At 47.5% G+C, this 144,179-nt stretch overlaps 3 protein-coding genes across 3 annotated transcripts in view; 2 read left to right on the forward strand and 1 right to left on the reverse strand.

Annotated features, from left to right (window-relative positions):
- Nucleotides 1-28,361: 28,361 nt before the first annotated feature.
- LOC119381723 (kelch-like protein 8) lies at nucleotides 28,362-54,307 on the forward strand. Its single transcript, XM_037649490.2, is given in 13 exon segments — nucleotides 28,362-28,664; nucleotides 30,297-30,392; nucleotides 31,194-31,466; nucleotides 32,159-32,427; nucleotides 33,684-33,691; nucleotides 33,786-33,808; nucleotides 33,810-33,930; nucleotides 34,015-34,126; nucleotides 36,292-36,460; nucleotides 37,264-37,359; nucleotides 37,361-37,424; nucleotides 45,036-45,237; nucleotides 53,986-54,307. Coding segments are annotated over 13 exon segments (1,803 nt in total). The 5' UTR covers nucleotides 28,362-28,427; the 3' UTR covers nucleotides 54,119-54,307.
- A 46-nt stretch (nucleotides 54,308-54,353) lies between these two features.
- Nucleotides 54,354-87,800, reverse strand: LOC119383298 (protein SGT1 homolog). Its single transcript, XM_037651366.2, has 11 exons — nucleotides 87,647-87,800; nucleotides 87,507-87,555; nucleotides 86,607-86,697; nucleotides 86,447-86,519; nucleotides 86,315-86,385; nucleotides 83,430-83,538; nucleotides 77,686-77,782; nucleotides 70,991-71,098; nucleotides 62,882-62,978; nucleotides 59,875-60,053; nucleotides 54,354-54,635 (listed from the first exon to the last, which is right to left on the reverse strand). The coding sequence occupies exons 1-11, from the start codon at nucleotides 87,673-87,675 to the stop codon at nucleotides 54,528-54,530; spliced, it is 1,011 nt and encodes a 336-aa protein (XP_037507294.1). The 5' UTR covers nucleotides 87,676-87,800; the 3' UTR covers nucleotides 54,354-54,527.
- Nucleotides 87,801-132,996: 45,196 nt separating this feature from the next.
- LOC119383299 (nocturnin) overlaps nucleotides 132,997-144,179 on the forward strand; it is a 55,084-nt gene continuing 43,901 nt past the window's right edge. Inside the window, exon 1 of the mRNA XM_037651367.1 lies at nucleotides 132,997-133,379. Coding sequence (XP_037507295.1) covers nucleotides 133,012-133,379 — 368 coding nt within the window. The 5' untranslated portion in view covers nucleotides 132,997-133,011. The remainder of the gene's footprint in view (nucleotides 133,380-144,179) is intronic.

Consider the following 144,179-nt stretch of genomic DNA (forward strand, 5'->3'; position numbering starts at 1 on the left):
CGCTTTCCAGGTCTTACGCCTGGAATTCCGTGAGAAGAATTTAGAGTCCCTGCGTGGAATTTTTTTGCCGTGTCTCGCCTCCGATACATTTCGAGGAAGGCGAGCGTGCGTGCGACTGTGAGAAAGTTCGCCGCGACGGACGCTTGTCGTCATTAATAAACATGCGGCTCCTTTCCGAGTGCGTCGTGGGACTTCAACATAGAATCTGACAGCATAAGGAACTTGAGGGGAGAGTCTCGGAAGGGTCGTGCGACCAGTGGCGGCGCGCTTGACAATTTGCAGCTGGATTAACGTTAACCCATTGCCGCGGAGCCGAATCATATCTGCCTTTTTAGAGAATACGCTTGCATAGTATATTATAGCCAGTTGTCATCGTGTGTAACTTACTTAGTACGTCGAAAGGAAAACATATACAGTCGGCTTCATTTCTTGAGATGGCGGGGTTCTAGAAGGTACAGAAGAATGAAAGGGTTTTTTGGCTACTTTATAAGAAAGTACATTTGGGTACTGAACAAGCGGCGAAAGGCGGGCTAGTTGGTACATGTCTCAAAGAAGGAATCAAGAGCGCAAAGACGGGACGAAGGAAAGGAAACACGAGGAATAGAAGTCCTCGTGTTTTCTTTTCTTCGTCCCGCATTTGCGCTCTTAACTGCTTATTTGATACATTTAGGTGATCATCAGTGCCACAGGTTCGTCACATTACAATGATCGTAACCGTGACAAAAGCAGCGTTTCGCTCCATCTATAGAGTCATTATCGTGCACATCGATTCATATCTTTTTCTTACTGAACGCAGCGACATATATATATACATGCGAAGTAATTTGTGGAAACGCTAAAGACGAAGAAGTAGCTTTATTTTAATAGTAAGTTACAGTTTATCGTCCTGAATCTGCGCACCGAATTCGGTAGGAATGACACTCTAGGCGTCTCCGGACTAAATACGACAATCTGAAGTGGTTTTGCGAACATTTAAATCTAGCCACGCGCGTGCATTTCGCGCTCCGCCAAAATCAGTATGCGGCAGCGCTGCGGTTGGGAAGCTATAGGCTCATTTGGGCAGATGAGGTTGAGAAGATGTAGGCTCGTTTGGGCACGAGCCTACATGAAGCCTTGGGTTTTAGAGACAACAATAGAAAGCTGAACACACCCGCGACAGAAATAAGTCAGAGACGGTTAGAGTATTGGTGGTAGAAAACTAGAGAAAAGGACAAAAATACATAGTGGGAGAAATAAGGACACTCTGTCGTAAGGGGCAGAGATCTGGGCTGTGAATTTATGCTTTTTTTTCTATAGTAAGATCGATTTAATCGAAGCAGACATGGTATTAGGCGAACATAAAAAGAAAAGTGATTTTTTTTTGTTTTTGTTTTTTGTCGAGCCTGGTGGCACACATGTCACCGCCCCATTATAAAGGGGACGCTAATAGCATCCATACATCCAAACCCGCGTGTTAAAGTTTTGGCAACCTATATGATCACATTCATATACCCAGCTAAGTTCAGAAATGCGAATACACCTGCGCTCAGTTGAAACTGGCAGCAAGAAAGGTAAGAGGCCGCGCAACAAAGAACGCCAAATGAAAATGTCGAAATGCTGGAATGTGACAACAGCTGGCAACGACCATCAAAACTTAGTCCGTGAGTCATGTCCTACGGGCTATGGCGCAATTCAAACGAAATGCTTCGTGTTGTGGAGGCCATGCGACGGCGCAAAAGTCGCAACCGTTGGTGCGTCCTAATAATGATTAACAGAGAGCGCCAACCAAGTGGAATTTGACAATATGACGACGCCGGAAAACCTGTGGGAAGCTAGGCGTCCTTTATAGTGCGCTGTACTTTAAACCAGGCTGATGAATCATCATGACGATTTCAACGGTAACGAAACACCTGGTGGTATTGCGCACACGGGCAGCAGTCACCATCAGATGATGCAAGAGCCCATCGGAGGACGTCCGTTTTTATTGCGATAGCAATGATATGGAAACTCTCGGTTGGTTTTTGCCGTCGCCGTCGCCGTTGCCGTTGCCGTCGCCGTCATAGCTCGTCGTTAACGGCGAGCGAGCTATTTATATAGACCATTTAACGTTGGCGGTACGCAGATCTCGGAGGTGCTTCCACGTGTACAGTATCACCCGTGAGATTGCCCGCAGTGCGCTTTAAAGCAATGATCCTAGATTTTGCTTAAGTTTGAAAACTGCCCTTGAGACGCGCACTAAAAAATGGCCAGTTTCTGTACCCACACGCGATGTGGAAACCCTGGTAAACAAGGCATCGAACGCCGCCGCGCGGCAGGAGACGCGGAGGGGCCACTCCAAGTGCCGTAGTTTTCAAGAAAACAAAAATATCTAAGAACGTTGGGTTGTAGCGCGCCGCTCAAATACGAATAAGCAACTGTCACAATTGTTAGTTCACGCTCGTCCTGTGTATTGGCCGCAAGATCGAGCGGAGTCGCCGCCTGGCGGCTACTGGCTGAAGCACGCCTAGTGTGGATTGCTCCCTGCGTCGTCTGCTAGCCACGTCGTGTTTGAATGTGCGCGTACGTCCTGTACGTTCTCAAAGGGCGGTTTGTTCTGTTATGTTAGCGCGAGTTTAACTGCTCGTACGTATACCTAGCATAGTGTACAGAAGCAAATGAGCTTGCTTGGCTGCATGCGCATTGTAATAAGATCAGTGAGTGCGACTTTCGAGAGGGCTGTGTATTGGTGTCGTACCCTTCGTTCGCCAGAATCATTTCAGTGTTGGTGCCGCTTTCTGGTTCAAGCACACCCTAAATTGCGCTTGGCATAGTCCCAAACATGAAGAACATTAAATAGTGTGCACCCTTTCAGCGACTCGGTGGTAAACAAAAACGAGGCTCATGCACTTTAGCGTTGTTGTTAGGTGTATAGCCGCGGCACTCCAGTTCATGATGAGCTTTAGTTGTGCTTAAGATATCCTTTTATTGTACGGTCGTGGTCCCGCTACAGCGAAATATTTCTATCGAATGAAGTCTGAGACTTCGGTACTCAAACTGTCCCTAAAAAAAGAAAAGAAAGAAACAGACAATGGAATGACGCGGCAGTGATAAAACGGAGTTGCCGTGCGCAATTTTAACTTGGGGCGAATTTTATGCAGAACCACCCGTGTGCTTAGATTTATGTACGCTTTGAAGGACCCAGATGTTCAAAATTAATCCCGACGGCGCGCCTTACATTTCAGTCGTATAATTTCACGCAAAACCTCAACCTTTCTTTTTACTTTATCTTGAGCGTTTGTGTGGAACTGTTATAAATTGATGAAAGGTAGCGGACATTATTAGTTTGAAAAAAAAATACACTTCTTCCATAAAATAACCGGACCTTCGTTGCATCATTGTCGTTCACGTAATCAATCGATGAAAGCTCTGTGCTAAACTCTTACCTGCGTATATATGCGTATTCGCGTGAACTGTGCTATTGAACTCATTGCACAGGAATATGGGCTGGTATACAAATGAACAAGAAGTAAACACTTAAGTAGTTCAGTCGTGCTACTGCAGTGCGTAGTACACAAAACACACGCTAAACACGTACAGAGAAAACAACATAGAACGTCATATAGTGCGTAAGCGCAAACTGTCATCCAGGGCGACCATCCCTTTCATCGGCAGATTGCGCTTCTCTCACTAGTAATAGTAACGTTGGATGATCTTCGTGCATCGATTCAACAATGAAGAGCGTATATATTACGAGTAAGCTGCAATCAACGCATTTTATTTGCCGACAATCGGCTAAAACCGCTCACAACGAAGCGCCGCTGTGTGCATTTGTATACGCGCCTCCGACCGCATCTCCACACTAACGTGGCGACGGTGCTGCCACCTATAGGTCGATCTCGCGGCCAATACCTGTGCGTTCTTTCCGAGCGTCCTTCGCTGTGTTTGAGCAGCGCAGCGCGCTGCAAGTGTCGAGCTGTTGCCGTTGTTTCTTCGTGTTCATCATGTGCGTGTTCTTTTCGTGAGTGCTTTGCGCTTGATGGACGCACTGCAAGTATCGAGCTGCTTGGGGTTCTTGTTGTGACTTCGTATTGCTTCGCCTTTGCGGTGAAACTGTGACTTTTTCTTTCTTTTCTTTTTTTTCCCTCTTATACATGCAGCTAAGCAGTAACGCGACTGACATCGGTCGCGGTCGCTGGAACAAAATACGATTTCCAATAATACTAAACTCTTCGTCGTACAGTTAGAGGTGATGCAGCGATCACCTCAGCATCACGACCTCAAGCAACACGGCCCTCATGGGAGCTTGCGAGCCAGCCTCGATGCGTCGGCACGTGTGAAGATAACCTCTGTAACGTCGATGATGCACAGATACCTCTCTCAGACCTGGAGAGAAGCACTGAATGAGTTTTAGACTAAGAAGGCGTTCTATCGAAGCTCCACTTTTGTTGATTTCTCACGCTGATTATTAGGAGAGAAAAAGGAAGGATAACCTTTACGCTCGCACACACACGCGCACATACACACACACGCACACACACACGCGCGCACACACACACACACACACACACACACACACACACACACACACACTACATGGAAGGGGCACTAGATGGAAAGACAAGGAGGCTAGACAGTGCTTTAGACATTTGGACTAACTAGTTAGTGTGTCATCCTTAAATATGTGCTTACAGCGCAAGAGACGTGGATTAGTCTCTTCTTTAGTTCACGTGCAACCGTGCCCTGTAAGAAAAGCTAGGGATGATAGCTTTGCTTACGTAAGATAGCTTTTTGCTTACGGGAAAAGGGGATAAATGGGGGAGAAAGATGATAGAAAAGGACACTACCAAAAATATTGGGAGAAGCGGGAAGAGAAAGAACATGTACGTGGCACGAATGACTGCGTGGTATAGTAGACGACGGCGTTCCTCCTCAAAGACTGTCTCGAGGTTTGTCTGCCCACAGGAAGCGCAAGCACGCGCGCGATACCTTCGGCGTTGAGGAAGCTTGTCCCGGATATATAGTGTTCGAGACTGTTTTCTTCTTATAAGCGGATATTGTCGAATCTGTCTAAAGCGGCTGAAAGTTAGGTAAGATACCACATGCGCGTTACGTGTCATAAGGGAGATTTCCTAAAGACCACAGTACTCAACAAAGCTCTGTGACTTTGTCACGAGCTCTTTTGCGTATGTGGGTGTTCACATGCTATTTATATACGCATACGAAGTCTGCGTATTTAAAGATATCGCCTAGCACATGATGCTGTATGCAAGGCGATCGGCCAGCCTAACATATTCAGCATATCGCTAAAGTTTGTATTGTCTCTGTCTACTTACAGCCGTTGGTGCGAAACTGCCGGTAGCTGTGCGCGCTGGCCCTTTAAAAACACGTATAAGAACTCACTTGATACCTAGAAACACTCTTACAGCCCACACCTTGGTACCAACGGCATATGCCAAGCGGACCTCCAACGGTATACTTCCGACATGTGCTGTCGCATATGCATGCATAGGAAGTTCAGACGCACTGCTTGCCTTGTGCTTTCTGCGTGCAATAACGCGCGTTTGGTTTCTGTCTATTTGTTTGTTTACCTTACCAAAGAAAGAGAGATAGGCAAACCATGTAGCCCTTGGTTTGTTATGATATACTGCAAGACGAAGTGGGGGGGGGGGGGGGGGGGGGTTAAAAAAAAGAAATGGTTAATAGGCGAAGCACGCGGACGCATTCAACAACTTTGACTGTGCGTTCAAAAGAAGAGCCTATAGTGATCTTTACCAACGGCAAGGCTCTGCACTTTTTCAATAGTTCAGCATGTCTCTGGTGGTTTTCTGTGCGTGTTCAAGTGATGCTCTTAATATTACTGCATAACAACACTTGAGTTACTTTGCATAAAATCAGTTCTCACAGTTGAGCTGCGTGTATTTTTTTTTTCATAAAGCGGCACAACACTTTTCACCTGAAGGCTGCACCTAAGGAACAGTAATGCAACCGCTGACATAACCCCACCCAAAATACTATCTGTCTAAACCAAATAGACATCCCTTCTGTAAGTAACGGCTCCGTCCACTCCTTCAATTATCTATAAATCAGCGAATACTGCGCTTACAGTAGGACATATGCGGTAATTGCATGGCATGGTTTTCATGTCCATTTGTTTTACATCTTCCTCACTACTGCATGCCTCATGCGGCCTCCGTGAGCTAATTTTATGTAAACAAAAAGGAAATTGCTACATCACAACAGGGTTCTACTCTGCCGCCACGAATCCAGTGGTAAACAGAGAACACGTGCGTCTAAAAAGCATTGCTTCCTGTCTACACACTTCGCCTTGTGCAAGAAAAGCGATCGAGAGCCTCGGCGCTGGACCCGGCGTGTTCCCTAGAAAAACGTCGAACGTTCTGGCATCCTAGGTACATTCTGTCCCCATCAAGTGCCTAGCAGTCGGATGGTGCAGCGCGGAAGAGGAGGCAGCGCGGAGAAGATATATTTTTAGGACACACACTGGGAGAGACGACAGAAAAGAAAGAAAAGAGAAAGGGACAGACCAGTGGCCCAACGCATGGCACAGCGCAGCAGGGGCAGGGACCCCAGGAAGTAAAGGCAGAACGTCGATTCGCCAACCCGCCCCCTTACGTCCGTATAACGCGCGCGCAGCGAAGTCGGCGAGCCCCGAGCTGACAGCATGGTGCCCGCGCTCCTGTCTTCAGCTGCTGAATGAAAACGAACGGCCCTGTCTATTCCATCCGTATAAGCGGCCCGACCCGGAGGTGAGTGAAACAACCGGCTGTTTGATTCGATATCAACGCACACGGCAGGCGTGTATTGCTATAGTGTTTCAACGTCTACGGTGTGCGCGGTTTTCTCCTCGGGTCCCGTGAGGTTTCTTACCGCATTTTGTAAGAAAACTGCGCGGCAGCCTACTAACCGGCTTAGCCTGTGGCATTTATTCTTCCCAGCGATGTGCGTATTGACCTGATTTGATTGAGCCGTCTCTGCTGTCATCACCTTTTGCGTGTGGAACAAGCCAGTGCAGTGGTATACGGCAGACTGTCTTCCGGAAATATCGCAATGGTCCTGAAGTTAATTAACACAAAGAACTTGGCTTTTGAGAGAGAGAGAGAGAGAGAGATGCGCTGACTTGTAATGAAAAGCTAGAGATGTTAGACGATTAGATGGCCTGGAATGATATCACAGCTGCTGAGCACAGTGTTCAGACAAACACACAAACGGCACATACACCGGCAACACGTACGTAGAACAAAGAACCATTGCATTTAACTGATGGGCGTAGAAAGTGATGTGCATATGAGTGGTGGTGGTGCAGGGGGGTGGGGATTAGGTGTAATATTGCACACAGCACATGACAAGAAAGAAAAAGGTTTTGTACAGTGTAAGTATTGACAAACTGCCTTTCGCTAAACTAAAATTATAACTCGACTGAGAAAGAATTTTAAATATATAATGAAGGGGGTGAATGGGTGGCACGTAGACACGATAAATGGCCCTAATGCAGTCAATTTAACTGCATATCCTCAGGAAGGGTAGCAACGGGCCTCTTGTGCGCTAGCCGTGTTCCCGTTGGTTGCTTCTTCTTATCTTTTTTTCCCCTTTAAGGGGCGTTATTGTCGCTTTGTATAGGGTGTCAAAAGCTATTTTAAAGGCAAGCTGTTGCGAGGGCCGCCACAAAGAAGGTGCCTGATCCCCTCCTCGCAGCAACGCTTGTCACATGCCGGGCCTTTCCAATGTGGCATGAAAGAGCCCTCGTGAACGCTATAAGCTTCAGCCACAGCAGGTTCGAAAGTGTTTATTCGGCAGCACGGCGTGTGCCGCACTAAGTCGATGGGACTGCTGTCGCGAATCCAAAATATGTATGAAGACAATTGAATGTTCTGACAGCTTAGGCCGAGTTAGACAGCGCCAATGTAAAGCCGGGGACAAACATTTTGTTTGTATAACGTCGACAAGATAAAACGCTGAATTTCATATGAAAAAATTACAGAGCTCAGAGCTATATAAACTGCGTAATGCGTTGCAATTATTGAGCCAGATGTCATGCCGAACCATCTCAGGTTGCTGTCTATGTATGTGCGAGAGCATCGTTAGATTGACCCTGGATGAAGACGTCGCTGCACTGTCAGCGGATGGCCTACGTTAGCCTACACTTATAATCATCAAGCCAACATTTGCAATCATTTAGCCTGAACGTTTTTGAACTGATTTCTGTTAAGGCGTGGACTCCGAGTTGCATCCTTGAATTTCGATCGCGATAATATTGAACCAATATTAACCAGCATCATTAGCCAATGCTACCCAATATCAGCCGTCATGCGATTAACACTAGTCAACATAGTATAGTGGCTAGAATATTCTAGGCACTATAGCGGTAGGCCAGAACACAACCGTGTACCTCTCGCCGTTCATAAATGGGGAGGGAGAGATTAATAATAATAATAATAATAATAATAATAATAATAATAATAATAATAATAATAATAATAATAATAATAATAATAGTTGAGCTTCTACGTCCCAAAACCATGATATGATTATGAGGGACGCCGTAGTGGAGGACTCCGGAAATTTAGACCATCTGGTGTTCTTTAAGGTGCACCTAAATATCTAAGTACACGGTCTCTTAGCATTACGCCTCCATCGAAATGCGGCCGCCACGTCCGGTATTCGATCCCACGACCTTCGGGTCACCAGCACTCGAGCGCCATAACCCCTAGACCACCGTGGCGGGTTGGGGAAAAGGGAAGAGGAGAGAGGGGCAGGAGGCACGCCAAGGGATGCTCGCCGAAATAGCACCCTTTCCTCACCTCAACCTCATCTCTCCCTCTCTCATATACCATTGGACTGACCCTTCTCACTCCAGAGTTGCATGCTTTTACGCTCTGACACCCAGTCTTGACCGCAGCAATGGACTCAGGCACACACCAGAGGCGACGGATAGGATGTCCTCATCTGCACGGGCATTTGGGATACTGCAATGTCACGGTAGCCGCATGTAAACAGTGTTATTCTATGGCAGTATACTGTGGGTGTTTCACACTTATTCACAACGATTCAAATAATAATAAACTTTAATGGAAGCTTACCTAATGCATGTAAACTTGTACGGATAAGGCGGACCTCATGAGACAAGTTTCTGATGGATAATGTGACGGCTGCTTCATTTGGCCTTACAGTTTGACATCGGCATATGAGAACACAGCATCCTGTTATTGAGGTTCGAGACAGCTAATCGATCGCTGTCCCATAGTAGAGTGCGCAGTACGCTGGGTCGTCAACCATTTTAAGCGAAGCTACTGTGTTTTAATGATTTCGATGTCGGCGGCATAGTTCGAGAAAAACCCGGTGCCAGCGAATGCACAGATGTGCGGGTGTACATAAATGGGGCCCTGGAAGGTGCGTCGGTCACATGTGTATGTCTATGTGTATGGTGGTGTGCACTGTATGTGCATGGTTACATGTGTATGTTTTCCAATAACTGGTGCTCTCTCGATCGTGGTCTTGCCGGCGATCAGCCGTCTCTGATACGGCAATCTGATCTTTTATCGAGGTCAGTGGCGTATGCAGGGGGTGGCTGACCGGGCTACAGCCTCCCCGAAATTTTTTCGTACTGTTGTGTACCGCCGGTCAAAACAGCCACCCGCGCCTGATGTCATCCTGGATTTTTTCTAGAATTGCTTTCCATGGTCGAAAAGGCATTTTGGTGCTAACATTGCTGATTTGACTGGCTGTCCTCACTGCGCCTATGGCGGCCCTGTACCTGGCTGCGCAGCGCATGACCGTCAAAAATTCCTTGCTAACAGAGGCGTAGCGCCGTGGATTGCCCTTTTGTGACGCGGCGACACGCTGATTAACGGGCTCCGCTCTCCCACGCTGAGCCATGCTATATACCGCGAATGAGTAACCATTGTATTGTTGACTAGCCGGAAGCTCGACGGTATTGCGAATACAGCGTTGCGGCGGGGACGTCTTGAACATGAAAGGATCATATCGAGCTAGCGGAGGGCCCAAAAAGGGGGTGATCGTATTTGACAGCTGGCCAGGGACGTTTCGTTCTTTTGCCCCTGTACGGAAAGCGGGTGGTCGTTTTCGACAGGCTTCTTCGTCTTTTTACCTAACACACCTCACGCGCGGGCAAAAAGCACAGTTCTTCACAGTAAGCCCATTCCGTTGCTCTGAAGGACAACTTGCAGAAAAGTTGCGTCGATCGCACATGGGACCGCACTATGTTCCTTAGATGGTTCGTGGCCTCCGCGATTGGCTGCGGTTTCTCAGATGAAAACATAAAAAGAACACGCTGTTGTAGTTGCGGCCTTTGTTGACGGCGCCCACTATGCAGGCTATGACGCACCACAAAGCAATTGACACTGCCGGAATTCAACATGTCGGCGTTAGCAACTTGATGCGGGCGCACAGAGGGTGCCGTTACTGCCTCGGCAGTGCATTTTCGGAGGGTCAGACATAATTAGATCACAGAGGGGATTAGGCGGCACCCACAGAGCCTTCGTTAAAAGGCTGCATTGTTGAGCTGTGCACTCTGTGTGCGAGAGCCAAGTACACTTCACGTTCGAAAAGCCGATGCGGGATCTGCTTTCCGAGAAAGGAACATTGCCGGGAGGTAGATACTACTTTGTCGTGTGTCTGCATACTGCTACGTATCAGTGGCATCGCCTTCTGGAACGCCTTTCCGGAAGATGTCCCCTTACGTAAAGGACTTAGGAGTGCCCTTGTGTCAGGGCTGTAATGCGGTGAAATGACCGTGTGCCACGCGGGTTGGGAACGAGGACATCGCTCAGTTTCAATGAGATCGCAGATGCAGGATGCATACGTCTCTTTAGACGCAAAAATGTTCCAAAAGACGGGTGAATTCATGATTGTAAAATGTCTACTCATGATGACATGGACGTTTCGCTTCATATGCACTGTTGTGCCATTGCCTTGGCGGCCTCCACCGCCGACGCCAGTCGCCGTTCTCCCACGCTTCTCAGCGACTGGAAACAACATTTCTGAGCGGGACGGAGGAGATAAACAATAGCGTTCCGTGAACCTGCAGTGTCGCCTCTCCGACATCGTGCAGATCCTCTAACCATCTAGCCTCATCCCGTCCAGGTGCTACTAAGTGGGGTCAACGAGCCGCCAATTCTCCAAAAAGGGTCATCCGAGGTGTCAATCTTCAACCTCTAAGCGCTACGTCATCAACTGGACACTCTTTTGAGGTGCGGGTGGGCTTTTCATTATGCACCTACCAGTGCTGCAGGATTGGTGGAATTATGGTCACCGCATTGAGAGGAGAAAGAGGAGGTGGACACCGACCATGTTATTTAATCCGGTGCACCGAACAGCGCAGGTGCCTGTTCACCGAGATCGAACGATGCAAATACTTGTGTACAAAGTATTTTCTTCCGTCAATTTGTCCTGTTGGATGGATGGATGGATGGATGCTATGAGCGTCCCCTTTATAACGGGGCGGTGACAAGTGTGCCACCAGGCTCGAAAAAAAAAAAAACCTTTACTCTTTTTCTTTAGCGTTGGCCTAGTGTCTTTACTTCAATTAAAACTATTTTACTCCAGAAGACAAAAAAAAAAAAACCTTAAGTTTTCAGCTTCGTTCTGTGCCCTTTACGGCAGAATGTCCTTATTTTTTTTCCCATTATTTATTTTTGTCCTTTCTCTCTAGTTTTCTGCCACCAATACTCTAACCGTCTCTTACTTATTTCAATCGCGGATGTGTTCAGCTTTCCATTGTCTCTAAAACCCAAGGCGTCATGTAGGCTCGTGCCCAAACGTACACCTGGGTGGATGTCTCCACATTCAATCAGAACATGCTCCGCCGTTTCCTGATCTTCCCCGCAGCACGTGCATTGTTCTTCTTCTTTACTGAATCTCGCTTTATAACTACCCGTTCTAAGGCAACCCGATCTCGCTTCAAACAGTAAAGCGCTTCCCATTGAATTGTCGTAAAATGCCTCCCTCCTTATTTCATTTTTGCCCTTCCGGTAGTTACTCAAAGCCGGTTTTTTCTCCATAGCTGTCATCCAGTAAATCCTCTCCGCCTCTCTGACTTTTTGCTTAACGCTCTTTGTTGACATACTGCTTACACTACCAGCCGTATATTTACTAGTGAGCCTCCTAGTTCTTTTTCTCCACTGTGTGTCCACGCTCTTCCTATACAAGTAACGGAACACCTTCTCTGCCCATCTACTCTCCTTCATATTCCTTAGCCTTTCTTCGAACCTTATTTTGCTCTGAGCCTCCCTCGCCTCAAAACCTGCCCATCCCATATCGCCCTTTAAAGCCTCATTTGTCGTCTTCCCGTGAGCACCCAACGCGAGGCGTCCCACAGTCCTTTGATTTATATCCATTCCCGATTGCACCTCTGCCCTCATGCACACCACTGAGTTCCCAAAAGTAAGCCCCGGAACCATTACACCCTTCCACAGACCTCGAAGCACCTCGTACCTATTGTATCCCCACAATGCTCTGTGCTTCATTATTGCAGCATTCCTCTTTCCTTTTGCTGCTGAGGCTTTTTCCTGTACCTCCATGTACCTGTCACCCTCATTTATCCATACTCCGAGGTACTTGTATTCGCTCACTCTCGGTATTTCTTGGCCCTGTATTGACACCGCCTGATCACAAGGGTCATTGAATACCATCAATCCACATTTTGTTACACTAAATCCTAGTCCTAGAGCTTCCCCTTCCCTTCCGCATATATCCGCCAGCTGCTGTATATCCTCTCGACTGTCAGCAAATAAGACAATATCGTCAGCATAAAATAATCCTGGAAGCTTCTGCTCAATCATCACGCCGCCCTGTTTGTGTGACAGATTAAAACCAAAGTTGCTACCTTCTAGCGCTTTTTCCATATTCACCATGTACAGCATGAATAACAGCGGGGACAAAGGACATCCCTGTCTCAGCCCCTTGCTAATCTCAACGTTCTCTTTGCTACTCATTCCTTCCCATTCTATGCAAACTGTATTTTCTCGGTATATCTCCCTCAAAAGCTGTATACAGTCGTCGCCTATGCCAATTCCTTTCAATATATCCCACAAAATTTCCTGATGAACGTTGTCGTACGCCCCAGTGATGTCTAGAAAAGCCATGTACAAGGGCCTATTTTCTATTTTAGATATTTCTATACACTGAGTGAGAACAAACAGGTTATCGTCTAACCGCCTGTCGACTCGAAATCCATTCTGGAGTTGTCCCAAAATATCGTTGTGTTCTGCCCACTTTTCTATTTTCATTTTTACTGCTTGCATCGCCAACCTGTATAGTACCGATGTAATGGTTAGTGGTCTATACGAGCGAATGTTATCCTTTTCTCCCTTGCCTTTATAGATTAAGTTCATTCTACCTTTTCGCCAACTATCTGGTATTTGCCTGTCCTTTAAGCATTTTTCTACAGCTTTCAGCAGTGCTTCTTTAGTGCTATTTCCTAGTTCGTTAATGAGGCTAACGGGAATACCATCTAAACCCGCGGCAGTGCGCTTTGGAATTTTTCCTTCAGCCTTTTTCCAATTGAAATTCTCCAGCACTAGCTCTTCCTCGGTTGCTCTCTCCGCCACACTTTTACTCACCGGGGAAATCCCCTGGACGCTCTTTTTAAACGAATCGGCTGTTACCTTTCGAATGTAACCTAGCGCTTCGTACCCTTCCAATTGATTTCCTCCTTCATCGAGAATATGTTGTTGCGAGGGGGCACAATGCCCCCTCGTGTCCACACAGGTCACGCCAAGTCGCAACAGCACCCATGCACACCCCTGAACAAGACATAGCTTTGACCTAAACGATGCGACGACGTTGGCTCGGAATCGAAAGTGGGGCAAAAGAAAACTCCCGGGATCATGGTTCATTCATCTTAAGCCATCGGCTTGTAACAACTACTGCTGCCCCCTACCGGAAGTTTACAAGGAGTTATGCGACACTCGTCGATCTCCGCTTATTTGTTGCCAGTGTACACTGAGAATCCCACCTGCATAGGTGGCGAAACTTGACTCCCGGGAAAAGACTGCTCTGCAATCCCGACCGACGAAAGACTCGCCAGCACTCGGCGGGACTGCTCGACTCCTTGGTTCTCTGGACGTACCACTGTTGCCTGGTTATGCATATGCCAGTTTTTGTTTACTTCTGAACTTCTGTTATAACTATAGCCACTGTTAAGCGTATACTTTTGGACTGTTAACGAATTGCGATTCGAGCTTTTACACACACACACACACACACACACACACACACACACACACACACACACACACACACACACACACACACACACACACGCTTAGCAGCGCAACACTTCGGTTGCTACGGGCAACGACGACGATGACTGTCGTTGTTGCGTGAGACAAGGAAATGCAACAATGACAGGCAACAATGAAAAGTGGCGATTTCAAGTGACAAGTCACCTCGATCAGTGGCGTAGCCAGAAAAGTTTTTCGGGTGGGGAGGGGGCTGGCACACACACACACACACACACACACACACACACACACACACACACACACACACACACACACACACACACACACACACACGCGCGCGCGCACGCACGCACGCACGCACGCACGCACACACACAAACACACGCACGCACACACACACGTGCTTAGCAGCGCAACACTTCGGTTGCTACGGGCAACGACGACGATGACCGTCGTTGTTGCGTGAGACAAGGAAATGCAACAATGACAGGCAACAATGAAAAGTGGCGATTTCAAGTGACAAGTCACCTCGGTCAGTGGCGTAGCCAGAAAAGTTTTTCGGGTGGGGAGGGGGCTGGCAAGTCAACACACACACACACACACACACACACACACACACACGTGTGTGTGTGTGTGTGTGTGTGTGTGTGTGTGTGTGTGTGTGTGTGTGTGTGTGTGTGTGTGTGTGTGTGTGTGTGTGTGTGTGTGAATTCATATGTTTTGACGCCTGGCGCGATTCTACGCTTCTGCCACACAATATTACACGCGTTAAAGAGACTCCTCCCACTACATGGCATTCATATAGTGTTTTTTTCTTCTTTTTTTTTGAATCAGTTTCAAGCAACGCCGTGGCTCAGATATTGGTGAAATAGCCGCTACAAATTGTATGCAGAAACACTGCCTGTAAAAAAACCCTGGTTAAGCACCAAAGGTATCTTTGTATCTTCAATTAATCTTGGCCTCTCTGATGTTGCAGAAACTATAGAACATTGTTTCATCAGCTGTAAAGACGCCATCCTGATTTGGGACTTTCTACAAAGGGTTTTTAAAAAACAAATTGATTTAAATTCCTATAGCATACGTTATCTCGTGCCATCTAAAAGCAATCCTACGCCCGTTGACATGCAGTTTGCGGAAAACTCGCATGTTAGGCATGCGGAACTAATGGTATCATCGCGGTCACATTTAATACAAATGACTCTACAGCTAAAGGACTTGTGAACAATTACAGTTTTAGCCGGATTGGTGTCCACTGGTCATGGAATGCACTGCTATAATACCCTTTTAGAACACAGCGTTATTTGAAACTTCTTTCTGCATAACGCTTATTGTGCGCTTTTAGAGGCGGCTTTGAATATTTCGAACGCTGTTTGTATACATTAAGCACATTAGTAATAAATGCAATGTAAAGAAATGGCGTGGCTCTGTGGTAGGACACCTGCTTGCCGCGCAAGAAGGCCTTGGTTCGATTCTCACTCGAAGCAATTTTTATTATTTTTATTTCGTTTGTATATCTCTCTATTTTTAGCTTACCACCAACGACGCCAACGCAGGAATTTCTGTGAAACGAGCTAAAAGGCGCTAGGGTCGTCATTGGTTGTACCATGGTTGACTCTACTGTCTTCTTATTGCCAGTCACGTTATAAGCGCTTCAAAAGAAATTCGAACAGCGGAGAGCGCAGGCGCCGCGCTGTTGGCATTTCTTTTTATCGCGAAAGTACAGCAGCCGCCCTTGTCCAGCATGCACGTGGAACAAATTTATTACACAAAAGAAAAGTGCTGTTAAAATTTTTTTTAATTCCTAAGCGCTTCTTTTTTTGACATCGGTACGATGCACACAACGGTAATGCGAAAGGCTACGGGTCACGCGAGTGCGTGCACTGATGTTGCTACGACCGACGAAGTGCGACCACGTCTCGGTTGATTGAACTTCCGGGTAGTAGAGGGGGCGGTCTGTATCACCGGCGGCGGCATTCCTCCAATGGAACGGGACAAAGGGATAAATTGCCGGGGAGGGGCTCACATCTTCGATCGCTGGGACCGGCGAGAACTGCCGGCACTGCTCACTTGAAACACACCAGCATAGATGGCGCTCGTTCTTCCCCATGGCGCCCTCTGGGGACGGCCTGGGGAACTAGGGAGCAGCTGGGGAGGAACTTGTGTGTACGCTCTCTATCAACTCGGAAAGAAACTGCTACAGTGCGTATGAGAATGAATCGCCAGTTCGAGTCGAAGAGTTCCTTCGAGAGTGAAAAGTTTCTTTTCACCACGGGCAGTCCATCTACAGGCGAACTGTCAAGTGCGTGCGGCTCTGGAATGGGCAACTGAGAGAGCCGGCCGGCAGCCCATCACTCAAGCGCGTGGAAATGTGCCGATCAATATTCGCGAGTGCAAGTTTGGCTCGAACGGGCCTCTGCGATTCTGCGTAATGGCCCTTGGGCCGTGCGGTTATGTCTCGCGGTTAAATGGATCGGTGACATTTTCGATTTGCCGCACGCCGAGAGAGCAGAGAAAGGCGCATTTCTCCCTTGCCACGGGACAAGACTTTTGCATCGTGGTTTCCCGTTGGTGGAGACCCGCTCCCGTTTGACATTTGTCTCCCAGACAGCAGTTTTCCTTTCTGCGCGTTGCAACATCGATAAAAAAAAAAAAAAACAGTATGCTTCTTACTCCGTGCTTCGGAATTGCGGTTTGAAGGATGCGTTGAGATGCCAGCCGCATTTGCTTTCTTTCGACACCGTCGACGGCGATGTGAGTTACAGTGTGTGCTAGGCAAGATAAAACTAAACAACTGCACACAACATCGAGCACGCAAATGCACTCAAATGCACACGAGAGCAATGCATGTAGCCAGGTTAATGGAAAAGGCGCAACTTGACCAATGCACAAGCACAATCATGATGTGAACAATGGAAAAAAATGATCAGGTTCTAGGTATAAGACCTTTTTTTCAACAAATAGCGATTCTTGGGAAACAAGAACGAAAAAAAAATTTAAATGTCTTTCCCATTGATAGTTGAAGAGGATACAGAGAGAGTCGCGGTAGTGCTGGTGGAACTGCCAGCAAATGTGCGTCACGTCGGGCATTGATCAACTTGTCTCAAAGAAAAGCAATTGGCAGTCACAGGACTCTCTTCCTGGCTACCGCAGGTCCTTCAAAAAAAAAAAACAAAAAAAACACGATGTCTTCAATGGTTGCGTGCGCGAAGCCTTTACTTTGCAAGCTGTGAAAAAACAATTTTTTCCCCGTTTTAAACTGCGGGCATAACCACATGAAATTTTCTACATGACCGATATCAACTCAAGAGACACAACTATATCGTATAAAAGACTGAGTGGCCTCCCCCCTTTGGCGGTTCATATCAGGGGGACCTCTCACTGCAGCCAAACATTCGGCTATGGCAGGGGGAGGAAAAAAAAATCCGCACAAACTTTACAAATGATCAACAGCAGTAAAAAATTCATCTAAAGGGTATTCACGTAAAATTGTATGTTCGATATCAGAGAACTCATTCACAACTTGACCGAGCAAGGGCACTGCATCGTGTTTGAATCGCTTCCAAATCCTTGCGACATATGTGTAACGAGCAGACCGATAACGCTGTATAAATGGCGCTTGTAGATAACCCAGAAGTGACACATCTGTCACACTCAGGTGCAGCTAGAATACCTCGTGCGTTAACACGAGATGTCCGATATATATATATATATATATATATATATATATATATATATATATATATATATATATATATATATATATATATATATATATATATGCAATTTTAACTTGCGTACACTTCAAAGCCGCGTCTGGCTAGAAGCGTTTCTTCCATCACAATGGTTAATTTTGCACTGAAGCACCACTCAATGGGTGTTTCTTTTTTTTTAACAGCTGAGCTTTTTAAGCTCGGAGAAACCCCGTTAGTCGCGAACAAAAATTACCATCATGAACCGGCACGCGCTCACTCCGTCCTCTTCTTCCTCTTCTGCTTCGCTCCCCGAACACGTGCACCAATTTGTCCGGCGTGGGATGCAATAACTCTGATGGGCGAGAGAACGATTACAGAGAGAGGGAAAGAGAGAAATTCTGGGGGCAAAAAAATTCGGCAGATCCCACTCCTTGTGGGGATCGCTTTCATGCGAAGCAGTCAGCGAGTATGTTGTATTTTATGGCTTCGAGCCAAGCGTTACGAGGTGGATCGACGTGTTTTTGTAAGTGTAGTACGTCCGCCGCGGTGGTATAGCGGTTACGGTGCTCGGCTGCTGACCCGAAGGTCGCGGGTTCGATCCCGGCCGCGCCGGTCGCATTTCGATGGAGGCGAAATGGTAGAGGCCCGTGTACTTAGATTTAGGTGCACGTTAAAGAACGACCAGATGGTCGAAATTTCCGGAGCCCTCCACTTCGGCGTCTCTCATAATCATATCTTGGTTTTGGGACGTAAAACCCCAGATATTATTATTATTGTAAGTGTAGTAGCTGCGTGCACATCGTGGGCTTACCAACACGTCGACAACACTGGCGTTTAAAGGGTAACTTATGGTGCGACGTAACGACAGCCCTCACGTTAGAGTACATGGGTCAGTATTATCGAAACTATGTGCACTTTATGGTCCACTCATGTGAATATCATATGTAACTTTCGTTAACGTTTTCTTCCGGGGTCGAGCAATGCTTCAATATAGCTTTCTGAATCATAGGAATACAATTTGTAATCACTATTAGACTGCTATAAAAGCGGAGCCAACACTGGAACCACAGACGTTAATCTGATATGACGCCTGTATCGTAGGAGTACATATGTAGTGTTTATTGCTTTCTTGTAAAATTAGATAGCCAGCACAACAACCACAATTGACGTTGCACCGACATTACGCCTGCATGGAGTGTTTTTCCAAGGCAGTTTCTAGACCTGGCGTGGCTCTCTGGTAGAATACTTGACTGCCACGCAGAACGCTTGGGCTCGATTACTGCTGGGATCCTAATTTTTATTCTTCTCATTCGTCGGGTCAACACTGAAGGTGTCGGTTTTTGTTAACGCTCTCACATTTAAATTACCAATGTCTGTTATTGCCGTTCCTGGGTAGATATCAACTGTCAATCACCTGTGGCGCATACCCGTTCACCGCGGCCCGTCGTAAATGGGTATGTTCCACATGTGTCTGGAGGAAAAGATTTGACGACGTACGCGACAGCATTTTCATGTTATTGATGTCATGACCCGACAGTCACATTCGTCAAATCCTCTTAACCTCCCATGCCAATTTTGGTCTACACCAAGTTAAGGAGGCGATCATGAGAGCACCTAGACGTAGGCGGCTAGAGATAGATAGATAGATAGATAGATAGATAGATAGATAGATAGATAGATAGATAGATAGATAGATAGATAGATAGATAGATAGATAGATAGATAGATAGATAGATAGATAGATAGATAGATAGATAGATAGATAGATAGATAGATAGATAGATAGATAGATAGATAGATAGATAGATAGATAGATAGATAGATAGATCACGCATGAAGTTCATGCATGACATCACACTAACGTTAGCTTTGGTCGTGCTGAGAGGCTTGCATTGCAGTGGAGCTGTTCAGTGCAGCTGGGCGCTGCTGATTGTGCGTATTTTTCTTCTTGTTCTTCTTCTTTTTCTTCTTCTTCTTCTTCTTCCTACATGGCGACGGTGATTGTGATGAAGTCGCTGATGACGACGTGATGAACGACGACGACTTGGTGATGGCTGTGGTCTCTGTCGTTGTTGACGACGTCAGAGAAAAGACGAACGAGATGATGAACTAATGAAATCCGCCCTGGAGCGGCTGTCGCAGTTACGGACGAATTCCTTCCTCTGAACGACCCCAATTTGTCCTTTAACGTCACGACCTTTGGACAAGACGGTTGCCTAGACCTTTACGTAAGCGTCACTTTTCGCCAGTGACGTGCCTCTTCCGCGCTGCACGCCTTCCCGCTATCAGCGCGCTGCAGTAAAACCGAAAAGACGCGGCACGTGTGAAGTCGAGACAATAGGAAGGATGGGACAAGCGACGACAAGGGATGGGCGTCAGTTCGTTTCTCGGAATGTTGGCGTCTCAAGGCGCAGCCAAAACAAAGCCCCTTTCGCACTCTCTTCGCTGTTATCTCATCTGTTCTCCCTTACAAAGTAGTTCAAGCCAGGTTCGACTACCGCATTTGTCTGTATTCTAGAGACACATGTATACTTACAAATGGTAGGTCGCAGTAATAATGTAATTTCTGGGGCTTTGCGCGCCAAAACCACAATATGATGATGAGGCACGCTGTAGTGGAGGGCTCAGGAAATTTAGACCGTCTGGTGTTCTTTAACGTGCACCGACATCGCACAGTACACGGGCCTCTAGCATTTCGCCTCCATCTAAATGCGACCGCCGCGGCCGGAATAGAACTCTCGACTACGCTTGAAAGGATTTTACTCGCATTCAAAGCGAGTAACACTTTTATTCTTGAAAATCCGAGCATGACACATCTTCTAATCAAAAAGTAGGAAACTGCGTATTTCTAAATCTGGTCGAATGCATGAAACATGCTACTATTAGGTCGACTAAATAACGCGCACATTGCCTATACACACGGCTTTAAGCCTGCTCTCAGTACACCAGCCAGCATGTTAACAAATCGTCTTTTTCGTTCAACGACCCTGTGGACGATGGCTTACTTTGTTCTTCAAGGCATCACGACCGCCAGCTCTCAAAGAAGCGGCAGGCATTTGTTAGCTCTTGTGGTATACACATGGAGTGATAGCAGTGGGTATCAGTGACTAAGTGACCATACAGCGATATACTCACTGATGGTTCAGTGTATACTCGTACATATATGCGCAGCAACAGCGGAGGCTCAGGGACTGCACAGAGATGGCGATAGAGTAATCGGCTGTTCAGTGTGTATGTACAGCGATAGTTGATGTTCAGTGAGTACACACAGCGATAGCAGTACATACGTATATCCCTAATCGTTCAGTATTCATATACAGCGACAGCGGTGACTCAGTGCCTGTGGCACTCTAACGCTAAGAGTGAAGGGCATGCTGCTTTGTGTATTGGCCGCGGCGGGAGTTGACTGACGGGGGCGTAATGCAAAAAAAAAAAATCTCGTTCACGAGCGAGAGGATATTGTGGTTAAAATTATTGTAGATCCCTCCGGCCTGCATACAGCGGGTCCCCTTCATGGGCCTTCGGTGTTCATTCGAAACAACGTCGAACTTCACTCACTCACTCACTCACTCACTCACTCACTCACTCACTCACTCACTCACTCACTCACTCACTCACTCACTCACTCACTCACTCACTCACTCACTCACTCACTCACTCACTCACTCACTCACACTCACTCACTCACTCACTCACTCACTCACTCACTCACTCACTAACTCAATCAATCAATCAATCAATCAATCAATCAATCAATCAATCAATCAATCAATCAATCAATCAATCAACACGCAAACCGTACTCCATTCGATTTCATCAATTCTGCAGGAAAGCATCATTAAAACATTATAATTCTCCCAGGACGCGACACGAAGTGACCTGGTGATTTGGCTTATATTCGAGAAAAATCGGTATATACGACTGTCTGTTGTGGCGGCGACCGCGCTCCACGTGTTCCGGGTGTGTTGCACTAACCAGGTGCGAACTCGCGGGATGCAGTCCACATCGAGCGAGCCTGCAAGGTATGCCAGCAAAGCAAGCCGCTCGCATGCATGCCTGGCTGAAGGTCGGCGCCGGTTGGCGCCGGTTCGCGCCGCGCGTCGCCTTGATTGATGCAGCCGCGCGAAAGCGATAACCGCGCGCGGCGCCTTCGGATGGCGAACCTGCAACCGCTGCCAAGGACCGAAAACCCGTGCACCGAAACACTCGAGCGCCGCGACGGCGCGTTCTTGTGTCTGCGTCGTCGTGGTGCGTGACCTCGTCCAGGCGCAATAAGCGGTTGTATACACCGGAGCAGACGGGACGGAAAGATACAAAATAAACAAGAGGTCAGCGTTCCCGTTGCGTAATGCGGCGGCGCGCTGCCGCTCCTTAGGAGAGAGATAGGGTTGCCGCGGCATTCCGGCGCTGATGATTTCCATGCGAGGAGCGCTAATAGTCGAATTAAGTCAGTGGCGACGACGGTGCCCGTTATTTTCCGACGCGGAGAGGGCGCGAGCGAATTCCGGCGCGTGCGTTTGATTTGCTCTCTGCATAAAACGATATACGGCGTTGTACTTGAAGAGACTGTCGGTCACGTCTATAAATACATTTGCGTTGTTTTTGTTCTACTTCTCGCTCTTGTTTATACGTAGGTACCTTCAATTCCCGTTCGAAGGGTGTTACGCTTGCCTGTTATCGTTTTCAGTTTGCGAAGGTCGATATCAGAGATTATATGTGGATTTGAAGGTTGTCCTGTGCTATCAGCTCACGAAAGGTGAAGTGAGTGTGACATTTCGCTTGACTGATACGCAGAGACGTTCGGTCAAATTACTTTTTTAAAATACGAGAATAAACGCAACGCAGCACACGAGAAATATCGTAAACAGGTCAGATAAATAGCTCTGTATGGCAAGAGTAACGTTTATTTTACGATGCGACTCTGACCATGAATTGTATATCTGAGGAGTCTCGTGACAGTCCTCAAGAAGAAATAGAGAGTGATGTTTCTAGCTGCAAGAGGATATCGTTTTATTATCAGGTTTCGTTTATATCGCGTTATAAATGCATAAATTCTTAACCATAGATACGTCCTTCAGCCGCCATAGTGGACTCCATACGTTCGTAGAGGGCATGCGTATACGCCGACCGTATTGGCGAAAAGCACACATGGAGATTGTCTTATCAAGCGCTTATTTACGCGGCGAACTTCAGAAAATAGGTCCCGGTTTGATGACTGTTGTGGTATCAGTGCTACTCAGACTTAGTATAACGAGATGGTCAACAAGTATATCGACATGTTTGTGTAAAACAGATCGAAGGTCGAGCGTCGGCCCAAACCGTGAAAGGTCAAAGCAGCTTACCCCGATAATCCTTAGAAAAAACAATTCATCATTATCATAGGCATGCCCAGGGTTCTCCAATAGGGGGGGGGGGGGGGCATGTTTGACAGCAGCGCCCCTCCCCCCCCCCCCCCCGCGGTCGAGTCCCTCCGTCAGAAAACAAGCTCCGCAATGAATGCAAAAATGAAAATGAAGCGATGACGTGTTTCTCACAAAGGCGTGCCATTGGTCCCCGGCTTTCCGGGGTGAAGGTGGGAGGTTAACAGCTCTTTGAATGCATGATCAGGGGTCATTGGTCGCCATTATTGTCAAGAAAACATTCGTAACCATAACCCTGCGCATTCATGACCAGGATTTGGGGACATATGCATGTACCGTCATCTCTCGTCGGTGACTGCGGCGGCCTGCCGTAATTGAATGGGAAATAGGTCATAACTGAATGGGAAATAAATCATATCTGACGAAAAATCACACAATCTCCGCTAAAGGCGATGCGAAGCAGCGTTTCGGCATGTCGAGCCCGCGCATCAGAGGGGAAGGGGAGAGGAGGAGGAGAGAGGGAAGGGAAGGGGGAAGGGGAGAGGGAGGTGATTGAGGAGAGGAACAAAGTGGGAGATAGGAGAGGGGGAGGGGAAGTGGAGAGGGAGAAAGTGAGAGAGGGTAGGGGAAGTAGGAAGTGGGAGAGGAGGTGTGTGGGAGGGCTCGCGCATGCGCAGTAGGGGTGGTCACGCCGCACACAACCACCGGATTGAACTCCGCCATAAGATGCTTCGCATCTAAAATATTTAGTAATAAAAACGACTCCCGTTTCTATACAGTAGAGACTTATTTGAACATTCTGTTAAAATTACAGTGTCGCACCACAAACCGCGTGGCTTCCCTGAGTGTTTAAAATTTTACACTGGGGCCCCATGTGTTTCTAATGGGCGGTGTTCAATTGTCCTGGGAAGCCACACGCTTTGTAGTGTGATACTGCAATTTTACCAAAACGTTCCAGTAGGTCTCTCCTGTATAGAAGCCCGAGTCGTTTTTAATAGCTTGCTTTTTTTCAAGAGATATGATTTTTTTCGCCCATTTCCCATTCAGTTATGGCAGGACGCCGTTGCTATCGCCAAGGGATGGCGCCACGCACAAATGTCCCCAAATCCTGGGAATGAAAAAATGACGCGAAAGGTCTGAGTGAGTAAAGATATGAGGCAGAATTGGCGCCCTTTTTAGATGATTAAGGGGGAGCGGCCGCCCCACCTGCTCCCAGGACCCCCCTCCCCCCCCCCCCTCCCCCCGTGCGCACGCCTATGATGATCATTGCTACCGTCGTCAATGTAATTTCTCAGCTCCCTCTGGCATCATTCATCATTCCTGTGCCAAAAATTCATTGCAATAAGCATTAATTTCTTCTGCGTTAACGTAGTTTTGTTTTTGCATACTTTGGTAACCACTGTGGACTCGTTCTGTCCAATATGTACAGCAGGCAAATCTTTATGAGTGCTGCAATCATTAGAGCTGTGAGGGGTATGGCTGCGTCGCAGAGATGGCACATGTACACAGGAAAACTGTCCAAACATAAAAGCTGCAGAAAAAAAGTATGCCCCAGACCAGTGGCGTAGCCTGGGGGGGGGGGGGGGGCACACAGGCCCGTCCCCCCCGTCCCCCCCGTCCCCGAATTTTTTTTTTGCCATGTCGTACAGCGTTAAGATGACACTCATCACATTTGCCTGCCCGACCCTCACCTATGATCAAGGAGGTGCCCCCCCCCCCCCGAAAAAAATTTCTGGCCACGCCCCTGCCCCACACAGCTTGAGGAGGTCCCTCTCCCCCCCCCCCTTTTTTTTCTTCCTTCCTTTCTTTATTTCTTTCGTCAGCGGCCACGGATATACAGAATACAATGTCATGCGAAAATTCACGTCAAGAAAGCAAGTACGTCAAAACATAGGAGAGAAATACATAAACATTGCAGCGAAACATGTCGAAGACATATGATAAGCAGGCAGTACACGATAGCGTAACGTACCACCACAATACAAATCCGTTTATGACAGGTCAGTTATTCTGCTTCAGTTCATAGCCGCTAAGTTTGACTACTGCTAATATCAATAACCGCACTCGTCAGGCCAGCTAAAAGTGGGCTTGACAATGCGAACCTCTAACGCATACGATTCTGCACCGCGTCTTTCTTTAAGTTCGCATTACTGTCCCCCGCACGTGAGAAGCCGTGGTGAGGGTATCCAGATCCATTCACAGAACAGAACTTTTCATTCGCGAGAAAAGCCGTAGTCAAGAAAAGTTGGCTGCTTGGGAGGCTACAGCGCAGTCTGGTACACAGTATAAAGCGGACGTCACTGTTCCACAAAATAAAACTGAAGTCTATTTTGTGGTCTGGTCCATAGAATAAGACGAGAGTTTATCCTGTGGTCTGTTCTAAGGAATAATCACTTGATATACTATACTGTGCATTGCTATGCTGTATCATGTCCCCTCCTCTTCACCCTCACTTCTCTTTCCCACCTCTTGCTATACTATACTATACATGGCTATGCTATGCTTTCGTCGACGAAAATAGTGCTGGATGAACAGGCACACGAGAAGAGTATACACAACACAGGCGCTCTAAGGTGTTCAGTATAAGTAGCTGGGCACATGCAAAAAAAAAAAAAGAGATGGCTGATCCCTCCGTCATAGGTATCGGTATAACACGAAAGTGAAAGGTGTCGTCACAGAAGTAGTTGATTGTTTTTAGTGCATTGGTATATGAGAGCTTGTACAATGTATATTATTGTTTGGCAGATATAGCACCGCTTTATGTGGACGCACGCACGTTAACACCTAGAGGCACTTCTCCGTACCGAAGACTAACGCCCATGATCATGATTTAACCATTGCGGTAGCTGGGTTGTCAAGATATACCTGGACACCGCATATGATGGTTCCCGCGCAAAGATGGCATCAACAAGCACATATTAAACACTGATGCTCGATATGTTCTCCTTCAAAGCGTCGTGAAACGCGAAGAGAATGGTCGTTCATTCTCACAGGGCGAGCGGGCAACGCGGTGCGACAGCCAGGCGAGCGTCGGAGAGCTATTTTTTAATATGGATGGATGCTGTGAGCGAGGCTTGGGCTAAAGCCGCCACCTCGCGGTGTGTTAAAACTTTGATGAAAATACACTGGGAAGGTCGCATCAACGGCGCGTTTCCGGAGCTCATTGCTGATGCAACGAAGCTTTTTTTTATTATTTTCGAGCCTGATGGCACAAATGTCACCGTCCCGTTACAAAGGGGATGCTCATAGCGTCCATCCGTTCATCCAAGAGCACTGTGAGAGGAAAGTCTGAAAGGTAAAAGGCGCGTTCATGTAGCCTCCGTTGTGTGTTTGGCGGTAGCTCCAATAAAGAAAAAAAAAGGGTTTGGCGGTACGTAGCTCAGTAGGTTAAACGTTCGCCAGCCGTCGTCGCGGACCGAGGAGTTGTGGGTTCGACTCCTGTACAGAACGTTTTCTTGTAGTTTTTTTTTTCTTTGCCATCTGATGGCGTTCATTTTGCTGACGTACTTCCGTGACGGAAATACGTCATGAAAGCCTTGGTGGACCTCGGCATAAAACACTTTCGTGTTAAAAAACATTTTGTTGTTGCGCCCGTATTGTGTACCCTCTTCTCGTGTCCCTGTTCATCCAGCGCTGTTTTCGTCGACGATGTTGCACCAGCAAGCCCAAAAGGAAACTGCTCAACTGCTATGCTTTACCCTATCCCCTCCTCCTTTGTATCCTCCTCACCCTAAATTCTCTTTCCCATCCCATGACCAGGATTTGGGGAAATGTGCACGTAGCACCATCACTCGTCGGTGACAGCGGTGGCCTGCAGTAACTGAATGGGAAATAGGCGAAAAAATCATACCTGACGAAAAAAGATAGTTATCAAAAACGACTCCCGGTTCTATACAGCATAAACTTATTTGAACATTCTGTTAAAATTGCAGCGTCGCACTACAAACCGCGTGGCTTCCCATAGTGTTTAATATTTTACAATAGGGTCCCATGTGTTTCTAATGGGCGGTGTTCAATTGTCCTCGGAAGACACACGCTTTGTAGTGCTACCAAAATGTTTCAGTAGGTCTCTGCTGTATATAACCCGAAGTCGTTTTTGATAACTAGTTTTTTTTTTTTCAGAGATATCTTGTTCGTATATTTCCCATTCAGTTATGGCAGGACGCTTTTGCTGCTGCCGGGAGATGGCGCCACGCGCAGATGTCCCCAAATCCTGGAAATGCTTGCTATACTATGCATGGCTATGCTATGCTTTACTCGCTCTCCTCCTCTTCACCCTCACCTCGCTTCATACCCCTTGCTACACTATACTATATATGGCTAAGCTATTCTTTGCCCTCTCCCTCTTCCTTGCTCTCCTATCATCCTACCTCACATCCTTCATCCTCACCTTCACTTCGCTTTCCCACCTCTTGCTATGCTATAAATGGCTACGCTATTGACTTACCTTCCCTCCTCCTCAATCTCACATGACTCCTCCCTACCATCACTTCTCTATTCCACCCCTTGCTACATTATACTATACATGGATATGCCATGCTTTACCCTCTCCCTCCTCCTCACCGTCACTTTATTTGCTTTCCCACTCCCTCACTATACTATACACTATGAGTTACTATGCATTTACTCTTCCCCACCTCTCATACCGTTGCAGTGCACATCTACACTCGGCTTTCCTCCTCTCTTAGCTTCGCTCTCCCCCACTTCGGCAGTTTTGTGCGGTAGACAAACGGCGCTACACCAAGCTTAAACAGCTCCTCTGCTATAAAAAGTTGGGTCATAGCTGGTGTGTAATATAGACTTAGGGCATTATGAACCGTGGCGTAGGCAGAAACTTATTTTGGTGGGGGCACGTCCTTGATCAGAAGTGGTGGCCGTACAGGTAAGTGCGGTCGACTGTAATTTTGCGCTCTGTATCCCACTGAACAAAGAAATTGCGGGTGGAGCACATGCCCGGTGTGCCACCCCCTGGCTACGCCGCTGATTATTAACTGGCGTCAGAAGACGTGGGAAAAGAACGAGAAGCAGTGTGTCCAGTGGGCTTCCAGTTCTTGCCGGACGTCCTTTCGGGCCTTCGTCTTGTTCATAGGGAATGCTTCGATAAAATGAGTTCTCACTGCTCTTTCCTTGCAGGGTATACGAGGATGCAGGGCCACGGCCTAGGAGACCTGTGAGACGGTCCCCGGCGTCGGCCGCGGCATGAGCAACGGCGGCTGCGTCGTGGGCGAGGCGGCCGGACGGGTGACGTACGCGGCGCCCGACGTGGCGCAGCAGTCGTTCCGCCGCCTGCGTCAGTTCTTCGACGACGGCCAACTGTGCGATGTGCAGCTGCACGTGGGCTCGCGCTCGTGGCGCTGCCATCGGCTGGTGTTGGCCTGCTGCTCGCCCTACTTCCACGCTATGTTCACCACGCCGCTCGCCGAGAGTCAGCAGCAGGTCGGTCGGTCACTTAATTAACACGGGCATCACTCGTTATTTGTGGTGGAGATGGTGCTGACGCTGGAACAAACGGGTTTAGCATAGATGTATATTGTACGACGCCTTTCGGGGCATATATATAACTTTTCAAGACACGTCTGAAAGTACACAAACAGAAAAACACCACCTCTCGCGATCTGGTGTCTTTCTGGAAGCGCTATAGAAGCTACAGACACAGTCGTATGGAAGTTCTTTTATCTGCCTTATAGACCAACACAGGTTCCTAGGTGCGGTGTGTCCATCGCTTTAATAGTGTCGTGAAAAGTCTGAGCTCGGCCAGTGCTCCTGGTCGACCATGAATACACTCCGTGAGTACTTGACTTTTACAACTTATGCAGGAACAGGGAAGGGATCCAGCCTGGGTGCTTGTAGACATTTTGTCGAACCTCCCTGTTCCTCGGATGCCTACAACAATCTGTTCCTTATCGAGAGGCTCTGTCATGAATGGACCGATTGTCCTACATCGTCTATAGAAGATACAATATAATGTCGCACTGGTAGGTAGGTGTCTCGGTTACGCTTAGAAGGCCACACTTTCCATTTCTATTCCAGCAGCAAAAGTGATGTGCTTCGCTTTTGTTTGATGAGGTATAGCAACGCTGGCGACAATCGCACCATAAATGCCATAAACAGGCAGGTGTGGCGCTAGGATTTCTTTACTGGATGGGGGGGGACACCCACGACAAGTGGTTTCCTTCATGGAGGCAGGGAGGCTGGAAACTTATGCGTTGTGTTTTGAATGTTTGCTCTTGCGGGGAGGGGGGGTCAAGGGGGGTGCAGGCGGAAATCTCGGGGGGGGGGGGCAACTGCCCCCTCTCCCTCGCGCCCCCCGCTGGCGTCGCTCCTGTAAACAGCCACTCTCAAAGCCCTTTCTACAGCACATCCGTGGATATGTGCTCTTCAAAGTAAATATTTAAGCCACAGACACCTTAAAACGTTCAATTTAGTGCTTATGTGGAAGGCCTTCGCAAGGTTTCTGATAGATCGATGATAAGACTGTACGAGACTCGTGGGCCACATACGGCATTGGTTGCAGTACTTTAGATAGAAAAATTTAAGAAAATGGAGTGGGGGATGGGGGGGGGGGGGGGTATGAACTCAGCCATAAGAAAACTGAAGGGAAGATAACCTTCCCCCCGGCCTCCGCGGTGGTCTTGTGGTTATGGTGCTCGACTGCTGACCCGAAAGTCGCAAAATCGCCGGCGGCCGCATTTCGATGGAGGCAAAATGCTAGAGGCTTGTGTGCTTAGATTTAGGTGCACCTTAAAGAACCCCCGGTGCTCGAAATTTCCGGAGCCCTCCACTACTGCGTCTCTCATAATCATATCGTGGTTATGGGACGACAAACCCCAAAAATTATCATTATAACCTTCCTACGTTTATGCTTATACGATGCCGGAGGTTTCAACTGTACTTTGACACTCGTGAACGGAACCTAACAGGTGATGCTCTTTGATCATCCCTTGTTTGATTCCGATAAAGAAAATGCCAATCGTTATTTATGCAGATGCAGACATTCCCAAATATTTACTACACTCGGACTGAATTATCAGTGCCAGAATCGACACATCGCACAATCGCTTTTCGCAGGAAGTGACAATCGGTGACATCGACGAAGTGGCGATGGACAAGCTAATCCAGTTCGCCTACACGGGCGTCGTCCAGCTGACGGTGGAAGGAGTCCAGGTAATAGCGATGGCGCTTTGCGAATCATCGTCGCCGGGTACGTTGGGCGTTACTTTGGTCGTATAATCTTATACGAAAATCACGGTCATTAATTTCTTCTCTGTCTCTGCGATATCAAAAATCGTCCCTACTGAACAGCGTTCATCGTATACTCGATTGCGCTTTAAGTGACGCCGGGAAATACATTCAACAATTTTATAATTCCAACGTCAACGGCAAGCAATGGTCATTCAAGACTCATTTCTTCGATTGTTCTCAATCACCTAATTTGTAAAAGCAATCACGGAAATCGCAGCGACGACGGTGAGCTCCAGATTTGGCGCATTTCTGCACCAGCTTCTGACACATAGGAACGCTCACGCTCATGCATCATAAATTACATAACTGCGTGACATGTAGCATCACAGTGGCATGCTGGCCTAGCATAGACTTCGAGGTCTCCGGTGAGAAGCAGCGCACTGCGCAGAAGATCTTGAGGGTCATAACGTATCTATAGCCACGGAAATAATGTATACTTCGCGAGCTTCGCCTTCACTGTACGATCTTCATTTATACAAAGCGAGGGCGAACCTGTAGAGGCTTACAGATTCAAGCCAAGGTGAGACATTTTGTAGCTTGGTACTGGTATCATGCATACGCACCGCTACGTTCCCACGCTCCAATGTACACGTAACGTAGGATAAACAGTTGATGTAAAAAAAAAGAAGACGAAGCAAAGAAGAGAACGTCCAATAACCTCCCTACGAACGAGCACCGTCTCTCGGGATCAATGCCCACATGCCGCGGATTTCGCACATGCAGGCCCTTCTGCACGCCTCGTCGGTGCTGCAAATGGAGCCATTGACGCGCGCCTGCTCGGGCTTTGTACGCGCCCACCTGGAACCCAGCAACGCTCTGGGCGTCTGGCAGTTTGCTGAGTCGCACGGCCTGCGCGGGCTCGCCCGCAGCGCCGAGCTGTTCGCGCGAGGACACTTCTCCAAGGTGGCCACCGGCAGGGAGTTCCTCGCTCTCGGCTCGCAGCACCTCGCCAGGCTACTGGCTGCCGCCGACCTCGCCGTAGAGTCCGAGGCACAGGCACGTGTTCACCCATATTTCGGTTCCTTGCTCTCCACCTAGATGATTTCGACGCGCGCGGTTTGAGTCAGACGGCGCGGGCTGACAAAGCCCGAACCGATCGAGCTGCGGAAGTGGAGCCCGAGCCGCGGAAGTGGAGTTTATTGCGCTATCACACCAATACATAGAGCTCATGTCTAGGGGCAAAAGACAGGGCTTGAAGGCTATATGTAGCAAGTGACACGCCTCGTAGATATATGCACGACGTTGCCACATCAGTGACCACGCCCACTCACAGAATTGCGAGCACAGTGAAGCGAAGTTGGCAACAGAAAACGATCAAGAGATAATGACCGGCACGTCAGCACGTGTGTTAAGAAATTTGAGCACCTTAACCATGCGATGATTTGCCGATGCTGATGTGAAACACCGCCAGGAAACTAAGGTTTCTTGATTTTGAACAGTAAGATTTCCAAGTGACGTATGTGCCTAAATGAAAACTTGCTGCAAGAGCTAAAATATGCAGCAGCATCTGAACGACTGCCAATACCCTAACAGCTCCCTGCTACGCCACTCCGAACAGCCTACAACACTATGGGCTAGGCACTCGCTTGTAAAAAGCATTATACTCTTATATTACGTCGTATATGGTAATAGTGAGTGCTGGTCAACCACGCTACAGCGTATACTAATTTATGGACCCTTGGCCGCAGGTGTACGAAGCTCTGATGAGCTGGGTACGCCACGACACCACGGCACGGGCGGCGGATCTGCCGAGCCTGCTGTCTCGAGTGCGTTTGCCGCTGCTACCGCCGGGTTACGTACGCCGTCGTTCCGAGGACGAAGAGTTGCTGCGAAACTGCCACCGGTGTCGTGACCTCCTGGACGAGGCACGCGACCAGCAGCTCTGGAAGGCCGGCCTGCTGGTGGGCACGCCGCCGGCGCCTGGAGAACGATCTAGGCCCTCGCCACAGCTACGCCGGTACGAGCGCCAAACACTCCAATAAACATGCGCACAAAACGCATTTTCTAAGTAATCCTGGTTCGGTGTCACGGCAGCCGTTGGGCACTCGCCGAATTCGGCGGTTGCCAGTCGAAATGAAGATGTTACGTACGGTTACCATGCAAACTCAACACCCAGTGAAATTCAATGGCGCATGATCCGCATCATAATAAGAACGTGCACATCGCAGAGCGCGGAATGGATGAAACGAAGCCGGGTGCTGCAGCGCTCCAAAATGCGCAAGTGCATGCGTTCTATCATGTATTTGCCCTAACCAGGTGGTGACAGAAAAAATAATGAAATAAGAAAGGTGAGTAAGTTGGTGGTTGGTGCATGTTAAGAAAAATTTAAAACAACGCGACAGAGGATGAGGAAGGGCGCGCGTTGTTCTGTGCTTTCTTCCTCGTATCTTTATAGCGCTTTTATATATTTTGTTCTTAAAACAGAAACATGAGAGCGGTAAGAAAACACCGAGAACAGGCACATGATCACAGCCGTTGTCGATCAGATCCACAGCAAAGGACCCCGTGCAGGACATTCAGCACCAGTCAGAGTTGAAACCATTTGTGTAACTTCGTGGTCCTTAATCATCAATTGAACATGTGTATTCGTCTACTTCTGCTAACGTGACATATGAGGCCAACATACAACAGAACATTCCTGTTCTGGCAAATAATCCGTAGTAGTCGTCGTGAATGCGCCTCTGCACATTGCAGCGCAGACATTCACATAGAAAGTGTTCAATACCTACACGTGTAGCCTGGTATAGCATATTCGGCAGGGACTGGTTATAGTTAAGAAAGCAAGGCTGCTCTATCTTGTGCAGCCCATAAGAATGGACGTACGGCTCTACGCCACAGGGAAAAGAATAGCTAAATAAGAGAAATGAAGAGAGAGGAGGTATGAAACAAGAACAATACAAGTGTACAAGTTCACAAAGAGAGAGAGAAAGTGAGATGACGCCGCAAGGAAGGATAAAGAAAGGAAGGAAGGGAAATTGAGATGGGACAAATAGAACGGTTAACCAGAACAGAGGCTTGTGGTTTTCCTCTCCTCTCTGTGAGGGAGAGGTGAAGGGACGATATCGTAAGTATATAGCGGAGAAAGCGAGAAATCACCGGACCTACAAAAAAGCAAACACATCACCAACGCGCAGTGTGCGAATGCTGGAAGTGCGCAGCGAGCGCCTTCACTAGGTAGAAATAACACAATAACCCCTCAACTGTGTCGACAAGTTACGAGAGTAAGCGCAAGAAATTGAAAGCTAACAGAGACGTCGCCCAAATTTTCCGTGCAAGTGATCGTGCTGGGAAAGATACAACTGCACCGTTTTTCAGGGACCATATTCTGCGTTGGGGGTCCGAGATGCCAGCGGGGAGCCGTCGTCATCCACGGAATTCTACAGCATAGCCGATAACAAGTGGCTCAAGGCGGCCGACATGACCACCAGGCGTCGACACGTCGGTGTCGCGTCAGTAGATGGTAAGCGCGCCTGCCCGTGCAACACTTTGTTGTCGAGAAAAATAAATGTCGAAATGCAAACTTATAACATTCGTATTTGTCCAGGAAAACTCTATGCCGTGGGCGGAAGTGATGACAAACACCACCTTGCGAGCGCCGAAGTATTCGACCCCGCAACCAATAGCTGGAAGTTGATATGTCCCATGAACGTCCCCAGGTAAGTTGAAACGCGCTTCCCTAAGCGCAGTCACACAAAGAAAGTGCGTAAGACCAGTTGCTTGAGGGTCTGTGGAATGTTTGTGCGCTCCAACACATTCAAAGTGACGTGCTATACTTCGTCCAGCCGGCTTTTAGAGACACTGTATATATTTGGCGTCTTTATTGTGCATCTTACGCTTCTCTCAATTTCAGCATTTGTGCGAAGGTGGTCAACAATTTAATACGATTGGCCCCGCCACGGTGGTCTAGTGGTTATGGCGCTCGACTGCTGACCCGAAGGTCGCGGGATCGAATCCCGGCCGCGGCGGCTGCATTTTCGATGGAGGCGAAAATGTTTGAGGCCCGTGTACTTAGATTTAGGTGCACGTTAAAGAACCCCAGGTGGTCGAAATTTCCGGAGCCCTCCACTACGGCGTCTCTCATAATCATATCGTGGTTTTGGGACGTTAAACCCCAGATATTATTATTAATTTAATACGATTGTTTGACAGAAACACCGATTTCGACAACACTAACCTTATTACCTAGCGCATCCATTTCAGATACCCATGCAGTAATTCAGGTTGGTAAATCAGTCCTGTGGAAGCAGCGCGAGGTTAAGGAGATTTTGTGAAAGAGACAAAAAACATCGGTCGATCCCTCTGTCATAGGAATCGGTATAACACGAAAGTAAAACGTGTCTTCCAGAGGCGTAGCCAGACATTTTTTTCGGGGGGAGGGGGTTCAACCATCTGTTTTGTATGTTCTTGCGTGCGTTTGTATGTGTGCGTGTATATATACCCATGCACAATCGAAAAATTTCGGGGGGGGGGGGGGGGGGGGGTTCAACCTCCCCCCCCCCCCCTGGGCTACGCCCATGGCGTCTACACAGACGTAGTTGAGCGTATGTTGTGGATTGTTTCGCCCCGAGGGCGAAGGAATGTATGCTATAGCAACAAGTTGTAATGTCACGCGATAATGGCAAGCAGCTCGAAACTTGCAACGTGCTGCTCAAGCAGAAAGAACGCACGGAACGAACATACACAGGATGAGCGCGAACTACAACTGTCACAGCTCGACAGTTAAAGCGCGCTGCTCAAATACAAAGGAGGACGCACGAAACGAACGCACAAGTATACACAGGATGAGCGCGAACTGTCACAATTGTAACTTATTTGTTTGTGAGCAGCGCGCTCCTTTCGCAAAAGCGGCCGCTGAAGTGAGCGAAGTGACCTTCGTGCTTTCTCTAATTTCAGCACAAACTTGCGGTGACAGCGCAAGACGTACAAGATAAGCGCGCGCGCAGGAGCGACCACGCCCTGTAGAGGCGCCCGGTCATCTCAACGCGTGGGGCGACGCGCGCCGTTCGAGCCCTTCGCGCCATCTCGCTAATGATAACGAAAACACGCTGATGTACCGCGATCTCTGAGTACAACCACCGGCAAATGGTGTATATAAATAGCGCGCCGTTAGCATGTCGAAGAAATTGCCGTATGTGGGGGAGTCGTCTCGGGCTGCGCGCTGGGGATCGAGGGGTCGCAAGTTCGTCTCCCAGTGACGGAACTTTTTCTTTTAGTTTTTTCTTTGCCATATGTTAGTCTTTATATTTTAGAACGTCATATCCGTGACGGAAATGCGTCAGTAGAGCCGTGGTGGACCCCGGCATAAAACACTTTCGTGTTAAAAAAAATTTCATCCACCCGATTGTAGCACGAAGCGACAAAGAAAATCCATACGTTTTTTTTTTTTTTAATGAAAGATTCGTTCTATTCCGCGACTCCATCCCGGGACCAACGTCCGGGACGGACGTTGGTCCCGGGATGGAGTCGCGGATGGAGGATGGAGTCCCGGGATGGAGTAAAAGCTAGCAGGTCGCAGCGCGAGGGCGAATTAACTAGTAACAAGAAGGACCAACCGACAAATGAAAGCACAGGGTGAACTGGACACGTTCAATCATTTCTGTTGAAGAACGAAATGTGAAGAAAGACTCCTTCGTAGCTTCTCGGCTACAAATGATTGAACGAAGAACATTTTTTTTATTATCTTTTCAGTGATTCAAGCTGTAAACACATAGGGATTACATTCGTTCCTTGATAGTTTTCTCACGATATGCTGCACAGAAAACGTCCAACACTGACATCCAAGAACACACTGCACCACGCTCTCGTTTCTGGCATGTCGCAGGCGAGGTCTAGGACTGTGCGAGTTGAGTGGGCCCCTTTATGCCATCGGCGGCATGGACGATACGACCTACTTCAACACGGTCGAGCGCTACGACAGTCAGTCGGACACTTGGACAATGGTCGCCCCCATGAAGTCGCCGCGAGGGGGAGTTGCCATCGCTGTCCTCAAGGTGAGCATATGCTTGACGTGGTTCGCATCAAGGAAGACAGAATACACTGTCTCAGTCTCATGCACACAGACGCAGCCATATCCTTAGCAAGAATTATGAGTCTTAGTATAATTCTTGCCGTAAACATGTTAGCATTATGAATGTTTCACTGCTACGCGTGGGAACTTCAAATCGCTCTTCGCTTGCCCATCAGTTCGTTAAATAATTGTGGGCTTGAAAGAAACTTCTGATGGGAAATAAAACTGACATGGACCTATCGCGCTCACAGAGCCCGATGGAGGTTTGGTTACGTGCGATGTTGTCTTACTTAGGGGGAAACAAAAAAAAAGAATAAAACGGTTTTGCGATGCCTGACCCGGGTATCCACATAGTATAAACGCATAGTGCATTTAATATGGCCCATTTTCCTATCATGTGTTTGTGTGTGAAAGTACCCGAATCTAGAACACATGTTCAAGATTCCAAGCATTCCGTCTAACTGTCGCGGCTGCTGTACAGGATTTAAAGATCTCACGAGGCGAAGTAAACCATATAGGGTTTACTTGCATTAAACGTGTTCCTATACGGACATGTTTTAATGGAATAACATTTAAAACTTTCCAGATGTGTAGATGATCTCGCGTAATGTCAGTGCGACGAAAACACCAGATTCAGACATGCGACACACGGATATTCATGCCACGAAGAGTCACCAAACTTTTTCACTACGAAATTTTACCCTGCCACCTTCAACTATGACATCTTTTCCACCACTTTTTTTATATGTAGAAAGAGTTGACGGTTGATCCTGTGTACGTCCGTAGGACTGTATCTATGCCATAGGCGGCAACGTGGGTCAGACGTCGCTCAGCACTTGCGAGAAGTACGACCCGCATCTCAACAAGTGGTCGTACGTGGCCGAAACAGACTCAGCGCAGGGCTGGAGCAGGGGCAGTCGCTCTCGATGGCTTCATCTACGTTGTTGGTGAGTGTAGGCTTTATCATGCATGAACATTTAACTTAACGCAACTGAGTTGGTTCTCCCGAAAAAAGCGTGTTCCTGCCTCAGCGGGCTGTCACTCAAGTGGTACATTTTTAATGATACTACACGGTGGCTGAGAAGCAGCTGTACAGAGTTAAATTGTTGTGAAAGATTTCACATAAAATAAGTTGATGTTGCAAGCTTAGTCAACGAATCTGGGGTACGTTTACAAGCAAGAAAACCCCTGGCCAAGCGATGGCGTAGAAACGCTTTCGATGCTTCCTTGTGTTCGTCGGGTATCTACATAGCTTATAAGTTCATCTCGTTTCAGTCACGCGATAACTTCAGAACTTCTAGCAATTTTTGGGAGAAGCATCGCCACAATTAACGTTCCGAAATTTGTCAAACGAGAAGTTGAGCGTGCTGGTTAAAAGAAAAAGAAAAGTGAATGTGCCGGCAGTATGTCATCAGTGCAGACCCAAGCGAAGTGTTCGCTGTCATAGTTACAACTACACCTCTAAATTCCATTGCATGTGCATACGCAGTGTGCTCTTGCAACGTAATCCTGGAAATACATGTAGGGTGTATACGCTCGAGTACATACATCTTTTTATTTTCTTCTCTGACCTTCTATGCTCTGTCCATTGTTGTCCGCGACGGTACAATATTTTTCCTTTCAGCTTTAGTAACTTCTGATGCACAAAAACTTATCATCATGTGACTTACATCTCTGCGAGTTTCGTTAGTCGTATCTTTGCTACTTCAGTGTTCTTGTGTATATATATATATATATATATATATATATATATATATATATATATATATATATATATATGTGTGTGTGTGTGTGTGTGTGTGTGTGTGTGTGTGTGTGTGTGGAGAGAGAGAGAGAGAGCAGAGTGGGTCAGGGAACAACCGGGGCTTAAGGATATCATAGTTGAAATCAAGAAGAAGAAATGGATATTGGCCGGGCACGTAGCACGTCGGCAGGATAACCGGTGGTCATTAAGGGTAACTGACTGGATTCCAAGAGATGGCAAACGCGTGAGGAGGAGACAAAATTAGGTGGGTAGATGGGATGAAGAAGATTGTAGGTATAACGTGGCAGCAGAAAGCACATAAATTTTCTTTACTTTGAAGATCTTTATCTCAAAAACGCCTTGTAGCAGAGCTACAAAAATTCCTCATTATGTTCTTCACATGCTTATCTACCAAAGTGCCAAATCTTGAATTTATATAACTTTTCAGTAAAGAGATATGATCGGGCTAAGTTCAAGAAAACACCGAACAATGAAAACTTCTGACGACAATTAAAAAAAAACCCCATTTCTTAAATTTCTTAAACTTTGTCCACTTATTCTCCTCCACATCAGCTTTCACAATCATTGAAAACATGTTGCATAATGTCGTTGCACTAATAGTTACGGTGCCTCCATTGAGACCCTTAGGCAAGGATGGGCAATTCCGTCTTCTTGCCCAGCAAGTGTATAAAATGCAGGCAGGATTGAATTTCTTTTTATTAAAAGGCCAGCAGGTACCTAAAAAGGTGTCGCCGGCCCTGAAGACGTTAATTTTGAAAATATTTGGTCACTGCAGCGGCCACGAGCGCGGGGCTACCGATCAGGCGCGCGCGCACCCGAGATGCTCGTTGTAAGAGACGACGCAGCGAGAGCTCGTTTTCGTGTTCTCAGACCGATTGAGTTCGAAACAGCAACACCTCTCGGGTGATTTGAACGCACGTGCACCGGTAGTCGCAGCGATCTGGTTAATTGCGTCGATTTCTTCTTCAGGGGGCATAAGAATGTCATCGTTAAACTGTGCATTCCGTGAAGATCTTTCATTGCAGTGGTAGCAAAAGCACGCGTAGCACAAGTAGTCCGTCTCACTGACATTCACTGATCTTTCGGGCGTTAAACGTTCCTTCAATGCATTTATGTCTAGGTCGGTAACTCTGCGAAATTTTGGCTTCTTTGCAATAATTAAAGGAGTACTGACACGATTTTGAGACATCGCAAAAGGGACATTTTTTGCTTCGTTGGTATGCAGTGTCCACGCTGTCCACACACTGGAGTCGGAGAACACGTGTAAAATATTTTAGTTTGACTTTCAAGTTTTCGTCGCTGAGCATTTGCAAGCCAGCCATACTGCAAGGACATTATCCCGACAAGTCAAGACAGTTCCTACGAGTTCGCGACTTCTGCGTCCTGCATGCAGCCTAAATCGTAGAAATCACTGTCAGGGTCACTGGACGACAATTTACTCATCGTTGTCTATTGCACCACGAGCAGATGACGGATTTCCCGCTAGTACGTCGCAAATTTCTGTATCTCCGTGACGTCACACCGCTATGAAACAACACTGAGAAGCCACCCCCTCGATATCGAAACCGAAAGTGTCTTTTTAAGGTGGCGCTACTTAAAATATATAGGATGCATTCCCAGGCACCACAATGGTCGCTTTAGGTTTCTCGACACCAGTATTTTTATTTAGAGCAACAATACGAAATTTTTAAAAATTCGTGTCAGTACTCCTTTAAGCTTCTTGTGCTTCGAAAGGTAGTCTCCACAATAGACTCATTCAGAGCTATACTTCCTCGTCATGAGACGCACAGGAGGAGTAGAGTAAGAGCAAAGCACAAGAACTATCCGCGCCGAATGAAGTGTGAACAGCGCACCGAACGCGCGGCCAGTTCATGCCGTCTGCTGCCGACATCTAATATAGGCAAGCGCATCCGGTTACCGATAGTTTTACTTTTCTTTCCTTTGACAATCCATATTTTGCTTTGCCACTGGAGCGCCACGTTCATGCTTTCCACTGATCGCAACTGGCGCAGCGCAGTTTCTGTGGCAGCAGCGTGCGTGAAGCGAGCGCTCATAGCTCCCTTATAGAGTTTTCATCTTGCTTCCATCTCCGCCGTGTTATCAGCGCCTAGCTGAGATGCGAACAGAGGGCGGATAGAATAGCGAAGCTCCAGTGCACGTGCGTTCAAGTCACCTGAGAGGTGTTGCTGTTTCGTACTCAATCGGTCTGAGGACGCGAGAACGAGCTCTCACTGCGCCGTCTCCTACAACGAGCATCTCGGGTGCGCGCGCGCCTATTCGGTAGCTCCGCGCTCGTAGCCGCTGCAGTGAAGAAATAGTTTCAAAATTAACGTCTTCAGTGCCGGCGACACCTTTTTAGGCACCTGCTGACCTTTTAATAAAAAGAAATTCAACCGTGCCTGCATTTTGTACACTGGCTGGGAAAGAAGTCGGAATTGCGCATTCTTGCCTAAGGGTCTCATTGGAGGGGCCGTAACTATTAGTGCAACGACATTATGCAACATGTTTTTAATGACTGTGAAAGCTGATGTGGAGGAGGATAAGTGGACAAAGTTTAAGAAATTTAAAAAATGGATTCTTTTTTAATTGTCGTCAGAAGTTCTCACTGTTCGGTGTTTTCTTGAACTTAGCCCGATCATATCTCTTTACTGAAAAGTTATATAAATACAAGATTTGGCACTTTGATAGATAAGCATGCGGAGAACGTAATGCGGAATTTTTGTACCTCTGCTACAAGGCGTTTTTGAGATAAAGACCTTCAAAGTAAAGAAAATTTTGCCGATTGGGCCATTTTTGAGGTTTTTTATAAAAACATCTACACTACACATAAAAACTAAAAATACCTGAGCAGAAGCAAAAACATGCATATATTTTGGTAAATAAATTTCAGCTACCTAACTTTAATATATTTTGTGTAATTCATAACGAAAATTGGCCAAAACAGCAGAGCGGATGAGCGCTCCACTCCACCTCTTCGTCATTATTGATTTCCTGTGGTTCGAAAAAATTTTTGGCGGCAAAACAAATTGCGGATCTCTTCTTTCCACTCATCAGGCAATAATATATAAAATTTTGAAATAAATTTGAGAGGTCGATCAGCCATCGTTTGTTCGATCTTACGTGGAATCACCCTCAGATATATATATATATATATATATATATATATATATATATATATATATATGCGCGTGGCCCACTCACGAGCTTTAAAGGCGGCAGCTGTGGCGCGGCCCGGACAGTCGGTGATGGAACGCAGTGTTGCCCCGCCGGGACCAAGGTTAGGGGCGAGTGCGTGTGCCACACACACACATATATATATATATATATATATATATATATATATATATATATATATATATATATATATATATATATATAATATATATAGAATCGCGACATCAGTACTGCATTCGACTGCCTCGCTTCGCCTTCCGCACGGTTGCAACGTAAAAAAGCCAGCTTCGCATCCCCGCAGAGTCGGGCGCAGAATATACTTTGCACCGGCACACAGTGGAGACCAGCATCTCGGCATTTCGCACACCGCAACACGCCTGCGACCCACACTTGCTGCTAGCGTCGACATAAGTGATGCAGATGTTTAAGACTGCTGTCGTAAAACGCATCTCATTTGTGTTGTGGCAGATTTTCGCTGCTGACTTGTTTTGATATAGAGGGTCTGTCCAAGTAATGAGACTGGGTCTGGTAAAAAGAATTTATTGACCCGATCGGTACATATTATTAAAATGTTTCAAAATAGTTTCCTTGGGTATCGAGTACACCGATTACAACGCGATTTCCACGCTGCGAAGGCTCCCTGAAAGTCAGCTGCCGTGCCCTCACTCAGACTCTGCGGCAGTCCGTTGGATGGCGGGAACACCGTCGAAACGGTGACCTTTCTGGCATCTCTTGAGCTTTGGGAACAGGAAGTAGTCCGCCGGGCTCATATCATGGCTGATGCAGCCAAGTATCACCAAGCCAAGTGCACCGTACGCATTAAACCCCCACCCCTCCACGCACACACACACACACACACACACACACACACACACACACACACACACACACACACACACACACACACACACACACACACACACACACACACACACACACACACGCACGCACGCACGCACGCACGCACGCACGCACGCACGCACGCACACATACTTCTTTTGTTTTCAATGCAATGAAACCCTGAGCACGGTTCCAAGTCCCCGGACGGCTGCTGATCAAGTAAACTGAGCAAATCTCGGAGACAGTCTAATCAAAGGCGGCGACATAATGGCATCCTCATGATATCAGTGCATGCAAGTTTTAGCAAGGCTTTTGAATGTCGTCTTTCACGCGGGTCGATTCCGTACGCAGCAACGTCGCACGACGCACTCGCCTCACAGTATTAACCATGCAATGGAGCAATCAACAAAACTCTCCAACAGCAAGTCTCAGCAGGTGTGCCGGAAAGCTATCTTCCCTTTGGCAGTCCTCACTTGATGGTTGCTAACTCTTTCGTGGAGACGCGCACTATAGTCGGATACAACTTTAGAAGTCTGCGGCATTTCCTCCTCAAAGGCGGATGCGCACAAGCCTGCACCGATGGACGCGCACTCTAGACAGACGTCATGAGCGTGACGACCGGTGACCCGACCCTGCCGTCGGAAAACATTGCGGAGGGTATGAGTGGTACTACTTTTAGTCGCGGAGGCGATCCGCTGCCACGCTTCGGTCATCTGAGCGGGGCCTTTCCGGAATTCTTAAGTTGTATCCGACTATAGGCGTTTAGTCTTTCTATTAGATAACAACAGTCTTTTAGAGCGGAGCTGTCTTTAGTGTACCCTGTGCCGTCGTCTTAGTAGAGTGGTATATAGACGTCAGACTCTGGAGTTTCCAAGATGTGTGGCGCCACCTGTCGGAGAAGTATTGAGTAGTGCATAGACCGACTGTCTCGCACAGTTTGCTATGGGACCAGGTGCAACTAGCGAGTGCGAAACAACGATTGAGCTTAATATCGCGTGTGTTTGCGCATTTAGCACTCAGAACGAGAGCTGTGAATTGCTCTCCGCTAGTCGGACGCGCCACCGAGCCGTCGTGAAGTGCTTGCTGGATCACTCGCCTGAACGACGGCGAAAACAGCAGCAGACGACAGCACTCCGCAAAAGACGCACTGTTGCGTTGTGAATTGCCACGGACGTAAAAGACTGAATAACAACGTTCAGTTTTACCGATTTCCATAGTTGTCGTACGAAGAAGAAAGGCGAGAGCGCTGGATACGGGCCGTTGCGAGCGTGTTGGGTAAGCGAATTACCCGCGTTCTCCACAGCCGGTGGTATGGATGTGTGGCTCTGCTGTTGTTTTGCGTAGCCCTGATGCAAAACCGTGGTAACCTTGACTATCAAGCTCAGCAGAGGCTCTGACCGCGGTGCTTGTCGTGTAACACGAAGTGAGCTAGAGGCAGATTGGAGACGCGTGATACGCACACCGCGACGAGTTGGTCGTCACAACACAGCATCGCAGACGTATGTACATTTTGAAGGCTCAGAGTTCTGGTTCTAACTAGCTAACACCACGTGCGTCATACAAGTAAATCGCAGAATGTTGGTCGTGACCCCCTTCAGGTTTGTTTCGCCCGTGTCCTCCGCGGTTGCCGTAGCTATCTCGGAGGCCACGGTTTTGCCTGTACCCCGCGAAAGTGGATACGCACGTATCCCCATTTGCAGTACATACAAACGGAAGACGACCATCAAGAGACCATTTGAGGATGCGTAATAAAACACTCCAATGCACAGGAAGCGAGAGATGAATTAAGGGAGAATGCAACTGAAAAGGCGAAAATCGCCGGAGCCATTCGCCCCTGATGAACCGAGTTTTGTACCACTGATTGTAAGATGCATAGCTAAGTAAACTGATCGTGTATGTAGGTACTTTATCGCTGTGGCATACGTATATACCCGATTTTAACGCATTTAGGCTCTAGAGAATGAATGTCGGAGGGCTTGCCTCGAACTCAGTGTCGTGTGATGCTCGCTTGTACTTGCGAGTTGCAGCGCGCGGGAATAACTAAAACTTATTTTGCATTGTACTCGCAGTTCGCTTTGATCAGCTTCCTTTGTTTCTGAAGTGTGGATTGGCGGAAGAAGCTTTCCAGGTCCTTGATTTTCAGGAAACCGCGCCTCGACACCAACGAAAGAGGAGGGTTATATTGCGGCCTATGCACATTCACTTGCGGGCGGCTCTCTTTGCACTACCCAGTTAGTGCCAGGGCTACGATGAGGGCGCTGGTGGCGGTGTTTTTCGCAGCGCCGCCTGGGCAGAGTCTGACGTCTATACGAATGTTCCCTGGTAGTATTATTAGTAGGCGTCACGTGACCAGAGGGGTGGGGGGTGTTGAATAAAGAAAAGAAATGATGATGATGACGCTCGAAATGATTATGATTTTCACTACAAAATACCGGGGAAGTAATACCGGCACCCCCAGAAAAACTTGAAGGTAACAGTAATTCACGCCATTTCCTAAGCCCGCAGGTCACGTTATCTTACTTCGACCAATCGAGTGTAAGAGCGCGTATTTCAAATTAAGGGCGGATTAACGACACCACGTGATCTCGCTAGCCAATCATATACACTCGCGCTACAGCGTCGCTGTCCGACGGTTCTCACAGCGTGGAATTAGATGAACATCTTTTTTTTTTCTATAGCAAAAGCACTCAGGCGTTGAACTTACTTTAGGAGAACTTAGTTGGCACCCAGTGTTAGCGCTGCAGCTGAACACGCCACTGGCACTTGTTGTTCCATGCAGGAGGCTTCGACAACAACCTACCTCTAAGCTCGGCAGAGCGGTACGACGCCGAGCTGGATCGGTGGGTTGGTGTGCGGCCCATGAGCACCAGCAGAGGTGGAGTGGGCGTCGCCAGTCTGGCAGGAAGGCTGTACGCCGTCGGAGGACACAACGGAAGCAAATACCTGAACTCGGTCGAAGCCTACGACCCGGTACTCGATAGGTGAGGCTCAGATTGTGGTGTTAATACACATTTTCGGCTGGTGACGGAGGAGCGATTCAAGGCGACCTATGTTGCCAACGTGTCTCCACGCCGAATTCGCATCTGCTCGCGCATAGCGTGCCTTATCTGTAAAGTAAGCTGGCGTCACGTTTCACGTCATGTTCCTGCGCATCGGATTCAGACGTTTGCGACTGCAATCACGCGACTGAAAAATCGAGCAGCGAGCTACTGGGCCAATGCAACCGTTTGCGACCGGTTGCTTTGTTACTTAGTCCACTTGTAATGGAATGTCGGGATATTCGATCATCCAGCAAGATTTGTTGAATTCGTCCACACCTCAGAAGCTATATGCGATTCAGAGCAGATGGGAAGCATTAACTGGTCAGCGGTTGAGATGAGCAAGATACGCTTAGAATACTGGTGGAAAAAGAGAAAGCAAGGAAGGGATTGACGAAACCACAGTCGTTACATGCGTAGGTAATCGTACGCTACATAGTTATGCGCATCACGCTTATGCGCATCAAAAAGCGCGTTGCTGTTGGCTGGCACTCGGCGTGTGAGTATATCTTGCAGACGTGTGTACAATGCGACGCGAGGCGTCAACCAATAACTGCGCACAATAGGTAATTACATCCCATTTTATTTACAGGACACGATGAAATTAACACCTCCGGGTTAACTTTCAAAGGGCAGAAAACCAATGTATTGCTTTGGGCACCATGGGGGTGCCCAAAAAGCAATACATTGGGGGTGGTCGCCCAACCTCAATACCCAGTCCAACCCCATTCGCCCACCCCAATACATTGGGGTTGGGCGAATGGGGGTGGTTATTGAAAGAGAACGTTTTCGAGATGAACAAATGCGGGTTCTGGGTTTTAGGAAGAAACTGTCGGCCCTGGCTTGTGCGTGCTCCCTTCATGTCAGATGTGTGTTTAGATCCCTGCAATCCGAAGATAACGCGACGCAGAAAACTAAGTAGTTGGTAGGCCGCTCGGGAAAGGACTCCTGACAGCGAAATTTTTGTTTGTGGCTTTTTTACTGTAATTTGTAGCCTTGTGTGTGGTAATACCGAAATTGAATCGTAAATGCTCTAACGTATCGTAGAATTAATGCTAGCGTCGTTAATTGCGACCAATTTCAACGCCACTTCAAAACGCCCGCCTAAAATCGTAAGAAACTAGCGCCCCACAGCGGGGGAGCGCCTGAGACCACGTGCGCTCAAGCTTCGGTGACGCTAAACGCGTAGTTTTCAAATCGGGGAACCCGCGCGCGGTGAGAAATGGAACGATGTGGGTACTTTGAGCGTGTCCCCCTCAGGAAAAAGAAAAACATTCCAGGCGTAAGCAGCCAAAACCACCCTGCGAGCAGCCCGACAACAGAGCGAGAGGGGCGAGGAACAATAGCCCTCATTGGGTGCCAGTCGTGGTTTCGTGAGCGCCCAGTGAATGTTCTGCGACGTCGACAATACTCGCTTTTTGTGGAACGTCACAAGGGACCTCTGTCTACGTCATACTAGTGGCGATGTCGCAAAGTGCTGAAAACTCACATGAGCATTCACACTTACTTTAAAACCGAATTAAAATATCTTAAAGGCAACGTTCGTTAGTCATAATCGGTCAAAAGTGCCCACGCATGCAGGACTATCAAACAACACAAGCATCTCGAGTTTCCAAATTTGGTGTCAGGGACTCTTTAACCAACGGCAAATCGAGATCTCGGTGCCCTTTCGTCACCCTTCACTGTTATACCGACGCGGATTTTCAGATATCTGATCGACAAGGTTATCTCGCATCGACAAACCATTGTTTTGTACACTAGTTTATCAGAGACGTACGCACCTTGGCACAATACGTTTAACGAAAAATTGATTGCATTCCACCAATTAAAGTGTTAAACTTATCGGCAGCGACATGCTTGTCATGAAACAACTCTTACCAGCGAATCTGTTGTAGCTCGCTGAAGTTCGTTCGGCGTCACCAGAAAACTCCTTTTGTGGTTATGCGCCACAGTAATTGGGCAAGCCCAACTACCGTGTACAGCAGGTGCGAGTGTCAAACAAAAACGAACACGTGAAAAGGAGAGAGGAAAAAACATAGAAAATTGAAAGAGAGAGAGAAAGGAAGCGACAGAAAGAGGAAGAGAAAAATAGACAGCAATAAAGAAAATAAAGCATAAAAATATAGAAAAACAGAGAGAGAAAGAAAGCGATAGAAAGAGGAAGAGAAAAAATAGAGAAATAAAGGGAATGAAGATATAAAAAGATAGCGACACAGAGAGAAACATAAAGAAAATAAAGAGAGAAATAAACAGACGAAAAAGAGATAGAAAAAACAGAGCAAGATAGAGAGAAATAAAGACAGAGAAAGAAGCAGAGAGAAAGGGAAGAGAAATAAAGATAGAAAGAGGGAGGAATAGAAGCAGATACACAGAGATACAAGAAACAGAAATAAAATGAAAAAAAAAATTGGCCGCGTATCTGCGTTCTTCGCTGCAAATGCCGTCGAAGGACGACAGAGGAGCGCTGCGTTAGAGTTACTATGCCGCGTGAAATATGGGCGCCATCTGGCAATACCTCGGGAAACATGAGCTTGTGCAGAGGGTTTCTTTCCTCCGTCGCAGAGGGCGTTCGTCGCCGTGCATAGCGTTGCATTTTCAGCGCAGCTTGAGAAACTAAGGTCTTTGTAATTACGCATCTATGTATTTTCTGTTAAAGTAACACACCACCCAATACTTACCTAGTGATGTTGCGCCTCAGATATGCGTAATGTTTGCTTTTTGATCGACAATGTACAAAAGAATGAATCTAGCCGCCTGTTCAAGTTGGCTTGGCGTTCGGAAAGTGGTTTGACTTTGGCCGGGTGGTTGAATCCGGTGACAGACAGACAAACAGACAGACAGACCAAAATTTCTGCGTTAAAGAAAGAATATCGTCTTTAAAAAAGAGAAACAAGGAAGGCGACAAAGCTGCGCTCTTCCTTCAGGCTTGGCACCATATAGGGCGAAGCTGCCATAATTGTTTTCCAACAGTCTTTAAGATCGCGTCATTAAAGCCCATGACTACTGAGGTAACTTTCGATTGAGCGACACAATATACAGGCCATTAGGATTTTCCTGTTATCGAACGCGTCTTCCGCTCCTATCAGATTTGCCAGACTCGGCCACATTCGAGGGCGATCGTGATGAAACCGCTGCCAAGATTTATTTGTACCTTCCAAAGTTACTGTTCTTTCTAGTCAAGGGCGTAGTCAGAACACGACACTCAAGGGTAGCAGATAGCCACTCCTTAATGCCAATGTACACCTTTTCAGAGAAGGTCCCTGTGCACCGCCATAATCCCCTTCGGGCTACAGTTACCGCAATGACTCCTTTAGGAGCTATAAAGGTACCCTGGGCTGTGGTAAAGAGGCGTGACCCCCCCGAAAAACGGACTGCCGAGGCAGTGACGTCAGCCTTTGTACTCCCGTGCCACAGTCCAGAAAAGAGGTGTTTCTTCTCTACCGTGAAAAGGTCTATACTTATTACGGGAAGGTTGAAAATATATTGTTCTTTCAGAATGAACGCTTAGAAGTTTCCACGAACCACGTCGTTCCCGACACTCCATTGACGGGGGTTTAGGATTAAGTGTCACGAAGATTACGGTGACAGGACTATCCCTGGCACGTGCAATTGGACCACGCGGTTACGCAACGGCGCTGACGTGATGTCCTAAAGCAACAAGGCATTGTGCAAGCCTAGTAGCCTGCAGCGATGCTGCTACTCGTGGACGCGACACGGTCGCTCGATCAGAACCTCGTAGTGTCCTTCCCCAATGGATCAGGCCCTGTCCGTTACAATTACGTCAGGAATAGAACCATGCTCGCCAAGCGCTGCGCAACAGTATGTTGCGGTGGCTTTGAATGCGCGAACGGCAAGTGCGTAATACATTCACAGAAAAACGAGCTGCGCTGGAAAGGCGACAGGAGGCTAGAAAGATAAACGGGCAACTTAGTTTCAGACCATCAATCACACTGCAGCTGCGCAGTGGCAGCCACAGTAGCAGTGGTAGAGCTTTGAACCTCCCTGGCAACCACTACATCGAACGCATGATGGGGCTCTTTGCGAGCCACTCGCGACCACTGGCGTAGACAGGGGAAGAGGGGGGATCAACGCCGTCCATTTCGTATGTGGAGCCACCATAGTATGTGTATATATGCCAGTGATATATGCACGCACACATACAAACGCACGCACGAGCATACATTAAAGGGGCCCTGCGACACAATTTGTGCATGTCTTTTTCGTCGGTTCTTCTGGTACTGTGGAATGCACCGATATTGTTGCGCAAGCGGCAGCGCCGAAACCGAAGCGATTATAATTTTAATTCACGGGATAAACTACCTTGATTTCAGACTATGGCGACACACATCGGCTATTTCTGTTACAGGAAGTGGCGTGATGTCATGTGACAGTGACGACAAAGACCGTTCGTTTTTTATTGGCTTGACACGACACGTGACGTACAATATTCGTATGGTGGTAGCTAGGCCCTATTACGGAGGCCTAAGAGGAACAAAACCCCTTTTTATGCTTTCTCAGAAACATGATTCCTGTGATATATTTTCAAAACAACGAACACGACGCTAGGTGCGCTGTGGAATGGTAATCAAACGACACTCTTCCGCGTTTTGCCTTTTGTGGCATCGAGTGACACCGGCCACACCGGCACCTGCGAAACACGCAACGCTCAGTTCGGCACGATGCTGTCAACGGAAAAAGAATTCTAAACGCTCAGCGGCCAACGCCTTCCACGTCATCGGGCGTTAGCGTTTTGTCTAGGCCCATGGAGTCATCCTCGCGTTGCGCGGGGCTCAGCGACGCACTTTCAATTTGCAATGGCGTGCACGGCATGCAAGCAATCGCTGCGTCGCAAGAGCTCGCGCTCGAGGTCTGTTAGGTCTTCCAGACTCATTTTGTGCACTACACGACAAATCATGGGAGCGTCTGCTAACTGACGCACGTGGTTTGTCGTAAGCATGGTAACAACGCCGTCAAAAAGAGGGGTAGCAATGTACTGTGTGAAGGCCATCATGAGGTGACATTTCCGGTATGTCTTTATAAGACGCGCGCGGTGATTGGAACCGGCCTTTGACGTCAGCGGGAGAGTGAAATGCGAAAAAAACGTTTCTGGTCGTCGTCTGCTTGAGTTTTGAACTTTGAGGACTAATAACTTCACTTTTCCTGCACCAATTTGCATAATTCTTTTTGAGTTCGTCTCAGCATTCATAACTACACGCATTTGCGGTGCTAAATAGGGCAGTCCCAAAAGTGTCGCAGGGCCCCTTTAAGTATGAACAAATTCGAGCAATTCCTCATTCCCTTGTTGAAGTTTTTTATAGAACTGCATGGTAGCACAAGCACGACACTAGCACCTCAAACCTTGGTAGGCACACAGAAATAATTCTGAATGTCAAAATGAGGGTCGCGCAGCGCAACTGACGCGTTCTACCTCTACATCTGAAATGAACCACCGCTCGTAACGTACGTGTGACATGACATTGACGTGCATGCTACTCATGTCACTTTTTTTTTTTTAATGCGAAGCATTTCTTAGCGAACCCCGGGATCTTTGAGCGTTTCTATCTATCTAGCCGCCTACGTCTAGGTGCTCTCCTGATCGCCTCCTTAACTTGGTGTAGACAAAAAAAATTACACCATTTCCCGCTAAAGGGGACCATGAGGCGATGCGAAGCCGGAGCACTTGCACGATCGCGTTCCGTTGCCGTTCTTAGGGCATGCTACCGACCTCGCGTCGTGGAACGCGAAGAGGAACGCTACGTGCGTCTTGTCTTCCCTTAGCGTGGCCGTTAATTCTCACAGGGCGAGCGGGGAACGCAGTCGGCAGGCGTGCGAGAGGGGGGCAGCGTAGGAGAGGAGAGAGAGGGGGAGGGGACGCGCATGCGCTGGTGCTCATCGCGGCGTTGCGCAGGAGAATTTCGGCATGTGTAGCCCGCGCGTTTCAGAGGAACAGTGGAAAGGGGGAGAGGAGAGAGTGGGAGGGGAGAGGGGGATGGCAGAGAGAAAGTGGAGAGGGGGAGGGGAGATGGGATGTGGAGAGGGGATGCGCAGTAAGGGCGGTCACGCCGCACACCACCACCACCACCACCACCACCGGATTGAACTCCGCTATAAGATACTTCGCATCTAAAATTGGCATGGGAGGGTAAGAGGATTTGACGAATATGACTGTCTGGTCATGACATGAATATCGTGAAAATCCTGTCGAGTCCGTCGTCAAACTGTTTCGTCCAGACACGTGTGGCACATAGCCGTTTACCACGGGCCGAGGTGTACGGATATGCGCCACAGATGATTGACAATTTATATCTACCCAGGAACGACTACAGCAGACATTGATCATTTAAATGCGAGTGCGTTAAGGAAAAACAGACTCCGCTGCGTTGACCCGAAGAATGGAAAAAATAAATATTAGGATCCCAGCAGGAATCGAACCCAAGCATTCTGCGTGGTAGTCAGGTAGACTACTACAGAGCCACGCCAGGTCTAGAAAGTGCTTTGGATAAACACCCTATGCAGGCGTAATGTCGGTGCAACGTCAATTGGGGTTGCGGTGCTGGCTATCTCATACCTGCCAAGTTTGGAGAAACGGAATCCAGCAGATGTACTCAACGGGGGGGGGGGGGGGGGGGGATATAAAAATTACACCATTTCCCGCTAAAGGGGACCATGAGGCGATGCGAAGCCGAAGCACTTGCACGATCGCGTTCCGTTGGCGTTCTTTGGGCATGCTACCGACCTCGCGTCGTGGAACGCGAAGAGGAACGCTACGCGCGTCTTCCCTCTAGCCTGGCTGTTAATTCTCACAGGGCGAGGGGGCAACGCGGTCGGCAGGCGTGGGAGAGGGGGGCAGCATAGGAGAGGAGAGAGATGGGGAGGGGACGCGCATGCGCTGGTGCTCATCGCGGCGTTGCGCACGAGAGAATTTCGGCATGTCTAGCCCGCATTTCAGAGGAAGAGTGGAAAGGGGGAGGGGAGATGTGAAGTGGAGAGGGTATGCGCATGCGCAGTAAGGGTGGTCACGCCGCACACCACCACCACCGGATTGAACTCCGCCATAAGATACTTCGCATCTAAAATATGCTGACCACGGGGGGGGGGGGGGTTACTGCGATAGCAATTATATGGACACTGTCAGCGGGATTTTGCGGTCGCCGCTGATTTGTACAGAGTCCAAACCGATAACATCGCTTACGCATCGCCTGTTTCATGTGCGAGTAAAAGCGCGCTAGCGCTAGAGACGAACGCGGTTGAAGCAGGATGAAACGACTCGGCCGTCCCCGTCGCGCGAAGGGCGCGTGCGATAACATCGCTCCGCGTGCGAGGCCTGTCGTCGCTTGCTTACCAGTTATTTCGTCGGGCAAGAGTGAGCGAGCGAACAGTTAAGCGTATCAAGGCTGAAGCTCTGCGGGCCCCACTTGCCTCTCCGAAGCGCAAGAAATTGAATTCCTCGGGCCAAACTGAGAAGCGCATCACCAGCAGGACGCGGCTGCAGCGCTATGACACGTTTGCGTTGGCAGCACTGCGGCGCAAAGTGCACAACTACTTCATGCGCAATGAAACTGAGTTGAACCTTTCTACCATCGTTAAAAAAAAAAAAAAAGAAGAACCCTTTCTACTACGTGGCCAGACAACTTTGCTCATGTGGCCAGACAAAGCACTGGACGCGCGGAGCAAAACTGGATTTCCGGGAGATTTTTCTATGACCCGTACAACCGGGAGAAACGTTCAAAATACGGAAGTCTCCCGGGTAATCCGGGTGACTTGGCAGGTATGCTATCTCATTTTATAAGAAAGCAATAAACACTACGCATGTACTCCTACGACACAGGAGTCATGTCAGGTCAACGTCTTTGGTTCCAGTGTTGGCTCCCCTTTATAGCAGTCTAATAAACATTACAGCTTGCTGAATCGTAGCAGGGGCGTAGCCAGAAATATTTTTCGGGGGGGGGGGGGGGGGGTTTCAACCATACATTATGTATGTTCGTGCGTGCGTTTGTATGTGTGCATGTATATATATGCAAGCAAAATTGAAAAATTTCGGGGGGGTTTTGAAACCCCCAACCCCCCCCCCCCCCCTTGGCTACGCCCCTGAATCGTAGGAATACAAATGAAATCAAACGTTGCTCGACTCCTGAAGAATGCATTAACGAAAGTTACGCATCATATTCACATGATTGCACCATAACGTGAACCTACGTTTCCATAGGCGTGCGCACGAGGGGGGGGGGGGGGAGGGGGCGCAGTCAGCCCCACACAGACATAATAGGGAGGGGAGGTCGCTGAGATTCAAGGGGGCGGGGGCCAATGTCAGCGCCATACATTGACATAAGTGGAATGGGGGCGCTGCGACGAACCTTCGCCACCCCCCCCCCTTGAAGGGGAACCCTGCGCACGCCTATGTTAGTTTCGATATTACTTATGTATGCACTCTAACGCGAGGCCTGACGTTACGTCGCAACTTAAGTTACCCTTTAAACGTCAGTGTTGTCAACATACCTGGTAAGACCACGATTGGCACACAACTACTGCGCTTAAAAAACTCGTCGCTCCACCTCGTAACGCTTGGCTCAAAGCCATAAAATGCAGCATAGAAGTACTCTGACTGCTTCGCATTAAACAGGTTCCCACAATGTGTGGGATCTGCCGATTTTTTTTTTTTCAATGCCAGTTTGTCGCATTTCACTGTTGCAGGTGGGAGCCTGTAGCTAATATCCATGCTGGAAGAGCAGGTCCTGGAACAGCCCACTGCAAGTGTTCAACACTGGCACTTCCAGCCCTCAACCACTATGACAGCAGCTGTGATGACGACGAAAGCTCCAACTAAAGCCTCTGCTCCGAAAGTGGCACATTCCGAGACATGCCTTCCTAGCCTTTGCAATCCAGCCTTTGCTGAATCTACACATGGAATCCCAACATTCCTTCATTTCAGGACGTGAAAGAATAGGCACACTCAAAGAAAACTTCGAAACCTAGTCAACTGTTGAATAAAGCAAACTAACGTCGGTTACCTCAATCTTTTTTCCAGTCAATTGACCACTGTAGCACACAAGGCAAACAAAAACAACTCAAAAGCTTTATTAGAAGACACTCAAGTTAAAATACACTAAACAAAACTGGTAGAAGACAATATATTACATGTGCCAGCCAGCCACATCATAAATTACTTGAGCTGCACAGTGATGGGCTTTTTTCGTGGCTGTTTCTGAATGGCACAATTGAACACAGAAGCCCGTTCACTCCGTCCACTTGCGGTATTCCATACCATCGGGTGGCTTGATGGGAGTGGTCTTGCCTGCAATTTCTTCCCAGTTTGTGCTCAGCACTGTTCCGCCAGACTCCATCTGCACAATTGGGTTGATTTAGTGATCTACAGTTGCTGACAGCTCAAGGATGCAGTGGCTATGATCCAATTGTAAGAACTTCTATAAATGCACCAGCTAATCGCACTCGCTTGCGACATCACAATGAAAGCAAAATTGCTTGCTTTCTGCTTTTTTGTTCTTACAGTACTACCCCATGCACATATTTATCCTTGCATAGCCTAACAAGCCATGTGGGCATCATTCGATATGTCAAGAGACAAACTGTTGCATGAAACAAATCAAGGCTGGTAGACCAAGTAGACCAACGCCAGAAAATTTTAGAACCATTGTACTTATTGTGGAGTCACTGCAGACCCAGGGCAGCACATGTTCACATCTGCAGGGCAGCGTACGTTGGTATCAAACATTGAGAGAAAATCTGTTCGCAACAGTCGTAATTTAGCACACTGAAGGCTAATGGGCCTCGGCCAGGACTACAGAAAAACGATGGTCACTCCTGAAATTCATACAAACAGTGACTATACAAAATGAACACAATTCAAGGCAGTCACTGCCTTAAGGAATTTCTGTACACAGTCGGATCCCGCTATAATGAATACCGCTACAACGAAATTTCCGCCACAACGAATAATTTTCGATTCCCCGTCAGCCGCCCATAGAAAACAATGCGAAAAATGTCTCGTCACAACGAATACTTTTTCTGGGTATTTCCGCTTGAACGAAGTTTTCGCGAGTGCCAGCACATAAGGAAACGGAGCTTGCCTAGGATTGCTGCGAAATTCCGCTAGAAACTCGATCATTTCTCGTTGCCAGAGCCGTGTGGCCGCATCGCAAGACCCGTGTTTTCATTGGAGACATGCTTTGTGCCACCACACGCACATCCCGGTAAATTATTCGCCACTGAGATGCTCGGCGACAGATCATCCATCCGCCATGATGCTGCCGGCGGGTTTGATGCGCGTGTGGGCCGCGGAAGAATCGTTCTTCAAGAACTCCCGCCATTGTTTTCACGAAGCACTCAAAACAAAACTACTGCTCGTCGTCACATGCCCTGCGATCGTGAATGACATCCACGGCGCTTTGAAGGCACACGCGCGGCCAGCGCACACTATAGTCCAAACGTAACTACATCTGCCGCAAACGCTGTGAACACAAACGCGGTCATGTCGACGCGATCATGAGAGACCACGAAAGTACGCGCGCATCCAACGTACGCGCACCGACTCAAAGCAATGCTGCGGTCAAAACTGCGGTAGACGCGATCACAGATAGCAACGACGCAGTTCTCAAGGCAGGCGCACGGCCAGCGCGCACGGATTGAAAACGAACCACCGTTTGCCGCAACCGCTGCGCAGAAAACCGCGGTCGCTATCGTCGCGATCATCGATAGCGAATACGCTCAAGTACGCAGCTAATACACCGGAAGAAAGATTAAAGGCAATAAAGCCGTAAAACGGCACGAAGCGTTTCAGCTTTCCCTTCGCTCGCTTATGACTGTGGTAGTGCGAAGCTTCGGCACGCTCCTTTACGGCACTACGCGCTCGGCACGCATCGAGGGTAGCCTGCATATAGTATTTGCTCGTGTATAACCCACGTGTATAACTCGCGTGTTGACGCAAAGCCGCCTTCCTTGCATTACCGTGAAGCCAACTTGCGCACCGACATTCGCGTATAACCCGCACCCTGAGTTTAGCGCAAAATTTTTTGTATATTTTGTGCGTGTTATACGCGAGAAAATACATTCACTCGGTGTGCGGCCAAGTGCGTCCGAGTTAGCGAGAGTTAAATGCAAAGGACAATGCATATGCGCTTGACGGGACCAAATGACGAGTAATGATCATCAGATCTTGCTAACATTTGTGGTCTACAGATGAAATTTCGCTGCAACGAAATTCCGCGATAACGAATTTTTTCGCGCGTCCCATCAATTTCGTTGTAGCGGGATTTGACTGTACCAATGTTCTACTGCATCAATTACTTCACTTGAAACATGGCACACAAGCAGCAGTGGCATTTTAAAGCAGCGGGCTTTTCAGCAGCATTATTGCAATTACTGCTAGCTTCAAGAATATGTCTCAAACTTGCTCACAGTAACCATTATGAAACGCTATTGAGAGACCATCCACCACATTCCCTGCTGGTCCAAAGAGGCTGTGCATGAATGATGCCATAACCGCTCAGCTACAGCTGCATCAAAATAGATTTTTTAGCTTGCCCAGTATTCCGCTCTAAGCAAAGGCATAGCTTAATATAGGATAGCATATGACAGATAGCGTAGCAACACTTGCAAACGAGCTTTAGCGTATGTACACCCGAAATATGCCAGCAGCGCCCACGTAGCTGCTAGTTGCGACATCCAAATATGCACAATGTAGAAAATAAGCTCGCCATCACTGCCGCAAAGTGGAACATTGCAGATAGTGCCAAAGCATGTTTGTTTATCAAACTTAATCCAACATGAATAAAACAAGCAAAAAGTTCTTTTGCAAAAAGTGCTAAGAAAACCACCACCGACATGAACTGGCACCATCTATGGAGGATAAAAAACTAGCAAATACGTAATCTAGTATATTCTCAGAGATTCTGCAAGCACCCGTCATCACATGCTAAGCCTACAGCATCGATTACTTGAGTATGGCTCTCGGAAACGGTGCTGAATCGACACGAATACTTTGCCGTCAAAGCTTCAGTGTATGAATGTCACGGACGGCCATTTTTGCAACCCGGCTTTCCGGCTAATTAACGGGCACCGCACTCCCCAGCTGACCGGCGAGAGCCGCGTACTCACGAAAAGAGCGGGGAAGTGCTGAATGGGGTGTTCTTCGTCGAACGTCGCCGCGGACTTTTGGTCTTTGGTACCTACGGCAGCATCGGCAGGATCTTGGAAGGCCGCGACGTACTCCAAACAATCTTTTGACCACGAGACGCCCCGGCACGGTCAGAAAGAACTGTTGGTGGACAAGCCGTATGAGAGCGTCCCAACAGATTGTCACCCTCACTCAGTTGAGGACCCTCTACTAATTAAAAGGGGGTGTGGTCAGCGTATTTTTAAGGCGGAGTTTCTAACAATGAAACACGCATGATTGGACCCCTGTAGAGGTCCCTTTTTCCCCCAGGAAGAGAATGAGAGGACACGGAGGATGATTCAAGCGCAGGATTTTGCCCTGCTAAGCAGTCTACCGTATATACTCGTCTAAGGGCCGCCCTCGTGTAAGGGCCGCACCCCTACTTTGGAGGGGGAATTTCGAAAAAAAAAATTCAAAAAGTCCCGCCAGAAAAGTAGTTAAATTGCAGCTAGATGGCGCTGCCAGCTTTTCCGCTTCCGCCGACCTCGACGGCGCCATTATTGCTTTGTGTGGCGCATCGTTGGCATCGTGTGGGTAGCTTGGCAGTGTTTCTTCACATTGGTGTTGTCGGTGTCACTTTGTCTGCAGTAGTGAGCCCCATTTGAGCCATCGCAGGTGAGGGACGATGGGCCGGCACTTGAGATCTTTCACTGCAGCCTTTAAACTGCAAGTGATTGAATATGCCGAGGAGCACGGCAAGCGAGTAGCTGGACACAAATTTGACATCGATGAGAAGCGCGTGCATTACTGGATGAAACAGAAAGATGCCCTCGCTGATACCAACAGGAGCCGAAAGGCATTTCGCGGAAAGAAGTGCAAGTACCCGGAACTCGAAGGCGAACTTGTCAAATATGTCATCGACACTCGAAGGGACGGCTACGCCGTCTCAACTGACATGATCCGCGTGAAAGCCCTGGCCATCGCTCGCCACATGGAAATACCCCAGGCACAATTCAAAGCAAGTCGGGGGTGGGCATCGCTACAACAAGTGTGTGCATGGATTTTGAGTGCGTGGCGTGCCGTGTCATTTGAAACAGTTGCGAAAAGCTTCAAGGTGACTGGAATTTCAAACTGCATGAGCGGCGCTGAGGACGAACGTCTCTGGGAGGACGCCGACGCCGAGGCGAGCTCTTCCGAGAACGAGGACAGCGATAGCGAAATGGAATCGTAATAAAAACATTCCTGGAATGTCATTTGCGACTCTCTTACACTCCGCTAATGTTGCGGAAACAGTACAGACCTTTGGTGAGCTGTCATCTGCCTGATTCGTGTAAGGGCCGCACCAAGCAAAAATTTCGAAAAAAAAGTGCGGCCCTTACACGAGTATATACGGTAGTCGCTGACCAACATGGTGTAGAAGCAGATCAACAAGTATCCCTTCTGGAAGTTTTTAGTGTGGCTCTGTATCGGCTGGCCACCTAAACTTAGCCGTTCGTCTAGTTGCGACGAGAAATTAACGTCGGCAACGTAGTAGACATCTGGACTTCCTCTCGGGTTAGCTCAACCTGCCCGAGATCACCTTCAAGCACTAGGCCTCCCGGAAACACCAGCGTTGCAACACCACCGACATCGCAGTCGTGCCAGAACTCTCTGCGACTTCTCGCATCCGATCGTCGTGGACTCAACGCTGCCGGTCATCACACATACTATGCCTTCACCTGTTTATATCCTCGAACTTTCTCTTCTTTAGTTCTATTGTTTGTTAGTTTTCTATAGTTTGTAACACTTCTCTCCTGTACGCTGATTTATTGATTTTATGTTTTTTGTTAGTTGTATTAAGTGTTGTATTAGATTTCTTGTGCTGCAATATTACTAGAGTAAAGCTGTTTGTTTTGTTTCACATGTCCGATCTCTTCACCGTCTGCTTACGTGCGGAACGAACTAACCTTCTGTCATTCCCGTCGCCGACATCGCGCTGGCGACGCTGGTGGCAGCTTGTAACAATGAATCTAAAGCAAATAAAAGCATTAGCTTGGAGCTAACGAGCTACAGATCGCACGATGGCCATTTGATAAATTCAAAGTGTACGGCCCCCACTTTCAGCAGTGCAGCCATGTTTTTCTGGAATTTTTAGGCATATCGGGCATTTCCTGTAATGCACGCGCATGTGCAGTTCTCACCCGATATTCCACCACACACAAAATACTTTGCATAGTGCAGAATACTGGACAAGCTAAAAAACAAAGATCTGAACGCCAAATACCTGAACTGGGCTACAAACACCACCACTCTGGTAGGAGAGTGCACATCACAAAAGAATGCCTCGAACTCTGCACAGTCATGAGCACCTGCGAGCCTTCAGAACTCCAGTGCAAGTGCTGCTGGCATCGAGCGATCATTATGCTAATGCATTCAGGACCAAATGTCCAACAAACCTGAGCAATTAAGGAAAAAGTGGAAAGGCTACTTACAAATGACTTGTTCATGGCCCTCTTGACTTCATCTGAGCCTTCAGCATAAATTTTCTGGAACAGGGAATTCAGTGCTGCATCGCCCTCTTCCTTTTCGTTCTCAGTCTCTTTGACAATGCTGTCCCAGTTTTTAGCTCGAAACACTGGAGGTGCCCTCTCGACACTTGCGGCTTCTGGAACTGCGCGTGAATATTAAAACAACGGTTGTGGTAAGTACTACTGCTGATGGTTCAAGGCAGTATACAGGGGCACTACAACACTTCTCGAAGTAATCTAACACATTATCTTTCCATTTTCAGACTCGTTTTATTAGAAAGTTTGAACCCAGTACTGCAAAAATGGAACTGAAACCAAGTTGGCTACAGCCTCCAGTCAGAGCGGTCATATGCAGTGTCATCTCTACCACAAAACGGTGACTGAGCACATTTTTTGCGAATCCGTGTATGGTCATCTCAACCTTCTCTATAGGAGGTGGTCTTGAGGTTCATTCCGTGCGCAATTGCCACCTGTGGGCATCTCATCTGTTCCGAATGAAGGGCGATTGGTGATGCGATACTCATTATGAAAGCTCACATCAGGAGAAAGTTATACTACATGCTGAAGATTGCTGCATCGTGCTCCAGGCCTATGTCTGTGAGTAGTGCAAACAAAGGGAGAAGGTATTCAGCTGTATGTTAACCAAGACAAGTTCTTGCAGTTGGAAAATAGGAAAATGTCTCACCCCTGTTAATATGTGGGTGTTGCAGGGATCACACCAATTTGTCAAAATGCGAGTTGTTGCATTACCGAGGGATGTACGATTGAAGCCACACACACACACACACATATATATATATATATATACAGTAAAAGCTCGTTAATTCGGATTTTTAGGGACCAGAAAAAATGTCCAAATTAGCTGAATGCCCGAATTATCGAATGGTCAAAATAAACAATAAATGCAAGAGTTTTTTCAACATACCTTTACTTTACAAAGTAATTGTGGATGCGTGTCGCGGACACAATTTTTCTGAGCCCTTCAAGGTGCTCAGCAGCTCGCATGCTGTCTGCAGTACCAAAACAAAGTTCTTCAAGGACGACAAGGGCCTCCGCGACTTCCTTCACAGTGCGAGGGGGCCCGCGTGGCTCATGGTGTGGCTGCTCCTCTTCAGGCTCTTCGTTCTCGGATTCGTTGCCATGTATCACTTCCTTGACGATGTGCTCATCAGTCAGACAGCCGGCAGTGGCAACGCTATCATCAATGCCGATATAATCCTCTAGTGTCACTGCATCAGGCACAACACTTCCGAAATCCTGCTCATCGTCAGCACCGTCGTCCGGCGACACTTCGGCATCGCTGGAGTTAGGTACAACAAAGCCACTGTGCCTGAAACAGTTGGCAATGGCGTGCGCAGGCGTGTTCTGCCACACATACGCAAGAATGCTAACTGCGCTCAGGAGACTCACGTCGTATTGTTTGCCGACGTCATGGCACAGGAGCAACTTCTTGTCGGCAGAGCCCATTTTTCGGGGCACGCAAAATTTCTACTTTGGTGGTGAAGTCCCTGGCCTTGTACATGGGCCGCTTCGCCGGCGTTGCCATTGCGGAGAGTGCGTTCACACGAAAAGTCAGCACAAAAGCAGCAGCAACAATCAAGCTAAAGGAGCCGTACTGAATTGTTCCTCGATAAAACGGCGTTCAACGATGCAGCACACCAACGGGAACAAAGCATTAAATGGCACCGCCAACAACACACACGAAGAAAAGGCGTTCATCCAGTCTCAAGTCAAGCCAAGTCGACAATTGATGTCCATGGCGATGCTGCGTTTGAGCTCCACTTTTGTTCCGAATTGTTCTTTTTTCGTTTTCGAGCCTCGCCAGCGGCCCGAAAGTCGCCTAATTATCCGATTTGCGGTCAAAGCTGTCCGAAATAACGAGCACCCAGTCTCATAGAGTGATGCGTATATTTACAGGGACCAGATGACGTGTTCGAATTAACAGATTTTCCAAATTAACGAGCTTTTATATATATATACACACACATATATGTGTGTGTGTGCACGTGTGTGTATGTGTGTGTGTGTGTGTGTGTGTGTATGCCATATGCCAGTGTCAAATATGAAATCGATTTCTGCCAACAGCATCTGGCACCCTATTGCACTCAATGAAACCACAGCTTTCCAGCAAGGCAAAAGTGATCAAATTTTGTGCACCAAAGCTGAGAAAAGCTTCTCAGAAGATTGTAATGTTATGAAAAAACGAAACAGGAAAACTAGCCATGAACTAAACATCACTTGTCGATAAGATAAATGGCTGTCATGGCTAAAATAGTGACCTAGTGTGAATGACAATGGGTAAGGTCATGCAACAGTAATGACATACAGTCGAGCCCACTTATAACGATCTCACATATAATGACCATAATTTGGTGCACTTTCAATTTTTCAATGCTACCCATTGAAACAGCATCCACATATAGCAAAAATTTTTCAAGAAGGCCATTTTTAGTCCTAAAAAGCAGCTTCCCCCCTTAAGGTTTTACTGCATACTGAGAGGGTACAGTCGTGAGCAATATGAGATGGAACACTGAAATTACATTCCAGAGGTCATAGTGGCTAAAATATAGCTGGCAAGCACAGAAGTGTTCATAAGATTAAATTTTGCATATTTTCCTGGGGTTTTAATGTCCCAAAACCACGATACGATTATGAGAGATGCCATAAGGGAGGGCTCCAAAAATTTAGACCACCTGGGGTTCTTTAACGTGCAACTAAATCTAAGTACACAAGCCTCCAACATTCTCGCCTCCAACGAAAATGCAGCCGTGGCGGCCGGGATTCGATCCCGCGGTCAAGCACAAAGGTAATTTTTGCAATTCAATACATCACATTCATATCGGTACATTGCAAGTAATCGCTGATTAAACAATTCTGTGTTCCATCTCACAATGCTCATGACTGTGCACCACCCCTCGGAACAACACAAGCAGCAACAAGGATATTCCAATGAACAGAAAAAAAAGCTTGCCAGAAAACATCATAGGAGCAGGAACATCAGCTGCAGTGCTGTCAAACTCCAAGGTAGTCCACTTGATGCCTTCCCGTTTCTCAGCCTTGATTTCAACCTGCATTTGAAGTTGCCATTAATCAACAACAGAGCAAATGCCGAATTCTAAAACAAATTCCAGGCACTAAGACTTAAACTAGGATCTCCTAAACACTACAGACCTCAGGATGGTGCTTACAAATATGCAATTATAACCTTTCTTTGATATGTGCTACAAGTGGTCTGAATTTCAACGAGTGCACACAAGGATTTTGAGCATTAAGTACATTTGTGGTATTATCGGTTGTACTGAATGTTTAAGATATTTAAATAACAAAAATATCTTTCTCATTCAGTTACATTTGCATGCTACAGAATTCAATTGACTGTACATTTAGTGTGTAGACATACTTCCTACCAGCTAAATATTAGTGACCTTTCTGTGTGACGTCTATATTCTTAGAACATGTACACTAAATTTTGCTTCGAAAGCAGCCTAGGGAAGTTGTGTCTGTAAACGCTAGACATCAAATGATGATCCCATTCATTTTGAGTCAATGCGAGGCAGTCGCGGTAGTCATTCACAAGCAAAGTGAAAGGCACTTTGATCTCTGCCCGCATGCTAGCGTCAAACTATTACAGTGATAGAGTGCACTTGTGAATATCGCAGGTCACTTTAAGAGCATAAAAGACGCTTAGCTCAATGCCACCACTAGCAACTGCCCGTTTCATGCCAGTTCATGCAAACTACTTGAACTGGTACAGTGCATCACGGGAAAAGAAGAAATGGCCGAGCCAGCCAGATGGAAGGACAGAGCGCTATGTCTTTTCGTCTGGCCAGCTAGGCCATTTATTTTTCTTTTCCCTTGATGCACTGTACTTAGTTCCAAGTATGACAAACCAACTCTCCCAACCATCAACACTTATGCAATGTGCCTGCAATCGTTTATCACTTGCATGTGATGAATAAAACTGATATCTTTTTATGTAGTGGAAACAGATTGTCGCAAATCAATCCCACTGGTGTCTGCACGTTAAGCTTTCGGGCTAGCTTGCATGCTTACGCATGCTGCAAGTTGTTGCACATGAAATGCTGCACAGGGCACATGCTCCGTAATGTGAATGGCAATGCAGCTTGCAGTGGAGTACAAAGAGCCTTCGTAGCACAGCCGTTTGTGTGATTGCAACAGGTTATGTTATTCTTGCAATACAAAGCTGCATCCATCAACCGGCAACAACTGCGATTTTGTGTGGTCATCACGCTGCCACGACACATTCTGAGCACTTAGTCTTTTTCTCCAAGACTTGTCCCAAAAACGATGTCTTGGTGCACGCCTGCAGCAAATTATGCAGCTTGGCAGGCTCCAGCAATCATATTGCTCTGTGAATACTTGCACTTGCTCGGACATTTCGGCAGAGAGGAATGCTGGGAAGCTGCAAAATGTAGCCCGTAAATGCATAAACACGTGTGCCTCCGTGCATGCTGCAGTGAACTTTGGATGTCGATGCAACCAAACAGTTCGAGAAATGAACACTGCAGCCATGACGTGTCTTGACTGCAAAGCATAGCTTTGCGAGATTTGAAGGTGCTATCGCCGAGGTGTCGATTACTGACATTAGACCCCCTTTGTAAAAGGGCGCCCCAAGTGCCCTGCACGTGAACTATACTACAAGCTGCCATGTTTAGGTCGCTGTAGCAGACTACACTGCCTGCGACTGTCACTGTGGGACGTTTCACTAGCGCAGCAACCAGCTTGCGCATTCTGAATTCGTTGAAATGTGCACTGTTCTACTGTGTCACCAACGAGGCTACGTGACAAGGGCAGAAAGGTAAGCCACAGACATTTGAATATCGCCGATGCACTAAACATGTTCTGCACCTGGGCACAATGCATGCGTCAATGTCATTATGGTCATGGAAGTGCTAGGCCTCGTACTAAAATCCACATGCTGCAGATTTTAGCACTTGCAATGCTCGTCTGCACAATGGATGACGTGCTATACGAGTACACCATCAAAAGGCCATTACAGGGGCTTCCGTACAGGGTTGCGGTGAACGAAACAGTAGGATGTCGCTAGCTCTACAGGAATATGGGCAGTACTATGATGCTGGCAATGTGGAGAATGAAACTCTGCAATTGGCGCAGTCAGGGCATGGCGACATAAAGGAAGTGATGACGCCAAGCTACAGTAACCAGTATATTTTGCCACACGAAATGCTGCGACTGACAGTCCAGTTGTGATGCACGAAAGCACTAGGCAATGGGAGCTCGTGACATCCAGTCTCACACACCCGCCTGTTTTCTCAGGCAGGCACTCACTCTTTTATCGTGGGCGGTGCTGTTAAAAGTACAGACAAGCATTTTTCCTCGCCCCAGAGGTGCAGGCTGGCCAATCCAATTCAGAATTCCATAGCCGCCGATTACAACGACAGTCAGTTGCTAGGGGTGTGCAAATAGTGAATTTTAGAACAGAATCTCATAAGAATAGAATAGCGATTACACCGAATCGAATATGAATACTAATCGAATACTGTTCGAATAGTAAGGCAGCCACTTTCAAAGCAGCCCAAGAATTCTACATTTTATTTGAAACAAATATCGACAAGCTTAACATTACAATTCCCTTTAACTGACAAAAATACCACAGTTATTTAAACTGAGGGAAGCTCGTAAAGAGCAGCAACTAGAGTCTTCGAAATATTTTGTAACTGCAGGCTGAAATATTGCAGTGACTACAGCATTCAAGGTGGTACTTTGTCAACAGCCTTTAAATAAAATTGATACATAAATATTAGGCAATTTTCATGACGACATTATCATTAATGACATGGTGAAGATAGTGGATTAATGACACTGCCGCTTCGACGACACTGAAGTTGTAAGCAAAAATGCCTTCATTCTATGATCAATATAGCATCGATAATACCGGAAGTACATGGGCTGCATGCACTGGGTAATTCGATGATGAAAACAAGAAAAGCTACCCCTCGTTGTTCCAACGTCTCGTTCTTTCAAGAATATTTCGTTGTTGCCGATAATTCAAAAAATATTCGGTATTTTGAATGCGCACTATTCAATTCAAGCACCGAATCAAAGAAAACTGTATTCGATTCATTATTTGAAATTTTTGGATATTCGCAAACCCCTACCAGTTGCAGTGCCTTTGCCAAGTAAGGCACGTTGGCATGAATTCGCAGGGATTTTGGAGACAATTTCCAGCCGACTGGCACCACACGTGGATACGCAACATTACAAGGGCGCACGTATGAACTTGCACTCTCACACCCCCTTGTCCTAAATATGGCAGCTTCCATCCAAGAGCTCCTTGTAATATCGAAACCGACCAAAAACCCACAAAAAATTGGCACGGACCGCCTGAATAAGCCCGCAGCCGAATCCTGCACTTCTCCAAGGAAGGTATGTATCAAATGTTTAAAAATGACCACTAAGCATGTTTGGAGGAGGTGTGAGCAAAGTTATTCTCACTTTATTAAAACAAGAAAAAAAATTGAAGTCAACCCACATCTTTCTGGTAAAACTAGTCTGAAATGTGCCTGCACGTAAAAATACCGAGCTCACGTTCGCAACAGCCTCCTGTCAGACGGGTCAGGAACAGTGTCGTCACCATCAGAAAATGGTGGCTGAGCATATTTTGTTGAGAGTTGGCGTGATGATTTCGTGGGCAATTGAACTGTGTGCATCATATTTGTTCCCAATGAAGTGCAATTGGTGATGTGTCGCTTTTATTATGAACACACATGTCAAGGGCAAGTTATTTTGCACGCAAAAGATAGCTGCATCGCATCCCTTTTGTATGCCCAAGGCCTGTGACCATGGGTAGTGCGCACGAAAGGAGCGGGGAGATAGCTGCATGTCGACCAGGAAAAGTTTTCACTGACGAAAAATTGGAAAATATCCGGGCCTCTAAAACGAGCTTGCTGACTAGCTGAAGATACTCCGTGTAGATCAAGCTTGTCAGGGCTGAATAAGCATGTGATTGAGGGGTAATCCAGAAGCAGTCTTAGACCCTGGAAAACTCGAGAACCAAAGAAAATGAACTGCAAGGAGAATTAATTCTCCATTCAAAAAAAGCAAACTGTACCTGTCACTTTTTTCAGCCTGCCACTGCACGGTGGCTGAACATTGCAACAATGATATGATCGGAGGGCCATGAAAATGATATGATCGGAGTGCCAATCCAGCCACCTCTGTTCGGCACAGCTGTTCTAACACTAGTTGTATGTGAATAGTCATGTGAATGAGCACACGTATTTGAGTGAGCCAAGCTGGCTGCTTCAATGTGCACCCAATGTTTGATACAGTCAACTGCAGATTTTTCGGATGCCCCATTTTTCAGACATGCTTGAAAATTCGGACGCTTTTGCGGCACCGTCACAAGCAACATAGACGTCAGTGTATAAGAACATCCGAAAAATTGGATGCCGAAGAGTTTCAGCACTTAATTTTTCGGACTTTCTGCCCAAATTGAAGGTTAAAACCGGCAATAATTGAAGCCCCCACCTCTGTAACCTCGTAGGTTCGAACAAGCTCATTCGTGAGTCGATCAGTTTGCAGCTGCAGCAGAGTCAGAAAGTCAGCTTTGCCACAGTGCAAATGCTATGGGGTGAAGCAGACTGAAAATCCAAAGGGGGTAACTACCACGGCGCAGTGCGGGGATGTCGACGGATAAGCACCGGAAATGCATGGAGACGTACGGCGGCAGTTGGCAAACGCGCCAGTACAATCTAATCCCTGACAACCCTTTATGATACGCACATTCAGCTAACTGCTCGGTAGTGCATGCGGCCTAGGACAGTTGTGATCGTACTGAACCTAACGCGCTGCGCTGCCGCATGCTGCTTCTTTGTGAGAGACCGCTAAGTGCGCCGCACAGAAGAGTTGCCATCACAAGTGAGAGGAGCTCGCCATAGCCACGCCTGTCTGTGGAAAGGAAAGGAGTCGGCATAACGATCACTTTCATGGCTAACACATGCGTATGATGCAGCAAGCGCTCCCGCAGTGATGGCGTCATTTTAGTAGGTGACGTGCTGCACACAACAAGGAAAGATTGGCTTCATGCGGCAGCAAAATCTGCATGTCAGTGGAGATTTTCATGGACTAGCGCGTAGTTTTTGTGCGAACATGCATCGGGGAAATACAGTAAAAGCTCGTTAATTCGACTCTCGTTAATTCGGACACGTCATCTGGTCCCTGTAAATATACGCATCACTCTACGAGACTGGGCGCTCGTTATTTCGGACAGATTTGACCGCAAATCGGATAATTCGGCGACTTTCGGGCCGCTGGCGAGGCTCGAAAACGAAAAAAGAACAATTCGGAACAAAAGTGAAGCTCAAACGCAGCATCGCCATGGACATCAATTATCGACTTGGCTTGGATTGAGACTGCTTGAACACCTTTTTTTCGCGTGTGGGTTTTGTTGCTTTGTTCCCGTTGGTGTGCTGCATCGTTGATAGCCGATTTATCGAGGAACGTTTCACTATGGCTCCTTTAGCTTGATCGTTGCTGGTGCTTTTGTGCTGACTTCTCGTGTGACCGCACTCTACGCCGATGGCAACGCCGGCGAAGCAGCCCAAGTACGAGGCCAAGGACTTCACCACCAAAGTAGAAATTTTGTGTGCTCTGAATAATGGGCTCTCCCGACAAGAAGTGATGAAGAGTGATGAAAGGGGATCCTTGTATCGGCGGCAAAAGAAGCAAGGAACGAGTAACCGTACTTTTAGCCACCAACGTGACGGGAACAGAGCGCTTGCTGCTTCTCGTTATCGGAAAGGTTCAAAAGCCACGCTGCTTTAAGAACATCAACAATCTTCCTGTGGATTACCGTGCCAACCGAAAAGCGTGAATGACGGGTGAAACTTGCGGACACTGCAGACATCATGCGAGCTGCTGAGCACCTTGAAGGGTTCAGAAAAATTGTGTCCGCGCGAATATCTGCTTGAAAACAGACAAGCATCCGCGATTACTTTGTTAAGTAAAGGTATGTTGAAAAAACTAGTGCATTTATTGTGTTTATTTCGACCATTAGATAATTCGGACATTCGGTTAATTCGGACATTTTTTCCGGTCCCTAGAAATCCGAATTAACGAGCTTTTACTGTAGCCGGACGAGTCGTCCGCTCTTCCACCGCAGCCTTTGTGCTCCGAGTCATCATTCCCAAACTCTGCATGCGAGAGAGCCATAATTTCTTCCGCGCTTTGCCGTTATCAGCGGCGCTCATAACAAGACGCAATTTGCAACTGGCGGATGGCACATAGTTAAGCGAGGTTTGCGGCATGTACTGAATGTATTCACTAGAGCCTGGGCACCCACCAAAATGCATGATAAATGTACCACATGGCATTACAGTTACTTCGGACGTGGCTGCGGCGATTTGACCGCTGGAGCGGAATAAAAAAAAGCACTAATTCCCTTTTTCGGATTGCCTGATTTTTCGGACGATTGTGCAGTACCTAGGGAGTCCGAAAAATTGGACGTTGACAGTATTCATGTTATCTGTAGAGTTTTGGAGATGCTGAGTAGTTTGAAGATTGAACTAGAGCATGGTATTTATGTTCCTGCACTCCGAGGTAATGCTTTTGCTTGAGGTCATAAAGAGCACATAATTTTAGGCACATTACAGCACACCTTATAAGTGGATATGTGCCGCAATTTACATTGCTCATAAATCAGCCTCACTTTGTGAAGAATTGAATATTGTTATATATGAAAGCTTCTCCTTTCACATGGAATTACGACATTCGTTGACTTGTGACTAGGTTCTGTTGCACTGTTTTGAAATCATTTCAAATTGTGTTTCCCACCACAGCTGGCTTTTAACTGCAAGCACACACTTCCAAAAAGGGGGCAAGTCTGACAAGCAATATTGTGAATGCTTGCTGTCTACAGATGCATGCACAGTCAAAACCCACAATAAAATCGCGCAACAGCAAAATTCTCACGACAAAATATTTTCCTGCCCCCGACAAGCGCCCATACTATTAAATGCCTCTCGCATCTCTCGAGATGTTGTTCCCGAATCAAAAAAAAAAAAAAAAAAAAAACACGAAAACCGACTGAACGCTCACGTACACATCGCTTGTGCAAGCTCAGTACGCTCCAAAATGTGCTCAAATGTACTTGCTTCACACCTAAATTAATGCCATCAGATTGCCTTTAAGTAAGCACTGCCATCTGTTTACAAAATCTGCACGGTACCGAAAGCAGTTGCACACACTGCAAGTAGTCTGCTTAGGCTTCTCTTGATGCAGGGCCCCATCGCCGTTCACACTAGTGGCACAGTGGTTCGCTGTCTACCATTCTCAGGCTGTCGTACGCAAGCGGTTTTGCTCAGGTGGGTCAAACTTTTGTTGCCATTCGAACAATGGGACTCTATTCACGGCATTCTACGACAGCTGCACAGAGACTTAGCCAATCAGTGGCGGAGGTGTGGTTTCCATGTCTACAATGGTGCACTGCATCGTATGCTTCCAATACGACTAACTCATGGGGTGCGTTAGACGCCTCTAACATGATTCGGACGTTCTTCAGGCCACACGATGACGATGTCGTAATGGAATACTTGCTGTGTTACGCCGATCTGTGCATCTACTACATGGCAAGGGTTGACAAGGCAAGCTAAATTTTGGCATAAAACTTTCGTTTTGCCAAGCGTTTCCATATTTGTGCTGTTATTTCACGATAACGAAATTCTTGCAGTAGTGGAATTTTTTTTCAGTTTCCCCACCAATTTCGTTTTGTGGGGTCAAACTGCATGAAACACACTTGACCATGAACAAGTTCTACTTGTATGAATGTGCTTCTGCTATCTTAACAGACATCACAGTGTGCAAGCACGCCAAGCTCAAAAGGAATTCAATACAGTAGACTCTCGCTAAACGGAACCTGAAGGGACCAAGAAAATATGTTCCCTTTAACAGCAGTTCTATTTACTGAAAGGTGAACAGGGTTGCATTATTCAGATACGAAAGCAATCATAGTACGAGCAGTTGTTCCATTTAAGCAGCAATTCCGTTTAAGAGATTTCAGTTTATGAGAGTCTACCGTATATGGCAAGATTTCCCTCACCTTGGTCTGGTAACACTTGACAGCAGTCTGATCTGCATTGATGGAGTGTGCAAGCTGCAGAGAAAGCTGATAATCTTCCCCAGAAGGAAGCTTCACTGTGATGTTTACCTGCAGAAAACAGGGTTCATGAAGCCAAATGGAAACCTCTTCATGTCAAGATACATGTGGCAATGGAAGGTTCAAGATACATGAAGCAGAACAAGATCTTTCAACCCTGAAAATATTCTTTCAGAATTTTGAAAACTGCCAACTGCCATTTCCTTGCCTTGTGGATCAATAGTATTGCATGTGTTCAGCCATTTGTGTTAAGCCAGTGCCTCTATTTTTTCAGTGCCTGGGCGACCGCTCCCCTCGGGCCATAGAGCACGCGCTCTGCGTCCACTCGCCGCTGCCGTGTGGTGGTGCTGTGCAAGTAGACTACGGGAAGCTGGCGCTGAACGGCCGCGCGTATTATGAAGCTCACGAATTCGTGTTTGCATCAGAGTTTAATTGCATTTGTGCTTCTCGCAGGCTTTCACAGGTACAGGGGGGATGGAAAGAAACGCAAACATAGCGGCACGCCGTTTTCATCACGCTCTAATCATGGTGGCAGTAAAAAGATGCTAGATGGTATTTTATTGTGTAATGGATGATGTCGTCTTTTCATCAATCATCCAGGTTATAACCACTTGAAAATAACTGATAAACAGCAAAGAATGGAGATGCCGCATGTTCGCGTGTCTTTCCATCCCTGCTGTACATATTCCGAAGACAGTGTCAGGCTGTGCTGCTGGTTTGATACTTGCACATGAGTTTGATAGCATTCGAGTTTTATTTTCTATTTCAGGCTATTGCAACCACGCCAATGCCTTAGTATGTCATACTGTTGTGTTCCACTCTGCAAATGGAACTGAAAGAAATCACGATTGTCTTTTGTTATTGATAAAAACAATCTCACAGGGTCCCTTATGCATTCACCTAAGACAACTGAAAGGCAAAAGCCATCTTTTTCTTCCAGTCAATGTAATGAACATTCCCTGCCTCCCTCCTAGATATTTCTGCGCCTAACGTGGTTTTCTTACAGCCTCAAGGATCGGAGGCAGTGCAAGCTTTCTGCACATCAGTGGAGGCACGCACTGCCTCCGTGATCGGCCCATTTTGACCAAGCGAAGATGTTATGTGATGTCATGATGATGTCACAAAATTTTATGATCTTTGACATATGATGACGTCACCCCGTAATTATTTTTTGGATCACTCGTGCTGACGCCGCCGACGGTCAAATTTCACATTTGATGAGGCATCTAAGGCTTTCACCTTAATACGCTGTTCGGCTGTCGTTCCATGAAATTCCAGCTACCGCTGGTGTTTGGTAGAGGTGGCTTGTAGTAATTAGGCAGGATAATTGGTCTCCTAATACATCTTCAAACTACACTAGAGTATGCAGCCATCGTTTACGACCCGAAGATTTCATAAATATAAGAAGCGGTGGCTTAAGGATCCAGTAGCGTCACTCTTTACAGACTACCCTTCACGTTTGCATCCCCAGGTAACAACTGAATAGAGCATGGCAAGTATCCCTAAACGTGACTGTGTTGCGTCCGAACAGTCAACGAATGCATGTAATAGTGTAGCAACACTGCCTCTCGATCGCGCCATGTGCATGCAGCGCTGACATTAGGTCCCAAAGCTGAAGAATCATAGCCCATGGACACCACATGTACTACCGGCAAAACAACCGACAATCATTATGTACAGTCTCACAATAAATGAGTGCACAAGGCTGAGCAGGCTGCTCCATGCGACAAAAGCGCTCAGGTCCACAGCCATTCGGCCTCTACTTTGCTCACTACCGAAAAGGCCAAATGGAAGAGAAAAGAAAGTTACCTGAGGAGCCAGATACTGAGGCTACAACAATCCGTCGACAAATACAAAGACGAGCTCAAGCAACTGACAACAGGCCGCGCCATTTTTCACGCCTTTCACATTGGCTCAAGTTGGGAGTCGGCACTACAACTTTATACTTGAACGACAGCGTCTGTTCACACACCTCGGTCAGTGTTTCAGGAAGCACGTGGCATATGCAGCTGTTTCTGTTCGTTTTTCGTATCGCCACAATTTAACTGGTTTAAGTTCTGAAATGGTGGAATCACTTGGCATAGTTCCTCTTTTTCTGGCACCAGCTGTTGCTATCTCCAGGTGGCAACAAATGTAATTCTCAAAAGCTTTACGAAGGGAACGGGCGATCACGTATATCTCTGCAAGCAGTCTAGTGACATTTTCCGCGCATCACTGGCATGCGCTCTCTGGTATCGGGCTAGCAGACGACGCGCAAGCGTCTTGATCAAATAGTCGCGAAGACACATGCCATTGAAATGGGCTGGTTGCCCAGAATGACAAGTGCTTCACGATTCCAGTTTACAAGTTTTCATTATATTGTAACAATGCGAATACAGCCGAAAACTGAAGCATATAGCAGCTTCGAATGCAGCCACGGCATTCGTTTCCATGAGCGACGATGGGTCTACTACGGTGGCGGCGCCCGGCGGCTAAAAGCCGCACTTACGCCAACAGTCTGTTTCCATTGTGCTCCGCTCCTTTGCCCAGGCACAGAAAAATAGAGGAGGCGCTGGTTCAGCCATCTGTGTTCAGCCATCTTCCTGGTGTCAGCATGCAGCACTTGGGTGCACAGCTACGTTCTCCACAATGAAGTCGAGCACTATGCATATATTTTGGGAACAGATGTGCCCTATGATGACTACACCCAGGACATCAGCCTTGCCGATGCCCTGGGTATGTGTCTGGGCTTAAATCCTGGATGTGAACATCACCATGGTCTTACATGGGCTGTTTATACGTAGCAATCTTTATGTATGTCAAACAAAATATTCTCCACAACATATTTTTTGGATCAAAGCATACCCGACAGTACTTCTGATTTACGCTCTATACTTGCACAAAGCACCTTAAAATAATTTACGGCTGGGTGTTAGAAGGCCGCTCCTCCAGCTTGACCATGCAAAGTGTCCTGTGCAGGCCTGGAGTTTTGTTATCAATCATGCTGTGCCCCTATTTTCCATTCCTCCACACAACCAGAAACTTGCAGTAACTATGCACCGATGGTCAAGCACAATTTCCCATCTCCCCATGTGCGCTGCTGCTTCAATAAAGAAATATAGATGCTAAGCTACAGTAAATTCCTAATCTACCCACAAGGTTTCTCTCTGGCGCAGCTGTGAGACAGCACACTGGTTCAAACCAAAGCCCATTTGGAACGACAGAGAATACAGCGACAGACACGCAAATCATCCAACTGCACATCTGTATAGCGCTCCACTATGCCAAAATTATCATTGATCGCCCAGTCCATGCACTTACTCAAAAGTTAGTAGTTCTTTTTCGTAAAATATTTGAGCTGAACATTCGCGTTTCTTTGAAGTTTTCATAATCTACTAGCATACAAAACTTGGGAATATATGCACACCTCTAATCATTATAGGAGAAAATGAACCATTTCTTGAATGTTGTGCTGTGACCCAAACCCAGGATGTCAGTGAGGAGTTCTCTCACTGGCATCACTCTCCACTGTCAATGATAAGAGCTAAATAGTGCCTATGTAGAGGAAGATTGCACTCCATGGTTGCCTGTTCTATCCAGGTTACTGACTACACGATTACCATGGTAACAATGTTGGGCCACACCCCAATCAGGACACAATGCACAGAGATGACAAACACATGAGTGTATGAACTCCACTACAGTACATCCAAATGAGGCTGCTTATGTGGGTATACAAGCAAGGAGAGCAGCTGTTGCACAGACACCACCCATGCTAAGAGGCCAATGGCAGAACAGCAGCTAACAAGACAACCATGGTTTGTAGCGTTAGTGCTTCCACCTTTGAAACCGTACTTTGGAGATTGGTTGAACCTTGCTAATTTGAACACCGAGGGGGATAGAAAATACGTCTGAATTAACCAGTTTGAAATAGTGGGGGTGCCTTTCATTAGTGGTACAGTTCACAATACAGTGGTACTCCGCTACGTAGCATGTGTTACATTCCCGGGTGCTACGTTTTCCCAGCTGCTAACTCGTTTTTGGCCAGTCCTGCCATAGATCACATGGGGTGCAATGCATTGGGAACCCCATTGTTATTACATTGCATTACTCTGAGATGGCCCAAGTGGCCATGGAGGGTGCAACCATGTTGACTATTCATGCAGCTTGGCCTGGATTGACTGTGGGATTAGCTGCACAATGTAGTGCAGACTTCACTCAGGACGTTTTTTCAATTCCTGTTTGCAAAAGCACAGACCCCGAGCTCTGTATTTGCTAGCGCCTATGACGCCAATTGGATAGCAAAAGTATGGCCTCTAAGATCGGCTTTCGTTGCCATTGTCACATTGGCATGAAATTGTCCTTGCTTTTCGCAGTCTCCTTGCACAGTCTTTAGTTTCGTGCCATGGTCGTGCAAGCGTACTGCATGTACTTAGTTCTTTTACCCCTGCAACTGTTGTTGCCAAAGAGAACCACTGTTCTATCTGTCGACAAGATTAAACTGAATGTAGTGCAGCAGTGATGAGGTTTAAAAAGGTTGGCCGTACTCATGCCCATGGGAAAAGGAAAAGGACCACACCTATTGCGTTCCTGCAAGAGCATGAGGCGACTATTTGGGGGCATGTGAATAAAGCGAGATCACACGATTCCCGCAAGCTGTTTCAAACATGGCGCCTTCCAGTGTACGCAGAGCAACCATGTGGTTAGAGGTTCATGAAACTGCAGCAGCTACTGACGTATCGTGTTTTGGCATTCGGCTTGGGTTTGCGCGAAAAGTACAGTAAAACCTCGATAATTCAAAGTCACTGGGACTGTGAAAAATCTAATTAAGCAGGTTTTCGAATTAACCAAACATAAAAAAAACATGCATACAATTACTGAAAGTAATCAGAGAAGGTTGTTTGCTGTTCCTGCTAGTTTGCGGCTCCAAGGGTTATGTTCTCCAGCAATCCCCGGTCCTAATTTTGCCGCTAAACCGGCGAAACAGCAAGCCTCTCGGCTGCAAGCGCAAAAATAAAGGAAAAAAAAAAAATCTCGTGATCAACTGAAATGAGCGCCTGCGGAAAAGAAGACTTGCTTCACTGCAACACAGTGGTGACACGCGGGCAGCATGTCACTTGTTCCTCACAGCGTCAGCAGCGAGGAGTAGGTGAGGTGACAGCTGCTAACTGCCGGAACAACCGCCGATCGGAGGTTCGCATACATCGCGAATTCCGTCAGGCCGTCCTTTAATAATTCCTTTATTTTCCCAGAAAGAATGTAAATCATGACGCACTGACATTGCGAGAAACATGAGACATGCTGCCCACAAGACACCGCTGTGTTGCAGTGAAGCGAGTCTTCATTTCCACAGGCACCCATTTCAATTGACCACGAGACCGTTTTTATGTTTGTCTTTTTTTTCGCTGGCAGCTGCGAGGCTGGGGTGCTTCACCTGTCACTCATTAGTATCGCTACAGTGCATTACCTTGTGGCTCCCAAGGGCCGTCATTTCCGCGGATTAGCGGCGAAATCGGGATCGAGAATTGGCAGATGGCACCCAAAGTTTTCGAATTAACCGGTCTGGTACTGACCGCCACTTCAAATTATCCACTCAAATTTACATTTCAAAATACAGTACCACAGCAATCCTTCGAACTAAGCGGGATCTCAAAATAACAGAGTTCGAATTAATGAGGTTTTACTTAGTCTGTGCAGGCGGGCAATACTGTTCAAATTAACAGTGGCATGCAATTCATGTTCAAATTAATGAGTCTTCCCTATTCAAATAGATGCCACTTTGCTGGGACCAATGGGCCATTTCAAATTATCCAATGATTCGAATTATGCAACTTCAAATTAACGAGGTTTGACTGTACTTCACTGCAGTAACAAACACGCTTCATTGCAATTGTGTTCTTTGGCCATCGCGAATGAGTGGCAATGTTTTCATAAATGCTTCCAGCAAGTGTCACACTATAGTCGGGTACAACTTTTAGAAGTGTGTAGCACTTTCTCCTCAAAGGCAGATGCACACAAGCCTGCCCCAATGGGTGTGCACTCCAGATTGAAGTTACAAGCCAGACAGCCGGGGGCCCCACCTTTGGAGAAGATTGCCAAGTGCTTGAGCGGGACTATTTCCGGCAGCTGCGCTTCAGTCATCTGGGCAGGGCCTCTCTGGACTTAAGACTATAGGTATGACGTGGTTGGCAGCGATGAGATTTCTTTGAGCAAACGATTTTTTAATTTAAGGCTCACCTAAGCAAAAAGCATTTGCAAGTCTACACAACCCAGTTAACACTGGCAGGAAATCTGCTAGAGGGCCCTCTTGGTTGTTCCTATGGGCTCGCCAATACTGCTGCTACAATCTGGATGCTTTGAGAATTTGTTCAGCAATTCTCAAAGCATCCAGAGCACAGCGCTTGATGGCTGTTATAAAAGCTGCTAATAGACAAAGTAATATGTTAATTGCAGGATTAAGCACACCCCCTAATACGCACAGTGTTACGAACAGGACCTGCCTCACTTTACGAATGAACTGCCATGTAACTGAATGCTAGAAAGAAATGTTAACAGTGAACCTACCCTAGATAACTAATTGGGTAAGAACTGTCAGAAGACAACTGAATGCAATATGCAGCATCACTTTACACATGAAAGAGCATAGAGAGTTAACTTGCCGTTGTGTCGGTGAACTCTGCTTTGATGTCCTCTTGTTTACGGTTCTTCACAAATATTGTGATTATGATGTACCTCTCTGTCTGGTACCATTCATAGCTGCAAACAAAACATGTTGAAGAACCGAATAAGCAATTGCAAAAAGCAATTTCAGTGGAGACAAGCTTAACCTCAAATGTTTCAGACATCCCTACTTATAAACTTGCATGGACACCAATAACATTGACATGCTAGAAAATGAAAAGAGAAATGTTGGTTGCAGGCAAAAATGCTGACTGCGACCTCCATGGCCTTTAGCATCTAAGCTAGGGCTTTCAGCATGTCACTACAATAAACAGAAATGAAGTAAAAACACCAGAAATGTGGAGGTAGAACATATTCTGCAGCTCAGATGCATGGATGAAGAAACTGGCAACACAAGCACCAGCCCACAAAGTCAGCCTTGATGCCTTGCTTCTACTGCTGTAGAAAAATGCTGGTCATTGTCTCCTTGAACTGATAAGCACTTGTAGGTTTCCACTCAGCATTTCAAGCTTTTATAATAACTTATGGAGTATTACGTGCCAAGGCACAATATGACAGGCAGGCGATAGTGCAGTGCTCCTGAAAATAAGGATATCTGGGTCGCAATCCTGCACACGTTCTGTGGCACAACACCCTATTGCTTTGCGCGGGATTTGCCAAAGCTCAGTGCATATTATTCGTCTAACAGTCAGAGGTAAGAACGGCAGTCGAAAGAGGCAGTGCTGTCAATCATTTTGTCATATACTAGGCAAAGAACGGACACTATTCCGTCAGATATACAGTGTCTCCGAATGACTTGGATTGAATTGAATCAAAACATAAGCGTTAGGGCCAGAGAAGCAAATCAGTTTGATTTGTGTCTGGATTAATCCAAACCTGTGCAGACAGTTCGCAAAAATGTCCACCAGCACCACTACTGAACATCTCGCGAGATTGTGACACCACCTAGGGCTTTGATCGAGACTAACACAAATCTTTAGTTGTCGTGCTCTTCAATTTCAAGCTTTGAAATGCCACCAAATATTGATATTCAGTTATAACATATTTCTTCATGCACTGAAACCATTTCTGAATTCAATATACAGTCCCCCAACAGACTATCAAAACTTGACGCATTCTTCCAAGGCACTTCCCCTTCACTTATATATTGGCTGTCTGCTCCCTTGCATTCCCTATTGATGTTTCGTTCCATTTTATCACAGAACATGTACGAAATTGCGCCGCTGGTGTTCTTTAAGGAGCACAGACATCGCACAGTACACAGACCTCTAGCATTTCACCTCCTTACATGTAAGACTGCACTGGTTGAGATCAAACCAGCCAAGCGCTGTAACCACTATACCCCCGCGGCGGACCACTTCAGCTTTTCAATGAACTTTATAAATCATGCAACAATGAAATAACTGCCTGCTCCCGGTGAATGCCCATAGGATTCAATGCATCTCATATTTTGCAACAACAAAAATGCTGCTAAAATTCAATCCCACAACAAAAATTGACAGGACAGTTTCCCCACACGTGTTCTGCTCGTGCAAGGTCGGCATACTGCACAATGCGCCACAGCTTGGGTGCCACAATCTTTGTTTACAAAATTGGTATGGTGCCAGAAGCAGTTCTACGCCAGACGTCATTGCTACTGTCCCTTATTTGCTGCATTAAGACTGTAGCCTCATCACCGCTCATGCTAGCGGCACAGCAGCTCACTGTTTGCCATTCTTGGACTGCCGTGGACGTGGCTAATCAATGACTCAGGCAATGGCCATGACTACATCTGCGAGCATATTGGATGCTTTCGACACTATCTGGGCATTCCTTAGAATTCACGACGATGACGTCGCATACTACAACTTGCTGCATTGCGAAGGAAGATCTGTGCATTCACTAGTATACGGAAAGTTGACAATAATATATCCGGGGTTTAACGTCCCAAAATCAAGATATTTTTACGAGAGATGCCGCAGTGGAAGGCTCCGGAAATTTCGACCACCTGGAGTTAACGTGCACCTAAATTAAGTACATGGGCCTGAAACATTTTTGCCTCCATCGAAAATGCAGCCGCCGCAGCCGGGGAAAGTTGACAAGTTAAGCTATTTGAATAGTGGCGTTACATATTCATTTTGTGTATAGTTTCCCCATTTGTACTGTATTACACAATAACGAAGTTCTCGTGATAGCGACATTTTAAGGCGACAGTGAGAAAGCTTGTTTCGCTGAATTTCCGATGGCAGCATCGGCTTCGTTGGTTGCAAGCGAAAAATCATCATCTTGTCCATGATCACACAAATCGAGAAAGATGCAAATAAAATACATAAAATCTTAGGTTCGAGCGAGAATCAAACCCAGGTGGTCTACGTGGCAAGCAGGTGTTCTACCACAGAGCCACGCTACTTGCTTGAAATTACTTCGGGGAAAAATACTAGTATATGAATGTCATGTAGTGGAAGGAGTCTCCTTGACGTGTGTAATATTGCGTGGCAGAGCGTAGAATCGCGCCAGGCATCAAAACATGTGAATTTCGCAACGAGTGGCTGTTTTAAAGGCCCTCCCATTGCTCAGACATATTTAATGATCAACTGCAAGAGCACAAAAAGTGAGTAGCTGCGTAGGTTCGCGTGTTGCCTTACGGACGTGTAGTGGGCCCTTTGCAGATTCGCAAAAGGAAGAATTATGGCGTAGTGGGCACATAACTGTACTTGCAGTAGGCATTCTACGACAGTTTGAAGCGGCCAATGTTACACGCGCAGTCTTTCGTTTCCTTACAGCACGGTTGCGGCATGCACCGAGAACCGAAGCCAGGTTAGCAATCGAGAAGGCGATGCACACAAGGCCCCGATTACGCTAGCACTGTCTACTCTTGAAGGCGAAGCTCAAGAGTAGACACTCACTCGGCGCAAAGTTTCGTTTACTGCCACGGCGTTGATGCTGGTTGTCTCAGCGTTCGATTTTGCTATGTTCAGGTTGCCTCGGGATTTCAACAGCAAGTGACCACGATGTTTCCTGTCAGGACCGGAACTAGTTGACTAACCTCTGGCTGCCAGCAAGCTGCCAGAAGTTTGAAAATCGAATGTTATGTGAGAAATAAAAAGTTTTTTGGCCCACTGCACCTGAATACGAGCTTGTCAGCCTAAATTTTTACTGGATTCGGATTGTACGTTTACCCGGATGGTACACTTATTTTTAGAGCGTTTTTCTGGAAACTTATCAACTAGATTGTTCCGCCGTAAGCATCAGAACACGAGGGAGGTTATGGAGGCCTTGTTCATCGGCAGAGAAGGTGAAAGGTGTACAAGCCATGCGTCGGTTGCCCTTAGCAAAAAGGAGGTGCAATTTCTTAATCGAAACTTGTCTTGACTGGAGCCGGATTCGGTGGAGTCACACATTTGTTTGTATGTGGGTCTTGTTTTGTATGTATGTTTTTTTGACGCACGCTGGCGTTCCACGTGCCCGGAGTAATTTGGTCATCACCTGGATGACTGATGCACACGCACAGTTGCTCGGTCGATAGCCGGTTGGCCTCTGTATGTATTTATTCGTGCCCTTCCTTCCAATAAACTTTAGTTGAGTCAGCGCTCGTGTCGTCACATCCTTGGTCTGCGTCTAGTCTTTTTATTGCGCTGTAGGCTGATCAAAAATGAACGAGGTTCTACTGTACTAGATATATCAAATAATTTTCGAAATATTTTTGAAATAGCAAGCACCGATGAAAAAACCTCAAACACTGGAAAAGAGAAGTTCAACTTTGTTCTAATCACCGAATTCTGAATATGTGTGTAGCCCAATGTTGTACGGGATTATCGACGCGGTACTGATCACAGGATGAAGGTGTTCTTGCTTTAAACTGTAGTGTCGCCGAAGCGACAGTCATCAATTCACTATCTTCATTACATTCATGATGATTTTGACTCGTGAATATTGTTTTATGTTTATTTATCAGTTTTATTTAAAAGCCGTTGACAAAGTGCCACCTTGAATATTGTAGTTACTGCTGTATTCCGACCTGCAGTTACAAAATATTTCTAAGGCTCTAGTTGCTGCCGTATACCTGTTTGCCTCGGCTTAAATAATATTTTTTATCAGTTAAAAGTAGGGGTGTGTGAATATTCGAACTTTCTCAAATAGCGTTTGCTATTCAATTCGATTCACACTGGGATTTTACTATTGTTAAGTATTAGAACTTCCGGAAAACAAATGTAATGGTTTCATTCACTAAAAATCAAATCACAGCACTTCTATATGATATTTTAAAACTATAGCATACTACCACATTGACGATCACATGAAAAAAAAAAAAAAAAAAAGACAAGCATACCGTAAAATGCCGAGCAAGCGGCCCCCTCCCTTTTTTGGGAGATCTGAAATGGGCGCCAGTGACCGAGCAAGCGACACAGCCAGACCGTTGGTCTGACATGAAATGCAGCAGGCACGGGACTTTTAAAGACGATAGTCTTTCTTGGGGAACTTAAACGCCGAAATTTTGGTCTGTCTTTCTGTCTGTCTGTCTTTCTGTTTGTCGGCACGTCCCTCGATTCAGCCACTCGGCCAAAGTTGAACCACTTGCCCAAGGGCCAGCCATCGTGAACGGCTGACTAGGTTCATACTTGTGTACATTGTTGATCAAAAACCAAACATTACGCATATCTGAGGCGCAACATCACTAGGTAAGTATTAGATGGTGTGTTCCTTTAACAGAAAATACATAGATACGCAATTTTAAAGACCTTGATGGTATGCGTTTAACGTTGAGACTTAAAAGATTGCCACAGCTGAAGCAATCAGCGGTCCAAGCCGAGCAAGCGCGAGCGCCAACAACAACCGTCTTCGTCGTCTTCTTTCGCAGGCATTCTTGCCTGCGCCCTACCATGTTACAAATCACTCCCCCGCGGAAAAGGAGCCATCCTGGCGACCTAAGGAACAGGTACAACTGGTGGGTCATAATGCGGCTTCAGTCGATCGACGTGAACAGTCTCGCGGCCGCGACGACGGCGGTTCGTAGATGATTGAACAGGCTCAATCATATAGTTAACTGGGGATGCTTGACGTAGGACACGGTAGGGGCCTTCGTACTTAAGCAGTAGCTTTGTGGAAAGGCCAGGAGCGGAGGAGGGAACGCGAAGCCACACCAACGTTTCAGGCGAATACGACTGAGGAGGCAGGTTTTCGTCGTGACGGTCCTCCTGGCCCTACTCGCCCTTTCTTAAGTTTCTTAAGGTGAGCTGAAAATGCGACTGCGCTGAAACTTGTCTTCCTCCGTGCCCTCTGCACAAGCTCATGTGTTTCGGTTTCGGTTTCAGTATTGCATTGTACGAATGACAGGGGGCGCCGCTCTGGCATTCCTGTTTTACCCAGGCGACGTGTAAAGTTTGTGGAGAGTACTCGTTGAGTGCGGACGTTTCTTGTCCTTCGGCGCATCGCGCCAAACAGGGTGTTCGGGCTGGCCGGCGTCCCCACCGGTCGCGTTGGTCACCGCCGGTCTTCGCCTGCCGCTGTGCCGGGACTACCAGCCCGCAACACAGCACTCATGTTTCCCGACGTATTGCCAGATGGCCCATATCTCACGCAGCGCCTCTTCTATCGTCTTTAGACGACATTTGCAGCGAAGCACGCAGATACGCGGCCAATTTTTTTTTCTCACGACTGCACTCTTCGCAGCTTTAACGAGGCAAGAAAGTAAACCATGGGGGGTTTAGTAGGCAAGCCTTGTAGTTGCCACAAGAAAACTTACCGAGTCTTTGCAGGTGCAGGTGGAGCCACAATAGCTTCCTTGGCTTTCTCAAGAAGCTTGATCTCAGTCGAGCACTTTTCGATCCACACTCCAAAATCTGAGTCAGACCCTGTAAACAAAGTTGCAGATTGCACAAATTGTAGTTCCAGCCCACGGTCCCCACTGCAGTACAACACCAGAATGCTAGCTGTAAAGTTTCACTCTCTGGCAAGAAAGGGATGACTATTTAAATTACTGCTTCAACCAAGTCCTTGGATTGTACCAGATTCCTCCCCATTTCCCAGTGAAGAATAGACTGTTGGGAGAGTTCGTAATTTAGTACGAGGGAAATTGCGCAAAAAACGTTGACAAAGGGAGAACAGAACAGCACAAGTGCATACTAACAGAAAATTTTATTGAAAACACGAAAAATATATAGGGCAAACCCACATGTGCGCGATTGTCAACAGTTACATAACGTAACTGTCGTCTCATTCTGTGCCCCTACCTTCCCACTGAAGGTAGGGGCACAGAATGCAATTAGAGTTGCAACTTGATTCTAGTAAAAACCCCTTGGTGGTTAGAATAAAAGGCCCACTACTCCAAACTTTTGGAAGAACAGAAAGCCTAGTTTCAGCTAATGTAAATTAGAGGGGCCACCATACGGGATTCGATGTTTGAAATATAAGCAATACCTAGAACAGCACATTCCACTGCACACCAGTCTCAAAACTTGAGAAAAAACTGCATAAGCCGAGCATGTTGAGAACAAACAGCTGAAGGCTGCATCAAGGAGTTGATAATCTTGAGATATTGTTTGAAGTGGAAAGTTAGATTTCCCATCGGCGGGCACTTGATGGTACATTTCCTGCATGAACTTCAGCCTTCACCAGCCAAACACTGCGCAATAATGTCAATAGTGTTCAGCCGAGGTTAGGTGCACGTAAATCTATGTACACTGGCCTCAAGCATTTTCACCTCATTTGAAACTGCGGCTGTCTCAGCCGAAATTCAATCCCGCGACGTTTGGGTCAGCAGTCAAGCACCATAACCACTAGACCACCGTGGCAGGTGCAAACTGCTTTTGTAGTTTAGTTGACTGTACAGATTTGAAATTAATTTTGTACAGTACACACATTCAAACAAAAAGCTGTCACATGGTGCACTTCAACTCTCTTATAGCACTGTCCTCATAGGCTACAAATTGCACCTACTTGGCAGTTTATATTAAATGAGACCACACATGAATGTGGATCTACATGTACTGGTACACCAACTCATTCATTTCAAAGATCCACTGTTTGCCCATTTTGACACAGGGAAGTGATCATACATACTAATATTTTATGACTGCTCATTCAAACACATGGACAATGGTAAGCATGTAAGCAGTCTCCAACTTGCAGTCTTTGAAGTTATTCTCGTTACTGATAATAGTGCTCTCAAGAGTGATGCAATAATGCTTCCATGAGTAAAATCTGCATATGCTGCCATAAGTTGTTGCAAGGCAAAGGCATGGACTTGCACTATTTGAAGCAATGATGAGTGGTGTCTCTACGCACCTACGAGATTGGTACTTTGAATTACCACTGGCACACTTTTAGGGAAATTCCTGTGCTACCAGCATGCTCAGTAATGGCTCTCGTGGTTACTGATCAAGTTCAATGTACACCTTTCTGACACTATTCAAACTCATTGAAGTTGCAGGATTTCAGCAGTCACTGTATGGCAGGTCCGAAGACATTGTGCCAGTAGAACAGCACTGTCACAAATCCACCGTGTTTGTGATATATCTACCTTCTTTTTACCTTTTACTTGCTGCTCTGACGATACTGGGATGCCTTGCATGCCTACCCTGGTACACACAACACGAAGGGGTTCGCTAATATCGGTTTTAGGTGCATTCTTATTTGGATAGTGTCAGAAAAATTCATCCCTTCATCTGACCACAACTACAAAGAAGGTAGGGCAGATTCGGGAAATGGATGTAGAAGAGCAGACTACGCAAATGGGGGAACGTGAAGTACATCTACATTGAACACCACACACAAACATTCTTCCCACAATACGTGTAGGAGGTACTCACGTGACGTCATCCACAAGGGGTGATAGCGCAGCAATCGTCATACTAGTGTCTGGTCGCGCGGCTGTTATCGTTGAACGACTACCAAGTTGCTAGGCTGCGCGTGTTGGTTTGGAATCTTTTCCCACGACACCAGGCTGTCAAATGACAGATCACTGAATACCACGACTGTTTACCAGATGTAGGCATTCACTGGCGCTGCCTGGCGGCCAGAGCTCTTTGAATACCTCCTATGTAGTAGGGAAACAGCAAGCCAAACAATGCTACGCATATCTTAGGTAATTGCCATTCGAGGAGGCTCCGTTTAAGTTCTTGCTACTCAGAATTATTTTCAAATTGACAGAGCACCAAGTCGGATGCATGGTGGGAGTCTCATAGAAAAGTGCAACTACAATGACATGATTAAATATTGCTCAAGTTGCCCTTGAGCAAGCTCTTGGCTAACAAATGACGAACAAGCTACAAATTTGGAAGGGGTTATGTCGCCACAGCATTGGTCCTTTGTCAGCAAATTTGAATATGCAGACATTCTTTTCCCACATAATTATCACTGTGCAGGTATAAAAATAGAGCAACACAAATGGCAAAGACAGCTAATTGTTCTTTTGCAGCACTATACTGAAACACCAGGACAAAAGACAGGATACGCATTTGCAAAAGACAGGATACGCATTTGCACAACCGAAGTGAACAAAATTACAAAATAAGTAACTACAGTTCTGATAAAAGCACGCCACGACATGATGTGCAAGCACTTCATGCATTAAGCTTTCTGCATATGCCTCGTGAAGTGCAATTTCTTTCATAGGACAAATAAGCTCACCGCCAAGGTGCAATCCTTCCTCCAGAACTTCTTTCGCCTTGTCATATTTGTCCAGGTGGAACAATGCTTGCCTGCAGAAAAATTAAACAATATTAACATCATTAGTAACAGCCAGCAAATGACATGACCTACCCTTTCCTCAGGAGAAGCTTGGCATTTTTCTCGCACCCATTCTCAAAAGCTTTGTCCACATCTGTGACTACACCTACAAAAAAAAAAACATCCATTCAATGCTTGACACTGACAAGGTGATACACAGGAATGCAGGTGCAAAACGACCTGAAATTCGTACCTTCCCAGTTTTCAAGTTTGAAATGGGTGTGAGACCTTTTTACGTAGACTTCACTGTTGTTGGGGTCTACTTCCGCTGCCTTGTTGTAAAGCTGCAAATGCATTTAAACAAACGTCAATGCACAGCCTGGTGCTTTTACATGCAGTACTAGGCAAAGCCAAGAAAGAATACAGGCTAATTGGGTACCTTAGCTAGATGCACGCATAGGTTACCGCACGAAGTGGTGTCACACGGCCCCCCCCCCCCCACCCCCCCCCCCCCAAAAAAAAACGAACACTACGTTAGGGCTCGCGGTTATCAATAGGTAATGTCGTTTCTACACGGCACACCAAAACCAATTTTCCCACAGGAATCCAGCAACATTAACGCCTGCGCACGCTTTTCGCACTACTTCGCTTGCTTTGACACATTAACAAGTCACGAACCATGCGCAACCTCTTCGGCTAGGAACAGGCACATAAGCGTTTATTCAATTTATTTCTTTTTGCTTTTCCTGTCCTGCGACAATAGTCAGTGGGCTAAAGTTGTGCTACGACTAATACGGCTATCCAGACAAGTCGGAATGGGTCCCTTGCACGCTTCATTAGCGCGGAACGAACTGAACGCATTGGAAACGCTGTCGAAATAAAATGCCAAGCCTCCAAGCTATCCACGTTTACACACATCTCGAAGTGACATCCGCCCACGAAATGTTAGTTAAAGCGCCCAGGATGCGCTACTGAACGTCCTACGACTCGCCAGGAAGTTGTGCGAGGCGCACACGCCTTGGGCAGCTCGGGCAGCGTGCGCCCCTAGCTACTCAGGACAGCGCGGTAATTTCAGCAAGAAAAATACTGCTCGAAACACCCACAAAGCTCACACAAGAGGCCACGGTGGTGGAATAAAAAAAGGCTGACTCACGTTCAGCGCTTCTGCGTAGTTTTCGTCGACGAAAGCGCTGTTCGCTTTGCTGCAAAGAACAAAAGCGTGTAAAAGTGCACACGAGAGCAACCACTACGTGATACATCAAGGAATAAGGCAGAAATTTGATGCGTCCTCACCTTATAACGTCGACAACTGTGTTAGCCATGCTTCAACTTCACAGACGCGCGGGTCAGGCTTGCTGGCAACGAATGCACGGCGATGCCACTCGCTGGGCTTTTTGCACACGACTGGTGACTGTCGATTCGAACGCACTGGCACTGGCCGGCGGCTCGCTAGGGTCGCTAGCGTCGCCACTAGTCTCGTGGTCTCGTGCGGTGGTGGGGTGGTGGTAGTAGTGATGCAGAACTATCGATGGTGCTATCGATACTATCGATAGCTGCATCACTATCGAACTATCGATGGTGAAAAATACTATCGATAGCGCTATCGATAGTAATAAATTCGATGCTACTATCGATAGTATAAAATCAACAGCGCGGAGTCACTGCACAATAAACTTGATTCCCCGCGCGCGTGGTACATAGTGTAGCCGGCGGGCAATAAAGTTGACATGATTGTGTTCTTAACCAGAGTGATTTGCTTACACATGATCATAAAGTCAAACCGTTCTGCTTTAGCGGAAAGGGAGCCTTTACATGTGGTGGGACTGCGCGGCTTCCAATTGATATTGCATTTTATGATTTCAAGATAAAAAATTATCAAGAACTTAATTGTAAGGTGTAACCGGTTGCTTTTGGATACGAATTTATTAATGGCTATATTCCGCCATTTTCACTGCGGAAATAATTTCTCTGCCAAAAATTGCTCATAATTTAAGCGAAGCTGGTAGTAGGCTATCGCAAATATTTTGGCAATATGGCCGGCCAGCAACCGCATCATTATTCACACCACTATCGATAGTATTGTCACGTGGCTGTGACAGTGAAGAATGCTGCAGCAAGACTGGGAAATACGGGGCTCTTTATTTGGGCGAACTTGTGCCCAGAAAATCAGAACTCAACATACAAGCGATACATGCTGCGCACTGATAGAGGCGGGAGCAGTCGTCAGCCGTTGAGTGATCTGATCATCGGTGGAACGCGTCGTCCTTTATACATCAGTCATCAAACCTTCCAGCGTTATCGCTGGTGCTCGCGTAAGCTCTCGAATAAACTTGACTATTCGCGTCCGGCGTGTAATCTTAACAGAATGATCTCAAACCATTGTGAAGCTTATCAAACATTACGGCGCGGTCTGCGTCAAACGTTGCTATCAGTCTTTTTGGGTGAAACCCGAATACATCAAAACGAAGCGATAAACACTCGTGGCAGTAATATTGCTACATTAATATTAACGATGGTACTACCGATTGCACTATCGATAGTGTGTCGATAGTAGCACTATCGATAGTTTGTTTCCACTATCGATAGTTTCAAAAAAACTATCGATACTATCGATAGTCAATTTACCGATAGTTCTGCATCACTAGGTGGTAGCCATGGTAGCGGCCGTAGCGGTGGTAGCATGGTAGATACTAGGTCTTGTGTTTTGTGCGCATGCGTGAGTTGTGAGAAAGAAAAACATGGGAATTTAAGTTTTTTTCTTTCCAACATATCTACGTAAAGCGGGGAACAACTCCGTTCGTCTTTAGTCAAGAATGTTGACGTTGGTAGCGCCGGCGTGCTACAGCGTACGGCACAGCGATGCCTTTTCCAACGCTAGTGCCTTTTTATGCTACGGGATCAGCCAGCCATGAGCGGTGGATGATAAGACTATGATACAATGAAGCACAACGCATCGCTACAAAAGACCGGCCTGGCCATAGGCTTGTGCAGGTTTCCCCTTCAGGGGGCGAGGGGGGGGGGAATGTTCGTCGCAGCGTCCCCCCCCCCCCCCGAGTCGCAGCGTGCCCCCCTCCCTATTATGTCAATGTGTGGGGCTGACTTTGCGCCCCCTGTCTTAAGTGAATGGGGGGGGGGGGGCGCCCCCCCCCCTGCAACCCCTGTGCGCACGCCTATAGGCCTGGCTGATAATTAACGTACTTATAATACAGGGGCGTAGCCAGAAATTTTTTTCGGGGGGGAGGGGGGGTTCAACCATACTTTATGTAAGTTCGTGCGTGCGTTTGTATGTGTGCGTGTATATATACGCAAGCAAAATTGAAAATTGGGGGGGGGGGGGGGGGAGTGCAACCTCCCATAACAGGGGCGTTAGCCAGGAGGGGGCGTTGAACCCCCCCCCCCCCTCCGGCTGACGTCCCTGTTATAATAGAAACCCTATTGATATGTTCGCTTCTCTTTCATTGAGGTAGAAAGAGCTAGGTGCATGGCTGTAAGTGTGGAGAGGGGTTCAGGAACAGCTATTTTTGCGAAAAATTAGAAAAAGTACTGTGATATATAAAGTAATAATAACAATGACTGGTGCTCTGTGTGCCAAAACCACGATATGATAATCAGGCACGCCGTAGCGGGGCACCACCTCGAGTTCTTGAACGTGCACCCAAATCTAATTGCACACGGGTTTGTTTTGCATTTCACCCCCATGGAAATGAGACCGCCGCCGTGGGCGGGTATCGAACCCGAGCCCTAGAGTGTGATGTAAAGTAGACCATAGAAACTATCACATAAGATGACAGACAATACGATATAATAGAGAGAGAGTGTGTGTGAGAGAGACAAAGCATAAAACTTAGCGGGATGCTAGCATACATTTTTCTTTTTTCACAAGAAGAGCACGCTTGAAGAATGCAGCAAGTTCACTTCACACCGTAAAGACATTCATATGAGAAATGGTCTTCACTGTCAAAAAATGCGCTACCTCTGTTTTTTTCTCCTCACACTTTCTTTAGAAGCCTACATGATTTGCCGGAACCGTGGCGCCGCAGACAGAATATGTGCCCTGACGGCCATTGCATATCGGCAAAACAGCTAAAACAATGTTCACGAATTAAACTCATTACATCTTACCTTAATCTTTAGGGCACATGTTCTTATCGGCAAGTACGTGGCATGCACCTGCATGCCACGAACCTCCGGTGGCCTCCGGGGAAGCTCGCAGCTGCGTATCCAGGGGGGACGTCCTAAACATCCCCGCTCCCCTCAGTTGATATTTCTGCGTCGCGCCGTCACCCTTCGTAAAAAACGTGGCCACCAGCAGCATTCCTCAAGTACAGTGCCTCAAGAGTATTTTTCGCGAGTACAACCACTGGTAGCTTAGAAGTAAAGCTAGCTCGCGAGCTTTCCGCATGAAAAGAGGAGGGGGAGGGGGGTTCGAGAGTTCGCCGTAGTAATTTTTTTCTCGTGAACACACTGGACTTCCCGCGGACATCCGTAGCCAGGAATCTTTTTCATCCATGGGGGGGTGGCTTGGTTACAGTGTAGCTTGGTGAAGGCCTTGACTATTTTAGAAAAACACCTATTTTTATTATTTATTTTCGCTAAAACAATCCCGTCCATCAGAATTTCGGGGTGGGGGCGAGCCCTTAGCCCAGCGCCCCCCCCCCCCCCCCCCCTTGGCTACGGGCCTGATAGAAGGGTATGGGTGCGTGCTAGGTGGTATAGAGTTACAGCTACCGAAGTTTTGCATATACAGTAACTCTAATTGGTACGGATCATGCATTAATTTGTAAACAGCGCAAGAAAAACTGTCTCAAAGAATAAAAGACACGAGACCAGCGCTGACTGCCAACAACATGTTTATCGGTGCCTGCACAAATATATATTCTTCAAAGTGGCGGTTCTACGGTTGCCATCTTGCAGGAGGACAACATTTGGGGGGGTGAAACTTCAAAACTTTTGCCGGGGCGCTGCACTGGATGAGGAGGGGACGACAAGCTTGCTGTCGCGGTTAGAAGAAATTCTCCCGACATCTCTCTCTCTCCTTCTCTGATGCCCCTCGCCCACGTGTCTCTGCCCCCTGCAGTGCCGCCAGTGCCGGTCCGTTTCGTGCGCTGCCACTTGCTCAAGAAATCCTGCTTGACTGGCCAGTTGCTTTCCGTGACATACGGTGCCAAAATGCGAGGATGGGTAACAAACTCTATCGCGGAGGTCACATCACAAGCGAACCACGAGACATCACATCCTTCTGTGTACTGTACATATATAAATAATCCCCCTCTGTCGCTGTCGTCTACTCCTCCTACCTCATTCACTGGTGGCCACTATTCAAATGTCACCTGCTTGAGCTATAGCGGTCATTATAAAAGCAGGTGCCCCCCTTCCCCCCAAATCAAATTTCTGCCTACGCCCCTGGATGCAGTGTAACCACGAGAGCGCCTTGTTGCATGGCGTGCTGCATTGGCAGTGAAGACAACCAAGAAGTCGCCTACCTGGCATAGCAATCCTCGGATTGAGCGGTGTGAACCTTCGGAGCACAGGAACTATGGATGGGCTGCACCCAGGGCTGGGCAAAGTTACTTTGAAATTGTATCGCGATACGATACAGGATACTCGGGCGAGAGGTATTTGAGATAGAGATACAAGATACTTCCGGAATTATTGTATCTGATACGATGCTTCCCCATTCCTATCTTAAGATACTTCGATACATTTGCAAATTTGCTATTATATATATATAAATGTATGTATGTTTGTATCCCAAAAGTTCTGTCTTTCTTGCTCAAAGCCCCCATATTAGTTTCATTCCTAAACAACTTATTGGGATTTTTTTTATTGCGTAAAGGGCCCCTAAACCACGCGTGTTCGAAGACGAGGGGGTGGTTCCTTTCTCGCTTTCACTACCCTTCATACAAGCGGTAGCCCCTCCTCGCCACTTATTTCACCATAAAGCCCGTGTAAAATTTCAGCACTAAGCGTTGGGCCTATCAGGATTTCGCGCTTGTAGGCTACACGCTGTTATCTCCATTAGCGCAGTCAGAAACGGACAAGACCAAGTGATAACAGTTCGTCGCGCACGATAGCCATGCGAGACAAGGAAGAACGGGTGGGCGACTGCATGGCAAAGCAGGGTAGGAGACAATCCACTACTGATATTCGTCGTATATGGACCAATCGACAGTTTGTACCTTAATTACGTCACGTGAATCGCCCTTCTGGTTTAGACATGACAGCCGTTTATACGCTACGCTATCAGTGGATTTTGCTTGACACTTTCGTAACTGATGAGTGCCGCTGTTCTACTTGCGGACCAGCTAGCGGGTTGCCATCCACTTACAAGAACGTCAATAAGAAGCGAAATTTTTTCTGACACATCGTGTATACATTGAGGACATAAAACTGCGATGGTTTTTCATATTCTACTTATCTGCTGGCGTATAAAGCGTTCGTTAGCAACATGTTCACTAACGTGAAATCATTTATCATTTCTTCTCCGAGAGAACCTGTGCCACCCAGAAACGTCTCAGGCGGACTTTAGTTACGCAAGGCGTCGCGGGATACCACTGCTATTCACACTGTTGTCATTAAGAGCTCCGATTACTTGGTAATTTGTGAAGTAAAAGAACTTTACGGTGATCTACAGAAGGAAAACTAATATATCTCAGTCAAATAGCAAGGCGGTTCTGCATCAAACAATCACAGTGAATAAGTGTACGGGGTGATTCACGTAACCACGCATAAAAAAAAAAAAGCTGACAACCACGACTGAATGAAACCAACGGCATATTGTTTAGCATCATGTGGCACTCATTCTGATATTTTTATATTGCGCTTGATTGGTTAATTAACTAAGGTCAATAATGCTACATTTTTAATATTCACTGTATAGGGCCAAGCGCGCTTCGACGCGTCGTAGAGAACATTCCAAAAGGACCGATCCAATTTGTCGTGGCTACGTCGTCCACTCCTGGTACGAACACGGCGCCGCGTGGCTGCTGGTCTCCGCGGGGCGCCAGCGCTAGCGGTGCGGCCCCGCGTCAAAGCTAATCGGCACAGGCCACGGCTAAAGCCCCTCCATCGCGCGTCTGCAGCCGGCGGAAAACGCATGGAGGGGCTTTAGCCACGGCCGGACTCCATTTCCTCGAGCGGAGGAGGGAGTCGAGTCCGGCCGTGCACAGGCGCACAAGAGCTTCTAGGTGGAGCTTCGTTTCGATTGAAAAGCGCGGGAGTGCGCCGTGCCTGTTTTGCCGTGAAGCAAACTCAAAGCGCCTGAGAAACCACAAAGCGTTGCAGGAAAGCGCGCTTCGCTCGGGCGCAACGTGTTGTGTAGTTACGGTATTTGAGAATTGAGCGGTCCCTCTTTTTTTCAATACCATTATACCAGTTTATTGTATACATCGTCGCAAACATCTAAGTATTGATTTTGCTTGGTTTACGGTGTTTAAGTCCGTGAAAGAATTTCGCCACTGAACGGCACTCCGAGAAGTTTCGACTACCGGGAAATATTTAACGTGCACTGAAATTACGTGCGCACGGGCGCTGTTTCATTATCTGTTCATGAAGATATAGTAACACCGGCTGAATATTCATCCCGCGACGTTGGTTTTGACGTCTCTTGACTTTCTTCAAAAGTATGAAATATCACGCAACATCGGGGCGTTTATAGTAGCATTCGGCCACAATTGTCCTACTTTCCGCAGAGGCCTGCATTGGTCCTCTTCTGTTCTGCTCTATTATTATACGAATAGCTTCGTTTGCTCCGTCCATCTAGCTTTTTATTGGGAATCAGGGGCGCCACTCTTTGTCGCCACCTGCTACGTGTCCATCCTTTTGCTTAGACGCGTAATTCGCTGTATACCTGCGCGAGATACTGTGGTCACCAGTTAAATGCCCTACCGTTGAAAAACGGCTTCTCCTTGTTTGAGGTTCGCATCTTCAGGATTCTTCTCCTTACTATCCCCTAACCATACGCAACGAACACAACATTTAATAACTTCTCAATGTATGACAAAATCCCAAGAGGACTGCGTCAGTGTCTTGACGTTCTTCACTGTTAGGAATGAGGTAGGCCCCAGATCTGGTGCGCAGCGTAGAATACGGGGTCGTTGTATCCCACCTCTGGAACCGCTGTTGGAACTCGGGTTGCGTGGCCGGTGCGAACACGGGTGTGCATCGTGCTCGGAGCAGTCAGGAAGGACAAGATGAAGGAGGAAATACTTTATGTACAGACTATTTACATGTTTTCGCTCTCAGTCTAAATGACTGCCAGCCCGACCACGTCGGCTGGTTCGACTCCGTTCGACTTTCTAACCACGGACGGGCGTCCATTGTCCTCTTGGCCCTCCGCCGGTTGCAGGTGTTGACTCCCCTCCATGTTCCCCGAACTGGGACGCGCGGGTATGAGTAGCACGTAGACGTTGGCTCCTCTCCATGTTCTCCGAACTGTTTGCGCAGCGCCGTCCACCGCCCCAGCGGAGAGAAGGGAAACCTCCGGTAGCTCGGACGGGTCGCTCTTGCTTGGTTTTCCCATTACACACTCAGTAAAATGCGGCCGTCCCGATACGCTGACCGCTGTCCTTGGTGTGGCGACACACCAACACTCATTCACATCACTTGGAATTGCCGACAAAGACCAGCAGAGGGCAACTCGCCACTCATCACACGCAATGAATTCGATAGGTCGTGGGAGGTGCGACTCACCCGGCAGGACTTGGGAAGCCAGCAGGCAACCTTGGACCAGGCCAAGCGAGCCGCTCGGGCCTGTGGGGCCCTGGAATAGGGGCTCCAACCACGGGAACCTTAGTTTGCCATTTGAATAAAATGTTTATTCCTCCTCCTCCCATTGCGCGCGCGGAGAACGTGCTCCCCGGGGCTTTTATCTCGCATTTTTCACGCTATGGGTGCCGTTCCTTCGTCGTACTCGAAAGCAGGCACGCAGTCCTGCTGCATTGTGAACTGTCACAAACGTTTAAAAATGACGAAGGGCCGAAAACTGCCCGTCAAGTTCTACCGTTTCCAATGCAAGCAGTGCGAGGAGCAGAGGCGTCAAGAGTGGATTATGGCAGTTCGCCGCGATGCTTTCGCGGTCTTGTCACCTTGAAGCAATTTTTGTCGTACACAGTATTACGAACTATTAACGGGGAGAAACGCGATGATCGTGCTCATTTGAAAGGGAAGTGCGTTTGTGAACCGAAGCTACAACAAACAGACAGCCGCTGTACGTTTCTAGATTGCGCGCTGGCTTTCCGAGTCAACCATTTGTAATGTGACAGCAGCGGAGCATGTGGGCTTATTACACCCACAGTTTAAATAACGTACCGTGAGTAGTTAGTGTTTAATTCAGCTGACTGCGGTACATTTCCCGTCGCGGCTCCATGTAAACAGAATTAAGCTGCATGTTTGCACTGAGCGTTTATATTGGCCTTGCATACGACACGCCGTGATTGCTTAGCAGGCTGAAGTGTTGCGCTGCTAAGATCGTGGTCATAGGTTCGATTCACGCATACGGCAGCTGCATTTCGATGGGAGCGAAATGCAGTAACAACGGTGTACTTAGATTTACGTACACGTTAAATAATCCCCCACCAAGGCGGCAATTAAATTTTCGATGGCTTCGCGAATTCAGATGCGCTTATCATTGGGCACAAATCTCGGCATAATCATAAACATGAGTAATCCCAGTGGGTATTGTATAGTATCAGGGGCGTAGCGAGAAATTTTTTTCGGGGGGGGGGGGGGTCCAACCATACTTTATGTTCGTGCGTGCGTTTGTATGTGTGCGTGTACATATACGCAAGCAAAATTGAAAACTTTCGGGGAGGGTTTGAGCCCCCCCCCCAACCCCCCCCCCCTCCCTGGCTACGCCCCTGTATAGTATGATGCTGACCAAGCGAGCTGTCGAAACAACCAAAGCGACGTTAGAATAAGCGAACACGGTGCGTGATCAGGCGTCGATATTATTCGAAATGAAACACGCCTCTGCAAAAAACATGCATGGTCGAAGTGGGCATGCTTTTTTTTGAGCTTATCATTATGCTGTCAAAGGGAGCTCTAAAAAAATCCAAGGTGACATTAAACTTGCGATCCGACGTTGTTATCATTCGATGCAAACCTCGGCAAAAGTGAAACTCCCACGAAACTGAACACTGCGCATTGCGATGCAGCCAGTGACTCAACAGGACAGATGTAAATTTATGCTCTTCACACTGAGCTCATAATAAATTTAAAGCCGGCCGGCAAACTTGGCATCCATGCGATCGAAAAGTTATCAATAGAAAACGCACGCGAAAGCGTGCTGGGTGTTTGCTGACAGCTCGAGATCCGAGTAGACACGACTGCCGCAACGAATGTGCTTTTTACCGGTAACATCAGGGGCGTAGGCAGAAATTTTTTTCGGGGGGGGGGGGGGCACCTCCTGTCATTTTCTGCTCTGTATGCTATGGCAAAAAAAATTTCGGGGGGGGGGCACGGGCCCGGGTGTGCCCTAACGTGGCTACGCCCCTGGGTAACATAATTACAGAACTCGCGCAGTCACCTCCCTATTCATGTCAAAGAAATGTGCCCGTTCAGCATCGGCACGCACGTAGCGCTCGCACAAACAGCATCGCCCTTGACGACCTGCTCGGTCCCGAAAAGGTGGTCGATCAACCGTCCTCGTCTGGTGAGATTCCCACCGTAACGTTTTTCCCATCTCTGGGATCTTTCTAAACCTTCAGAGGAAGCGACACGTGAAGTTGCACGTGCACGGCCAGCAGAGAACAGCGCGTGCAGGGTGCGGAAACGTGCTGAGACAGCGCAGTCAAAAGGCAGGCGCGGGGAGGGGAGCGACCGGTTTTTGCTAGAAAGGCGGCGAAACGCGTGCGACGCAGCGCGCCCTGGCCGAGCTGGGAGAGGTGTTGACTCCGCCATTGTTTGTCTCTGCCATCCCCTACGGGGCTGGCTGGGCGAAGACTCCGGTTTGCCAGTACCCTTCTTTATTGGAAAGCCGACGACATTGTGGCCTTTGTGCTGAGGCACAACCACGGCCGGTCTAGAGGCGCGCGAAGGAGCGAGCGCGCGCCTCCAGACCGGCCGTGGCACAACATCACCTCCGCCTTCGTACTTTAGTATCGTATACGCCTGCAGCCGAGGAGGACCAGGGGGAGACCATGGATGCGGAGCCGTGGAGGCTGGTTCGAGGAAAGAGGCGCCGGGCGCGGTCCAGCGACTCTTCTGACGAGCGGCCGGCGGCGGCTGCGTGCGGCGGACCCGGTGACTTGGAGGAGGGCCTGCCTGGCGTGAAGCGCACCGCAGCGGCGGATTCGGACTCGGAGTCAACCCAGTCCACCGTCAAGGGCAGTACCGAGGGTGAGACGAGCCTTTTCTCTTCTTCTTGCCCCTACTGCGGTCTAGGCACTTGCGATGGTGATTGTTCACCCTTGTCTGACCGAGTGTACTCGTCCACACACGAGGACTCCTCCTCTGACGAGGAGAGTTCTCAGTAGCCTTCCACAGGTAGCTTTCAGTGGGGCTAGTATTTTTGTGTACTAGCCTTCCCCATTCTCTCCCCTTTTTTCTTGTTTTCTAGTTCCCCCTAGTCCCTTCTTGTCCTTAGCCTTGTTCCCCCCCTTTTTTCTCTCATCATGGCTACTCCTTCTTTAACTATAGCTACTTTCAATTGTCGCGGTATTTCTCGAGCAGCTAAACAAGCTGAGGTTATTCACTTACCTCGGTCTCGAAAAATAGACATCCTCGTTTTACAGGAAACATTCGTGTCTAGACTGGGTCAGATTTACAACTTTGACAGACAGTTTGGCACCAAATCCTACTGGAGTTATGGCGCGGCACATTGTCGGGGAGTTGCCATCATCTTGATGCCACGATTCACCGGCTCTGTGCTGCGCCACGCCAGGGATTCGGAAGGCCGTGTCCTGTCAGTAGATCTTGACTCTGGTATTCGGATTGTCAATATTTATGCTCCCACTCAGAGGAAGGAACAAAAGGATTTCTTTTCCTCGTTGGATCCGTATTTGGTTGGCCCTTCTCGAGTTATTTTAGTCGGTGATTTTAACTGTGTTCTTGAACAAAGGGATCGCGTATCCCTTAAGGGAAATCCAAAGTATAGAGACAGGAAAGGCGACTTAGAGCTGCGGGAGCTTGTTGATGAGCTTGGACTGGTCGATGCCTGGCGCACCCTTCGCCCTGTACAGTCAGGAATGACATGGACAGGGAGGGGCAGCCGATCAAGGATCGACCGCTTTTATGTCTCGCCATCCCTCGTTCCCAGCATGCACTCCTCCTGGTTGTGTTCTTCCGCTTTGAGTGACCATTGCCTCCTTGCTTTGAGATTCGCCGATTCCAACCTCGTAGCACAGGGCAAGAGACCGTGGCGTCTGAACCCACGGCTCTTAAAAGATGAAGAAGCCGCTAAAGATGTTGCTGGGCTTCTTTGCCGTTCGCTGCTTGGCGGACAGGACTTAGGCGGCAGCGAATGGGATGCAGTGAAGGCCAGTGTCGCGGAGTGCTTTCGGGAGTGGGGCAAGCGGCGGGCACGCGAGGAGCGTGCTGAGATCAAAATCGTCTCAGACGCTATCCTCCTGCTCTCAAAGCCGCTGTCCGGTGGCCCCGGAGTAACCGCGGCTCTGACTTCGCCTCGCAAAGAACTTAGAGTCCTGCTTCAGCGACGCTGGGACCGCTTGCGAGCCACAGCGCGTGCTGAGCAGTGGGAAATGGAGGCATGGTGTAGCAGGAACGTCCTTCGTAGGCACTTAGCTCGAAAGAGAGCGGTTATGACCTCTCTCACAGATCCAAGTACTGGCAATCTTGTTGAAACGCAGGACGGAGTTTTGGAGCTGGCGAGGCAGTTCTACAAGAACCTTTATGCCAAACCACCTTCCTCCCCGTACTCGTTTCCCTACGTCAAGTCCTATGAACAGGTCGATATCTGCGACTCCCCACTTGTTGAGGAGGAGCTTCTTGCAGCCCTCAAATCTATGAAGCGCAATCGCAGCCCAGGCTCGGATGGCTTGACCGTTGAATTTTACGTCAAGTTTTGGAAGGTTTTGGGGAAGCCTTTTACCACTCTTGTAAACAGGCTTCTTCGTGAGGGGACCCTGTCAGCAACTCAAAGGGAAGGGCTCATCACTCTCCTGTGCAAGGACGAGTCGAGACGCACTGACCTGAGAGCCTGGCGGCCCATCACCCTTCTGAACTGCGATTACAAGCTCATAGCCAAGTGCCTGTCCGTACGACTCACCCCAGTGCTAAGCACGGTTTTGGGTCCGTACCAGGCATGTTGTGTTCCAGGGCGGTCCTGCCAGCTATCAGGGACCTGATCGAATGGGCGAATGCACGGAATCTCAGCGGCATTCTCTGCTCATTCGATCAAGAAAAGGCATTTGACGTTATCAGTCACAGGTACCTTTTCAAGGTTTTAAGAGAGGCCGGCTTCAGCGGCCAGTTTATCAGTATGGTTAGGGCTCTCTATTCTCGTCCCAGCTCGGCTGTTGTGATACAGGATCGCATCTCGGAGCCTTTCGACGTAGGTCGTGGAGTTAGGCAGGGGGACCCGCTCTCGCCTGCCCTCTATGTGCTTGCGTTCGAGCCGCTTCTGCAGAGGCTTTCCAGCGACAACAGCATCGGTCGATTTCCCCTTCCACCAGGTTCCCCTCCTGTCGCACTGTTTGCCTACGCAGATGACCTCTCCATTGTTGTCCCTGACGAGGCCACAGTTTGCACCGTCTTGGACGTCATGGAGGGGTACTGCTCGGCGAGCGGAGCCAGGATAAACAGGTCCAAGAGTGTAGTCATGTATCTGAACTCCGCTCCTTCCAGTCCGCGTCCTGTTCACGGCCTACCCGTGCAACAACGCCTACGTATTCTGGGTTTCCATTTCGAACCGGATGGCCTGACTACTGAAAACTGGAGGCTGGCTAAGCAAAAGCTGACCGACAGGATTCAGGAAATCAGTGCCTTGGGATGCCCATTGACGGCCAGAGTAACGATCATTCGATCGCTGCTCTTTTCTTTTCTGACCTATGTAGCTTCCGTTATGCCGGTTGCAACCCGAACCAAGCTAGTCTTGGAGGGGCTCCTCTTTCGTTTCCTATGGAGTGGCTCCTCTATGTATGTGGCGCGTCCTGTGATCAAGTTGCCCAGGAATAAGGGAGGACTCGGAATTCCCGACCTGGGCATCGTGGCCACTGCGCTGCATCTTAGATGGACACGGGTAGCTCTCGAATCGGATATGCTCCTAACTCGAAGCTTTGCGTCGTTTTTCCTAAGCACACGACTGCGGCTGTTCTCACCTGAGGCATTTTCTAACTCAGTGCCTCGGGCGGGAACTCCTTCACCCTTCTATGCGGGGGCCGCCTCCACTCTGGCTCGTCTCCGTGACGCCAACCCAGGGATAGAGCTAGATTCTCTCGAGCTCCATGATCTAGTCGACTTACTCACGCCGGACCTCCCGGCCCACTGTGTGAGATATGACCTGTCCCGCCACAGTCCTAACTGGAAGTTAATCACTGCCAGTTTTCTGGACGCCAAGCGCGCTACATTCATGTACCGCATGGCAAGAGGGTGCCTGCCCATAACATTCAGGCCCTTCACAAAAATCCCTACCAGAAGAAAGTGTCCGTTTTGTGGCAGTAGGGAGGATTTGGTTCACATCTTCTCTCAGTGTGCACTCCCAGCAGCCCTCCTTCAAAGGATAGCTAGCTTGTATGGCCACCCCGGAGTTCCATTCGAAACCGTTCGGTTCTTGAATCCCCTGCCTGCGCAGGCGGTTAACCAGTACGTGCTTCTTCTCGTCGAGTGCTCTTACCAAGTTTGGGTGGCACGGTGCGCTGCCGTTTTCGATGGGAGGCGGCCGGGTCTTCACGAAGTACTTGCAAAAGTGCGGAAGGAGATCTGGTTTGTCCTCCACCGGGAACGGCAGCGCCTGGGCGTTAAGAAGTTTCTCGAAACCTGGCACCGTCCAGCAGTCATCTTTAGTGAGTCAGGAGGGCAGATCACCATCACCTTTTAATGATGGCTCCCTTTAAGGTACACCGAACTGGCCTAGCGTGCCAGTCACTTGTGTTTGCGGAACCAACAGCCCGAGCCGGTCTGGGTGCATGCGACTTCGGTTGCTACACCGCGGTGATGACGGTCGAGGTCTCCGCTGTTGCTTACCCGTGCTTTGCATGCGCCCGGGTAATCCAGTCGCCTTGTTGGGCTCCACCCACGAGGTCCACGTCGGTCGTTTGCGTTCTGTGCTCGGTGACTCTGTTCGCCGCGACGAACGGCGGCCCCCTTGTCCGGGTAGGACACCGCTGGCCTTTGGCCACGCGGTACTCCCTGGGTACGTCCAGTTTGGGTGCGGTGACCAAGGTTGCCGCGCCAAACGATAGCCCCAATGTGGTTGCAGTTCAGTGCCCGACGATTGGACTCGTCGAGCCGAACTGTGGCCCCCCCGTCCGGGTAGGACCCCGCCGGCTCCCAGCCGTGCGGTATTTCTCGGGTACGTCTGTTTTGTGTGTGGCGACTGAAGTTGCCGCACCAAACTGTAGCCCCATGGCCGAGTCTCTCTGGCGTGGGGCCGTGAGACTGGCTACGTCTGTTTGGCGCTTCGCGCCGAGCGGTAGCCCCCTTGTCCGGGCAGGGACCGTCTTTCCGAAACAAACCTTCCCCTCCACAACCCGAGGGGGAGGAAGTGCCGGGATAGACGTACGGATGATGATGGGTTGATGAGTATCGTAGAACTCCGGGACAAAGCGCCTCCGGGCGCCGCGTCTCCTTCCCATCTGACAACGGCACTTCTGATTTAATTTCAATCTTCCCTACGATCAACCCACGAGCTGTAACCGCCACACAAAATGCTTGTATGTGTCGGGTCTTTTCTACGGGGAGTGTCTTATGCGATTTCGCCATAAGTTTAACTTCAACATATTTTTGGACAATATCCTACAATATTCTTGGGGCCCCTGCTGAAGAAGCCTGCCGTCTCACCCACCTGCACCTTACCGAAACCTATGGACGGGACGGCGCTTGCGTCTGTGGTGTTCGGTTCGATTCGCTCCGTGGAGTGCCGTGACGGTTGCTTCGTCCGCCAAGCCGAGCACCTCTCACCGATTAAGTTTCGTCTTTCCGTGATGCCCTCGTGCCTCTAGCTGATCGTTGCCCCATCCCTGAACTCTGCTGACAGGATCCCCCTACTCCTACTCTTTCCTATTACTCTTTTAATCCCTCCTTATCCTTCCCCCCTGAGAGCTACTGCTGAGGTGTCATCCACTGAGATAGACAATTGCGGAACTCTCATTTTTCTTCTCTTCCTGTTTTTTTTTTATTATTAAGAATCACTCCGCCGCCGACTGCTTCGATTGCGAGAGCACCGACTAACAAAACTGCTGCAATACGTGTTGCAGAAAGGACGCGATTTCGACGGGCGAATGTCGTGCCTTGGTGGAGCTAGAGCAGCGCCTGCGAGACAGAAACCAGCGGGACGCACGCGTTTGCGGCTCAGGCTACGAACCTCTACCTCCCGTGTTGCTGAAGCGCAGTGTGTGTTAGTGTATGCATGAGCACAGGCGTTGGCTACCCGTTACTAGAAAGCGCACACCATGCCGTTTCTCTCCTTAATTGACGACGCTTTGAAGAAGTGCATACCGGGTACCAGTGTTGATTATGAGCTTGTTGATATCATCCTTACGCGGGATTCACGATTCGCTGTGTCCAAATATATGTTCACACCGTCAGCTACCACAACGGTTTAATCATGATCATGGGCGTTAGTCGTCGCGATAGAGACATGCTGTCAACATGGGTGCATCCACGTCAAACGCTGCTGTAGCTGCCAAACACGAATAGACATTGTACAAGCTCTCATATATCGCTACACAATAAGCACTAGTTCTGTGAAGACAAGTTTCACTTTCGTGTTATACCGATTCCTATGACGGAGGGATCAACCATGTTTTTTTTTAAGGAAAACATCTTTGCTTCTTCGATGATTTCATGTGCAGTCCGATCTCGGCCCTTGGCGATGATGCTGCAGGCTGAAAACTTTGGTTTACAACCACACGTGCTAAAATTGGCAGAGAGCCAGCCTTGTTTTGAACGATCAACGTTGTACACATTTTCTTTCAGTCTATTGTTTACTCAACGACCCGTCTGCCCAATGTAAAATTTTCCGCATGACAAGAGTAACTGGTACATCACATTGGAATCCAAATCTCTAAATTTATTCGTATGGTTGATGAGACATCCCTTTTTTGGCATATACACACGGACGGGCATTTTGCACAACATGCTCAATTTTTCCGGGGCATAGGAAACCACGTTTACGTTCACCCGCTGTGCTTCTTTCTTCGGATTGTGCGCGATTTTATGCATATACGGAATTACACCGCTTGTTTGCCTCGCCCTAGCCGGCTGGACAGCATTAGCGTTCACTCCTGACTGAAAATCGCGAAAAAGCTGCTTCGGCAACGGCCGTTCATTGGTCAGTTCACATCAGTAATCTGAACTGTAATAAAACCTGTAATTGGGTAAGGCGAAGGCTGTCAGAGGAACCCACTGCACGAAGGGTAAACAATAAATGTTGTTACTCGCGAGCCTCCGGCGAAATTATTCAAAGGCGTCAGTGCAGTGTAGGAACCAAAGGTAGCTTTTAAAAACATGTTGTAATTAATTTTTCAGGGCGCACTCACGCTTACCACTATATTTGAGGGGTAGCCCTTACTTTTGGCGAAAAAGAGCGACAAGTCGACAACTAAAATTCGCGTGTCAGTACCCCTTTCATCGTTAAGTATGTTTTACCGTAATACAGTGTATATGTTTCACGGCACAACATAATCGTAATGCTGCGAAGCCTGTCACGAGAAACCCACCGTGATGGAATGCGTATAAGAATATGACTCTTGTTATTCTCTGTTGCTATATTTGTTTATTAATATTTGTTATTAGATATGTCATGTTAATTACGAAAACACTGTACTATTACAGTCCTTACAAGCATTTGTTTTTGACATAAGCATCGACATATGTGCGACGATTTTTCGAGCACACCGTCTATGATTACAGATATCTTTAATGTCACGTTATTGTACGTTCGTGTCCCACCAACTGCTTAAGGCAATTTTTGAGTGCTTTAGAGCTTCTTCTCTCTAGAGTGTTCCTCTTCATACTACCCGTATAGAAATAACGGCGTAGCCGCTGCATATATGAAGTGCCACCATACCCTTCCATACATCTAGTTTTTAAAAAAAAAGCTGTTTCTATGTGCTATTCTTGTGCAAACAAAGCTTCGCCGTTCTTACGATAAATTATTAAACAGATAAACCTTACCAAAACCATCACCATACGCGATGAGTTTTAACGTCACAAGAAAGATCACTGCCCAAGCCCTCCGTAGAGATGGCTAACTAGCGCCGCTGAAACATGCAGCCGCGGTGTTTATCACTGGGTCAATAACCGACGGCTCATTGAAGCTTTTCTCGATTACTGAATATGTCTTTCCATAAACCTTAGTTGGTGTTTGTCGCCAGTGTGTTCCCTTCTTCATTTTTAGTGGACCACTGGTCAGTAGTGGGGTTTACCCAACTTCTGTGGCACGTACGCACTAGGAGTTTTTGCTTTCGCCTAGCCACACTGAGCTTTGCTGTAAAATTCCCTCAGTGTACCGTATATGCACAAATATTTTAGAGGTTTTTTTGCACTGAAGCATACCTCGAGCTATAGTGTTACAGGTGCTAAGAATGTAACAGCTGTATTCCGTCTCAGTGGTAGTTTCGGGATCGCGTACTGCCGTGCGTGTTTTGCGCGCTCGTGAAGGTCGCTCTGACAGAAAGTTCGACAAAATGCCGCATGCGTGTGATATTGCCGGATGCCCGAATGGTGCACAACGCCAGTGCTGCAGCGAGGAAACCGGTGTGTCTTTTCACTGGGTGCCGCGGAATGAACCCTTACGCTCGAAGTGGCTTAGTGTCATGCCATTGCGCCAGTGTGCTAAACAGTCAAAACCTCTGCGTGTGTGCTCGCTGCACTTTCGTACTGAGGATTACGAGACCAACCGCAACTTGGTGACGGCTTTGAATGTGCCCATCCGAGCAAGTCTTTGCCGCAGCGCCGTTGTTGCTACTGTGGGTCCCACTACTTCCGCTCGGCTGCTACTAGTGTCGGCGGCCGCGCAGTAAAAGCGGGCAACGTTGGGCATGGCAGCAGTGACGTATGAGAGTCGTATTTTCAGGCGGGAGATTTGAAGCGCGCTAACGCGATGCGGACCACTAAAAACGTGATTTTATTTCAAAATAAGCACTTCCTTGGCACAAAAGCAGCGCTACGAGGTTTCTGGACCGCTATTTCAACAATCAACGTCGACTTAATATTTGCCTTTAGTGTCCCTTTAAGTGCGCAGCACTTTAGGAGCCCGGGCTGTCGTATGATGTCGTCGTCTCACGAAGCTTGGCGTAACGCAGACAAAACCGCGTATGGCGTAGTCGTCTGTAGCATAATGGGCGCGCGCTCGCGCCAAAGAGAAGCCTTCTCCCTCTTGTTCTTCGAGCGCCTTGATGATGATATCAAGTGTGGAGCGCTTAAGGGACCCGGGCTGTCGTACGCTGTCGAATGCTCTCGTCGCTTGGCGTAACGCAGGCAAAACCACGTATAAAACAGAAAATAGAGGAAGCAAGCGAGAAATAGAAAGAGAGAAAAAGAAAAGGAAGAAATAAGAAGAAAAAGTAAAATGGAAATAAAGGAAGAAAGAAAGACAGAAAAAACTGCAAAAGAGAAAAAGAAAGAAAGAGAGAAGGAAACAAAGACAAAACCGAAGAGAAACAAAGATGGCTGCTCAGCTCCGCAGTTCCTTCAGGCTTGGCACCCCTACTACGAAGCTGCCTTAATTTTTCATTAATGGCGCCTCTCAAAATTTTCGTTGCTGTACACATCGATAAAAAAAAACATGGCTGATCCCTCGGTCGAAGGCATCCGTGTAACACGAAAGTGAAACGTGTCTTCACAGACGTAGTTGCGCGTTTGCTGTGCATTCTTTCGACCCAACGGCGAAGGAATGAATGCTACAGCAACAAATTGTAATGTCACGCGAAGAACGGCAAGCAGCTCGAAACTTGCAACGCGCTGCTCGTCCGTGTGTAACGCCTTCTTCTTGTGTACGTGTTTTCAGTGTTTTCGCTGGTACCCCTTTCAAGTTCAAGCAGAAAGGACGCACGGAACGAACATACACAGGATGAGAGCGAACTGTCACATTTGTAACTTATTTCTACGTGAGCACCGCGCTCCTTTCGCAAAGGCGGCCGCTGCAGTGAGCCAAGTGACCTTCGTGCTCTCAACGCAAGACGTACGAACCACCGCGATCACGAGATAAGCGCACGCACGATCGACCACGCCCTGTAGAGGCGGGCGCTCGTCACAACAGCGGCGACTTTTACAGCGCGCTCTTCGAGCCCTTCGTGCCATCTCCCTAGTGATAACGAAAACACGCTGTAACACCGATCTCTGAGGACCACCACCGGCAAATGGTGTATATAAATAGTTCGCCGTTAGCATTGCGAGGAGCGTGCCGTCTGTGGCCGAATCGTTTCGCGCTGCGGAGCGAGGGGTCGTAAGTTCGATTCCCAATGGCGGAACTTTTTCTTCTGGTTTTTTTTCTTTGCCCAGAGTTAGTCTTTATATTTTACAACGTCATATCCGTGACGGAAATACGTCAGTGGAACCGTGGTGGACACCGGCTAAAACACTTTCGTGTTAAAAATGTACAGATGTACTTTGTACACTTGGCCAAGACGACTTCAAGGTAAAAACGTATACGTGCGTTGCCGCATGTATTAAAGACGTGCACAGAAAGTCACGTCTCATATCGTGCTTATCCAGCCTCCCTTGGCGTTGCATACTTCTTCGGCCTACCAAACAATCCACTAGGCCCCGGCTGAGCGTCTTCCATCGCGCGCCCTTTACGCGTTACTCCATAACTATCAGTAGGCCGAGTCACGCGAACGCGGCTTTGTTATAATTTGCAGTCACGCGAACGCCGCAAAGACGATGTGGATGTGCAGCTCGCGCGCTCCCGTGGTATTTTATATAGCTCGCAGCAACCTTGGCAAATTCGTATCTAAGGCATTCGCCTTAAACGAACAAGAAAGAAACAAAAAAGAGAGAAAATCAATACGACACGCAATATGCTGCAAGCAGGCTTCGCCACATTCTTTTTGTGCAATGTGGTGCAGCTCGAAGCGCTGGTAGGACTCGGATAGTAGAGCTCTTTCCGGCAGCAATATTAGCTTTATAGATAGTATAGAGGCGCTTAATACCTAACAGTCACAAGTTTATAACTGTATAAAACATGTCATTCGACACGAATATAATAAGACACGTGTGTGCAACCCGGCGGCAGTAAATGCTTAATTGACGGGTGCCAGATAGATTCGACAAAGTTATCTCCGCTTTCACGGAGAGGCCACGGGGTACGAAAAATCACATAGTGAAGCGAATATATCTGAAACTGAAATTATTGGTTTATCGTACAAACCCATTAGACGTGCATACGGGGAACTTTCCTGCCGTTCCGCTCTTTGATACGTGTATCTCTTTCTCCTTACGCTCTCCTTAGCTTTTTTATCTCCTTGCTTATACCGTGGCCTCCGCGATCGGCAACGGCGCACAGCAGGCACTGATCGCGGTGGCCATGCTTATAGCCATGGGCACGGTGTAAGCCCATGGAAGGGAATGAATGAATGAACTTTATATAAGATAAGTCCGGCAGTTTCCTTCGGGCGAGGCGGCGGGAAGAGGGGATTAACCACTGTCCCGTTTCACTTTCCATCGATCATGGTGGCGGTGCCTCAGGTGACGGCTCGAAGTCCTTGGAGCCGGGCGGCATCTTCGGCTTGCCGGACGGCCAAAAGCTGGTCGGCCAGCTTGTCGCTGGTGAGTGCTGCGGCAGCGACGCTCACGGCCCCAGCGCGGTGGCAATGGCGGCGATTGAGCTCGGAGTTTGTCTCTGCCTAACGTGCCTCGCGAAGTGAGCGGCGGCAACGACATTAACTTTCCCGGCACACTCCCAAAGCATATGTCGCAGCGTAGCTCTTTCCCCGCACGCTTTGCACGCGTTCGTCGGGTAACAGATGTAATAGGCTCGGGTAACCGAAGCGTAGGATCGCCGGGTTGGGGTAAGTGTGTGTTTGTAATAATTTCCAAGTTACGGCCTGTGTTTTGTTTAATTTGTCGTGCAGTAGTGGGTATTTGCGTCTGTTCAGTCTTTGTAATGTTGTGTGATGTCCCTGAATGTGGTCAGGCGATCGCTTCCCGACCATTCCGGTTGCTGCTCTGATGTTTCCGATGTTACCATCGACCTGATCTCGTGGGTCTCCGGAGGCTGCCACCGAATCGGCCGCGGCTCCGTGAGTAAGCAAAGAAAAAAAAAAGAAACACTTAGGAGAGAGGGCGTCTATAGCGTCCACTAGCCAACCTCCTCCGACGCCACTCCCTCTTGGTGCTCGATGTTCATGGTAGAATTCCCGGCATGCTCCTTTTTCTTTTCTTCTTTTTTTTTTTTGGTTGGGCTTCAAGGTTCTCACGTGACGGTCCTTTTCAAATAAGGTAAAAATACTACTTCCTCACGTCGTTAGGTTCCTGGATCGGGTACTTCTTTTTAAGACTTATCTAAGACTTATCTAAAATCATTTTCATCGGCTTGCTTAATTATGGCTGAGTGAGTGGGTAAAGACTATTTTAAAACCGAGGTGTTTGGGTGGGTGCGTTTCGTTGTTAGGCGGCTGTGACGTGTGGTGCGCGTTTGAAGTGTGCGCCTTTGGGAAGTGCGCAACAAGAGAAGAAAGAAGACATCCAAGAGTGCGCGTGTCGACATGTGCCGGATGGAAGACGACAACGACGAACAACGTCACGAGGACGCGCGGTGCTACAGAACAAAATAAATGAAAAGTAACCCAATTATGAAACACCACGGTGCTCCCAGGGGCCAATAGCTGTTGACCACGAAACGCAGTGACTATTCTGTGGTCCAGACCACAGAATAGAGTGCAGCTTTATTCTGTGGACCACACGATAAACTTGCGCGCTGTGGGCTGTGCAGAAATGTTCTGTAGCCCAAGCCACTAACCACAGAATAGAGCCCCAATCTATTCTGTGGACCAAACCACAGGGTAAACTGCAGCTTTGTTCTGTGAACTAGACCACAAAATAAAAGTGCAGCAGCTTTATTTTGTGGACCACACCAAAGAGACGTGCTGTGGACCGTGCGCACCAGACATCGCTGTAGCCCAAACAGCCCACCTCTCTTGACGACGGGCTTCTCTCACAAATTGGTCTAATTCACAGAATAAGCACTGCGCCCTCCTCTCTTGACGACAGGTTCTCTCGCGAATCGCAATATTCGCTCGCAGCTTTCTGAATAAGTCCGGACCAAGGAGGCCATTTCCGGGCATAGTACGCGAGATGGAAGACGCTTATGCGTGAAAGGTTCGAAATACGAACGCGAAGCCCACCTTTGGAATGCTTGCTTGTCTGACATGCCAAAGCAGGTAAACTTGTCGTGAATTGAAGCAGCAAAAAGAAGGCGTATAATAACAAATGACAGCGGTTCAAAAAATTTCTGGACCTAGTCTATCGAGTGCGGAATACTTAAGTCACTTTCACCACAGTACATTTGTGTCATGCAAAAAGAAAATGTGCACTATGATCTGCGCGGGAGACTCAAATTTTGAGCGATCCCCCCGACTGTGCGAACACATCCACAGATCTCCTTAAGAACAGCGTCAACGCCTCCGCGAGAAGAGAATCATAACGACAAAGGGTTACACTACTAAAATACTCTGGCCCTGATCTCTCCCGTCAGGACGTGGTCAGGACACACTTCAGTCACTTTCACCGCAGTGCAATAATGTCGTGCAAAAAAGTGCACTGAGATTGGCAAGGGGCTACTTTAGCTGTTTCTGTAAAGTTTTCAGACGTTGATGATCATACAAGTACTCGTAAATATACGGCGCGTGCAAGTGTATCTAATTAAGCGACAACGTGTGCTGTGTCCAGTGACAACGAGTAGGTTCTCGCCAATCTTATTGCGCTTTTTTTTTTTTTTGCTTGACATAGGTGTAGTGCGGAGAAAGTGGCTTAAGCGTTGCGTACTCGATGGATCAAGGCCAGAAAATTTTATACACGCTGTCATTTGTCATATTGTTTTCTTTTCGCGGTGGCGTTAGCGTTCTTTTACGGGTGATTTATGGCCGCGCCCATTCAGAAGGATTGCTCAGAATTCGAGTCTCCCGTGCAAATGTTAGTGCACTTTTTCACATGACACAAACGTACTGCGGTGAAAGTGACTTTAGTGTTCCGCACGCGATAGATCAGGTTTACGAAATTTTAGAACCGCTGTCATTGTTATCATTATACGCCTTCGTTTTGCTGCTTCCGTTCACAATAACAAGTTTATCTGCGGCTGATATCAATACTGGCATATGTCAAAACATTGGAATCTTTCACGCATACGCGTCTTCAATAGCGATTCACAAAACGGCGAGCACATATTGAGATTCGCGAGAGAATCTGTCGTCAAGGGAACTCGAGCGTTGGCAAATCGAAGTCTCCATGGGGTGGGAACATCCACGCCGAACTGCAGGGTTCAGTTTCGTCCCTGAACTCGAGTCTTGTTTGTTTGTTACTTCTTAGGGCATTAACAGTTCCTGTTCTGTGGACCAGACCACAGAATGAACCCTCGCAATTTGTGACAGAAAACCGTCGTCAAGAGAGGTGGGCTGCTTGGGCTACAGAACATTTCTGCACAGCGCCCACAGCGCGCAAGTTTATTGAGTGGTCCACAGAATAAAGCTGCACTCTATTCTGTGGTCTGGTCCACAGAATAAAGCTGCACTCTATTCTGTGGTCTGGACCACAGAATAGTCACTGCGGAGGACGCAACCACGAAACTTCAACGTCTCCAATCAGGACTGAACAAGTGGGTCAGTGGAGAAGAAAAAGCGTTGCACGCTGAAGCGTGGCCCGCCATTTCCCGCCTTTCAACGATATGGTGAGACTGACTGCGCATTCCTCAATCGTTCTACCGCTCATCCACGCCGAACTGCAGGGTTCAGTTTCGTCCCTGAACTCGAGTCTTGTTTGTTATTTTAAGTGTTTTATCGTGTGCAGTTACTTGCGTGCAGTTATTTTAGCCTTTGTGTCTAATTAAAATTTTGGCAATTTAGTATCTTTGACTATGCTCTCGGAAGAGGGCTGTTAAAAAGAACCTGCATCACAGCGGCCACGAGCCCCTGCGCCCAGGCGGCATCTGCTGCTCTCACCTTGCCCAGCAGGTCAGGGTCCGAGAATGCGCAGCATAGCCTACCATTGCTCAGCACTATTTACCTCCTGATTCTTATGGTCTACTGCTCAGCACGACCACATAATGTGAAATAAATCTGCTATTTGCTTGCATTGCTTGTGTGTATTTGTATATTGCTTGTGTGTATTTGCATTGCTTGTGTGTATTTGTATATTGTATATAGACATGACCTGCAGTTAAGAAAGGTTGCCGGCTTTCGTCAAAGGAGCATGGCTACTGGGACTCCTTCACCTGCGTACGAGCCCAAGCTCTTGCTATAAATAGCTGCGGGAATTTCCTGCTGAATGACGAGGCGAACGGTAGCCAAAAATAAACAAACGCAGACGCTGCGGCCATGACACCACGTGCGGCACGTGAACGGCGGAGAGATTTACCTTTGCGTGCCATGGGCCACGGGTCTTTGATATCGAAGTCAAACGAAACTGACCCCCACTGACACTCACTCACTCCCTGCCGATAAGAGCGGGAACGCCCCGATGACGCACAACAAACCGGTGCTACCACTTTTACGGCGAAGCTGCATGTATATGGATACAGGGGAAAGAAAACTTCGTCCCTCCAATGTACGCAAAAAAAAAAAAAAATCACGCCATATCCACGGAATGAATGATGATAAGTGGGCGAAGCTCGAGAGGGGGAGATCATCGGTAAACCGTAACTCTCCCGTGAAAGTTAGCCCATTACATCATTAGAAAGACGTAAGACTGTGCGTATATTATACAAAATCAACTTTTATTTTGTTCTTGTTCGTTTGTTGTTTCGTTTCTTCGTTTGTTCTTTTCATTTCGTCGTTGTCATGGCGGCTGGATTGCGAGGTCCCTTCCATTATGACGGCTTTATGGTCCGTGAAATGAAGCGAGAGAGGTTCTTGTACTGGCTGCAGTGGGAAGTTTGCAAACACTAAGTCTATGCACGTCCCTCAGATCGTGGTAGGTTGCATATGGATACATCTGAGTGCGTATTTGGAAAGCATGTGCTGCACGATCCAGTCATTGGCAATGAGGTCCACGTTGAAGTCTCCAACCAGCACAAACGGACGGTTCTTGTACTTGTTGTCGTAGTCACGTAACGCAGCGTCTATAAACGACTTGACGTCCCCGATAGACAGGTTGGGTGCGAGGTACACGGTCATTAATTACGGCGACTAGCAGACGGCGACTGAATCGGTGGACCGGTGTTTCGACGCGTGGTGGCGATTCCGGGCTCGATTGTTGGCTCCGCGATGGAGTGCCAAGCATGAAGCTTACCCCGCACCTCCACCAGTGTAACGACGTGGGATCGACGAGGACACGGAGCACGACAAACTAAACACGCTTTATCGATCAGAGAAGTAGTTGTAGTAGTATCCTCTACTGCATGGCTCATACCCACTCTGGGGATTGGCCAAGAAGTCGTCTTACGAAAAAACAAGCTTTTTTTAATATTTTGAGTATTGAAAGCTGATGCCAATAAAAAGAATAAATAAATAAATAAATAATAGCAATGAATATACAAAAAAAAAACCTACGCATCAATGAAAGAGTGCAATAATAGTTTTTTTAAACATTCAGATCAGACACTTCAATCATTGTCCCGAATAGGAATTAGAATAAAATTAATCAGAAGAAGAAGCACAATATTAATGAAAATAATATCAGAACTTTTTTTTCTGTTATAATAATACTTATACAAGCGGGAATTTAAAGCCGTATTCGTTTTGTTTCGTGAAGGTATCTATACACGGCATCAAACGCATTTCCGTGGCTGAAGCCCAGAGTTGAAGCACCGAAGGAAAGCACATTGTCAATTGTGAAGTGCAGCCCCAGGTTAGCGAATGGGATATCAAGAAGTCTTTTTCTGAGTAATCTGTATCTGCGACATGATAAAAAGTAGTGCTCCATTGACTCCATATCTAAACAAAAGTGACATAGGGGCGATATCGCCAGACCAGCCCTGTGTGAATATAGATTTAACGGGGGCACACGACATCGTAGTCTAGTTACTAATACTTCCAATTGTCTAGTAGGACACCATTGGATCTTCCACGGAAATTTTAAATGACTAAATTCTGTCCTAGCTGTTATTGATTCTATGGCGTCTGCACGAAGTGAAAATTTTCTATATCTAATCGCAGTTATACTGGCCACCACAGGAAGGACAGAAAGAATTGGACCATTCAATGCAGCTCGCGCTAGTGAGTCAACCATTTCATTTAATTCTAATCCAGAGTGGTCAGGTACCCATAATAATTTTAAGAGCTTTAGCCGTGGAGGAATTAGCGTCAGGAACGTCTTTAGGGCAGTTGATTTTGATGAAGCTGTAAGGGACGTGCATACTGACGTGGAGTCTGTTATTATTATTGCGCTATGGGCGTTCAAAGCTAATTTACGCAGGGCTAGAATAATTGCTAAGAGTTCAGCTTCAAAAATGGGGGTGAAATCCGGTAGTCTTAATGAAAATGACCAGTCAAGCGAAGGGGAGTAAATGCCTACTCCTGCCTTTTCATCTATTACTGAAGCGTCTGTGGCTACTACATTATTTGTTTCCACGTGTGCAAGGTAATCTTGCAGCCGGCTATTTAATACCCTATATGGTTGAAATTTAGGTTTATAGGGGAAAATCTCATCATATTCTATCTTTAGGTTCTGATTGGCACATCTCGAATTTTCACGTTTATCCGGTCTAGCTGCTTCTGAACAAAAATAATCTGTGGTGTACGAAAACGTGGCCAATGAGCAAGAAAAAAAAAAGAGTCTTGGTCTTTTATAAAAGCATATTCAGATCGTCTTAACGGATAGCTATAAAATTTTAAAAATGCCTGCACCGTTAGGATGAGGAACTGACAAGGCAATGTTGGCAGTCTAGCTTCCTGGTACATAACATTGTTAGCTACAAACCTAGGGAGCCCTAGACATAATCGCAAGGCTTCTCGCTCCAGCAGAATCAGAGGCTTAAGTTTGTAAGCAGGGCCACCTGAGAACAATACACACCCAAATTCTAATATTGGGCGCATGTACATTTTATATATCATCACCATTGTGTCCCTACGTAATCCATATCGTCTGCTGCTCAGTCTGCGTAGTATGCCTAAGGTACTTTGTGCCTTAGATGCAATACTTTCTATGTGAGGAGTCCAGTCTAGCTTGCCATTATAAATTATCCCCAAATATTTAAGCGACTCAACCTGTGGAATGGGCTCTTGTTTATAACATATTGAAATTGAGATGGGGTCTGTTAGTGTAAATATTAACAGTGCGCTTTTATTGACATTTAAGGTCATGCAGATTGTCTCTAGCCATATCTCTAGCATATTTATATATGTCTGTAATTTTTTATATAAAGAATGAATGTCACTATCTGCCGCGAAGAATGCAATATCATCTGCATAAATATATGTTTGCACGTCCTGGCAAGTGGGGATTGAGCTCATTAATATGTTAAATAATATAGGAGACAAGACTGCTCCTTGGGGGACTCCGCGAGTCTGTTTAAACTTTGACGATGCGCATCCATACTTAGAACAATAAGATTCTCTAGCCTTCAAAAATTCCCTCAACCACGCAATCATATATTGTGGCAGATTGTGGCTCTGTAAGATGTCCAATAATACTGACTGTTCCACACTGTCATATGCTTTGGCTATATCTAGTGTCACTAGAGCAGCGTGTTGCCTTCTTTTTCGAGCAAGTTGAATGCGGCTTTCTAAGTTTGCGTGTGCACATCATATTGAGCACTCTGCTCTAAAACCAATTTGATTTGGATTTAGAACTACGTTTTCCGCCAGCCAGACAGTAATTCTTTTATGTAACACCCTTTCTATGAGTTTAACCATATTCGATGTAAGAGAAATAGGTCGTATATTTTCTATGTTATAGCCTAATCCTTGTCGTTTTTCTATAGGAATTATTTTAGCTAGTTTCCAATCGGATGGAATCCAGGTGTAATTTAACGAATAATTCACAGTGTTTAGGATGCCACATGGTGACAATTTGAATAGTATTTTTATCATATTAACTGTAATTCCGTCCGGACCTGGAGCTGACGAGGGCAAATCTTGAATCACCTGAGCCGATTCTTCCAATGTAACTTTGGTAAAACCTGTCATTAACGCTGGTATTTGCAAATTGTACGGCTTAGTTGATGTAAATCGACACTCCAGTCCTCTACCTATAACTTCCAAAGATTTCTTCATTTCCTCTGACGACATAATTTCATAATCTATGTTAGTTGGGGATGGCAGAATTTTACGTAATCTCATGAATCTAAACAGCGCATTTTTATTCTTAGGTTTGACAGGTAATCATAGTGTTTCCTATCATATTCCTCTTTAGCTAAAGAAACTGTGCGTTTAAAATTTGCAACGTAAAACTTGTAATCAGACCAATTTTCGGGGGTACTGGTTATACATAGGTTTTTTTCCAAGCTGCCTGTCGTCGTCGGAAATCATGTGCACAGTCTGAATTCCACCAAGGACTATGGGTGGTACTCTTTACAGTTTCGACAACAAATTCTGCCTTTTTGTACGTTCTTTTTATCAATGCACTTAGTCTCATAGCTTTTGTGTCTTGTTCTTCATAATGGATGGTCAAAGCAGTTTCTAGATCTTTTTTAAATTTGCTATAATTAATAAATACTCGAGTCTGAGAACATGACGGTGTTATTGTACAAACAATCTCAAACATCACTGGCAAGTGATCGCTGTTGGTGGCACACTCCAAGGCTGTCCATGATACACTAGTGAGTGACGAACTCACAAAGCTTACATCCAAGGCTGAGCGAGATCGATGACAAATAAAGGTAGGCGTTCGAGAATTCAGGCAACGCAGGTTGTTATCTGCTGTCCACTCCCACAATCGTTTACCACACCGATCAGTGCGAAAACCCCAGCAGGTATGGTGCGAGTTGAAATCGCCCGCCACAATTTTATCCTTACAAATAGATGTTACTGCGGCGTCCAAGCATCGAGTTTCTTGCACACCTGTAGAGAAGTACGCATTGACTAACAAGAGAGGCTGGCATCCTGGCAACGTTATTTCCAGAGCAAAAATTTCGCTTTCAGGTGACATATGCTTATATGCAATTTTCGCCTTGAGACTTATTCTATTATTGATAAAAAATGCCAGACCTCCGCCTTTCGAGGGGCGATCTAGCCGGAAAGATCTGAATCTATTTAGTCGAAAAGACTGATGCATTGAAAGCCAGGTTTCTTGTAGAGCAATGATATCTGGAGTGAATTTCGATGCCAAATATATCAAATCAGTTACAGCTGAGTGAATGGATCGGCAATTCCAGTGAAGAATTTAAGTGACCCTATGGTTTCGCTAAGATGGACTCGGCGACTGCCTTGCTTAAGATACTTTCTTTTAGAAAATCGGCTTTAGACAGGCTATCTTTCTGGTACTTTTTGGTCTTTGAGTTGATTGTAGTACCTTTTTTAGCCAAAGGGGATCGAGGACGCTTTAGCGATCGGGGATCCGTCTCCATCTCATCTGAGTCCTGCACGTCATCCCCGATAACCTCCCTTTGATACGGTCTGGCTTCGGCGGATGCACCTGCAGACTGAGCAGCTGGAGACGAGACATCAGAGACTGCCTCCTTTGAAGGTCCTGAACTCTCACTATTTTGAGGTGTGAGGCTCAAATTTTCCGCTGTGCCTAATATTTGGGCCATCTGGTTCGTTAGTATTTGGGATAATGACTCACAAAGGTTCCCAGCGAGATGTTCCATTGCCTTTTCCATTGCCTTCTCGATAGCTTCCGCCATAGAAACGGAGAGAGACGCTTCCATCGATGGAATATGGCGGGCTGTAACACCAGCATAACCTTGTGTGCGTGCCTGTATTTCAGCTATTGCTTCCTTACGAGAACAGCGTCTTCGTTCAGTTATCTCGAGAACTTGCAGCTCACGTGCCTTTGCAGAACAGCTTGAACAATCTGCAGCATGAGCTTCGTTACATAGGCAACACCTTTCTTCCTTGCTTTGACACTCACTAGCATTGTGATCCTCCCTACATACTCTACACCTGACAGCGGACCTGCAACCTTTTATGGTGTGCCCATAACGCCAGCACTTTACGCATTGGAGAGGGCGAGGGGAAAGAGGTTCGACTCTGTAAATTAGAGGTCATGCCTTAATTTCTGATGGCCGCACTGACCCTGCAAATGTTACTATGACGGACTCCGTTGGTATTTTGTTCTTGTCAACCACACGTCCGCATCGGTACACTGAAATAACACCTGCTGTAGAAAACAATTCTAGTACTTCAGATGGTGTCATGTTGGCATCAACGCCACGGACTAGACCTCTGGTGCATGCTAAGTGTGGCGGCATGAACGCGCTCACCGGGTTGGATGCGAACATCGTGCACTTTAGAATATCTTGCACACAGGACTGGTCTGGGGAAAAGCAGAGTATACCCCCTATGCCGAACTGGCGGATTTCTGTTATGCACTAGAAATGGGCCGTTGCCGACCGCAGTTCCGTCTGAATGGCTTTCGTGTTCTTCATCCGAATGAAGCCGTCATTGGTAGGGACTAGAGCCACTGGAACGGATGAGATGCCGTTGCGCAAGAAAAGATCTACTGGTAATTCCTGCGGAGGAATAGAAGCAGACCAGAGGAAAGTCCCTGGTCCAGGTGAAGAAAAAGGCATCCTGTCTGGTCTGATCTGCACAAAAAACACTTATAAAACAACTATTGCACTATGAGAAACAATGAAAGGACAATAAAAAAATTGGCCGCGTATCTGCGTGCTTCGCTGCAAATGTCGTGTAAAGACGATAGAAGAGGCGCTGTGTGAGATATGGACGCCATCTGGCAATACGTCGGGAAACATGAGTGCTGTGTTGCGTGCTGGTAGTCCCGGCGCAGCAGCAGGCGAAGACCGGTGGTGACCAACGCGACCGGCGGGGACGCCAGCCTGCCCGAAAACGCGGTTTGGCGCGAAGCGCTGAAGCAGAGAAACGTCCGCACTCAACGAGTACTCTCCACACACTCTTTTATTTACACGTCGCATGGGTAAAACAGGAACGCCGGAGCGGCGCCCACAACCGGCAGCCTGAAGGCCGCCCACAACGCTGCTTTTTCATTTTTTAAATATTTTTTTTCACCTTCTTGGCCTTCTCAAGACTAAAGTTTTTCAACACCAACCCATGGCATTCGTACAGTGCAATACAGAACCGAAACCGAAACACAACAATGAGCTCGTGCGAAGGGCACGGAGGAAGGCAAATTTCAGCGCAGTCGCATTTTCAGCTTTGTTGAAACAGCGCTCACTAGACGACGACGAAGTAAAAGAAGGCACAGGACAGGCAGCGCCTGTCCTGTGCCTTCTTTTACTTCGTCGTCGTCTAGTGAGAGCTGTTTCAACAAAGATGAACGCATACCAACTCGCTCAAGCTTCCATTATTATGCATTTTCAGTGCAGCTTAAGAAACTAGGGTCCTTAAAATTACGTATGTATGCATTTTCTATTAAAGGAACACGCCACCTAATACTTACCTAGTGATGTTGCACCTCAGATATGCATGATATTTACTTTTTGATCGACAACGTTCACAAGTATGAACAGCCGTACCAGTTCAAGACGGCTGGCCCTTGGGCAAGTGGTTCAACTTTGGCCGAGTGGCTGAATCGAGGGACGTGCCGACAAACAGAAAGACAGACAGACAGACAGACAGACAGACAGACAGACCAAAATTTCTGCGTTTAAGTTCCCCAAGAAAGACTATCGTCTTTAAAACTAAAAACAGCTTGGCCTAAACCCCAAGAGCAGGCGAGCGTGAACTGCAACGTCTTCTTCGTCCCTGCGCTGGGCCAAGAACACTCGCGCTGCTTCGTTGCCATCACCACTGGCACATACGCGCGGCATGGGCGGTCACGTACGAGCTAGGAGGGACAAACCCACGGCTTTAGGAGCTTCGCCCCTAAAAAAAGAAAGACGGAGCTTGCACTAAGTCGCGCAAAGCTTGAAACAGCTAAAGTGGACGATTCCGAAGTCTAATCTGGTTGCTTCTAATAGGTTGTTGCTAGGCTTTAGCTAGGTTAGTCACGACACCGACGTCCAAACTCCAGAACCAAGCGTTCGCACCTCTCACAGATCTACGGGCACGTCGTCGTTCGCGTAAGGCTTCCATCGCTTCGGGCTCTTCTTGCAGCCGCGCCGTTGCCCTTCCCGTTCCCTAGTATGGCAGCTACGCAATAGTCGGGCCAAGTCTTTCTATCTTTTTATGCTCGATTCCAATTATTTCCCTCTATGTTTCTCTCTCTCTTTCTTTCTATGGCTTTCTATCTCTCTCTCTTAGTGAACCAGTGGTAAGTAGTGGGATTTCCTCCTCCTCACTATCACATCTCTCCTCCTCAACCTGACTTCCCTTTCCAACCCCCTTGCTAGACTATATATTACAAGGCTATGCTATGCTCTGCTGGCGTGCCTGGATAGCCGAATGGTTAGGACGCTCGCCTTCGGATCGAGGGTACGCCGGTTCGAATCCTGCCCCGTGAAGAATTTTTTTTTCGGCAAGAATTTTTCTCTTTCTCTTTATGTATATCTTTCATTCCGCCTGTCTGTTTCTTTCTCTCTCTCTCTCTCTCTCTGTACTCGTTCTCAGGGTTATTACAGGTCACGCCGTAGCGGTGAGTAGTGGGATCTGCCCAAATTTTGTGGCACATACCCGTTCATGATGATGATAGTTTTCTGATAGGCCGCACGAATATGAAAAATCATTGCAGGTTTATGTCCTCAATGTATACACGATGCTTCACAAAAAATATCGCTACCAGCGTTGCTGCTGCTCTACACCTGAAAGGTGTAGAGCGACAGTAAAAACCAACTAGTCCAGGTATCCACGCTTTGCCTGTCAGGTGATCCCGTATTGTGAAAAACAATAATACGCTTACAGACAAGGTAAGACTGCACTAGCAGTATTCGCGCCATCGTGCGAAGGCTTCTTATCGATTTTCTTGTAGTAAATGGCAGCCCGCTAGCTGGTCGGCAAGTAGAGCAGGGACACCAATCAAATACAAGAGTGTCAAGCAAAAACCGCTGCTAGCTCAGCGTATAAAGAGCTGTCATATTAAGCAGACAAACACATCCCAATAAGCTGTTTGGGAATGAAAGCAATATTTCATTAAAATTAAACAAAGATGGTAGCAGTTAAGAAATTTTCAAGCAAACATTTTTATGTCGGTTAGCTGCTTCATCATACAGATCTAATAACAGCAAAAAAAAAGTTTTGCAGAGAGCAGGGGCGTAGCCAGGGAGGAGGTTGGGGGGGTTCAACCCCCCCCCCCCCCAAATTTTTCAGTTTTGCTTGCATATATATATATATATATATATATATATATATATATATATATATATATACGCGCACATACAAACGCACGCACGAACATACATAAAGTATGGCTGAACCCCCCCCCCCCCCCCGAAAAAAATTTATGGCTACGCCCCTGCGAGAGAGAGAGAGAGAAAGAGCAGAGGAAGGCAGGGAGGTTAACCAGAAGTTTGTATCCGGTACGCTACGCTGCACTGGGGTTGGGGAATAGGGTGTTGAAAGCGAAAGAGAGAAAATAAATTATAAGGAAAAATAGAACAAGCACAACCACACACACACACACGAGGGCGTTCCGCTCAGAGGCGCTCTGACAGGCCAGTGGATTGCAGGAAGGCTAGTAGTGCTTGTAAAAGCCTTCTTCTGCGACGTTATGTCCGTACGATGGCGTAGTAGTCTTTCTTCTGATAGGGGCTGGTCGTCTAACTTGTTGAAAGCATGGCAAAGAGACTGTCTCTGTGTGCTGTACTCCGGACAGTCACACAAAACATGTCGAATTGTTTCTTCGTCACCGCAGTGTTCACAGGCGGTGGTGTCGGCCATCCCTATGCGGAATGCATACGCATGGGTAATCGCGACGCCCAGCCATAATCTACACAGAACGGTCGCGTCACCTCGGCGAAGTCTTGATGGGAGTCGAAAGCTTAACGTGGGATCAAAGGAGTGTAGTCGTGCATGCATGATAGACAGCAAATTTGCAAATGTATCGAAGTATCTTAAGATACAATGAGGAAGTATCGTATCGGGTGCAATTTCTGGAGTATCTTGTATCTGTATCTCACATACTTCTTGCCCGAGTATCTTGCGTCGTATCGCGATACAATTTCAAAGTATCTTTGCCCATCCTTGGCTTTAGATGGCTCATCAAACGTGGAAATTGACCATCGGCGGCATCAACACGAGGGATGCAAAAAATCATCATCACGCGATGACGTCATCATGGCGTCACAAATCGACAAAATTTGTGACGCCGCTATGACGTCACACGATGGCGTCATCACATGACGTCACCGCTTGGTAAAAGTGGGCCTTCCCGGAGGCAGCGCAAAACCAGCTGAGGTGCAGAAAGCTTGCAAGGCCTTCGATCCTTGAGTCAGAGCAAAACCACGTTAGGTGCAGTAGGCTTTCGGAGGGGGTCGGGGAGGATTGGTATATAAAGTGAAAAGAAAAATAATAAAATGGCTTTTACCTTCGAGTCGTCTTAGGCGAATGCATAGGGGACCCTGTGAGTTTTTTTTACGAGCTCTAGCACTTTTCAAGCCCCGTTTCTTTCCTGAAGTACGCTGACGGACGCTTATGTCATTTATTTGTCACGGTTAAATCAATCAAATGCTTCTCTAAACTTGGCGTTGCTTTGAACAGACTCGGATAGTTGGGAGCTGCATTTCCGTATGTATAGATCGCAGCTGGCTTCGACGTTCTCGAAGAACATGTGCTTCGCAGGACACTCCAATGTTTCCTCGTCTGGTGCACTTCTGGAAGTTCAGGCTGTGGAGGTTGACACTGCAAGGCCGCGTCTGCCATAGCCTCTTAAGAAAAGCGGCGCGGGCGCCGTCCTCGCGTCTCCTCTCACTTCCGTATTATACGAATTCAATTATACAAGAGCAAGCGCAAACTTACCGTTCGTGTGCGTGAAACGCCGTTATCCACTCGAGACAGCTTTCTGCGCACGCTCGCGAAAGTGCCATTCAACGAGGCCTTCACGTTTACAACAGCGACGAATAATGTATCCACCGTAACTTCACTGCGGATGGCTACAGCCGAAACGACCAACGCGCATGCTCTCATGGTCGCGTGCGGAGCCCTTCGTTTGAACGCCTTAGAGCACCTGGCCCCACGATGTGAGTGGATCCTAATTTCGACGTCCACTGAACCGGGACCGCACCCGCTCGTCAACAGTGCTATATGAGATTTGCTTCTTCAACGGGGCGGTTGGCCGAACATATCATGGTCGCGTGTGGAGTTCTTCGTTTTAACGCCCTAATTATACAAGAACACCGCGTCACCCGATGTGAACGGCTCCGACTCTCCACGGCCACTGAACCACGACGCACGCCGCAGCCGCTCATCAATAGCGTGATATGAGATACGCTATTTCGGCGGTAACGAATTAAGCCACCATGCGTTACTTCGCCTTCCTCTCAAGGCCCGTGTGTACATTCTTCCTCATAACACGAAAAAGTCCTTCAAAAGCGCTCGCACTTTCTATACTGCGCCCGTGAATGTCAGATGTGGCCGAGGAAGCGTCGCCTTCCTGTATGCCATCACGACAGCTGCAGCTAAAGACATAAAAAGCTTCCGGTTTCAAAAACACGGGGGCGCGTTCACCTTCACGAGTCCGCGCTTTCGTCTAGTGCTGCTTACTATATGTGTGTTTTTCGAAAAGAAGCCGCCACGGGCGCACCGGTTCAATGCCTCCTGACTGGGCGACACCGCAACAACATCTACGCAGCAGCGCTCGCTCGCGCTCTCACTCGCAGCTCCGCGGTGACCTTGCCGTCGGGGAAGACCTCGCGTCGCTCGGTCCTGCTGCTCGCGCAAGGGCGCCACTCATCACACTTCTCGGCGGGGTCGATTCCTTTCTTGTCCGCCACTATAGCGCCCTTTCAACGATGAGAGCGGAGCTTTGAATAGTTTTTATGGGCGCCTGTTTTCTTTATCTGTTGATTATACGTTAAGCTCCTCCGGGGCGCGCGCGGTCGTTTCGCGACTAGTGGATCTAGAACCTTCTCGGCTGTCCTATAGTGCATACATATAGGCGCGGCCTCTCGACAATTCTCTCTACCTTTATCTATCCATCTCTTTCTCGCTTTCCACGTTTAGTATGACACAGCAGCCATCAACCGCTGCGCGCGCTAATGAAAACGCGGAGGGCCCGCGCCGACCGTGAAAGACCTCCTTACGCCACGGAATCTTCGGGAACGGTTATTTTGCGTCTCGACTATCCTCTGTTTGCATGGCCACCTCGACGCGGCGCGGTACGCTCGTTTCGCTTCTCCTCTCACAACGTGTGTAGAGGACGCGTGGCTGCAGATCGACGTGTATATAAAAGGCTCGTGGAACACGGTGAAGTATACTGCGCGCGTGTCGCCGTGTTGCGTGAACCAGTGCATGTGATGAAGTGAAGGCACGGAAATCTGCATTCATCGTTCAGCGATTCTGCAAGTGCCTCGTACTTATACGTAAGTATGAATGAATTAAATCCTTATGTATCAGCCTGCCTATAGAGAGTGACTGAACCACGTAAGAGTTTGCTACTGCACTCTTAATTTCTGGTGTCTTGAAGGCGAAATTCACGATATGATATGAGAGACGCCGGGATGTAGGGCTCCGGAAATTTCGACCACCTGCTGTACTTTAACGTGCACTGACATCGCACAGTATACGGGCCTCCAGCATTTTGGCTCTATCGAAATGCGACCGCCGCGGCCGCGGGATCGAACCCGCGACCTTCGGTTCAGCAGCCGAGCACCGTAACCACTGTACCACCGCGGCGGCCCACTGCACTGTTGTTATCCTGCTCGTATCTCTGTAGCGAATATTCTCAGCAGACCCGAATTATTGTGATGTAAGGAGAAAACAATCTTTGTAGGCTGTCAGCCTGTCAGCCGAGAAAATGCAGTTGACGTGACGGGCGCGAATTGCGGGGAATCTCTATGGTGAGATCGTTTTAATTGTTGCTACTTTGTCTTGCTGCTTCAATGTACTGAAAAAAAAAAAAGATTGTTTTGCTCGCACCATTTTATGTTTACGCGTTGCCACCATGCATACCTAGACGCACAACGGTCACGATACGACGACACTGGTTTTAGGAAACGTTTCTATGTTATCGGGCAGATATTACTCAAGCACACGTACAGCACGTGAACTCATATCGCAGTTCCTTGGGCAGTTCACGGAGGCTCTCGAGACTTCCCTACCATTTAACGCTTTGCTGCAAAGCTAAGTACTGCATGAGCAGAGTGTGGCCAAGGGATGACTTGAGCATGATTGCGGGATACAGTCAATGACACGTGCTAAGAAAGGTTCAAGTAATCGAATACATTCACACTGCCATTACCTACCAACACGATCGCCAGGCTTCTTAGTAATATATACATTGTTATGCGCGACCTAGGATAGATAGATAGATAGATAGATAGATAGATAGATAGATAGATAGATAGATAGATAGATAGATAGATAGATAGATAGATAGATAGATAGATAGATAGATAGATAGATAGATAGATAGATAGATAGATAGATAGATAGATAGATAGATAGATAGATAGATAGATAGATAGATAGATAGATAGATAGATAGATAGATAGATAGATAGATAGATAGATAGATAGATAGATACGCAATCACTACAAGGAGACATCCATATTACACGATGCGCACCTCATTGCATTTTTGACTATCTTCGGTGGGGAAAATGTGCAGTCTGGCAACAACGGTCAGTAAAGCGTAACTGGCCGTCACGTGTCTGACAATCGGATGTCAGGGTTGGGTTACTGCAGCAACATTGCACAGGTTGCACGTAACTGTGGCCGACCTGCGTAACTAGCTCTCGGCTACGATTACGTGCCAACCTATATTTAGGGACGAGTTTCCGAGTCAAAGACTTACTCTACATAGCGTACTTTGCGAGTAATCCTGCGAACCAAAAATAAACAAAACCTAGTCAGCGTGTTGCGCACTTACTTCACTAAACGACCGGCATGGAATCGGTGCTGTGTTCAGTGGTTTGAAGATTCCACGAATTCCTAAGAAAATTTTCCAGAGGGAATTCCCTTTGGAGGGCAAGTGAAAAGGGGATTCCCCTCCTGACAGCCGGTATGCCTCACGTTGCTTTGAGCTTGAGCTTTAGATGTCAACAAAAGGGCTCAAGAATGCCGCGCAGTGAAATCCTGGACGGGAAACGACGTGCCGCTACAGAGTGAATTTCTTGACTCTGAAACAACCAACAAGCCTAGTGGCTATATAGCGGCGACCGCTGCGGTGGTAGAGTGCTCGGCTGCTGACCCGAAGGTCGCGGATTCGATGCTTGCAGTTTCGATGGAGGTGAAATGCTAGAGGCCCGTGTACTTAGACTAAGGTGCACGTTAAAGAACCCTGGTCGAAATTTCCGTAGCTCTCCACTACGGCGTACCTCATAATCATATCAACGAAGGGGAATTGTTCGAGGGGCTCGCTTCTTAGTTAGACAGAACTGATGGAGCCAGCAAAAGAAAGTGGACATTATTTCTTGTTGTCGTTTTTTAACCGTAGTGAAATGATTTTCACATAAATTAAATTATTTAGGTGAAAATCATTAACTACAGTATAGGCTTGCCGTTAAAAAAAGCAACAGATGTACCCCACGCTTTCCTTCGCTTATTCGTTGATTGATTTCATTACTCATAATAATATCGCGGTTTTGGAACGTATAAAACATCAGAAATTGAGCCGCCGAAAAAATAAAATAAAAAAGGAACCAAGCGAAAATAAGGTCAACAAGGTATGGCCGCAAACGCATCAAAAGTGAGCGGTATTACGAGAGACTAAAATGACTTGAATGAAAGAAGTATAGACTGCGCGAGTGTTCGGCATTCGAAATCAAGGCGTGTCTCGCCTAGAAAATCAAGAACTCGCGCGCTGCTCTGCGCGCACATGGTCTACGGATCTCGTTTTCGTGCGTTGCGAAGACCGCTTTAATCGACCGTGTGCATAGTTGTGGCATCCTTCTTAGATTTCTATTCCTCGGGCCTAACCGCACACTGCACCATTGTACGCCGGCTTGACAATACTTCTGGCGTATGCACGTGCTCCGAGTGTGTAAGAGGCAGCTTGATTCGAAGTTACTCCTTTGCTAGAGGCTTACCAATTCCAACGGTACACGTAACTGTGCTTCTTCATTTTACTACTGCAAATTTCTTGACGCTATGTACCACGGATCTCAAACTCACTTCAGCTAGCGGGCCGCAGTCACAGAATTTAGTCCCGCACGGGTCTGGACAGAGATAATAATAATAATAATATCTGGGGTTTAACGTCCCAAAACCACGATATGATTATGAAAGACGCCGTAGTGGAGGGCTCCGGAAATTTCGACCACCTGGGGTTCTTTAACGTGCACCTAAATCTAAGTACACGGGCCTCAAACATTTTCGCCTCCATCGAAAATGCAGCCGCCGCGGCCGGGATTCGATCCCGCGACCTTCGGGTCAGCAGTCGAGCGCCATAACCACTAGACCACCGTGGCGGGGCGGTCTGGACAGAGAAGAAGATTGAATGCAGCAAAAGGCAGAGTTGGGCTACTTGGTTTGCGTTCATTGAAACAGCGCAAAAGACGCATGGAAAACAGAACGACTTGGCAACATGAGCGCTGACTGACAACTGATTGCTTTATTCAAGCGAAACAGAAAAAGAGAGGGAAGAAGAAAATTACACCATCTCCCGCTAAAGCGGACCATGAGGCGATGCGAAGCCGGAGCACTTGCACGATCGCGTTCCGTTGGCGTTCGTTGGGCATGCTACCGACCTCGCGTCGTGGAACGCGAAGAGGGACGCTACGCGCGTCGTATCTTCCATCTAGCCTGGCCGTTAATTCTCACAGGGCGAGCGGGGAACGCGGTCGACAGGCGGGCGAGAGGGGGGCAGCGTAGAAGAGGAGAGAGAAGGGGAGGGGACGCGCATATGCGCTCGAGCTCATCGCGGCGTTGCGCAGGAGAGAATTTCGGCATGTCTAGCCCGCGTTTCAGAGGAAGAGGGGAGGGGAGAGGGTATGGGTTGGGAGGGGAGAGGGAAAGTGGAGAGGAGGTGTGTGGAGAGGGTATGCGCATGCGCAGTAAGGGTGGTCACGCCGCACACCATGCACCACCACCGGATTGAGCTCCGCCTTAAGATACTTCGCATCTAAAAGAACAAAACATGCGCACGCAACCTACGCACATGACGAAAGACTACACTTGTAACATCATTATGTCTTCTCCAAGTGCGTCAAATCGCAATCAAGTAACGCACTCGACTGTGCAATAACATCGTGATTATATCGTTGATTAGAAGAAGTCTTAAGTTCTGAATAAATAAACGTTTTTGTTGTGGAAGTGTACGGAACTCATACATCAGCACTGTCACCAAAAGAATGTGCTCTGAAGTTCCCTCGTCCTTGCACAACTAAACAATGTGAGACAACAGGGGTGTAGCCAGAAATCTTTACTGGGAAGGGGGTGGGGTAGGGGGTGTTGGGTATCGGGTGTCTCAGCTTGCGACTGCATCTGCGCAGAGCTGATAGACGAAGCGGACAAGGCGACGGTGAGTTAAGGTAAATTTATATGCACATAAACAGAGGCGTTACATATTCGCCACTGGGGTCGACAGCTTATGGGGCTCGCACTCAGGTGCGACGACGACTCGGGATTTCTTCGTTCGCTGTCCCCGTCTCCCCGCGCAGCTTGGTTCTTTTATAGCCCTGGCCGATTCCTTGTATCAGCCAATAGTTCGAAGCCTCCAATCAGGAACCGCCGTTGGTCGCTGGCTGGAATCGGATTCGTCGAGGAGAGGGCTTGCCGCACGTTGCTTGAGGAATTGCCGTCGGTTGCGTCAGGCGCCCCGCAGGAGTTGCCGTGGGTTTCATGAGACTCCCGCCTTGGTTGGCACCTGTTGCATCAGGCACCTCGCTGGTGTTGACGTTTGTTGCATCAGACAGTGTATCGATGTTGACGCCACTTGCGTCAGACGTTCTACCAGCCTGAATGCCTTGCCGAAGCAAGGAAGTTTGGGTTGGGAGGCCTGACATTCATGTGTGTGCGTGTATATATATATATATATATATATATATATATATATATATATATATATATACAGATGCAAAATTTAAAATTTTCGGCTGCGCCAATGTGACGTAAATTCGGCCACACGCTCAAAACCATGAGCGTGATTCTCGCATCGAAGAGAAAACGAAAGCTGCTCGCGTGCGGTGCACGCCTCCCACGATAAAGAACGTGGGTTTCTCCCGGCATAGTTCTGATGCAAGCTGCGTTGCACAGTGGACGGCGAGCGAGATCTTTATCCGTCCAGGTTTTACATCCTCATACAGGTGCTAAACACGGTGTGGTACAAAGACGGAGGGAAACGGACCACTTCGTATGCGAGTGGTCGCTCTCTTTTGCCGAGTTGCATCCGGAGAGCAGCTGAATGGGGACACATCCGTCAATGGAGAATGCGAAGGAATCTATTATACAAAAGCGCGTATGGGTAGAGGGAAGTAGTCTATGCCATATTCTTTCTCGCATGCTGTGACGGCAGAACTCGGCGCAACTAATTCGCTTGGAATTAGTGGTGGAGAAGCAGTGTTGCCATTATATATAGTGGATTTATAAATACACTGCCAATGCTAATAATGTCACTGTCTTACGCAACATTTGTCGAGCCTCAAGCTAGTTACATCTAAAATGTAGCTAGCCTGAGGATCTATACATGTTGCGTGAGATTCGCTTGGGTGTCGCATTTAGCGGATTTCGAGTTATTTTTTAGAAAATGGCATCCGTGTCGTGCTGCCAAGATCGAGGGCGCTGGTTCGATACCCGGCCGCGGTGGCCGCATTATCCCGAAGACTAAGTGCCCCCCCCCCCCAAAAAAAAAACAACAGAAAAAGGAGAGAGAGAGAGAAAAAAACGTGCTTACTCAGATTTAAGTTCAGTCAAAGAACCCCGGGACTTGACGAATATGACTGTCCGGTCATGACATGAATAACGTGAAAATCCTCGCGTACGTCGTCAAACCCTTTCCTCCAGGCACGTGTGGCACATACCCGTTTACTACGGGCCGCGGTGTACGGGTATGTGCCACAGGTGATTGACAGTTTATATCTACCCAGGAACGGCGAGAACAGACATTGGTAATTTAAATGCGACAGCATTAAGAAAAACCGACATCGTTAGCGTTGACCCGACGAATGGAAAGAATACAAATTAGGATCCCAGCAGGAATCGAACCCAAGCATTCTGCGTGGCAATCAGGTACTCTACCACAGAGCCACGCCAGGTCTCTCAACTGTTTTGGAAAAACAGCCTGTGCAGGCGTAATGTCGGTGCAACGTCAATTTTGGTTGTGGTGCTGGCTATCTAATTTTACCAGAAGCAATAAACGCTACATATGTACTCCTACGACGTAGGCGTCATATCAGATTAATGTCTTTGCTTCCAGTGTTGGCTCCGCTTTTATAGCAGTGTAATATTCCTATATATGATTCAGCAAGCTATACACTGAAGCATTATACTCGACCTCGGACGAATACATTAACGAAAGTTCCACATGATATTCACTAGCATTGCACCATAAAGAGCACTTTTGCTTTCGATAATACTGACGTATGTACTCTAACGTGAGGGCTGACATTACTTCGCACCATAAGTTACCCTTCAAACGCCTGTGTTGTCGACGTGCCTGGTAAGCCCACGATGTGCACACAGGCACATCACGTCGATCCACCTCGTAACGCTTGGCTCAAAGCCATAAAATACAGCATAGAAGTACTCGCTGACTGCTTCGCATGAAACCGATTCCCACAACGCCTGGAATCTGCCGAATTTTTATCTTAGCGGTGCGCAACTGTATATTTTGGCGGACTGCACATGATTATATATACCTACAGGGATATATTTAGGTGAAATTTTTGTATCGTATGCACAAAAATGTCTTAAAATCACTGTGTCATTGCATGAAGTTAGCGGATCAACCGAAAAACGCACGTTATTCAAGAGCCTCCGCGAAACTCTATTCGCGCTGAAGAAAAAGCGCGCTCGCATGCAAGCAGGAACAACGTGCAGCGCTGTGCGTTAGCCGTGAGACACGCTGCGGCTAAACGCCGGAGGCTTGTCAACACGATCCCGAAGTTCGGGAGCACAAACTGGAAGCACATCGCCCCTAAAGTTGATAGCCTTATTTGGTATATAGTATCCCAGCGTGTTGCTGTCGTATTAGCGCGACAGCGTTAAAGCGCTCGCTTCGCAGAAATTCCGGTGTGGGCGTCGGTGTCGGCGCCGTTGGTTGTGAGCGAAAAATTAGCGTTGTCCGTGACCGAAAAATCCAGGAAAATGCAAATAAAATAAACAATAAAAATGTTTGATTCGAGTGAGAATCGAACCCAGGCCTTCTGCGTGGCGAGCAGGTGTTCTACCCCAAAGCGATGCCATTGCTTGAAACAACTCCGAAAAAAAAAAAAAAAACGTTTTATGAATGTCCTGTAGTGGGAGGAGTCTCCTTAACGCATGTAATATTGCGTCAAAAGAGCATACATTCACGCCAGGCGTCAGAACATGATTAATTACGCAACGAGTGGGTGTTTTAAAGGACCGCCCATAGCAAAGCGCTCAGACATGTTTGATCATCATCGTCAGCAAAAGCATCAACAAAGTGAGCAGCTGCGTAGGTTCAGCGTGTTCCCTTAGGGACGCGTAGTGGGCCCTTTGCTGATTAGGAAAGGAATAATTATAGCGTAGTGGTCACTGTGCAAATGTACTTGCAGTAGGCATTCTAGGGTAGTTTGAAACGGCCATTGTTACGCGCACGGACGTTCGTTTCCTTGCAGCACGGTTGAGGCATGCACCGAGAACCGAAGCCAGGCTAGCATTTGAGAAGGCGATGCGCACGGGGCCTGATTACGCTATCGCGTTATATACTCTCGAAGGCGAAGCTCAAGCGTCCTCCAAATTTTTAATTGCTTCGCCATTCCTGTGAACCTGCGGATTTTTTTATTTTTTTTTACGACCGGTATTGGTGATCGTTAGGGGCCATGGCATGTGATCGAGTTTCTTGCTTCATGGCCTATAGTCAACGCTACTGCGGTGAAGTGCTAGAAGTTGGGGTCGTAAAGTCCGTATACAGACAGAGCAACTCGTCCAGGGGCGACCATACATCTGTCAATAATGCGATGTTGCCCATGGCTCCAATATCGCAAGCGTGCCTGTCTAGAGCTTATGGCCATGACATTCCGAAATGTCTTAGGTCTGGAGCACAATGGTAACCGTTACAAAAGGGGCGCCACTTACGAGGTTAGTCCAGCAAGTAACCTCACAATGCCAAGGACTCTTCGAGGGTGGACACTGTGGACCCGAAGGCCAACATTTATTGGTAGCGCCTTATCAAGGATGTAAACTCTTTTCCGAGTCGAATTAAGCCCCTGATTGAAACTAGCGGTACATTTATTGAATGAAATCCAGTAGATGAGCGTTGGCGGCATTCGTATGAGGTTTGGCTCGAGTGTGTTGAATTTCTAAAAGAACAGTGTTGTCCGGCCTGGCTCATGTGTCTTTCGCCGAGATATCTTTCGGATTCCATATAGGTCAACGAGTGCACCACAAAGATTAGAATAACAGAGCGCTGAGCTAGTTGGTATGTGATCATGTTAAAAGACTGGCCGTGTAAACACGGACGTGTGGCCGATGTGTTGCTATTGACGACCGTTTCGCGAGCCATTTCTGGAAAGTTAGATCCGGGATGGGCAGGGTGACCTCCCATTGTGCCGTAGCTCTGTTGTCTGATATGATACTTTTGAGATTTGGATTGCGTGTGAAGGGCTACAACGTGCGGAAAGAATCTCCCGCGCGGTCGCAGTGCGGTCACTGTGACGTTGGAAAATTGTTCGAGTAATTCTTACGTACTACTTAGGTAACACTTAAGGACCTTACAGGAAGCAATAAACCTCAAACTTCGGTGGCCAGACTGGGCTCATCCAACGACTTGTTGTGCGCTAACGCCACTTAATTGATCCCGAGTCGGTTTATCCGTCAGCGGGTGCACGGCGGCGACCGAAACCGGGTTTTTACCCCCTCAGGGGCGCGGTCGACATTTTTTTTTTTCCGCCTCGGTGGGAATAAGAGTCTGCGCACGTCCTGTCCTCTCAGCGGCGCGTGCGTGCGTGATCTGCCGAGCTGCATGAGTCTGATACAACAGAGGTTGGCCAACGCCTTTAGCGTGGCGAGCAGACTTGCTGAATGAGCGCGGCCGCCTCCTCTCTCGGCTCAGCCCCTTCCTTCTACGCGCAGTGTCAGTGCTGCGAGAGGATGCTCGGCGGCCTCACCAGCCTGGGCGGCGGTGGCACGGCCGGTGGCGGCGAGGCAGGCTTGCTTCTACTGCTTCGGGGTTTGGCCGAGAAAGGAGGAAGGGAAGGAGGAGGAGGCTGTTCTGCGGGTGGAACCACCGCACCGCTGCTGCTGCCCTGCTGCCGGCGCGACGCCTCAGGTCCCGGCGCCGCGGAAGAAGCAGTTCCGGCCCGTTTCTCAGAGAGCAGCGTCGTCAGTGAATCCGTCGATCCCGTCAGCGTCGGCCGCAGCGACCGCGAGATGCATCGTTGCGAGAGCGTCGGAAGACTGGACTTGGCCGCAGCGGGCAGCCTGCCGCCATCCAAGTCCCTGCTTCTCTACCTGGTCAGGTAAGACGAGAATAGCGCGGAGTCGACCTGCGGTGTCCGCTGCTTGTCGGAAGCGTTTTACTGCTGTGCCGTTGCGTGGGAGATACTGCAGGTAGCCCTTATGCTGGACGCCACTTCCGCGATTCGACAAATGGAGCTGCGGTCACTGAATTCAGCGGTTCCGCACGGCGCGATTGTTGTCGTGGTGTACACACTGCTTCAGCATAACTTGTCATGTCATGTGTGCCAGGAAAAGATGTATCTCTAGAAGGAGAGCAATTAGACAAACTTGTGCAGTAGAGGAGGTGGTTGAGGGGACTTTTTTTTTTCCTCCTTCGCTCGCACTGTGGCTCAATCAGTCCTGGAGCTTGACGTTAACTTGTATCCATTTTTTTTTTTTGCGTGAAGCACGTCCGTATCTTCATTTCCTTGAATATACACTGCAGGCGATGCACGCATATTCGCCATCAGACATGAGTGAGAGAATCTAAGGAAAGACACGGGGGTTAGCCAGACAAGTTTCGGGAAGATCATGTAACCTTCGAAGGGTGCACTCCATAGGCAGCTCGCATTGAGCCGTAGATAAAATTGCCCGATGTGCTGGAGTGTCCACGCATCGCTTCCTCTGGTACGGCTAACATTTACAAAAAAAAAAAAAGAAGAAAACAGCTCAGATGAGAACGCGCTGTAAACACACGCTCTGCTGTTTACATTGTTATCACCCTTGGACAAGGGTATAGGCAATGTCGCCGAAGCTTTCTTCCAGGAATTTAGCATCGGAAGATGATCACAAGGCCATAGCCTTTGTCACACAGCTCGCGCACATAGTTCACGTGCTGGTATTCATATTCGTGAACACGTCATTATATCGCCTGTGATCATCTGGATAAAATTAATTGTACGATGCCGGAAATATGTTGACAAACAGCACCTGCTACAAACAAGTGCGGCATGTGTCATGCATTGCAAGGACAAGCCGTGTCCTTGCAATTTGTCCACTACGTTTCCAAGATGCCACTCGTGAACTTCCTGGGTCCGTCCTTAGGATAATTTGAAGGAAGTATGCAAAAACACAGAAGGACATCAGTGACAACCATCATCTATTCAAGAAGCCAAAGAAAAGTCTGGGCCAGACATTTCACTGTATCTATGTCGAGCAACCTTCTCCTCTTCTGTTTATACGAAGAGAAGACAAAAAAAAACAAAAAAAAAGAGAAACGTGCTTATCTTGGAACCGGGTCCTACAGCTTCGGTTGCCTTCCATGGAATCTGATATGGTGCCCCTATTTCCCGCAATAACATGTGACACATCTCGTTTCCTGTACACAAATTTATTATGGAGGGGTATATAGAAAAAAATTCTAACAGGAGTTCGTTCACGCATGACATGGACCGGTGAGCCTATAAACCGGGACTGTTTGTATATGCAATAGGAAGTTTTCAAAACAACGTGCCAGCTGCCGTTTTGGAGATACAGGTGCGTTTTTGCCTCTGTGCAAGACTGAACTATCATAACTGACATATGCGACGACAACTGTTTCTGAACATGATACATGAGAATAAAAAATATTTGATCGTACATTCCATCTAAATTACATCAATATGCGCTCGCTTACAACTACAGATAAATTTAACTCCAGTACTGGGGTTAAGGTGAATTTAATAAGTGGTTAAGTTGGTATAGCCGCGAGCAATAGTGATCTCTCTAGAGTGGACTGCTCTCGTAACTGCGTGGTAGATGGCGTATAGAGATGCTGCGAATGGCACGCGTACTGCGATAATATGAACTGATTGTACATTCCTAGTTTCCAACCGTGCTGTTCTGTAACACAAACAACAACAAAGAAAGCAGTACGGGACATAGTGCGGAAGAAGGCTAAGAAAGCGAAAGCACAGAGAAAAGATGCTTAGAACGACAGAAAGTGCGGAGCTAGTTGGCAGGAATTCATAATGAAATAAGGTAAGGCGTGCAAACACGGACGCAAGAGAAGAGTACCAAATAACATGAACACCGGCATCTGTTTTGTTTGTTTCCGTTCTCTTGCAGGGGAGTAGCCAGAAATTTTTTTCGGGGGGGGGGGGGGGGGGGTTCAACCATACTTTATGTATGTTCGTGCGTGCGTTTGTATGTGTGCGTGTATATATACGCAAGCAAAACTGAAAAATATCGGGGGGGGGGGGGGTATGAGCCCCCCCAACCCCCCCCCCTTGGCTACGCCCCTGTTCTCTTGTGTTTGTGCCTGCCTTCTTTCATAGCAAGAGAAAGCGGATACCCTATATGCTAAACATATCTTGGCGCTCCAGTCGTCTGCAAAATACGTACGATTTAGTGTTGGCTCTTTATTTGCCGAGAGCGCTGCCTGAAGATTCTCTCTCTCCTGCATTTTTGCTTGTAACTGTAAAACGTTGGAGACTAAGAGGCCGGCATAGGACTCCCCCACCCCCATCCACTTTTTTTTCTCACACATAAAGCGTATTCTTGTAAATATCTATTTGCAGTTAACTAACAAAGCCTATAAAATTGACAGAAAGAATTATATAGGAATCACATAGATCTAGCTATGATTGGTGCAAAAGTGTTTGGATGTTCGTGCGGGCAGCACCTTCGAACTTCTTTATTAAGTGCTTATACGAAGCGCACGCAGCCTTAGAGTATGTATGCCTTCAGCCAAGGCAAGTGTTACCAACGCAGGCGAACGCTAACTCGAAAGGCTTCAGTTTCCTTTTTTTTTAACGTTATGGTGCAAACTTTTGCGTACTCACTACGGATAATATTCTGAACCATTACACTTCAGCAGCAGCATTTGTATAATGGCAGGTGAGACTCCGGTTCGCTTCGTAGAAAAGATGAAAATCACGACGAGAAGTTCCCTAACGTGGAATACGGCTTGGCGGGACATTTTTCATCTTAGACGCAGAATGACGCTTTTCTTTCTCCTTTCATTTGCGGTAACGAGCGGACGGGCGTTGTCGTGCACGAGGGTGTCATCCGCGCGCCTACGCCTTCATTACGGACATTCGCACCATGTTCTCGGAACTTGCGGCAAGAGTATTTTGTGACAGTCATTTCTTGCACATCCTCCACACTTATAGAACACGGACTTCCCTGGAAATAGGCGGCACCTTTTCTTCTTCTTCTTCTTCTCCAAGACATGCGTATTGCATATTGCATCTTGTACTACTACGTCAGACAGGAACGGCTACGCATGGCATGTGACGCCGATAGATGTAAGTCATAGTGAAGATGTTGCACAGAAATTTACGAAATACGAGCAGAGGCGCACGATTAGTAATTAACTTACTTCATCGTTAACAACTGTTTTGTCTTATGACCTGCTCGGCCTTGTACGTAACAGGAAAAAAAGTAAATGACGTGGTCGTCCCACGCTTAATTTTGTCGGCAGACGCTGCTGCTAACCTCTGCAACAAAGTCTGCTTTTCTTGTAATGCCTCTTCCGCGCCATGAACGAATGTGTCGGTGTACTTGTAACAATACCTTCTTTTCAATATTATGCCTACAGGTGGGCGCCAAAACCACGACTGATAATAAGCAGTCGTGTTTGTTTCTGCATGATCTATCCGCTTCAGTTCTCGTGCAGCAGTTTAAACAAGAAATCAAGCACAGCACACGCTCATCTTTTTTTCTTACGTTAATATGTTTCCCCTACATTTACAAAATACCGCTTCACTTTTGTGTGTCCGCGTCTCAAAAGGACAATGAGATGCGACGCTAATTACGTTTAAACTGATAATGCACGTATCCGAAACATTGTCTTCACTTCTATGGTTGAACAAGCTCCATTGTAAGAAAAAATTGAGTTCAGATATTTTATTTTGTATTCTCCGACCCGACCCCAGCGCCAGTACTTCAGTGTGCTCGTCACGAATACGGCTTGGTGCTGCTCGGCCAGCTGCCTCGGCGGACATATTTCAGTGGCGGCTAAATGCGAGAACACTCGGGTACTTAAATTAAGACGCTCGTTCGAGAACCGCGCAAGATGTTAAAATAATACGCAGTCCACCACCATACGACGTTCCTCGTAATTATATAATTTTGGCACGTAAAAACCCCGATTGTTTTCGTGGTGATGACGTCAGTGCGGCGTCAACAGATTTCGATGCACTTGCCCATACATGTGCATCCGCATGTGGGACATTTCCTCTCGAGAAAAGTTATCGAAACCTAACCAAATTGAGGGGCTATACGTTTCGATCATATTGCTCATTCGTTTCCCTTACAAGATTATCTCCCTGAGCGTTGTATATTTTACGGATAAACTGCCCATTAGAAAATACACGACTTCAAGCTGAGGGACGACTTCAGGCTACGGTGACCACTATGCCATTGTAGAATTTAATACTATGCACATGAGATCCTCTTTAGAATCTTTCTAAAGAGAAGAGAAACGCAGACACATCGCGCGTTTTAGAGTATGCGTGGCGCGATGCTCTCGTGAAGCGGTTACCCACAACAAATTGTTCAACACAGCTACGTAGCGTACAGGCCCGTAGCCAGGAATATTTTTCGGGGGGGGGGGGGGGGGGGGGCACTTGCTGAAAACATTGACTATTTGAGAAAAACACCTATTTTTATTATTTATTTTTGGTAAAAACAACTACTTCACCAAAATTCCGGGGGGGGGGGGGGGCTAGGGCCCCTGCCCCCCTGGCTACGGGCCTGGTAGCGTATATCGTTCAGGTGTAGTGCTGCAGCGATTGAAACGCCGTATAATCGGCCGGCACGGTGACCGTCGCTATTCTGCCCCTGCACCGATGAACGCTAAGGATGATCGCGTTGGGGAGCTGTCACAGTTAATTCGGGAACTATACGCTCTCGCTTTGATTGTGTACCACAATGAGCCAGCTTGGTGCTTCCAGCGCTCACCGGTCGTGCGAGAAAGTGCCAGCCCACTATGCAGGCCGACTGTCGCGTCTCGGGATGCGGCAGCGCTGTATGATATGCCTGCCCGGCCCCGAAAAACCAACAAGACGCGGAAAGCCCTCCACGCGACCTCAGACTGCACTGTCTGCGGGATCGGGTCACTTTTTTTTTTCACCATTTCACGGTAGCGACCCGGTTTACTATTTTCCTATCCCTGCATGATCGGCCCACTTTATAACCCGAGCAGACTTAGCGTGTATACGTTCCGATTCCTTGGAAAGAAGACACAATAATCTACGCTTTAAGTAAGAAATTACAATATTAAAAGCGCAATACTTGTTGCACTGAAGATAATTAGGTAATTGTCGCTCCAGCGCGTAATACTCCGCTGAAGAAACAAAAACACAAAAACGGTCGGCCACCGTCAGTGACGTATACCGATGGCAGAGTTAGGGCGAAAGAGCGCCGCATCCAGTTGAAAGCATACAACTGGTAACTAACTTGTGTTACGGAATTCGATAAGCGTATCTCTTGTAGCAAGCCTGTAGTCAGTATAGGCTTCGGCCATTGGAAGCTTCGTTTTATGGTAGTACGCGCACGTTTGTTGAGGGACAAACAATGTTAAGTGGGTCGTCGATGCGTGCTCTGTTTACCTACATTGAGAAACCGACGACGCTTTGCGAAAGCGAAATACTGCTGGCCCCTCGGATACGCTGCAAAGGGGGGTGGCGGGGCAGTGAAATGCGCGCCGGTGTTCTTGCGCTGGACTTCGTAATCTTGAAAGAAAGGAAAAAAAAAAGAAAATTGCAGTTGCATACACCGTGCTCTTACTAGCGTCTCGGTACACGATACGTCTTTTACGCAGTCAAATCGTCATATCCTTGCGTTTCGCGCAAAGTCTAGTCGCATAAACGCGTTCTCCTTCTCTTTAACCGCAGTGAATGCTCGCGAATCAATGCTTCGCTGTTGGTATCGCGAATGCGGTTCCTCCTTGCTACAGCGTCAACAATCTCACTTGTCTGAGCGCAACACGAGTTTCGAGTTATACGCTCCTCGCTAAAACAAAGAAAAAAAAAAACGAAATCGAATACAGAAAGTACAAACGTATTCCCTATAACACTCTTACACAATTCCGGTGTACTACATTCGCAGTGATGGCGACAGACTCAATGGCCGGTACGTTTTGACGGAACTCGTGTCGATGTTGTCGGCGCAAAGAAATCGTGCCGATGTCGACATTTCGTATACGTTCACTTCGTGCGTTTCGCATTATAGGCGTTCGGTATCATGAGCTTGACGTCAACCCACTGACAGCGGCAACTAACAGCTCCGACTGTTCGCTTCATCGGCGTGGTCGGCAAATTTAGAGCACGGAGGAGTGAAGCGCATATCCAATGTCCAATTGGGATGCACTACGCCAAATGTGGGGAACGAAGCTGTGTGCGGCAATTGTGTGCGTTGCATTTGGAGCAGATTGCAGTACATCGTGTAAATATATCGATCGCTAGATTCACGGGCTGTTCCCACCTTACTGTTAGCCTTCCTACATGAAGTAAATTTGTATGTGTATCTATGACACTGCGTTGTACTACGCCTAAGGGCAGGCTATCGAAATTAAAAAGAAAAATCGCTAGTTAATGCATCATTTTGAGGCGTAAATGTGTTTGTGGCTCACTTTCATCGTTGCATTTTAAGTCTCGGGATTTCACTACTTTTTGACAGCGCTCTCGTGTGTTCGCAATTTCAAACTCACTGCGTTGAATACCACGTGTGCAAAGTAGGTCGTCGCTTCACGCACTTCTTTTATAAGATGGCGTGCTATTATAGGCTTCTGTATAGGGTATATTACAGTGCTTCCTGAAGCGATCAACATCTGTTCCTTTTTCGAACCCGTTGGGCTATGTGTCGGCTTGGGACCGGTTGTCAACACTTGGTCCGAAGCGAACACGAAGACGAGAAAAAGCAAACAAGCAACCATCAGCTGTTTATTGCGATATCCTATACAGCATCATCGTTGTCGAAAACTTTGACAGCAACCGAATTCGCAGCGAACGCTCGCACAAGCTCGTGTAGGATCCTGCGTTTAATTACAACACCAAAAACAAACAAATTGCAGGAAAATAAAAGTGGGTCACGGCGCTCTCAGAAACGGCTACCGGAAGGGGCCAAACGTGTGCCTGTTCCGGGGTAAAAGGGAACAGAAAGGGTGCTGTGAAGAGAGAGAGAGAGAGAAATAATGGCGGCGTACTATGTTTGTAAACATAGGCGAGAAGAGGTTACGAGGATCGTCTTCCCGATAATTGCCAGTTCCGGCTAAGCGCCCATCGAGAACACGGGGGTCTGAGACGACGCGCATTTAAGCACTTAGCGCTCGACTACCTTCTCATCAGCTGCTACTTCAGAGCAGGTAGCAGCGGTAAAGCAGTTCGCACTGTATACCTTCGCGTGGGGGCACCGCTCCGTTTCTAGTTCAGTAGGTGCGCCGACAGGAGGGTAAGGAAAAACAAACCATAAACGACAAGCGGCTACGAGGAAATCATTTCCGGCCAATCTTGCCCGGTGGCTTTTGTTCTTGGCCCAGATTACGTAATTTATCCGGTTCGACGGACGACGATCTTCAATGCGAAACGAGCCCCGCGAGCAAGCGCGCAACAGCGGCACGGCTGTAACGACGAGGCGTGCCGGGGCGTGCGGCCACTGAGGAGTCGATGAGACGCTTATAAGAGGTACTTGATATCCCCCCCCCTCCTCCTGCCCTCGGCCGACCCACTCCGACTATGTTGCAACATTATGCACGTACATTAATACACGGGCACACCTTTGGTTGGGTCGCTCGTTAGGAAGTTGGTTAATTGGTACAGAGAGATCTTCAGTGGATACTGCAAGAGACTGTTCCTGGCCAGACGCTCATTGAGTTCTTCCGGTGCTCGACCGGGCGTGCGACCGGCCTCTGTCGGAAGAAAGAATTCATGGTAAAAGCAGCGGAACAAGACGGCAACACGAGGCGAAGAGCGACATTGGACAGGCGCTGAACTAGCAACTGTCAGGCTTATTACACAGAAAGGAATAAATGCAAGTAGTTCGACTGCACGCGCACCCTCACATTTACAGATACTCGTCACATTTTTCAAGGAGGCTGCTTTCACGACCATGGGGATGGATGGATGGGGCGGAAATGCGAAGATCATGGTTGTTCTTAATGTGACGAGATTATATGATTTCACGTGACCTTTGATCCACGCACCTCAAGATGACATGCGATGCTATGAAGCAAAGGTTTACAACCACATGAGCGATAACGAGATCACAAGTGCGAAGTAGGTGCACCCTGTAAATTGTTGTGCTGGCGGAGCCTCTCGTGAAGGCAAGCGCCAGCCTGTCCAATATATCTCTTACCACAAAACGCGATGTTATAAACAACATCACCTACGCATATATACACAACTAATGTGATGATTGGCGGAGCACAGACATTCTTTCGTGACTGCCCTGTCTTCTTCCCATCTATTGCGACACAGGCCCTTCTAACTTTTCCGCGAGCAGAAAAAAAAAAGCTACATTGACGTCAATGCCCTTAGCTATCTTCATGAGCCGATGTGAAAACCCGCGAACGCATGGGATTACTGCAAGATTCTTAGGGCTTATCGTATATCAGAAGAAAGAATTCTACGACACCGACATGAATTAGCATTGTACGAGAAAGCTGTGTAAGCTTTACTGCACTCGCTGCGTGGCGTCGACTTGTGCGAACATCTATGAATAGAAGAATCTTCCTGTTTCTTTTTTTTTTTTTTTTGAGTCTGTCTGTTTTTCATCTTCCCAGCACTTGTTTTCTCAACACATCGCAGGGGCAGCAAACCGGAAACTCGGGTATGGTTAATGTCCCGGCCTTTCTCATTTCTGTCTCTCCCTCTCCGGATGACAAAACCGGCACGCGGAATTAAACAAGCACATTCTAAGTTAACTTATGCATATAGAGGTCAGTGTTCTAAACAAAAGCGACGATGTTTGCTTGCTCATGCCAATTCAGGAGGACATTTCATGCATGCCCTTCAGTCAGTCAGGCTAGGTCGGCAAAAAATGTGGAGCTCGCTCAGACTCACTCATAAAATATATTTTGCCCTTCGGGCTCGCTCGGACTCAGACTCACCAAACTTTTTCTCAACCGGACTCACTCGGACTCAAACTCACCAAAATATTACTCACTCGGACTCGCTCAAACTCAGACTCACGCCTCGATGTGAGTCCGAGTGAGTCTAGTGAGTCGACTCATGGGTCCGTTAGCGGATAATTAGCTTTTTCGACCATGGTATTTAATACCGATATCTCGCATAATCGATGCTCTACTTGGCCCCATTTGATCTCGTACCTTTATATACGAGTTACCAGTGGTCCCAATCCAGTAAAGTAATTACATTTTTATTGAAAGGGAGGACTCACACGAGATATTTATATGAAGAACATTCCGTGAAAGGGTTTGCGAGCTGCGGTCAAGGCATCTCCCCCCCCCCCCCTCCCTTCGTAACTCATGCCTCAGATCAATCATTATTGAGCTGGCGTATGGACACTAGTGCGCTAAAGTATGTGTGAGTAGACGTGAGTATAGACGTAAGTCGATGTAAGGCTGATAGTAATGCTGAAGTTGAGTAGATAGGACCATAGATCGGCAAACATTGTGGCGCTCACCCAGACTCACTCATGAAATATATTTGGCGCTTAGGGCTCACTCGGACTCAGACTCACCCAAATTTTCCTGAACCAGACTGACTCGGACTCAGACTCACTAAACTTTTTCTCAACCGGACACACTCGGACTCAGACTCACCAAAATATTACTCACCCAGGCTCACTCAGACTCAGAATCACGGCTCGAACTGAGTCTGGGTGAGTCGGCTGCTGCATTTAACTAGTAAAAACAAAATCAGCAATTGACGATCAAGATATTACGGAAGAAAAACAAGCAATAAAAAAGAAATAAGCCACTGAAGGCCAATGTGACTTCGGCCATGTAAATTCTAGAAAAGCTGAAGCGATGAAAAGGTTACAAAAACGGTAAAAAAGACAGAGAGTGAAGGACGGAGAAAGGAGGAAATGTGGACCGGAGGAACTATATGAGGAACAGAGGGCGCATTGAATACACTATAAGAAGTTTAGTTTAAAGATTTAACCGCTGTTTGAGATGTACAGAAACGAAACCATGGATAAACTCCAGCATGATGCTCTATACGGTTAAAATTATTTATGCTTTGCGCATTCACTGGCGTCCAGACCATCCATCCTGACCGCGACGGCCGCCTGCATTTCGATGTGGACGAAATCCAAGAACTCTCGGGCTCTTTTTATTACTATTACTTTGAAGGTTGCCCCGAGGCATAACATAGTTCTCACACCACCACAAAGGGAGCTTCCCATGTGGAGGAATAAGTTTGCTTCGCGCACAAGATCTAGTAGGACTGGTGGAACGGTCCATATGGATCTAATTTCGCAAGTCGAGAGGACGATCCGAACGAGGACCAGTTGCTCTCTGTTCGCGATGCACTTGCTGTCTAGACCCGGGCACAACCAAAGCAAGTGCTCCATGTCCAATGCAGTGATAGAAGTACCACAAGATGGGCACGTGAATCCATACCGCAGCACGGCAGTGCTGCGACCAGTCGGCGGTCATTAGCTATAGTGCGACCCCAACGCGAATTCTCCGAAGCGCCACCTCCTCCAAGCGAGTGAGCCTGCCAGGAAGGCCGGAGCTACACGGAGGTACACATGAATGCTCGTGTCATGCGCCGGATACATTCCTTTCGGCGAAGCAGTTTTCCGCAAGCATCTCCGTAGAATTGCGGCAGTTGGTGCGATATGACGGGCGATCGGCTGCACTCTAAGAAAAAAAAAAAAGAATATGTGTTACTCTTTAGTTAGACACGCTAACTCTATTTTGGGACCCA

The sequence above is a fragment of the Rhipicephalus sanguineus genome, chromosome 2 (genome assembly GCF_013339695.2).
Source record: "Rhipicephalus sanguineus isolate Rsan-2018 chromosome 2, BIME_Rsan_1.4, whole genome shotgun sequence".
Lineage (NCBI taxonomy): Eukaryota > Metazoa > Arthropoda > Arachnida > Ixodida > Ixodidae > Rhipicephalus > Rhipicephalus sanguineus.

Coding starts and splice junctions, on each gene's coding strand:
- LOC119383298 (XM_037651366.2), bottom strand. CDS start 87,675: ATGGCTAACACAGTTGTCGACGTTATAAG. Junction 87,556..87,646: donor ACAGTTGTCGACGTTATAAG/GTGAGGACGCAT, acceptor TGTTCTTTGCAG/CAAAGCGAACAGCGCTTTCG. Junction 86,698..87,506: donor ACTACGCAGAAGCGCTGAAC/GTGAGTCAGCCT, acceptor ATGCATTTGCAG/CTTTACAACAAGGCAGCGGA.